This window comes from Cupressus sempervirens, chromosome 4 (genome assembly GCF_028749045.1).
Source record: "Cupressus sempervirens isolate cs-2001-9-10 chromosome 4, ASM2874904v1, whole genome shotgun sequence".
Classification (NCBI taxonomy): Eukaryota; Viridiplantae; Streptophyta; class Pinopsida; order Cupressales; family Cupressaceae; genus Cupressus; species Cupressus sempervirens.
Window position 1 is genome coordinate 695,821,447 of NC_143121.1, and position 144,179 is coordinate 695,965,625.

A 144,179-nucleotide genomic window follows, 5' to 3' on the forward strand; every position below is an offset into this window, starting at 1 on the left:
TTCCTAGTTATGTTAAAAGTCATGTTACAATTTTTGGTTCTTCTTATGTTTGACAGGATCCTTTATGCATGAGCCGTTTATGTATTTGGGTTTGGGGATTTCCATATAGGACTCAATCATGGGTTTTTAGATGCTTAGTACAAATGTGTACCTTTTCTTTTTTGTGGGTATTAGATAGGTTTTGATGTAGATAATAATTTCTTTTCCACTTTGTATTATGATGGGTATAACGAACATAGTTTTTCTTTATTGGTTATTTTCTTTGGGAGACCTTATTGAACCAATTCTTTTTTGTTTTTAGTATGTTTGTTACATTTTAGTGTCTTGGACTGCCTACACAAACTTGTTGAAAGCACATGATTAGCTAAAAGTCCCAAGGATAAAGAAAAGCGATGGGGATTGTGTTTGATTATTATGCACTAGACCAATTAGGGTGCGAATAGGTTGTGAAGTACTTTGAATTTTATAGTTGGCCACCAATAGATGATCTTTTCACCTTGAAACTAACAACATCAATAATGATTGAAGTCATGTTAGTTCTTCATCGTCTAGAAAATATGTTTGCTTTTATGATCTTGATAGATCTCATTATTTTGTGAAGTCCTAGTCTTTTATAGGTTGAGTATCCTGTAAAATATGTAAGAGTACACTTGTGATTGAACAAAATAAAGTTGCTAAAATACATTAGGTGGTTCAAAATTTTCCAAAGCAAGGTTCATAAATCTCTAGCAATAATTATCAATTAATTCCATGAAGAATTTTAGATTATTTAATGTCCTCAATTATTCAATAAATTTCCTTGATTCTTCTTACTTTTAACAGGAAAACTAGAAAATGGAAACTTACTAATAAAGAGGATAGATCTAGTAAAAAGAAGGATAAGAAAAAGATAGCCAAGGACCCAAACAAGCCAAAGAGGCCTGCTAGTGCTTTTTCTATTTTCATGTATGTAAAATTATTAAACCTTTGTCAACAGGGTGAGCTCTTATCACAATCAAGTGAAAGCCTACAACTTATGAGCACAATAGTTCCATGAAGACACATGTCTAGCAAATACATCAGCCCAATGAAGACACTTGACTTGTGGATGCAGTGGTCTAAGGAGAGTTTGAATTTTGGCGATTGTCACAATAATGATTCCATTTATGTTGAAACCTTGTTGTCATGGAACATATTCATGTCCATCCTTGTGGTGGTTTATTCTTTGAAGGGCCTCCCTAAGAATATCAAACTTGATACCTCTAATGGTTCATGGATTTAGACTTTTCTCTTAACAATTAATCTATGGTTGGTGATGGTGTCAATAGCTCTACTCTGTCTAACCAAGCTTGCACAACAAAAGCTCTCCAACTCACTTGCATAAACATCCCAAGTGCTTAATACAAGCTCTGCCCTTAGTATCACTTTATAGATCATTGCAATGACACACTAGAACAACAACCACTATCAAAGTACACTCCTGCATTTGTGCCAATGGAGTGAGAAGGAAAGCATCTATAGGGAATCGTGCATAGCAAATAGACTGTTGCTTCATTTTGGTCTTATAGATCTGATTTCATTAATTTTATTTGGAATCTGGTACTACATTCATCCTTTTCTTATTCTAGCAAATGACTCACTCATCACTTGTGATAAGCAGGACAACTGCTAGATGATGGATTGCCCTTCAGATCACTTTCCAGGCAACCATAATGACAATCATTGCTGAACCATTCTACAAATTGTGCCAATGAAGTTGCATAGAGACAACTTTGGGGAGCCCTTGCATAGCAATTGGGATGCTTCATGACCCTCCAATAGAAAGGATTCTAATGCCAATATTCAAAATTTGGAAAAAGTATATTTCTTGAACACCAACACTAATTTGATTGGAGGGTCACTAGGATCTTTTGTTATCAAATCTTCCATTAGCCATGATAGGTTCATAAAAAATTTCTAGAGTTCCAAGCAACCACCTAATGCTAGATGAGGGCACACCATTAGATCAACTTCAAAATCACTAAACAAACATGTTATAGAATGATTATCACTACCAAGCCTCTTCCAAAATTGTGCTAGTCCAAGAAGATGATCTAAAAGAAAGTCCACAGGTAGTCATTTGTTGGGGGATTCACCTGCTCTACTATTTTTTTTAAATGACTTAGTTTGGTCAAAATTCTTGAAAGTTTTCCACTAAGACTTGGTAGAAATTTTGATCAATACTTGAAATTTTTCAACCAAAAATTGGTGGAAATTTTGACCAATTCTTGAAAGGTTTCCACCAAGAATTGGTCAAAATTTTGACCAATTCTTGAAAGTTTTATAACATGAATTGGTCAAAATCTTGACCAATTCTTGAATGTTTTCAACCAAAAATTAGTGGAAATTTTGAGCAATTCTTGAAAGTTTTCCACCAAGAATTTTTTGAAATTTCAAAGAATTCTTGAAAGTTTTGACCAAAAATTGGTGGAAATTTTGACCAATTCTTCAAAGTTTTCCAGCAAGAATTGGTCAAAATTTTAACCAATTCTTGAAAGTTTTTGACCAAACATTGGTGGAAATTTCAACCAGTTCTTGAAAGATTTCCACCAGTAATTGTTCTAAATTTTGACCAATTATTGAAAGTCTTTTACTAATATTTGGTCAAAATTTTGACCAAAAATAACAAATTAGTGTCAGTAGAGACAAAACCATTTCAAGGAAAGTATCCATCAAAATTTTGACCAACCTCAAATTTTGTCAAAATTTCAACAAAAAAAATAATGATGAACTACTTGGTCAAAATTTTAACTAAGCTCGGTAAAAATTTCAACCAAAATTCATCAAAAATTGAGTCCAAATTTACTAGTGAATATTTCTTTGTAATTCTTTAGACACCACCTGTAATACCCCAAAATTGGCTCATTGCCATGATACCAATTCTGGTCTATTTCTGATCAATCCTAAGACCTATTCTAATAGGCAATTCTCATTCTGTTATTCGCTACTTGACTTAATTGACAGATGTAGAAAAACCCTAATATGCATTCATCATATTTCTTATTTAATTCCTATAGTACGTACTCACATTAGTTGCATTAAACCTACTTTATTTAATTATAATTTAATTATTAAGTATTTATACTTTAATTAAATTAAATTATATCCTAAGGCTAATGTACTATGGAATTAAATTTATTTAATTTAATAAATACGCCTATCTTGATTAATTAAATGGGAAAGGTATTTCTAATTAATTAAACAAAATTATTTAATTAAATGGAGTACTTACTTCTAAATTAATTAAACAAAGTTATTTAATTAAACAGGAAGCCATTCCTAATTAATTAAATGAAGTTATTTAATTAAATAAGAAAAGTGCCTCTAATTAATTAAATAGAATTATTTAATTAAATGAAAAAGGTAATTATGAGAACATATCTCATTTTATTAAATTAAATTATATCCTAAGACTAATGTACTATGGGATTAAATTTATTTAATTTAATAAATATGCCTATTTTAATTAATTAAACAAAATTATTTAATTAAATGGAGAACTTACTTCTAATTAATTAAACAAAGTTATTTAATTAAATGGGAAGTCATTCCTAATTAATTAAATGAAGTTATTTAATTAAATAAGAAAAGTGCCTCTAATTAATTAAATAGAATTATTTAATTAAATGAAAAAGTAATTATGAGAGCATATCTCATTTTATTAAATTAAATATCTCAACAAAATCTCTCTTCAGTTCAAAAAGGGAAATTTCCAGTTCACTATTGTTCAAAAATGAGTTAAATCAGTTAACTCCTTTTTCTACTCAAATTAAATCTGTTAACTCCCTTTAATTTGGGAATCTCCCTTTATGACTGAACTTGAACTTTAATCCTGACCGTTGATTGAATTCGATCTCAACCATTGATGGATTCCAAGAAAGTCTATTTAAGAGACCCTTGTCTCTTCATTTTGAAAAGAGGTAGAATGAGAATTTGCATCGAATTACTATTGGATTGTGCATTCATTTGAGCTCCCTACTTTCATATTCATTTTCTAGCTTAATTTCATTTAGCATAATATGCATATGATTAATCTAGTTTCCTTTACTTGTTCTTAGATTAAAATGCATTTCTCATTCTAGATTAATTTGCATAATCATATAGATTAATTTTATTTCAAATCCTTCGTTCTTACAGGGTCTAGTTGCTTAAACACCTCGGATCTCAAGATATTTGACAAGAAATTCCCTTTAGATAGAAGGCAATAGGTCACTTTGCAGGCTAATTTTCGGATGAACAATCCAATGTTCATTTCGGGATGAATCCACAAATAATGATTGCGTTGAAGTGTGTGTGTTAGCATAGGCCGCATATTCATGCATACATTTCTGGAACCCACCGTGGGACCAAGAAAATAACCTTTTTTTGACCTCTTTCTGCATTTTTCTAATCATTTTCATGTTCTCTGTCTGTACTATTATGTATAGATTTGAGAATCTTCGCGCGAGACTGTTCATTTTCGTGCAAAGATCCAGAATCTTTGCACGAAGATTCTCTACGAGTCACGCCAGAAAGTTCCTGAGCGCATGAAATTTTGCACAACACTTCTTTCTTCGCATGGGCCAAAAATACTTTTGCACAAGCTCCAAATGGTTTCACACGGCTCTGTCAGAAATTTTGCACGACACTTTTTTTTTTGGTGCAGACGAAATATAGTTTTGCACAGGCTCCAAACAGTTTCGCGTGAGACAGAAATAACTTCACGTGGCTCTGCCAAAAATTTTGCGCAAGACTCTGCTAACAGATGCTATTTTTTGCATTGATTTTCATGTTTTCAGGTTTTTCTCCTAACTGCTCATTGTTTCTAGTTTTTTCGTGTTTTCTATTTTTTTTTGGAACAGCAATACAGAAGACAGTTTTTTTTCCAATTTTCCAGATAAATAAATTTTTTAAAAATGAATTTTCCAGATAAATAACGAATTTTGACTTTTGATGTTTTCATAGGTTTTAGCTTTTTCTAAGCTTTTTTATGGGTACAAAAATGAAGAAAAAAAGTTAAATTTTATTTTCCCATAGTTAAGCTTCAGTTTTCACTAACATGTTTTCTCCTAAAGCATCTTTATTTCCATTTTTCTGATTTTTTTATAGCATAACAACGATTTGTAGGACAATTGGAAAAGCGTGATAAAGTTGCTAAAAATAGGTAAAACATCTACTAAGTGCATTGTGAGGATTATCAAGTAATTCTCTTTGACTGATAACACTTCATTTGGGCCTAAAACGAACATCTCTCATGTCAAGCTTGTGTGTGTTTCCTTTCATGTTTTCATTTTACAACACATGCATAATTTGATACTAGGTTGTGATCTCTATTAGTTTCATCTAGCAAGCTTAGTTACTAGTGATAGATCTAATTAGCTATCTTGGGTTATTGCACTCGCTAATTCGCTAGCCCCTCGTTCCACCCTATGGTTGCAAGATTAGCACCAGGTTAAAGGGGAGGGGTCTACAGGAAAGAAGTGTTAAATGCTCCACTAGGCAAACCTTTTAGCGTGTTGGATTAATTTGTCTACTTTGGTTGGGCTAAAGGTGAAAAGGTGTCAAAACCTTGAATCTGGAAGCTAAGTCCCCTTGTGGTATACTATTGTGAGTCAATCACCTTTAGAGAGGGTTAATCATAGTAGACAATCCCTCTATAAGGAAAACTACATTGACAGAACCTCAAGCGGTAATAGCCTTTTTTGCCATGGTAGTGACAACCGCTATATAAATGTCCTTGTGGAAGAAATCTCCATGGGTGTGGTTCATTATGGGTTGTCAGATCTCCCTAGCAGCTCTTGAAGATTAAGTTCTCGAACTATGTCAAAACCTAGATGCGCCAGGATTGGAGGTCACCCCTATGAGTCATAAAAGTTGCAGAGTCAAACCATTACTAAAAACCTTAGAGAGGCCAAATTTTATTTTCTAGGGATGTATGTGTGATTGAAAAACTCTTTGAAAACATACACAATTAGCTCTCTTAGGGATCAGTGCATACTAAGTCACTTGATTGTTCATGCACAAGGTTTCTTTCGCCCTTGCTCATTGTTTTTAGACATGCTTGATATCACTTGCTTGCTGTTCTACATGCCTGTTTATCTACTTGCTTACTAAAATGATCAAATTTGTTGTTTGTTAAATTCAACCTGTCTCAAAAATCTGCCTAATCTATTTGAAAAGTCCAAAAATCTTGCCAAAATCAGTCACTGTTTTTAAAACTAGTCTGTCTTCCCACGTGAAAACTTTTTCAGTCTCGTGCAAAATATTTTGTCCTTGCACGAAATCATTTTTTCCTCACACAAAATTAAAATTTTGTCATGAGTCTTCACGTAACCCTATGAGTTTTCTCACGCAAAATTAAAAATTGTCACTAAACTTTGTGCGAGGCATAAACTTCTTCACGCGGCTTGTAAAACTTCTTCACGCGACCCGTAAAGGTTTCTCGCGTGAGATCTTGTGTCGGCATTTCCACTTTTGGTCTGATCTAGCTATCTGCAATCTACACGCTGCCCTTTTCTGCATCCTTTTATCACTCTCTGCCTGCAAATAGTCCCAAACAGTGGCATCCTGCTTAGCTAATGACTTGTGATCCATACTTTAACTAGTCTTGTCTCTTAGTTATCTTGCTCTTGTCCTTTAGTGCTTGTTGTACTCTATGTCATGATAGTCATAATATTTGGCTATTCAGCCTTCAAATCAGACTATTCATACCTTAGTATACTGCACTCTTATCTTGCTTTTCTGAGACTACATTCTAGTGTGGTCCTTGTCTAAGCTTTTGCTTTTTGTCATTGTCTATGACTATGGCAACTTGACTCATGTTCTAAAACTTGGCTGTCAATACTTGAAACATATTACATCAAAATGGCTAACAACGAATGTGCTAAATCCAATATTCCTAGTGAGGAAGAAAAGCTACTTATTGCAAACATGAAGCAACAAATCCAATCAATGACCACTCAACTTTAAAGACTGAAGGAGGAAGATGACACATCATCGAACAAATTCTCCTTGTGAGATTATTTACCTTCCTATAATGTTGAGTCCAAGCCATCTCAAAATATTCTGCAAATACCCAAGAAATCTAGAAATATTTTTGAAGAAAAACCTTGGAAACTTAAACCAAAGTGTGATTTCACCCCTTTGAGAAGATCTTATGAATCAACTTTGGAAGAACTTCTTCAAAAGAAACTCATTGTGTTACCTAAGGTCACTTTGGTGGGAGTTTCCTTTATGAGTAACTATTGTGCCTATCATAGGCATAATTTGCATAAAACTTGCCACTGTAAGGAACTAAAAAACAAGATCGAAGATCTTTTTGACAATGGCATAATTAAAAAATCTAAGCTCTCATATGCTAAAGATTCTACTCTCAAGAAGGATCAACCTCATGAAACCATGTCTAGTAATGGTTCAAACACAACTTCTACTTCCTCCAACATACATCCACCTTCTAAATTGTCCGATCTTTCCAACCCATATTCACCAAAAGAACTCACTACTCCCCTAGTTGACTATGTGTACCCTCAAGGACTACCTTTAAAGGAAACTCAAGCTAATCTTGACTTAGCTGCAAACCTCTCCCATACTACACAAAGAAAAGATCCAAAACCTCCATGTGTTGCTCCTCCTATTATCCCCACTCCAAGTATTCCTCCATTGTCCCTTCAAGAGCCTCTTATGGAGACTCTAGAAATATATTCAAATACAGATTCAGATACTCCCTCATCCTTGGATTCGGTTTCATATCAAGAGGACCCCTTAAATGATGAAGAAACAAGTGTTGATCAAGACCAAGATTCCTTCATCCCCTTTCAAGTCTTCCAAGATCTCGTGCCCCCATCTCAAGAGCCACATAGTCCTCCATCTCCCATGTCATGCACCTATACTAAGCAAGATCAAAATATTCCTTCCACCTTCCTTAAAGAGATTACAAAAGGCCAAGAGAAGGATACTTTTCCTATGTTACCCAAAATTCCTTTTGAAGAGAAAAGTGTTCCCTCGCTCTCTTATTCTACCTCGCTACATTCACTTCCAAACTATGCTCAAGCTTTAAATACTCCTGTCAAAGGTATTGCTCCTATAACAGTTACTCATAAATCTATTGATGGCTTTGGTCATATTGCTGACTCTAAAGATGTTGATATCCATACTCATGGTTCATTCACATCTTCTAAATCTATCCTTGGTCCATACCCATCTAAGCTAAAACCTTCAAGTCTTCCATCCATATTGGGACCTTATGTTCCTCTATCTCCTATTGCCACTACTATCTTATTACACATTCCTCCTACCCTACCCCAAGATCAACAAAGATACACATACTTAAACTCTTCATATTCACCTTTCCATCTAAACCAGTCATATTGGCCTCACTCATCCACAAGTCCCAAGTCCTTTGGAAGCAATTTGGATCATCAACTCAAACACAAGTGCATGAATCCATCCTCAAAAGTTCACTATGTCTCCCCTAATCGACATGTGAATGTCAAGAAGGAAAATATGCAAAAGAGACCGCAAAGGTCCACTATTCAAAGAGCTCAACCAAAGAAAGTATGGGTTCTTAAATCTGTTATTGAAGAAATGCGTTCCAAAGCATCTAATGAAAAATCAAAAGCTATATGGATTCCCAAGTCTCTTTTGAAGGACTTGAATATTGAAAACAAATCAAAGTTGACATTCAATCTTCCAAAGGCTTTCACTCCATCTCCTTTCCAACATCTTCCTAAAAACATTTCAAAACCTTCTACTCCACCTTCCTCCAAAATGGCTTTGCTACCTCATATATCTAAGCCTCAATCTATTTCATCCATATTTCCTACATCATTCCACTACCCTTCAAGGTGTGTGTCAATGTTGATCTTGCCTAATATCTCATCCACCCTCATGAGATCCTCTAAATCTTATGCCTTCTTGCCATCTTTGCTTTTTTTAATCTTCCAAAACCAACAACCTTATCCTCCATCTACCTCTCATTTTCCTATCATTTCCCTTCCATTACCTTATTAGCATCTTTGAGTGTACCTTACTATGGCTTTGGCTTATCATAACTTATCTTTCTTATAGGAATGCTATATAACTTGAGAAAAGCCTGAATTCTTTCCAAAAACTCTAAAAATCCAAAAAAAAAGAAAATGAAGAAAATTCAAAAAGAAGAAAAAAAAAGAAAACAAAGAAAAAGTGCCTCGGTGAAAACCTAGAGATAGGCACCTTGGTAGCAAAAGTAAAGATAAATAAATCTACCTTATGGTGAAAACCACTTCTTGTGGCACCTTGGACAACTACCATAACGAAAACCTAGTAAAAAGGCATCATGCATAATTCTTCCATCCATGACATCCTATTATGATCTTTCTTATCCTTCAAATGTCCTCATTCCTGAAGTCATTCACTCATAACCTCCATAACAAACTTTTTTGTCCTATTTAGTTAACCCTTTGGTCTTGATCAATGGAAGAAAGAAGAAAACTCAGTTCTTGGCAATCTCTTGACATGGTCACTTTCTTGGATTACTTACGTGACACCCTTCATTACACCATGAGCTCATATTGTTATATCTTTTTCCCTAGCTTGGGTAATCTTGTGAAGGCTTTCCTTGAGGGTAACATTCACCACTTCATACTTTGTGCCTATCCATCTCTACTTATCCACCAACTTGCTACTATATATTATCTTGCACCTTGCTAGACATTGGAACAAAATCAAGGTAATCCTTCTTGAGAGCTAGTAATCTCTAAAAAAAATCTAAAAATTGGAAAAAGTCCTCAAAAAAATTGTTCCCCTAGTGAAAACCTAGCAATAGGTGCCTTGGTAACACCAAAAAAATTGAAAAATCTCAAAAATACCAAAAAAAATTGAAAAAAAAAAATAGTGCCATTGATGAAAACTTGGAAACAAGCATCATGGTAGCAAAAAAAGAAATCCTGCCAAGAAGGTGAAAACCTAGTAAATAGGCACCTCTTGTTCCCAATGCTCCATCTTGCAGCGCATCTTCTGGCTATTCTGTACAGTTGCTTTCATGCTTTTGCTTTCTTGCTTTTCTTGCTTTCTACTCATGTATCCATGGATTGAGTCTTGTTACAGCTTGGGGGCATTCCCCCTTAGTGTCACTCTTTTCGAGATTCTCCTCATAGAATCTCCTTCGCAATAGTCACCAATCATTCTGACTGTGTCTGCCTAATGTCGCTAGTGTCACTCTTTTAAAAGATTCTCCTCGTAGAATCTCTTTCACAACAGTCACCAATTGTTTGAACTGTATCTACCTATTGTTCTAAGGTCATGTCTCCAGATTCCTTTATGAAAGATCTCTTTTGCGTCAATCACCATTCATCGTGGCTATGTCTGTTTATTGTCACTCAGTCCTTCTTAGGTTCTTCATCGTGAAGATTCCTCTTTGACCTCAGTCACCAGTCATTCTGACTACATCTGCCTACTATCATCACCCTACTGAAGAGATTTCTTTCAAACATGTTCTGGACATTGACACTTGACATCAATCCCAAAAAAATTGAACTCAAAAAAATGATATATTTGTTTGGATATGCTGAGCTTTTTCTTTGTTTGATTTTTTTTTGCTTTATCATATCTCCTTGAGCAACTTGATGATGTCATCTTTGACTAGAGAAGTAATGACTGGGGGCATGATCTTTTCTTGGCTTTCTGTTTGTGGTTTAGTTCCAATAAGTTGATCTATTCCTATAAGAGGGGTGTCCACAATAAGAGCCTTTATCTCGTATTGGATGGTCATGTGTACCTCAACTCTTTTTATACGGATACGTTAATGACATTGGTTCTTCTCCTTGTTTGTTGGAGTAAACTCTTCATGCTATAGTACATACTGATACTTGTCCTATTAAGTGAACGTACAAGTCATTGTGAGTATATCTAGCACACTTCTATCTTAGGTTACGAATGCAAGGGTCATTGCAAATAGAATGAATACTGAATACTTAGCATAAGAGGGATCTCCCATGTGTTTGGTGTGCCTGTCATGCAAGCAGCATTTAGGTCATCCTAGCATTTATGCTTTGATGCTTATGTTAACTTGCTACATTAAAAGGGACAAATGTTCTGGCCATTCTAGCTTCTTGTGCCTCGAATTCTTACATTTAATCCCGACACCCCAATAACGTATGTTATATTCATATTTTCATGATTGCAATGTCAGTGGGAATTGTATAACATATGAGCTTTATTTTATATCCGGTGATGATTAAATATCGAGGCTTGGTAACCAAACCTAGGGTTGCATTTAACATAGTCTTGCATTACATACTTCACTTGCATAAGCATGCGATTCAATTGCAAATCTACTTTCACCTTCTCTGATGAGGGATTGCTGATCTCTTCAAAGTATCATGTTCTTTCATGAACTGCACAAATGATTGATTAATCACCCTCTTGGCTACTGTGGTTGCTCTTAACCCATTTTTCGGGATCAAATTTGAAATCTAACACACTTAAGTTGCTCAAAATGCATTTAAATTTTTTTTGTGGGATCCAAATCTTTCTGATACTTTTCAATTCTTAGAATTTTTTCAACTCAAACTTAGTCTTTTGGATCTCAAAATCACTTCGAATCAACCTCCAAATTTCTTTTGATCATTCTGATCTCTTCATATTTCTTCAGATCATTCTAATCTCTTCATATTTCTTCTGATCGTTCTGATCTCTTCTTTATTGTTCAGATTGTTCTGATCTCTTCTACATTCTATTAAATCTTAGGTTTCTTCTGTATCTATTGCTATATTGCTTCACATCTATTTCTAGTGTGTCATCTTTCGACTTCGCTCCTGAGGGGGCAAGATGATTACATCATTGAATACCTATTGCTTGGGGCATCTAGTTCCCATCTTATGTTCTCATCACTTGGGGCATCTCATCACTCGGGGCATCTTGTTCCCTTCTATCTGGCATCTTTTCCATCTATCTTATCTTTTCATCAATTGATCAACCTTATAAAAACTCTTCTCAGAGTTCGATAGATAGGTATTGGGATAGTCTAAACCCCGACTCTTGAGGATCAAGCCTCATTCTGGGGATGATTCTATGACTCATGATTGGACCTTGTTATCTTTTATCAATCTTAGGTATCTAGGTGTTCTATCTAGAGATAGTCTTCTAAATGCTATCAATCTTAGGTATCTAGGTGTTCTATCTAGATCCTTGAAGGTTAAGCTCTATTTTGGAGATAATCTTCTAAATGGTATCAATTTCAGGTATCTAGATGTTTTGTCTAGATCCTTAAAGATTACGCTCTGTTCTGGAGATAGTCTTTTAAATGCTACCAATCTTAGGTATCTGGGTGCTCTACCTGGATTTCTTGGGATTAAGTTCTATTCTAGAGATAATCCTTAAAAGCTTATCAATTGGTCTTCGTGTCATCAACTTCAAAATGAATCTCATCTTTGCATCATGCTTTTTGATTTTCTTTGAATTGAACGTGCTGCTCACACATTAATTCAAAGAGGGGCAAAATGTAATACCCCAAAATTGGCTCATTTCCATGATACCAATTCTAGTCTATTTCTAATCAATCCTAAGACCTATTCTAATAGGCAATTCTCATTCTGCTATTCGCTACTTAACTTAATTGTCAGATGCAAAAAAACCCTAATCTGCATTCATCATATTTCTTATTTAATTCCTACAGTACGTACTCACATTAGTCGCATTAAACCTACTTGATTTAATTATAATTTTATTATTAAGTATTTATACTTTAATTAAATTAAATTATATCCTAAGGCTAATGTACTATGAAATTAAATTTATTTAATTTAATAAATACGCCTATCTTGATTAATTAAATGTAATTATTTAATTAAATGGGAAAGGTATTTCTAATTAATTAAACAAAATTATTTAATTAAATGAAGTACTTACTTCTAAATTAATTAAACAAAGTTATTCAATTAAACGGGAAGCCATTCCTAATTAATTAAATGAAGTTATTTAATTAAATAAGAAAAGTGCCTCTAATTAATTAAATAGAATTATTTAATTAAATGAAAAAGGTAATTATGAGAACATATCTCATTTTATTAAATTAAATTATATCCTAAGACTAATGTACTATGGGATTAAATTTATTTAATTTAATAAATACTCCTATTTTAATTAATTAAACAAAATTATTTAATTAAATGGAGAACTTACTTCTAATTAATTAAACAAAGTTATTTAATTAAATGGGAAGTCATTCCTAATTAATTAAATGAAGTTATTTAATTAAATAAGAAAAGTGCCTCTAATTAATTAAATAGAATTATTTAATTAAATGAAAAAGTAATTATGAGAGCATATCTCATTTTATTAAATTAAATATCTCAACAAAATCTCTGTTCAGTTCAAAAAGGGAAATTTCCAGTTCACTATTGATAAAAAAATGAGTTAAATCAGTTAACTCCTTTTTCTACTCAAATTAAATCTGTTAACTCCCTTTAATTTGGGAGTCTCCCTTTATGACTGAACTTCAACTTTAATCTTGACCATTGATTGAATTCAATCTCAACCATTGATGGATTCTAGGAAAGTCTATTTAAGAGACCCTTATTTCTTCATTTTGAGAAGAGGTTGAATAAGAATTTGCATCGAATTGCTACTAGATTGTGCATTCATTTGAGCTCCCTACTTTCATATTCATTTTCTAGCTTAATTTCATTTAGCATAATATGCATATGATTAATCTAGTTTCCTTTACTTTTTCTTAGATTAGAATGCATTTCTCATTCTAGATTAATCTGCATAATCATATAGATTAATTTTATTTCAAATCCTTCATTCTTACAGGGTCTGGTTGCTTAAACACCTCGGATCTGAGGATATCTGACAAGCAATTCCCTTTAGAGAGAAGGCAAAAAGTCGCTTTCCAGGCTCATTTTTAGATGAACAATCCAATGTTCATTCCAGGATGAATCCACAAATAATGACCGTGTTGAAGTGTGTGTGTTAGCATAGGAAACATATTCATGCATGCACCACCTGGTGTATTTGTTACCTTCATCATTGAATGCTTCGATATTGCTAGCCTGTGATTATTTTATCATGCTTGACCTATTATTACTCAATGATCTGGATAATACATTACGCTATGTATATGACACCGCATTCTATATGTAGGTTGTCAATTGCCACGGATGTTAAGGATGAGAATCTAAATTCAGATGACCTATCAATGAAGATACATTTGAGAGAAAATAGATAGCTCACATGGCTCTATTGTTGGGACAATGTCATCTTCAAACTTAGCATTTTATTATTATTCAAAGTATCACAATGATTCACAACTATATACTTAATTATGTTTCTAAGAATGATATGTACACATATTATTTCCTTTAATGTGAGTGCTAGAACAAAGGTATCAATCTCCTTTGTAGGGAGGCTAGAAGATTTGAATGGATGGTGATCTAGTCTATAATGATCAGGACATCCTATCAAATAGTTCTCACTCCTTGTCTTTCATGTTAGAGTAATGTTCCATACTAAGAAAAGTCAAACTAACTAATACATAATGTTGTGAGCTGGTATGAGGTTTGCAAAAATAGAAATGTGTGGGTTGGGTGGATTATAATGTTGTTGTGCACACAATATATTTTAACAAATACTTTGATGACTTTTGTCCTAAACTTATGTCATGCATTTTCTTAACTTTTAAACTTTATGCATTCTTCTATCCATTACACATTGATAGAAATTCATTCCTTTTTCCACAAGTTGATGGTAATTGATAAGGGATTTTGTGTTTGGTGTTGAACCTATGATCTTATGCATATCCAATAATATTTATAGTCCATTAGAAGACATGCTTTAACCTACAAATTTCATTAGATTTGAGATTCCCATTTTCTTTGAGGCACTTAAGATGATTTATAGGCCATTCCACAAGATTAATCTTTCAATGATAATCTCACAATCTAAAATATCTGAAGAGTATTAAGTAGGCCATTCACTTTTCCACAGTTGACTAAGACACTCATCCTCTCCCTATCTTGGCACTTGTCTTTGTGATGAACAAGTTCTCAATTATCATTCTTATCACTCGGAGAAGGAGGATAATAACCATATTCAAAATATGTGTTTTGAACTCAAATCTTAACCTTTTTGGATCAAAGGTTAAGGCCAAAGATCAAGGTAGAAAATAGGGTATGTGCAAGATCATGGTGTGCCAAAAAGTGGCGATCTGGAAAATCTGTAATTCTAAAATATCTCAAACCATTTCAAAATCTATTCCAACTTTTTTCCCACCCACCCTGATACTAAATGAAAACAATTAATATCTTTATAAGCAATACTATATTTTTTGATACCAAAACTATATGGTCAACTTTAAAAACATCCTAAAAATGTGCTTTTGGCCTATTTTTATGTGATTTTTACTTCAAATATGTAGCTGACTACTTTTTTTTGACCAAAATTTGATGAAATGAAAAGGGTTTCTTAAGAATTTTCTTACTTTTTCATAAATGTATGGTTTGTCAAATTATGAGTTTAGTAAGTAACTATTACTTATTTTCTAATGGAGTTATGTATAAAGTGCTTACTAACACACTACTTGAAAAAAAAAACTATAACTTTCAGATGGGACAACATTTTTTCAATCCAAAAGATGCATCACATTCTATGTTTTTTCTACTATAAGGAAAAAAAATGAAAAATTGAATTTTAAAGAGTTTTGAATTAGTTAAGGTGGTCAGACATGAGAGTTTTTTATTCCAAAATACTAAAATCAAAAATTTATTATTTATTATTTATTTAAAATAAAAATACCCAAAAATATGTGTAACATCCAAGCATGAGCCTACTACTTATATCTAGAATATTATTAAAAAATATTATCATTTGATTTTGATTAAGGTGGTCAAACATATGCCTACTTCTTATTTTTGTTCTGAAATTTTTGTAATATTGCATTAAAATTCAAAATTTTGATCAATCAATTTTTGTTTTTTTGGGATAAGTCTTAGTAGTTTAGAAACTATATTAATTTTTTTAGAGATTCTTTTCTTTCAACTTTTTGATATAAAGTTAATAACAAGTACAAAATTGCACATCAAGTTGACATAACCCTGATTTTCTAATTTTTTATTGCCACTTAAGGGCACAGTTTGGTTGACCATGATCCTGCACATACCCAATACATGTTTTTGGAATTTTATCTTAACCCTTTCTAGATGGAGAGGTTAAGATTTCAAATTAGAACACGTATTTTGGATGCTGAAGCTTAATCATTTTAAATGTTAATGGTTAATGATTTGGTTCAAAAAATGTATTTTGGTATCTTTCATTAGCCATTGATAACTTGAGACTCGAGAATCAGAATTCAAAAATTCAAAATTTGGAATGGAGCTAGGAATGAGCCAAATATATTTTAACGAATAATTTAATTAAAATTATTGAGGAGAAGCAATCATTTAACCTTTTAAAAAAATGCGCATCAAAGAAACAACCATAGTTGTGTTAATCTCATATTGGTTTTAACAAGTGAGTGTCTATACGCTTAAGTCATTCACTTAGTTCACGCCGAACAAGTAACATATGTCGAGCACAACATAAAATTTAGAGCATGCCAAGTAAACAGTGAGTAGTAAGTAACTCATGTACTGAGTCATTCAAATGCCGAGCAGATAGTATGTACTGAGTGATTCAAGTGTCGAGTAGACAGTGCATGCCAAGTCATTCAGATGTTGAGTGACAATATTGGAGTCATAGTTAGTGCCAAGCAGTAGGGACTTCAGATGTAAAGTAACACCGTTTCGACTTAGTTGTCTGTATTTGCACAAACTACTATGTAAACAACTTTTGGTCTAATGTGAGGATTGAATTATGATATTTTTTTGATAAGGATGAAACTTATATGCAAATCCCTATGTGTTGCATGCATCCAATAAGATAAAGGCAAGATTTAAGTTCAAATATGGATGAATCAAAGCCATTGATTCACACCTAACCCTGGGTCACCTAAGTCTTCTTAAGGAGAAAAAAACCCTAAATATTCTATGAGTGTAGAGTATGGGAAAGAAGGAGAGTTTGCATGCACAAATATGATATTCATGGTGACCAAGGTATTATGATCTAAATTGCATTGTAGAATATGTTAAAGGGGAATAGAGGAAGGAAATAGTGAACAAAAAAGAGAAATATGATCAATAAGGATCAAGAATACATCAGTTTAGTGGTGATTTGACATCAAGCAATAGAATGCTAATTATAGGATCATTTCCAAGACATTCTAATAGGTGAATTAGTTAAATCGAGTAGTCCTAATAGGTTGTATTGAAATCCTATATTAAGGTTCTTACTTAATTGTGGGTTAAAGTCCTTTAATCAGGCACACTTCTAATAGGGTGTTGAAATCCTTTAATAGGGTAAGACCTAACAATCTTTGTAAGATTTAATAGGGCATACTTTTTACAGGGTAGATCATGTTTCATGATCAAACATTGTAACCTTCATTGGATACACTTTATTACTACAGTAGTAAAAATTTGTGGGTGTCATTCCCACCCTAGTTTTACCTTCTCGCTAGAGGGTTTTTGGGTAATCATATCTTCTGTCATATATGTGTGAATTTTTACTTGTTTACATACTTCAAATATGTATGCTTTACATGGTATTTTAGTTTATTTATTGAATTGTGAGATGGATGTATGGTGAATGTCTTTATGGGTTAATGTTTAAAACACTAATTCACATGCCCCCACAGAGTTTACCTTTCCTATTGTGATTCCAACAATTGGTAATAGAGCCTTGTTCTCTGAAAGTAAAGCTTTGCAGCGTTGAGGAAAGATCTTGAAAATGAAAGTCTACAAGTTGGGAAAAGTTATTGAGAACTAGGAGGTTGAGATACAACTCATCCTACATCAGTTGAATTAAGCAAGAGAAGATCTAAAGAAATCATTGAAAGGGAAGGAAAGAAATTGATATTAAGGAGAATGACATAAAATACCAAAAGATGGACACTACTAAACTATTTGTAGATGGAAAATCTAATGAATTTGATGCAAAAATTTCAGATCTAATGCAAAATAATAGAACCCTAGCTAAAGAGATCAAAATTCTTAAGTTAGAGCAAGAATCTCAAGGCATATTATTATGTGAGGTGAACAAATACAAAAATAAAGCTATGGATGAAAAAGTTATGATTGAAGATGAGAAAAGAATTTTGAGTAGTAGACTACAAGAGAGATCATTAGAAGTAACTAGGATTTCTGATGTACAATTGGAAATTTTGAGTCAAATGATGATTACAAATCATGAATTGAATGGAAATGATATTGAGATCACAACACTAAAGTTGTAGAATGAATAGTTGAGCAATAATTTGAAAAGGGAAAAGGAGTTTGCTAAAAGCTTTAATAAACCTAGTGAAACCATTATGTACTTTGAATAATTATTGAGATCCTCTAGACATAACAATGATACATCTACACTAGGATACACTTGTATTGAAGAAGGAGAATTATTGAGAAGTGCTGAACAAAGAAGTGATAAAGGTAAGAACTCAAAACCTACTTGTCATAATTATGGTAATTTAGGACATACTACTAATGTGTACAGCAAAAAGATTGTAAATTAGAATGCTAAGAAAAGGGACATGGATTACTACCACAAGTGCAACAAACAAGCTCATCCAACACATGAATGCAAGATCAAGACCATGCACACTCAAATATTTGAAGGATATTGTTATAACTTTTAGAAGTATAGACATAGAAATTTTGAGTGTAGATCCAAATCTAATTGGTCATCGAACAAGTAGACAAAGGTAAAGAATAATGGAAACTCTTATAAATGGGATTATATTACAAGATATAGTTGTCACTACTATCAATAGTATGGACATGTTCCTAAGAATTGTATTAGAACATATTTCAGAAGTGATTACGAAAGGTGGTTGAGTTAAACTACATGTTTTCGTTGTTTGAAGACTGGTCACATCAATAGATACTATCTAACAAGGTCAAAGGCACCAAGTTGTGAGTTCAACAAAGGTAAAGGCAAGGTAGATATTGAAAATATCATAACTGAGATTAACAAGACATGGAAGAGAAAGGAGGGTTGTACCAAATCAAGTGCAGATCAGATCACTTCACCTAATAGGTCAATTGATCACACCTCATCAAACTAACCAATCAATAGGTATGTGGGACTAATATTTAAAATATTTACCATACATAATTTATAGGTATTTTAGTTTTTTAAAATATTTTATATGCATAAATAAAGATTCAAAGTGGTGTTAGAAATTAAGGGAAAATCTATAAGTTTTGTCAGTTTTGCATGTTACTGGCAAGCATAAAAAAGTTTCATATTATTGTCAAATGAAATGCTAATAGATGCCAAGCTAATAATTTATTTTAGTTGAGGCTAAGATTTTAATGGTTGCCAAGAATATCAAAATTTATTTGGATGTCGAGTGAGAAATAAATTCAATTGATGTCAAGCTTATAGTTATATAAGCACTTAGCATTAAATCCATCATTTTAAGGGCTATTTGATTAATTTCTCATTCATTTGACATCATTTGAATTTGAAGAAGTGCATGAAGAGCTAAAGGAAAAATAGATAATTTTATTTGAAGTGTTTGCAAGAGATTTAAATGATAGTTTGGCACTATTCAAGTAGAATTTATAAGGTATTTACTGTTTACCAAGCTATGCAGTTTCAATTTTTTGCAAACACTAGATATAAGCAATGGTTTCTAGTTCTTTGAAAGAAAAAGGTGTAGAGAGAAAAAAAGTTCTTAATATTTAGTTAATTAGCAATGAGATCAAACAGCCTATTTTCAAGGCAATTTGAGATATAGTGTATAAGTAAGATCCCTCTAGTGCATTGTCTATGATTCCACCACAAGTCTTGATAATTCAAGATGTTAGGAACTATTACATAGGTAAGATAGGAAGTAGAGGAGATATGGAAATAAGAGAATCATATGGAAAGTTATGCAAAAATGGAGAGTTAAAGGAAGAATTTAGAATTGTAGAGAAGAAAGGGTTAACTCATGCCCTAGATTTCTCCAATGTCTTCAAAAGTGAGTAGATTAAAATTGTCTTAAGTAGAATTCATGATAGCTCTGTATGGTTAGAAAGTGGGCCAATTAAAATCACAAAGAAAATAGTTCATAGGGTAATAGGGTATCTAACCCTAGATTAGCCAAAGACCATGAGAAGTGACTCAAAGGAGATTACTAAAAAGAACATAGTGGCTATATAGAATAAGAGGGGAATGACTATTAATACTATCATAGATCCACTAATAGCTTTTGCAATAAGGGTAATACCACACAAAATTTATTAGATGAGTAGATTAAATAATTTACCTTGCATTACAGTAGATATGGGCTAAAAAATTGTGAAGAAGGATCATACATATGATCTTGCCAAGTTGCTATTGCAACAACTAATTGAGAATCTAGGAGCTATAAGGAAAACCAAGAGTGCATAGTGTAAACTTGGATCTATTCTGGTATGTATTTTCTTCTATGTGCAAAATACATTTTCTACATTTAATAAGGTTTCATGGAAGGTGAGAAAATCAATTGCAGTATAGATAGGATAGTTTAAAGAACAATTAGGTAATAACTTTGAGTTAGTAGTGACTAGTTATTTTGAAGACTTTAATAAATCTATGAAGAAGAGATAAAGGATACCGGTATCACTGGTGGAGGAACATTTTCATGATGTTTTCTTCCTAGTTGATTCTAATTTCATTTATGTTCAAGCAACAATTCCTAGGATAAGATGGCTAAGGCCATTAGGATATGAGATCAATTTCAATGAGGCATTTGCAACAATCACAACATTACTTGCAAAAGAAGTGGACAAAGAAGCTGATGAAGAGGATGATGACGAAGAAGAAGAAGAAGACACATAGGATTAAGCACCATTGGCACTGAAACAAGGTAAAGGAGAGGATCAACAAGAGGAGGAAGTAGAAATTACAAAAGGTACCAAAGAAGAAAAAGAAGAAGTTGAGGAAGCACCTATTACTACTAAAAAGGAGAAAAGAAAGGAAAAGACTCAAGTAGTGACAAAACCAAATAAGGTTGCAAAACCTAATCAGCCCAAACCTAAAGTGCATACCACTAGGGCTAGTACAAGAGTCATTGAATAGAAGGTTAAAGAGATAGATGAGTCTAAAAGGAAGGAAGCCAGAGCATAGAAAAGACCAAGGAGAAATTATGTTGCCCAAGCTAAAATTCTTGAGGAGATGACTAAATTAGATGACAATAACCAATTCCAAGTGATGAATCACAATCCATTCTTAGACTTAGATAAATTAAGTGTGAACATTAGAAACAATGTTGACTTATCAGGTTTCTCTCACATTGAGTTTAATAATGTTGGAAATATTGAGAAGAATTAAGTAGAGGAAGTAATATATGCCATGATGGCTACATTTAAGAAGGATCCTCTAAAAATTTCCAACTACATACATAAATATATTGCTTCCTCTACTTAGCAAGGTAGAAATGTCTAAAGCCATTAAAAAATATGTTGTTATAATTGTGCCAAATTATAGGTCAATTAGCATATTACAAAACAACATAGAGGATGTTGTACTAAAGTACAAACAAATGTGGAAGATTACATATGGACTAGCCACAGCCAAAGTAGCTAACCGAGAACCTATTGAGGTAGGAGATAATGAAGAAGATGACAATGATCAAGGCACAGTAGAGGGAGGCACTAATATGAATGTTGATAACTAGGCAACAACTAAGGAAGAGTAGCAACAAGAAGAAAATGTACAAGATACACTAATACTAAGTGCTAACCATCCACAAGTCATAAGTGCAAACACTGAAACTCTCAAAGTAAAGGATGTTTCTAACACTAATACTTAGAACATCAATCCACTTATAGAAGAAAATTTGAAAAGGATACTTTTCCAATCCACTCTCTAAGCCAAATTATGTGAGAAAGCTAGTTTAGTAAGTGTTGATAAAATATAGAAGACATAATCTAAAATTGTAGGTGAGGAGATGAAAACACAAGAAACATCTACAATCACTCCTCAAGTCACAAGTGTACAACCTTCATAACCCATTTTTTTTTATCAAAGGAAGGAGACAATAAGTTTCACTATCAATACACCGATGCAAGGCACTCCAGTCTCAAAAAATGCACAATAAGTTGGAGCAGATAGGGTTGAAACACCAGGTAATGATGGGACTCCAAGCCAAATAGGTCAAGTAGATGTACTTGTACCTCTAGCACAAGATCAAGGTGCAACTAAAGCCAAAGAGGTAGAAAAGAACAAGCCTAAAGAGACTGGTTTGACACCTAAGCCTAAGGAGTTACTCACAATTCAAGCTCTGGTGACATTACCAGAATCCAATACTACTTTCAGTCAAACTCTCCAAATGTCAAGCATAGATGCTACACCATTGTAATACTTAGTGTTCAACCCTAGCTCATCTAAGGCGGAAGAGGTAATTACTTATGGAGATGTCAGCCTAAAGAGGTAATTACTTATGGAGATGTTAGCCTAGATGAAGAGATTATATTATCAAAATTTGATTATGCATCAATCATAATTAAATAGATGGGTATACTACAAGAGGCCCCAATAAACAAGGAATATCAAGAACTGCTCAAAAGGGAGCATAGGCAGAAACAAATTTTGATTGATATTTTCTTAGATGTGTTTAGTCTACCTTCTCCAGGTGAAATAAAGCCAATCATTGAACAATTGACCAATGTAGTGGAAAGAGTTAGTGACACAAACCTAGATACTAATGTCAAACTATTAGAATGGTTTAAAAAGAAGTTCTGAAACAAAGTGAATGAGAAGATATCTAGTGATATTGCACTAACATTGGTTTCATTGGCAACTAAGATAGATAGTGTGAAGAAGGTACTAGAGAATATTTTCTCTTTGTACACTAAATTGTGTAATCATACACTCTTCACATAAGAAATAAGGAATCACATCTTGGGTTTGGAGAGCCAAATGCAATCATATGATGCTCTATTGCACAAGTCTCTAACTCAAAGTGAGAAACATTTTAGAACCCTCATGCAGTCCCAAAGTTAGTTAGCAACATTATAAGCATATGAGGCCAACATCAAGGCTAAACTGATAAGCATTCAGTCTATATTGATAGATGATATGGAGATTTTACACAAGGAACTAGGATATGCAAAAACACTTATGAAGAAAGACCCCAATCTTTCTACATTAGATGGCTTACTACACCTTGCTACTAAGCTAGCCATCCAAATTAAGTCTTTGGAGGTAGCTTGTAATAATTGGGATGCAACTCTTAAGATTATACTTGAGGTCCATAAATAATTTTTGGACAAATACATTATAAGTGTATAACCCATTGACATCAGTGTCAAAAAGTGGGAATAAGAGAACAAGGACAGTAAAGAGAAATGGAGAACAAATGAGCAAAGAAATGAGATATCTATACTAGAGGGGGAGCAAGAAATAGAGATAAGTGTAAGAGAATCAGTTTAGTATAGAACAGAGAGAGTATTAGTTGATAACAAAGTAAACTGCACTAAATCAAAAACTCAAGGGGAGTTATAAAATGTTGAGGTATAAGTCATGTTGCAAAATTTTGATATTTTTAATATTTTGTATAGAAGTTGAATAGACATCTATGTTATGCTCATAGGAATAAGTTTATTGCTGTATGAACAAGTTTTTTTTACACTCATGTCAAAGGAGGAGATTGTGAATCTTAGATTGGTTTTGAAAAGTGCATGTCTATACACTTAAGTCATTTACTTAGTTCATGTTGAACAAGTAACATATGCCGAGCACAACATAAAAGTTAGAGCATTCCAAGTAAATAGTGAGTGCTAAGTAACTCATTTACCAAGTCATTCAAGTAACAAGAAGATAGTATGTGCCAAGTGATTCCAGTGCAAAGTAGAGAGTGCATGGTGACTCATTCAGATGTCAAGTGGTAGTTTTGAAGTCATAGTTAGTGTCGAGCACTAGGGACTTCAGATGTCAAGTAACACAGTTTTGACATGGTTGTTTGTATTGGCACAAACTACTACATAAACCATTTTTGGGCCGACATAAGGATTGAATTATGATATTTTTTTCTAAGGATGAATCTTATATGTGAATCCCTATGTGTTCCATGCATCCAATCAGATAAAGGAAAGATTTAAGCTTCGATATGGATGAATCACAGTCATCAATTCATATGTAACCCTAAATATTCTATGAGTTTTAGAACAAAACCCTAAATATTCTATGAGTTTTGAGTATGAGTAACAAGGAGACTTTGCATGCACAAATAGGACATTCATGGTGACCAAGGTATTATGATCTGAATTGCATTATAGAATCAATTAAAGGAGAATAGAGGAAGGAAATGGTGAACAACAAAGAGACATCTGATAAGAAAGATAAAAAATACATCAATTTAGACATGATCTAAGATCAAGCAATAGAGTCTTAATCATAGGATCATTGCTGAGACATTCTAAAAGATGAATCAGTCAAATCTCTTGATAGATTTTCCTAATAGGCTGTATTGAAATCCTCTAAGAAGGTGTTTATTTAAGTGTGAGTTAAAGTCCTTTAGTCAGGCACACTTATGAAAAGATGTTGAAATCTTTTAATAGGGTAAGACCTAACAATCTTTGTAAGCCTTTAACAGGCTAGATCATGTTTCATGATCAAACATTGTAACCTTCATTAGATACACTTTATTACTATAGTAGTGAAGATTTGTGAGTGTCATCCCCACCCTAGTTTTACCTTCTCACTGGAGGGTTTCTAGGTAATCATATCTCGTTTTATATATGTGTGAATGGTTATTTGCTTACATACTTCAAATGTATATGCTTTACATGGTATTTCAGTTTATTTATTGAATTGTGAGCTCGATGTGTGCTGAATATATTTATCAGTTAAAGTTTAAAACACTAATTCACTCCTCGAAAAGAGATTACCTTTCATATTGTAAGTCCGACAAGTTGACATGATGAGGAGTTTTGAAAGTTTAGAGCAATTTTGATATTTGATCAACAACTAGCTCTATTTGGGAACAAGGACTGACAAGGACAAAGCTCAAATCTAGAGAAACTAGAACAGTGCCTTATTCATGGACTATAGAGCCAGATGAGGAACCACTTTTCAAAGGGGGAAAATGACACCAAACATAGGAGAAGTAAAAGGAAGACCATGCATAAGAAAACAACACAACAAAAACCCCTCACTAGACTAAGTACAAGGTAGGTTTCCCTACCTTCAATGAGTCAAGGTATAATCATGCAAATCCATTCACTAGTTGGGGAGAATAAATACCATAGCATACTAACATGTGACAAATCTAAGGTTTCCATGGGCTCAAATATAGGTCCACTCTTTCAATAATAATTTTGAGATTGCTAGCATGCTTCACATCTCTAGAAAAAAGGACACATCCAAATAACTAGGCTTCATAAAAAATCTCAAATTTCAAAATCAACTCTACTTCCTGTTGCATGTCATTGATGACTTCATTTTGAAAGAGTTGAAGTATAAGGCTCTCAAGTTTCTCAATGCATTTTTGGTCTTCTCTTGTACTTGGCAAACCTTCTACTTAAGCTTCTAGTATTTTCTCATTATGAAGTCTTGAATTTATTTCTAACACCAAACACTTGTGCTTTTCCGTTGGCATGATTATGGTTGAATCTTCTATAAAATTATTCCAAAAATACATACACATCCATGTTTGATTAAATCTTCTTATGATCCATTTCTTCTTGCTCTTCTAAAAGATCATCATGAATCTTGAGGCACTTTCGAGTTACATTGATACCATCATCAACATGGTTTAATATAACTTCCAGTTCCCTTCCATCAATATCAAAATTCTCTATCTGAAGGAGCTTCTGGTGGTTAAGACTAGAAGAGGTCAAACCTTGTATGGAATTACCTTCATATAATTTGTTATAGGAAGCGACCTATGGAGTTATAGCCATTGAACCTTGCCTTTGAACACCAACTTGAGAATCTTCAATAGAAATTCCTTCCTCGAAGGTTAAAGGATTAAAGTAAACATTTTCTTCATAGAGGAAATTACCATCCAAGTCTTTTAAGCACAAGCTTCGTGTAAATAGATCATTAGAGCTTCCTTCATCAACTTCTCTATAAGATTCCCTGCTACGAGATATAGTTCACAACATGCCAAGTTATTCATACTAATTTTGTAGAATTCAGTAGTTGAAAAGTTTCAACTGTACGTACTTTAATTAACAAAATCCTCTTGAAGTAAACAACTGATATCAACTGATTTCAGTCAGACTGTATACAAGCCTTAAGTATACATTTTCTTTTCAATAAGTAGTTTTTGAAATAAATGTCTGACATTTTAATTTAACTCTTGGTTTAATTTCTATCTATCTATTTGGAAGACAGGTGTATTGATGACATTAAAAGTTGGAACATGACACACATTCCAACATTTAGTAATATCTCATTTAAATGGGCTAAAGTAAAACCATTGTTGTCAACTGCTAATTAAATGGATGGAGACACAAAGAAAACTTAAGACTACACTTCTGTTAGAATTGTTAGAATCCAAAACAACTACTGGATAGCTACTATTGCTAAAGTGACCTAATTTACTACTATTTATAGTTTAAAATATGGTATTATGATATGTCATGGAAAATTCAGGCAACATTGATGATGAATTTCTAAGAGTATTCACGAAATCCAAGTTTTTGAGTCCACCAAAAAGTTCAAAAAATTCACCACATTTGTTCTCCAACTTCCCATGAATCCCTCTCAATCACTGCAGATTGAGCTTGTTCCTTTTTGCTTACCTCCATTGGGAAAGAATAGTCATCAACTATACTCTTCCCGCTAGATTTACCTGCTTAAATAGACTTCATCTTCTTTGAACTGGTTATACCGGTTAGTTTCTTCACCACCGGTTTCTTGCTGGTATGTTTTTGGAGTAGAGACGAAAAATTGGCAAGATCAGTTTTGAAATACTGCGGAGAAGGAATTTGTTCAGTTCAAATGATAGTGATAACTCTACTGCTTGAAATCGATGTTGCACTAATTTCAAATATAATGTCAGAATGCTTGGCAGCACGAATATGATTAGTCATGGCTTAGAATAAAAAATATTTATAGGAGTGGATGAAAAGAAAAATGCAATGAATAATCATAGTTACTTCATTTCAGCTTCCCTGAGTTTTGCTTGGTTTGTGCATTGAAGCTTCTACCCACCATACAAATTTGTCTTTTATCATTGCTTCGCATTTTTCGTTCGGAACTGTCCTAGTTGTGGTTATTATTTAGGGCCTATAAAAATTGACCAAAAAATATAAGTCCTGCATTTTCTTAAATAGGAGTTTTAATTTCATTTTATTTAAGCTAAGTATGTCACTAAAATTATATTTTAATACCTTTTAAATTGGTTTTATCAATAAATATCTATTCATAGTTTAAATTTTAGTCTTATCAATAAATACATATTCATATTTTTAGATTTAGGATGTTTTAAAGTTTAGAATTGATACATTTGTAATTAGTAATTATTGTGTTTGGGTAATGGACTTGCTCTTTCTTATTTTCACTTGTTGAAGAATAAATATGTTTTGCTAGATCAAAAAAAATGTAGCATATGAAAAGGGACATTTTTATTAACATATTTCAAAGATTCTTTCTTTGATTTGTGGTTGCAGTGTGTTGATGTGTATTTTATGACCCACCAAAGAGTAGAACAAAATACTAAAATATCTTATCCTCTTTTGAATAAAGTCTTGTGTATGCTAAAATTGCTAAAAGATCATATGATGACTTCAAGTTTCCTTTAATGTCATGTCTTGATTGTGGATAAGATCAATAGTTGATGTAATTTTGTGATGATCACAAGGGGCTTTAATACATGTTTATTTAGATTCATTTCAGGCCATACTAGATGTGGGAGCTATCATAATATTTTTGCAATGAAGTACTTTTTGGAGCTTTCACAAAATATGTAGAAATTAAATAGGATAGGGTTTAGGAATTCTATTCTAATTCAAAGGGTGGAGATGACAACAAATAGTACTCTGGTGGAAAAATTTCTCAAATTACTGAGCTCTGCTTCACCAAGTTATACTACAACTATGCATGAATTGGTGCAATCCTCAAGGGTTATGCCAAAGAATTTCATGCCACCACATACACCATCATAAAGAACAATATATACAAATGAAAGAAGTTGAACATATGCATGAAAGGGGTTCAGGATAACTTTGCACAATGAGTTAGAATCAATAAAATGTCAAAACATGTATGAACCAAAAGAATTCATCAATACAACATCATAGTATTCATTCTAATAACCACACATTAACTAGATTAAATTTAATCTTGTTGAGGGAATTTAAGAGATCAAGAAAGCACTAAGACACATTGAGTATTCATCAGGCTTCAATGAAAACTTTGTTATCTTAGAAGCTCATAGAAACAATCACATAAACATCCTCCCTACAAATGAGAAATGAGGCCTTTATATAGGTCCTCAATTACAATGGGCAACCTAGATGATTACAATAACCAATGGCCAAGATTATGCAATATTAGCTATAATTAGGGTTAGGGAAAAGAAAATGAATTTACATTAACGCAACAAGGAATCCACTACTATAGTGCATAATAAATTACCACTATGTATACTAGTTTAGAAAGGGAGTGGGGTGTAATAAATGACCACTAAGAACACCGACTATGAATTAAATGCATATATCCTTGATTCCCCCTCTTGAAGGCATGAAATCAACCAAACACTATTTCTAACTCATTAATACTAATGCTTGGTGAAGATTCTTGCTTGAATTCTAGAATCACAATTTCTCTTTTTGCTTTTCCAATCTGGTAGCAAGTCTTGAGTAGTGTGCGTTATATTCAAGAAGATGGAGAAGTTCTCAAAATTATCTCTTTCATAGACATTTAGTCAAAATAATTCCTATAACTTGACTTTTAGATTATCAGTTGTCATTTCTTCTTCCACCAATCTTTGTGATAACAAGGATGCAACTGCATTGGATATGCCCTACTTGATGTTGTCAACAGTCTTCTTCCATCGAGTAGATTCCTTGGCAAAGCTCTCAAAAATTTCCTTAGCTATGATCACTGCACTATATGATCAAATAATATCTTAGACACCCCCTTCATTGATAACTTGACCATTGATCAATTCTTTCTTTGGGATCTCCATCAGATTCTGAATGTCAGCAATCACTTCATCTTGGTAAATATGTTCATCCACCAATGATTCCTCCATGCACTGGATCATGGAGAGTGTAGCTAATGCCTTACTATGCACTTGCACTAATTCTTTTGAATGTTTGAAGGCTTCCTCCTAAATTCTTTCAAACCAAACCATTTCATCTTGAGCAGTCTGCTTGATCTTGTTAATTTCATCTACCACTTTAGTGGGAACACCTTTTAGAGGGAAAAATTATGGACCTTCCTTTGTTATTGGATGAGACAAGCCATTGATGTACTGACATAAGACCCTAATTTCTCTTTTATATTTCTCATACCCTTCCTCCACCTTCTTCAACCTATCCTTCAAGAGATCTGTAGATGCATCAAATTCTTCTAATATTTTCTCTCCGAAGGTACAACCAAGAATTATTTCCTTATCATGGTATTCTTCTAGAGTAATCTATTTTTTTTTCTTTTCGACTATAGGAGTTTTAATCTACAAGATTCTGGATCTTGATTCTCCTCTAACAACTTTAGTATATCTTGCTTCTTTTCCTTTATCTTCTAATTGGTTTACTCAGTCCAAAATTTTATTTAATTTAATTGTTAGATGAACCTCTTTTTGTTGACTCATCTAAATTCATTGCCTCAACCATTCTTGAATGGGTACATTTTGGTCTCCTAGAATCACCAATTGTTCTATCCTTTGGATTGATCAAATATCGATCTCCTCTTCACCTCTTGGACTATGGACTATTACTTCAGGAATTATGGCTTCAACATTTGGAAGATGTATCGCTACTAGAAGAGCCTCTTCCTCCAGTGAACCATCTCCAATGTTCATTGTTTCTCACTCTAAGATTGTATTAAGACTTTCCTCTATAGTGGTATCTTGATATCTCCCTCTCTCTTGTATAGATTTTCATAAGCATTTATACTTTGTCCATCATGTATTGGCCTATCCAAATTTTCTTCTTGCTCAAGTATCCTTATGCTTGTCTCTAGCTCATGCCTAACACATGGAGTACAATGAGGAGAAGAGGGAGCACTTTCATATTTGTACTTCTTATTTTGAGGCTCTTTGAAGGCTTCCTCAATCCTAGGATGCTTCTCTCAAGATACCTCTTTCCGTTTCTTGATTCCCACATTCTCTGATGCAGTTCAACTTTTTTCAACAGTCCCTTTAGATATTTTTCATGATCTTTCATCCCTAAGTGATCAGTGACCAAGCAACCTATATGTGAATCAATTAGTTGGTGAAAATAAATTTTCAAGCTTACGCTCAATCCACCAGTTCGTAAAATCCAAGACTGACTTTGAAAGGGCTTCCACATTTGTAACCTCTTTCCTTTTCTAATCATATGGCTGAGCTATGATTTCAAGACTAAATCCTTTTCACATCACATTTGGATCCTCCTCCATTTGATTAGGAAGCCCGAATATGTTGCATATTCTAATAATGTTTAATGGTAATCTTGAATGCATCTTCTTTCTAATCTCATTCTCATCTGTAGCATTTTCCCAAAAGTCTTCAAGGTGAACTTTATGTTGGAACTTTCATCCTGCTACTGATTTGGTCTTGTTTTAGGGATCAAAATCATTCTCTTTTGGATAAAGTTGAAGATAGAAGAGGTGGAGATCATTTGATAATTTTTCTACAACCTTTAGACATGGGCATACCTCAATTTTTCCTTCTATGGAAACTATGAAATATAATCCCAACTTCTTCTTCCCTTTTTTAATCTTATCATAGGTTGTAAGTTATTGAGTAATTAAAAGACCATCTTGTTTTTTGTGTAACTAGGAAGTTTGTATGACTCCATGTAAAATCCTTGAACTTAGATGTATAAAAAGGTGGAAAACTGAATGAACCAGGTACCATAATCTTTGACCAACTTCATCACAATCACTAACAATCTCATATGTATCCTCTTTTGTAGTGTTCTCACTATGTGCATGGAAAATGTAGCATTAACTCTTATGTAATCACTCTTTTAATATAAAAGCAACTTCAAGTAGCGTTCATGAACTTTGAGGTGTTAGGTTCCACTTCTAATCACATGATTGCATCGTAATTCATCATAATTCATCCTTTGTGCCAGCATGTAGTTGACATAAGAGATGATGTAAAATTTTGTTGTATGCTCTAGATTCATCAACTGTTCATTCAGATTGACACTTATGAGTCCTACCCAATCTATTTTGTTAGCTTCCTCTGTCACCTGCTCAACTAAATATTACATCCAAGATTCAAAAGTATAGAAATGAGGCATGCCAAACATGTGACTCAACACCATGATCATGTTTCTATACTCCCTCTACAGGTCGAGCCATATTATTTCCTTAGGGATCTTGGAGTGATGTGATCTATTCTTCTCTAAACATCTTTTCTTGATTACTTCTACACGAAAATGGACTCAAGAGGTGTATATTCTATGTACCTAGTCATGTTGTTTTGTGACCATCCTTGGGTCAAAAGGAATCCCAAATGTTTCAAAAATGGATGCCATAGAAAAATCTTCTAGAATATTTTGTTCAAAATCCTTGATGTTTTTGTCCCTAGGACAGTAGTGTTGGGTACAATCCACAATTAGCTCTTGATGTTGAAGAGGGAAAGAAATTGCACAAAAATTTCATTTCTCAAAATTCTTTTAGCTAGATGCATTGGATGATGGTAATTACATCCAAGCATTCTCTGATTAAATCCTTTCAAATCAAGGCTGTTGAGGCTTGTATCTCTGATTTCTACCAACTTTGACATGATTTTGGATTTAGGATCAAATACTCTTCTTTCATTCTTTATCAATTGTTGGTGCATTTCTTCTATTTCTGATGGGTTCTATCATTCTTTCTTCCTACAAAATAGAAAATGTTGACACATAAGAATATGCAGAGAAAGCATAAAAAGCAGATACAATTTGTGCAAAAGACAAAGATTTTGGATTTTTTTTCAAAATTTCTATATTCCCCCTCGAGATTCACTTTTCAATATTTCCACAAGAAATATGCAATTTTCCAAAGTTCACTAAAAATGTTCCTTTCTGATAAAATTCAAGATCCTATATCATACATTACTAGAAAACTCCTCAATGATTTCAAAAATTTCTCTTCTTTCCAAACTCTTTGAATTTTACTCCTATTCTTAATTTGATCTTCAAATTTTTGTGTGAGAAAGAATGAATGAAAGGGTTTCTTATATAAATCATCCTTCAAAAAAACTTTTCTTTAAAGCTATAGGCTAAAATTAGGTAGTTGCTTTACTTAGCTAGAAAGGTTTCCTTTTTTTTGTGCCACTTGTCACATTTTCTAATTGTTTTAAAAAATTGTCATTATTGATGGTTTTAGCTTCATGATGAAGCTAAGTCCTCATTTATCCCATTTTATTTTTTTAATTTTTAATTGATTAAATATCAATTAAAATTAATATTTAATTAATTTCCATTTTTTAATGAAAAAAAAAAATCTTTCAAACTTTTTTCCCAATATTTCTTTTTTAGATAACCAAATTAAATATCTATAAAATTGATATTTAATTTCCAATGAAAATCCAAAAAAACTCCTTCAAAGAAAATCGTATTTTTTTAAAATCCAACTTTTTAATTTATGAAGAATTTTCCATTCTTTTTCTTTTCCGATTTGGACTAATTTCTTTTTGAATTTTTGAATTTTGGATTTTTCTCAAATTTCTCAAATATTTCAACTTTTCATGTTTTTTCACACTTTTGGCACTTTTAGGTGACTTTGGATTTGCATCCTTGACAAATTTTTAATTTTCCCAAATTTTTGAAATTTAAAACTTTTCCTAAAACTTTATCATTTGGATTCCAAATTTCTTTTTTGTCCTTTGGAATTTTTAGGATGTCTTAGATTTTCATGCCTTTGAAGTTTTCATGATTTTTTATAAAATTTTAAAACTTAAATTTAAAATTTGGTGATTTTCACAACTTTTTGAAGTTTACAAAATTTTCAATGTTTTGTTTGAATTTTTTTGACTTTTTTTCAACTTTTCAAGAAAAATTGTCATTTGTACTCCACAATTTTCACAATTTTAAGTACATAAAAGAGAAGGGAGATAACAATATTTTAATATATTGAAGATTTTATCCCTAACAAGTATTATCCTTTGCGTGAGTGAAAATACACTTCATAAATATTGAAAGGGAAATTTTGAGAATGTGTTGGATTTCATCTCACTTAATGGAATCCACAAGGAGGGAAAAAGTGCACTCCTCAACTACCAGCGAGAAAATTTTGAATGGGGTTATGGATTTTAGTTGTTTGGAATAGTTCCTTAGTGGCTGCTAAAGTGCAATCCTTGTCTAGTGGAGAGCGCAACTTTGTAAATACCAAGGGATTTTGAACCTCCTTCATCACAGTGGATGTCTTTTCTCTCAAAAGACAAAAGAAAAATGGAATTGTGCATACATCCAATAGGGGTCCCATTAGTAAGCAGTGTGTGGCAGAATGTCACAACACACCACACATTCCCACTCTGTAGGTAGACCATGTAGAGTATTTATAAGACATGAATTATATTTGATATTTAAAAATATCAATGCATAACATCAACATGCTTTGAATTTAGAAAATAATATTACTTTATTTGGAAAAAAATATAGATTTCTTTTTGTAGCATATGCATTGATCCTTTTCTCTTACATAGATTAGGCCCTATTTGGTTGGGGAAGATCAATTTGTCTCATAACTAGATTATCTCATAACCAGGTTTTCAAAAGTCCAATTATGCAATTTAGGAAGATAGTTGAACGGTTTGGTTGATAGAGAAGTTGAATATACAAATCCATATTCTGTGTTTGGTTGCCAATTTAGAAATCAGAATTGGAATAGATTATGACTGGGAATATCTTTTTCTTGCGTTTGGTTGTTCATTTTTTAATTAGAATTTGAAGTTGAAGTATATATTTTTAATCTTATTTTATTAGTGAAACACAAGTATCATAATGAGTAAAGCATTAATATTTAATTTAACATTTATGATTACTAATTTATTTATAACTGTACTACAATATTATTATTTTTAATTCTTGAATATTCAAAGTTTTATTTTGCTAGTGAAGAATAAATAAAATGATTATTATTTTTTGTTTTAATTCTATTTATTAGCAAAGAAAAGTAAAAAATGATCACACTTGCAATCATTTGTACAAAGTTACAAATTGTCCCATAGTTGGGAATTGTGATCATATATATTTATATATTTTTGAAAATTTTTACAGTACGAATTTATCGCCAATTTTTTTTTTCAATTGTTCTACCTTGTCAAACTTCATCTGAACTTCATAATTGTTGAAATCAAACTTGAACCTTTTGACTTAGCCAATAAATATTAGAACACTAGAAAATCCATGCTCTATACTATTATGCCCCACATTCAGCGAGAAACCCTCTCATGCTACTCATTCTTCCAATTACTATCTATATTTTTAGATGGTCAATCCTACATATATAGACTATGTATAGATCAAATATATACCAACATTCAAATAACAATGTCATCAAAATATGTTCCGATTATGAACATGATCCAAATATGTTTAAATTAGGTATGTGATCAATAATTCAATGTTAGATATGTAGCATAAGATAGAAGATAGAAAAAAAATATCCATGAACTGATGAGCAAGAACAATATCCATGATCTGAATGATGGTGTGAAAACACACCATTAAATATGAAAATACTGGAAAATCCATGCTCTATACCCTTATTCCCCACATTCAGTGAGAAACCCTCTCATGTTGCTCAATCTTCCCATTACTGTATGTATTGTTAGATGGTCAATCCTGGATATACAAACTAAACATGCTTTAAAAATTAAAACCTAATTATTTTTTAATGGAATATAGCAAGGAATAGCATCAAAAATATTGACTATTTAAAAACATGCATAGTAAACAATCATCAGATAGATCATTTTTTATTAGCATGTGTGGTCTCGCAATATCAACAAATTGGGAGCAGTAAAAATATACAAAAGAAAGACACTTTGTCAATACTATTGACAATCTCATCATGAAGCACATACATAGGAAACCAAATTGTGGAAGAAAGACAAGAAATTAAAAAAATATCCAAGAAAATTAGGAATATACATATAACATGGGATAGAATCATGAGCTGTACAATCATCTACCAAAAATCTTCAATACTTTTGGTAATCTTGTTAGCAAGAACATACATAGGAAATAAAATAGGCATAAAAAAACAAGAAATAAAAACATATCCAAGCAGATTAGGACTATAGATATAATATAGGATAGAATCATGAACTATACAATCATCTACCAAATCACATTTCTATCAGCATATGCTCTCAAGTTCTACAATTGAGCATTCATCATTTTCCACTCCTCATGTATTCCACGTATGCATGGTTTAATTATAGCTCCAATTAACAATGTAATGAACAACTATACCAAAAACTTATGAGATCATAAACTACATATAGATCATGTATGTATACATCAAGTATGCTTAGCAAAATAGTAAAAATGTGCTCAGTAACAAGTTCTAGTATAGTGTTGTGAGAGATCAATGCAGTACCATTAAATAAAGCCAACTAACCATCTAGAATTACTTCACATGCCAATCGTGTGAATGCCAATGAAATGAACAACTAAACTATGTATTGACCAATGTGTTTCATGCCAATGAAATGGAAAACTAAACTATGCATAGATCAAGTATGTATACATACATACATACATGTGTGTACATACATAAACACATACATACATACATGTGTGTACATAAATACATACATCAGTGTGTACATAAATACATCAATGCAATACCACTAAATAGAGCCAAGCCAAAAGTGGAATTACTTCAGATGCAAATCATGCCAATGCCATTGAAATGAACAACTAAACTATGTATTGACCAATACCAATCATGCCAATGAAATGGACAACAAAGCTATGTATTGACTAATGCCAATCTTTTCAATGAAATGAACAACTAAACTATGTATAGATCAAGTAATTAGTTCCAGTTTAGTGTTGTAAGAGATCAATTCAATACCATTAAACAAAGCCAAGTCATAAACTATGTATGGATCAGCTATCTATAGATCAATGACAATCATGGCTTTTATCTATACATAGTTAATATGTGCTCAATAATGACTTCTAGTATGTGCTCATGTGATTACCTCTATTTACCTATATATATCATAGTGCCAATCATAAAATAAAATTACTTCATATGCCAATCATACCAAAGGAAACTCATAAAATAGAATTACTTCATATGCCAATCATACCAATCCCAATGAAATAGTCAAAATGTACTTAGTAATAAGCTCCAGTATAGTGTTGTGAGAGATCAATGCAATATCATTAAATAAAGCCAAGTGGTAAACTATGTACTATAGATCAATGGCAATCATGGATTTTATCTATACATAGTTGACCTATACATAGTTTATAATGGTTCTATTTCTATCTCCTATCTACTTAGTAGAATAGTCAACAAATGTTGTAACTATTTGTTTCAAATTTATTTAGCACAACAGTCAATATATGATGTAACAGTTTGTTTAGAATCTCTTTAGCAAAATAATCATTAGGTGCTCACTAATGAGTTCTAGTATAGTGTTGTGAGAGATCAATTCAATACCATTAATTAAAGTGAATCATGCCAATAAAATCAACAACTAAACTATGGATATATCAAGTATGTATAGATCCATGCAAAACCATTCAACATACTTATGAGTTCATAAACTATATAGAGATCAATGCAATACCATTAAACATAGCCAACTCATAAACTATGTATGGATGTATGTCCTATATTTATGTAGTGTACATGGCAGATAAATGACAATCATGGCTTTTATCCTTACATAATTTATCATGGTTCTATTTCTATCTGCTTAGCAAAATAATCAATATATGTTGTAACTGTTCATTTCAAATCAATTTAGCAAAACAATCAATATATGTTGTGATAGTTTGTTTAGAATCTATTTAGCAAAATAGAAAATATGTGTTAACTAATGAGTTCTAGTATAGTGCTATGAGAGATCACTACAATACTATTAATCAAAGAAAATCATGCCAATGAAATGAACAACTGAACTATGGATATATCAAATACGTATAGATCCATGCAAAACCATTCAACATACTTATGAGGTCATAAACTATGTAGAGATCAGTGCAATACCATTAAACATAGCCAACTCATAAACTATTTATGGATGTTTGTCCTATATTTATGTAGTATACATGGTAGATCAATGAAAATCAAGACTTTTATCTATACAAAGTTTACCTATACATAGTTTATCATGGTTCTATTTCTATCTACTATTTGCTTAGCAAAATAGTCAATATACGTTGTAACTATTTTCTTCAAATTTCTTTAGCAAAATAGTCAATATATGTTGTAACAATTTGTTTAGAATCTATTTAGCAAAATAGTCAATATGTGCTCACTAATGAGTTCCAGTATAGTGTTGTGAGAGATCAATGCAATACCATTAATTAAAGAAAATCATGCCAATGAAATGAAAAACTAAACTATGGATATAACAAGTATGTATAGATCCATACAAAACCATTCAACATAAGAAACTCATAAACTAGAATTGCTTTAGATGCCAATCATAGCAAAGCTAGTGAAATGAACAATTCATCTATGTATTCATCAATTCCAATCATGCCATGCCAATGAAATGAGCTAAACTATGTATTGATCAATGCCAATCATTCCAATCAAATGAAAAACTAAAATATAGATATATCAAGTATGTATAGATCCATGCAAAACCATTCAACATAGGAAACTCATAAACTAGAATTACTTCAGATGCCAATCATACCAATGCCAATGAAATGAACAACTCAAAAATGGATATATCAAGTACATATAGATCCATGAAAAACCATTCAACATAGGAAACTCATTAACTAGAATTACTTCAGATGCTAATCATGCGAATGTCAATGCCATGAACAACTAAACTATGTAACAATTTATTGCCAGTAATTTGTTCCATTTTAGTGGTGTGAGAGATCAATGCAATAGCATTAAATAAAGTCAAGTGGTAAACTATGTATGGATCAAATATGTCTAGATCAATGAAAATCATGGCTTTTATCTATACATAGCTGACCTATACATAGTTTATCATGGTTATATTTCTATCTACTATCTGCTTAGCAAAAATGTCAATATATCTTGTAACAGTTTGAACAACTAAACTATGGATATATCAAGTATGTATAGATCCATGCAAATAGCATAGGAAACTCATAAACTAGAATTAATTTAGATCTCAATCATACCAATGTGAATGAAATGAACAACTAAACTATGTAAGAATTTCTTGCCAGTCTGCTTAGAAAATAAGTCAAAATGTGCTCAACAATGAGTTCCAGTATAGTGCTATGAGAGATCCAATGGCAATAAAATGAAAAACTACACTATGTATTTATCATTGCCAATCATGCTAAAGAAATGAACAACAAAACTATGTAGTGATCAATGCCAATAATTCCAATGAAATGAACAACTAAACTATTTATTAATCAATGTCAAACATTAAATAGAGGCAACTCATAAACTAATCCATGCAAAACAATTAAACATAGGAAACTCATAAATATGAATTACTTTAGATGCTAATTATACCAATGCCAACTAAATAGTCAAAATATGCTCAGTAGTGAGTTCCAATATAGTGTTGTGAGATCAATATAGTTCCAGTTTAGTGGTATTAGAGATCAATGCAAAAACATTGAATAGAGCAATCATGCAACATATGTCATTGCAATCCAGTTAGTAGCTAAATAGCTAAATCGTACCAAATATCATTGTAAACTAGTCAACTCTCTCTACCTCATCCATCATCAAGAACCCTTTGGCTCTTTCATGTTGAAGCATGAAGGTATCATGTGCTTTCAAGAAAATTGCTCGACTTAGTTTAGGGACAACTTTGAGAGCAGTACATGTGGCACTCAAAACATTATCCTCTTCAGAGTTATCCACTTTTACAATCTAAGGCTTACTGAGGCCATCTTTTAGTACCTTCATAGTTTTTCATATCATATCCAATGATGTAGCCAGAGTTATCTTCTTCCTCTCTCCCCTCCTTGATGATGATTGTGGAGGAGTCCCTTTACCACTTGCACTCGATTGATTGGAATGATATAACTATTTATCAAAACCTAGTTGGCTATCAAGAGGTGTACCACAATTGGTATTGTCCTCATCAAGCATGTGGAATGCATCATTCATAGTGTGCCCTTATTTAGCATCAAGGGGTGTTATAGTTGTGAACCCTTTAGCAATGTCATTTCCAACAATTACAGCCAACTCATTGAAATATCGAAAAAGGTGACCCCTTATATATTTTTGCATTTTTGAATTCTCTCCTCTACATGTAAGAATTAATAGATGGATTAGGTTCTTTGTTTTTCATTACTAAAATAAGAAGGGAACATTTCTTCAATCAAAATAGTACAAAGAGTAGCCTACCTTCAGAAGCTCACCCCACATAAAATCCTTAGCATCCACAGTTTGAGTTTCTTCATTCCAAGCTAACCCACTTGTTATTTTCAAGTCCTTCATTACTCTATATCCTACTTTCCATGTTTTCAACTTATTCTTAAAATGATCTTGTTATAGATTCAAGTTCATCCCTGCATTGAATGTCCTCTCTATGGTAGTCTAGGCATCTTTTTTAAAACCACCTTCACCTTTTCATCCAAGATGAACTTGTTCGAGGAGCAAGTCCAGAAACTTGTGTTCCATCAGTTTTGTCCATATTTTCTAATTTGAAGAAGAAGATTTATTGCTCATAGTGAAGGATCCATCTATATAACTCAAAACTAATGGGAGAACACGTCTAGTTCACATGATCAGATCTATCCATGCTTATCATGAGCTCATTATATGCCATTGTGTACTCCTTCCTATATTTCATTTAAATTTCAAGGTGATAAACTTTAAATATTAATTTTTAATACATCGTAATGGAACAAGATTGACATATTGAATAGGTAAATGTATTACAGTTTAAAGTAATCATATGACTGAAATTGAAAGTTACTTCTTTTTAAGTTTAAATGGAATGCAGTAAGGAGTAACATTAGAAAAATAGGATTTTCAGTGAATTTTTTGTTCTCTTGTTACTAGTAGGCTTATGATCTTCATCACTTGGTACTCCTTTTTGTATTTCATTTAAAACTAAAGAAGATAAACTTTAAATATCATTTGTTAATACATCCTAATGCAATGAGGCTAATGTTTAATAAACTTGAAAGCATTTAACTGAAGATGATAAGCATCATTCAAATACAACATGTGACAGTTTGAGTGGTTTTGAGGTAGCAAATAGGAGGAATAGTTGGAAGAAATTCAAGCTACTCATATCAAAGGATACACATCATCATCCTACTATACAAGTCAATTCAAATTTTTCCAAATCATCAAATAGTATAAATTTAATTGTAACTGTGCTTGCAAGAAGAAGATTTGTTGCTTGCAGTGAGGGATCCATCTATACCACTCAAACTAATGGGAGAACATATTTGGTTCACATTATCAGATCTATCCATACTCAAGCATGAGTTTAGTATATGCCATTGTGTACTCCTTCCTGTATTTGATTTAAATTTGAAGGTGATAAACTTTAAATATTAATTTGTAATACATTGTAATGGAATGAGGCTAAATATTGAATAGGTAAACATATTACAATTTAATATAATCATACAATTGAAATTGAAAGTTACTACTCTTTAAATTTTAAATGGAATGCAGTAAGGAGTAACATCTGAAAAATAGATTTTTTAGTGAATTCGCTATTCTCTTGTTACTAGTGGGCTTATGATCTTCATCATTTGCTACTCCTTGTTGTATTTCATTTAAAATTGAAGATGATAAACTTTAAATATCAATTTTTAATACATCCTAATGCAATGAGGCTAACATTTAATAAACTTGAAAGCATTTAACTAAAGATGATAATGGTTTTGAGGCAGCGGATAGGAGGAATAGTTGGGAGACATTTAAGCTACTCCTATCAGATGATACACATCATCAGCCTACTATACTAGTCAATTCAAAATTTTCCAAATCATTAGATAGTATAAATTTAATTGTAACTATGGTGGTGGATGGAAGATTTGTGCACAAAATATCATTTACAGAGGATTGGTGTGCAAGTTGCAATAATTGATGATAACACATCAGCATCAACAAAACTACAAACAAGACAAAATGGTGATATCAATGGTAGGTAAATATTCATGAGTGCCATTATGAACCATTTTATTGTACTTTTTGAGTGCAAAGATGTATAATAATTGTGCTTTCTTACATTTAAAACAATGTAATCTATATTTCAAGTTTGATTGTGTATAGCAGATATGATCAAGAGTTTTTGTACATAAAGTAGATGTGAAATTGAAAGTTAATGCTCTTTTTATTTAATTGGAATGTAGCAAGGACTGATATATAAATTAAAAAATCACACATCATCATTGTATATGCATACATCAATTTGATCATATAAAGAACATTGCCTATGAATAAATCATTTATTCTTAGGATCTATAATTTTCCCACATCCTACTTTCTCTATCTTCTCAAATTTGACCCACTCATTTCTATCCTCCTAAGACAACCCATATGTCTCAAGTAGTGGTACCTCTATCCCATCATGATCATCTTCCTCTTCAATAGCTATTTTTGATGGAAAACCATCCTCTATCGTAATGAAATTGTGAAGAATGCAACATGCTAAAACAATATAGGATTGTGTCACGATATCATAAGATGTTGCATGTCTTAAGATTGGAAAGTGCTACTTCAAAATACAAAATGTACATTCCACAAAATTTCTAAGAGAGGAGTGTCAATGGTTGAACAACTCATGTGCAAATTTTACTAGGTTATCTCTTCACCACTCTTTCAAGTGGTAGCCTATACATCAATAAGGAGTGAGAAATCCAGGTGCATTTGGATATTTAGCATCCACTAGAAAATATTTTCCTACATAAAAAAAGTATATTGTCAATACTTGAAAAATTTAGCATACCCTTGAGTATATTAAAATGTGATTTGACTTACCAAGGGGAACTGCAAGTGGATTTGATTCGGACAGAGTTGAGGCTAGAACATGGCTATCTATAGCAGAAGCTTCCCAACTAGAAAGGCAATACTGAAACTTATGATCAAAGGAGTAGACACCCATAACATTTTGTGACAGGTTCCCTTTCCTATTACAATATTTACTATGTATATTAACATCGACTCACACTGGAATATGGGTTCCGTCGATAGCTCCAATGCAATCCTATGGGATATGATACACTAATCAAATGTATGCTCAAGTAATAATAAGATAAGGAAAACAATCTAGACAACAAACTTGTAACAATGCATGATTTACCTTGAAGAATTGTTGGGAGGAGTGCCTAGACTAGGTGGTATAAAGTAATCCCTACAAAGGGCTAGGACAACCATGAACACCTTGTGGAAGTACCAACTGACTGTCTCTCCTAAGTGCCCAAAGTTATGGGCAATCTTGTGGTTCCTTAGATTGTGCCCAAGGGTGTGGAGGAACATCAGTAGTTGTTCCTCTAACTTCAAGTGGATTGTATCTCTCAAGCTTCCTTTTAGCCTGAGAATACAAGTTAAAGAAAAGAAGCTTTCCCTACTCATCCAAATTTGATCATGATAATCCACCTCATTAGAATGAATAATGTCTCTATAAAAGGAATTTCTTTTTGTTATTTGTTTACTCATTTGACTTCTTTCTCAAGCTACTAGTACTTTGGCTATGCCAACAAAAGCAAAAAGAATTGTGAGAATGTAGGTGTATGTGGTCTTCCTAACTATGTGTCCTTGAACCTCTATACTATCCATAGGATCCATTAGTGTCTTGAAACATGGAAAAATTATACACTATCAGTTATTAGATACAACATGATTATTTTCTAGCCCCATTGCATTAAGAAGACAATTATTTATTCAAATACAACAAGGAGTACCAACTACTGAGGATCATAAGCCCATAATAAACAAATTACAATAATATGTCATTCTACTCCATGTAATCTATCTACCAATGAAAGAATAGTAATGATTCCATTTGTCTATATGTACATAGACACACATATGCATGTATGTATGTACACACAAACATATGTATGCATTTATGTACACACACATGTGTGTATGTATGTACGTACACACACACACATGTATGTATGTATGTACACACACATGCATGTACGTACATACACATGCATGTATGTATATATGAATTTGGGTTTTTATGAATGTGTTTCAATAAATCATCAAGTCCACCAAAAATGAGGTTCAAAAAATGAAAAGGAGCATTGTTGGCATGTGGGAATAGGAAGTCTTTCTGCATTTATCAATACATTGTTTATGACCTCATAAACTATGTATATTTGATGTATGCATAATTTAGTTTCTCATTTCATTGGCATGATTTGCATTGATCTTATTACTGAGCATATGTTTACTTTCTTCCTAAGTAGATTCAAAACAAACTATTACAATATATATTGATTGTTTTGCTAAGTAGATAGTAGATAGAGATAGAACCATTATAAACTATGTATAGGTCAACTGTGTATAATAAAAGCTATGATTGTCATTGATCTGCCATGTATACTACATATATATAGGCCAGATTAGTATCCACCCTTTAACAATGCAAAACCAAAACATGTAAATAGAGTCATGGGCATAAATGCTTTAGTTAGCTACATCTATACATAGTTTATGTGCAGATTATGTTTAATGAAATTTTAATGATCGATACATAGTTTATGACTTGACTGTGTTTAATGGAATTGCAGTGATCTATACATAGTTTATGACCTCATAAACTGTACGCATGAACTATGTATAGATCAAAGCCAAGATTGGCATTGATTTATACATACTTTACAACCTCATAAACTGTGTATAGATAAAAGCCTTGATTTCGATTGATCTATACATAGTTGATCCATATAGATTTTACAATTTGGCTCTAATTGCATTGATCTCTCACAACAATATATTGGAACTCATTATCGGCAAGAAACTACTACATAGTTTAGTTGTTCACTTCATTGGCATTGGCGTGATTGACATCTGAAGTAATTTCAGTTTATGAGTTTCCTATGTTGAATGGTTTTCCATGGATCTATATATACTTGATATATCCATAGTTTAGTTATTCATTTCATTGGCATGATTTGCTTTGATTAATGGTATTGCATTGATCTCTCACAACACTATACTGGAACTCATTAGTGAGCACTTATTGTCTATTTTTCTAAATAGATTTGAAACAAAAAAAAAGCTATGATATATCTATGTAAAGAAAGAACCCAAAATGCAAAGATGGGTGGGAGAATAGAATGGTACGTGCAGAGGTTGGTGAAGAAAGAAACCCCATAGCCATTTTTTAAAGCAAAAAAACCCCACAGCCATCAGCTAAGAATAATGGCCCAAAAACTCCAAACTCGTCAACATCCGTAGAAACCCCAAAATCTCCAAACTCGTTGGTTTCCATAGAAACCCCCAAAACTCCAACTTTTTTTCATCCATAGAAACCCTAACCTCACCCATTAACACTAGAAACCCAAGTCACAGGAGGAAAGATGGCTCATTGGTTTGTCTTCTAAAATGCCTTTATCATCTTCCAAAATACTAATATGGATTTTGTAGATCCTAAAGTTTGATTAAAATTCCTTCATAAAAATCTATAATCAATTTTTCATTTCGAATTCCACCTATTTCTTGCAAGAAACTTCATCCATTTTTGCTCTAAAATTGGAAGAAAATTTTGATAATCAAGTTCTGTGTTTGGTGAACCAAATGCCCCCATTTTGCTACATAACCAAGTTTTCACCATCAAAACCCTATTCTTCTCCTCGTATTCCCATAACCAAATGAGGCCTTATAGCATTTTCTTATAATACAATAAATACCAAGTTGCTCTTGTAAAGGATTTGCATGGAAGCAAATTGGGAACCCTTACATAGAGACACACATCATTCCAAGATCATTATGCTTCTCATTAAGAGGTCTTTAAATAGAAGATAGCTTTACAAAAGGATACTTGTACGTTTGACAATCTAGAAAATGGTTAATACTACGTGCAAATGTGTTAAAATTAGACCAACATTAATAAAGCTTACATTGTTAGTTGTAGGGTGAGAGAAATATGTTAGTAGGGATTATGGAAATGGATATTATTTGAGTCATTTATGGATGATTTGGATTTGGGGTTTGTAAATCACCAATTCTTCATTTGTTTTGTTGTATTAGTCTTAGGTGGAGACTATAGTTTTCACTTATTACTTTACAATTAATTTGTGTTTTGAAAATGGTGCTGAAATCATTTAATGGTGAAATTGTTCTATTAAAATGAAGTTTTATGTATTTATTATTGTTTTATGATTGACTATGATTTTTTTTTTGGTATTGTTTTCTATTTTTAGCTTTACAAAAGTTTAAAAATGTTAACAATCCACGTGGTTAGAGATCTTGGAAAGCTGGAAACCTTGAAATAATTCACATGGCTCAATTTGCTTTAAAATTTTGCATGCATGCTAGTCATCTTATTTATCTTTGTTTTCTTAAATTATTTGATATGGAGAAGTGACACATACATAAAAATGATGCAGCTGATAAACAAGGTCAGTTTAAATACATACTTCTTAGAAGCAAAATTGCCAGCATCGAATGAAGTTTCCAGCAAGAGTGGGAAATGTACTAAATAGAATGGAGTTTCAAGAAGGAGTGGGAAATGTACTAAATGTTGTTTGTTTTCTTTTGATGCTATTTTTCCTTAGAATGAGATGGAGTCGGAGTTGACAGATTCCAGAGTTATGTTCTCATAGTTATTATTATTGATGGATTGGTAGTTATTAACAACATAGAGTAGAGGAATTAGGTGATATTTGAAAAATAAATACCCAAATATGGTATTAGGGTTTAGGGTTGTACCATCTTATATAATTTATATTTCAAGCATAGAAAACTATTATAAATTCATTTTTAATTCATGAGTATTGATAAAGGAGAGATATTTTAGTCCCAGAAACTAAATTTTTTAGTTTCTTACTTACTATTAATGTTTCCAAAGAGTACAAAATCATTTTAACCTATGTTGATTAAAAGTTCCTATCTTAAAATTATTTTTTAATTTACAAAAACTAGTAAATCAACCACAATATTTATGACCCATATTTTTTCATTCTACATGTGTTTCTATTTGGTAACCATTCAAGTAGGTAGATGTTAAAAAATTGAACATTTTTATGAGACATATTTTTTTTGTTCTGTAGAGTTTTATTCTTATCAAAGAAGTTAATGTGCAACATGAATGTTGTCCAAGTAAGTAAAGCTCTGGCATAGTGCTTCAGATATGATTTTGATTTGTGGCTATACTTTATCTTTCCTTATTTCTAGATGCAAATCATATTTATTTAGCACATTTAGTATCGAATATTTTATTGCCATGATTTTAATTAAGTGTGTTTTTTTCTTTTGGTTTTTAGTTTCTCTACAACAATAGTTACTAGCATTTCTTACAAACCTCCCTATTATTATAGAAATGGTCTAGTTTACAAGTAGATAAAAATTTATAAGTTCTACATCTAAATGTGGAAAGGTAACCAGATAGATAGGACAGCCTGAGTTGGAACTTGTACTCTTGAAAGAGAGGTCACAAGTTCAAATCCCATTGGGGGGTAGGGTATGTATGTCTCGTTTGTAGCGCCAAGTACGTTGTCTCTAGTCAAACACTACTTTCAAACTACGACAACAAGCACAGATGGGGTAGTCTGAAAAATGTCGAATCTTTTTCCTCATCTACACTGAGGATGGGCTGTACACAAGAAACACTACTTTCAAACTACGACAACAAGCACAGATGGGGTAGTCTGAAAAATGTCGTATCTTTTTCCTCATCTACACTGAGGATGGGCTGTGCACAAGACAATTCTAGCAGAGGAGGACCCATTAGTTGTCATCAGATATGGTCATGATTGGGATGGATGGAGGAGTTACGACAAGCACGAAAATAATGAAGTCTGGATTAGGTGTTTACACATGAAAACAATGGAGTCTGGATTAGATGTTTCTACTTATCAATCCTCATCGATGTTGTCTTGCGTGTAAACCATTCCTTCACTTGGTGATGCTGCACATGCAAACTGAAATATTTTGCATGGCATTTCATGGACCAGCCACGATTTCTGAGATAAGAAATCAGATATCAACAAACTTGGTGTACTGTGGTTGCGTGCGAGTATTGAGTAACTCCATCACAACCAGTTGCTGTTTCAATCCAGCATGCACGTAACTATGAAAACTTAGGGTATATGAGAATAGGATCAGGAATGGTGCCTGGTGCCATCAATCTGGCAGTCTTACGCCGCCAAGGGAGGAGCGATAGCTATACTCCATGGTAACAAACACACAAAAATGATCATTACAAATTAATATACACTATAGATAGAATGATGGTTAAAGATGGTTGTAAATGAAGACTAGATCAATGGATTGAAACTTACCCTCCAAAGGTAATCATTTTTCAAGGCTCGTTGGCTTGGCACTTTTGAGACTGCGGACGTGGCTGCAATTGCACAGGACTCTGCCACTTTCAGAATGAGAGGATCCAAAGCTCTGCTCAAATTCCCAGTCAATGCTTCATCCTACGCACACTCGGACTCAAAAAAGAGAGCTCTACATGGAAAAGAAGTGGATGTAGAATGCCAGCCGGGGACAAATATCAAGAGGATTAAAGATTTTCTCTCTTTCTATGAACATATATATTTAGAATTTTGATTCAGTCATTCACTGCTTTCTATGAACAGATATAATTAGAATTTTGATTCAGTGATTCAGTGTTTTGATGTGAGTATTAAACTCTAAAATGTTGTAGATCTTAACATTTATAATATATTTTCCGTTTTGGTTCTATAGCATGGTTACCTGCATTTTATTGACATTCTTTTCACTGCACAAATTTGATTAGAATTTAGATTCGGTATTTTAACTTACAAGCCTAAAAAATTTATAAGTCTAAAAAAATTATAAGCCTTAAAAATTTGCCAGATATTTTAATACCCTTGTTCAGTTTTCTAAATCTAGGTTTTATAGTATGGTAGTTCTATAAGAGATATTCTTTGCATCCTGTCCATAAATCAAAAGCTTTAAAGATTCTCCCAGATTTTCTGTCTTTTTCTGCATAGATTTGAGTAGAATTTTGATTCAGTGTTTTAAGATGAGTTTATTGAGCTTTGCAGAATTTGTAAACCTTAAAATTAGCCAGATTTTTTATTTTAATGTTCAGAATAGGTTTTATAATATGTTTATCTCTATTTTATTAGATAGTTTTTACATCCTGTCAATAAATTAAAACATATAAACATTTTATCTCTTTCCCTGCACAAATTTGATTAGAATTATGATGCAATGTTTTAAGTTCTAAAATTTGGCTCAGTTCTTAATTTTGCTATTCAGATGTTCTAATGAATGTTTTGCAGTATGGTTATCTGTGAATAAATTAAAATGTTATTTGTTTCCGTTGACCAAATAGAAAGTCGATTCAATGTTTTAACGGATGGCTTGTTTTAAGGTGAACTATTATATTAAACAATAAAAGTATTGTAAACCATAAAATTTGATAGAGATTTGAATTAATAATTTTAAAAGCTTCAATGATTTGTGTGCCGCTCATCTTTGTGGTATTGATGCCCTGGCAAGTATCATGAATCTCGCATTGATATGTAACTAAGATGAATTAATAAAACGATTGTGGTTACAATGTCACTTTGAGTGGTAGAAGATAAGTCTATTGTAAAGTTTACTATGTTCATACATAAGCATGTAGCTCTTCCATTTAGGGTAGAGAATGTTCAATGGATTGGAATACTGATCTATTATTGTGGATGAAAGGTTCTTTATCTATATGGAATTGGAGAGTGAATAGAACTTTATATATATATGGATATAAATATTTTTTAAAACAAAAAGAATGTGGATAGCTGTGTCTTTTATATTTGGCAGGGATCTTATGAGGGGGTCTACAGGTTTATTTTTGAGGTACAGGAGCTCTCATGAGAAATTTTTGAGGGGCTACAATTAGAATCTTTTCTTTCATGATAGAAGCCCCTCCTTTTAGGAAACAGATGAAAATGGGGTTGGGCTGGAAATAGTCCCACTAGCTTAGGGAAAAATCTAACCATTTGTCAAAAATTGTCACTTTAAACTTAAAACGTCTTTATCGTAAATTAAATTTTAGAAAGCTTTTCTTTAAATTTGGGAGCTAAAACTTTAAAGAGAAACAAATTAAAAAAATTATTGGACCACTCAACTTAAAAATTTCCTAAAAAATCTCAGTGCATATAGTTGTATTTTTAAGCAAGCTGACATCCATGGGACCCCGGCCTTTGACATGATAATATCTTTGAGCTTTTTTTTGATGAATAGTCCTTTTCAATTAATAAAATTTACTAAGATTACAATTCACAAAAAAGGGCCAGGGGATACAGGATCACCCCGTGAATGAGTTCAATTGGCCAAAGCCGAAAAAAACAGCATGGCTGTAGCCAGAAACTATAAACTATTCATCAAAAAAAAATATTTTAAACAACCTCATGCTGCCAAGGCAGTACCAACAGAGGGAGGAGGATCATCTTTATCAGGAAATCCCCATGCATCAGTGGGATTGTGAGGCGAACTAGGAACAGTCCAACCGTCAGTAGCATCTGCAGGATCTGGGGTAGTTGCAGTCTTCGCATCCTTCTTGTCTGGCCGCAGAGGAGAAATTGCCAAGGCCAACCGAGGAAACTTGCCAGAGTGTGCCCATCCAGGGGGAGGAGCTAGAGACCGGCCAAAAGCCTGCCTAGGGGGGGGATTCGGGGACCAGCCAGAACCACCACATGGTGGGGAAGTGGAGTGGCGCCTCCAACCACCACGACCACCACTAGGAGAGTGGTGGCGGGGACCTTGGGAGTGCAACGTGTGTGAATGGAAGCCAGAGGACTGGCATCCTAAACGGCGGTCGCGAGACGAGGAGGCATCAGCCAAGGCATCAAAAGGTACTCTGGGAATGGTACAAGGAGCATTACCCTAGTGATTTAACAATTTCTATAAGTGGGCAACCTCCAGGGAAACTTTATTAGCTTGCACCTATATCTTCATAATGACATTGTTACAAATGCATGCCTTAGTGTACATTGCAATATTAACATCCAAAAAACTGTGAGTGAATAAAACTGCATTCCTATCTTTCCATAGAGAAAATAAAATTTCTATCTTGAAAGTATGCCAAATCTGGGAAAACTTTCGAGGAAATCTGGGAGAATCATCCAGCACGATCATGTGCCATGAAAAAGGTCCGGGCCTGAAAGGCTTGAAAAAATGATGAATCTAGTGCCAATAATTCTGAGCATGCTTGCAAAACCAAAAAATATGCAAAAAGGACTCAGGTTGGCCACAGAAGGGGCATTTGGGATCAGGAACCCCAATGTGCTTGAGCCGAGGCCCCAAGGGAAGACCTTGGAAGGCAAGGCACCAAGCAAAGTGAGAAATCTTAGGTTCTGTAATGGCACTCCAAACGGTGTCGAACAGTTTTCTCCATTGAGAAAGTGAAGAATGCAAATGCCATCGTTGATTAAGCGTGTCCACCATCGAAAGGTGGGGCGAAAGCCATCTGTATCCCATATTGGGCTTATAATTGGTAAATGGAGTGGCAGGAAACCACTTCCAATCATACCACCAAGGTCGAACAGACTGAATCCCCACATTATGAAGTAAGTGCACAGGGATGGAAGACAACAGAAGGTCATAAGTCTAGGGATTGGCATGAACAAGGTGGTATTGAACTTGCATATCCTCCCATGACCTAAAATTCATGGTGACTCTTGAAAAAATGTCCTTGGTAGTGTGAATGCCACATTTAAATAAACGCAGAGCACTGGCACCTTGAGTCTTGGCAAGAGGAATACCCTGGAAGGCAAACAGGGGAGACCACCAAATATTCTGTTGATTTAAGGATAGCCCATTGCGAAACTCATCACCAGCCCAATGAAGCCAAGGTTAAGCAGCTTCCCAGGCTTTCCAGATGCTCTTTATAACAAAAGAGCCCTATATGACCACTGGTTCATGCATAGTGAGAAGGATTTGAAAACCAATCGCCTTCCATGCCGGTCTGTTACCAGGTAAGCCTGAAGAGATGCAATGCCTAACAAGAATTTCCCAGGCTTCATCTCTAGATATAGCTCTAATAATCCATTTAGCACAGAGGGCAAGGCCCTACTTTTGAGTGGAAAATAGGCCGAGACCCCCAGATTCCCTTGGGAGACAACAAAAATCCCAAGCAACTCTGTGAAAACCATGATGGTCAGAACCATAGGCCCAAAGAAAATCTCTGAGCAAATGTTCTAGTTTGAGATAGGAAGCTTTGGAGGGAGCCCAATAAGAAGAATAATACACATGAGTGGTAGCCAAAATCGTAGAACAAATCTGAAATTTACCAGCAAGAGAAAGCAGCTTAGTGATCCAATAATCAAGCTTTTTGCTAATCTTTGTAAGCATAGCATTCCAAAGTTCCATAGGGGAAGCCTAGAAAGCAAAGGGAATGCCAAGAAAGCAAAAAATTTCTCCATGAGTAACCCATTTCCATTGGAATTGGCTGAGCCAAGGTGGAGCTGGCAAAAAAGACTATCGGTAGCAGAGCATTTTATGCCATTGAATGGCAGAGCTAGAGGCTTGAAAAAAAGGGTCAAGACAATTTAAAGCATTTTTGATGTTTTCTTCGTCTTCAAGAACAATAAGAAAAGAATCATTAGCAAAATGACCATTGACTAACTGGGAGGAAGAATCAGGCAAGGAAATCCCACGAACCAGCCCTAAAGACATAGAGTGAGCAAGTAAATAACCAAAACCTTTAGTAGCAAGGACATAAATCATTGGAGCTAACAGACAACCTTGTCTAATGGAACAAAAAAGTCCAAAAGCTTTAGATTGCGAATTATTGATGGTGATCCAAGCATTAGCGTCACCAAAGAGCATCTCCACAGATTGAAGAAAATTGGGACCAAAACCCAGAGCCTGAAGCATAGCCAAAATGAAAGGCCATTAAATTAGATCATAGGCTTTAGCAAAATCTATCTTTAAAAAGATAGCCTACTGCTTGGACTTACGAGCCCATTCAATACCTTCCCAGATAGCAATGATGTTCTCAAGAATATACCTGGATTTGATGAAGCCAGTTTGTTCAAGCTGCACAATTAGAGGAAGCATATGGCAAATTTTGAGAGAGAGGGCCTTAGCAATGATCTTATAAAACACATTCAGGAGGTTGATGGGCCTCCAGTTGCAGATGTCCTCAGGATCACCAACTAGGTATGAATTTAATATTGCCTTTATTTATGATCACTCCTAAGCTTTTAGAATGGTATGCTTCAGGATAGACTTTGTGCAGATCAGGACCTATTTGCTCCCAAAGATGTTTGTAAAATTCATAGGGAAATCCATCACACCTAGGGGATTTGTCATCCGCCATGGAGTAAATTTCCTCTTTAAGGTCTCGGAGGGAAAGAAGTTTCTCATAGAAAGCGCATTGCTCAACCGCAAGGTGGTTTGGAGTAACAGTAATACACTTTTTGAGAGCCTCCTCCTGAGCAACCGAATGGCCCTACAAAGCAAAAATGTTCTCATAGTGAAGAACAAAAGCTTGCAGGATGTCTGGTAGACTAGAAAGAACATCAGTTCCTTGTTTTATCTTTTTAATCCCAACATTGGTATAATGGGCTCAAAGAGCCTGGAAGAACTCCTTTGAGGCTTTGTCGCGAACCTCTAACTAGTGGAGACGAACTTTGATTTGAGCTCCTCAGGCAACATAGTTATCAGCAATTTTCTTTTCATGGTGAAGCTTGGCAAGTTGAAGTTGAATATCCACATCAAAGGGGTTGAAGGTGAGCACTTCAAAGGCTTTTTTGAGGGCAATGGTGTTGGCTTCATAAGATTGTTTTTTGAAAATTGCCAGCTGATACCCGTAGATGCCCAAAAAATGAGTCGTTCTGGTAATGGCGTCATTCCACCATTGAATCCAACCTTGATGGGAATGTGGACGTGGTTCCAAATTCTAGACACGTTGTATGTGGGAGATGGTGGAGGCATGCAATAGCACAGACATGTTGAGGAAGAATTAAGACTTATCCACTTTGGGGATAGCTATTTGCCAAGAAATGCCAAAATAAATGGGATAGTGGTCTGAGAATGTCACATCTGTTAGGGGAATGACAGGTAGATCATGATCTTCAGAAAAGTTAAAAAAGGATTGCGCCGAGATCATAGCATGATCAAGACGTTTCAATATGCGGTCAGGATTGGCTCGAAAATTGGACCAAGTGTGCCAAGCCCCATTATCATGAAGGCGGCTAGTATTGGGATCAAAGAGGCCCAGTTTATGACGCATGTAAAACCAAGCTTCTCTTTCTCCAGTTGTCCAATGGAAAGGCAAAATGCCATCTTTGTCAGAGGCCACTTCAACCATATTGAAGTCCCCACACAGGACCCAAGTCTCTGGTGGTAGGTTGTCAGCAAGCCAAACCCACATTTGTGCCCTTTCCACAGCATCATTGGAGGCATAAACATTAATGACTCCAAAAGAATGATTATTAATGGAAAGAAAAAGCCAAATAATACGGTGTGTGGGGTTAGAACCGTGCGAAATAATAGCAAAATGAAGGCGAGGTGACAGGAGAGTAACTACACCAACTCGGCCAGCTTCATGCTGAGAAGAAAACATGATGATGTCCTGCCAAATGATGCGGTATGCAGCAGAAAGCATGAAACCAAAAATCTTAACTTCTTGCAGGCAAAGAAAATCTGAATTCCTAAGTCTATGATGGGTATCTCAGACATAGAATTTTCTGGGGAGGTCTGTAAGACCTTGAACATTCCAAGACAAGAAGTTCATGAAAACTCTTCCATATCATTCTCATCCTCGAGAGAGGAGTAACTATTCTACAAAAAGGTAGAAACTAGGTGAAAGTCAGACGGGAAATCCTCTGGACTTACAGCCTGCCATTTGACCCCTAATATCTTTGCACGTCCAAAAGGACTACGAGAATGCCTTGTTGTTGGTGGTACTATGGAAAGGACTGCAAGAGGAGAATGAGCCCCAGCCAAGGACGAGGTCCTGGCGGCTACCTTAATCCCCTGCGAACCAGCAGGGTTTGAAACCTGCAAAATCGAAACAAGTGCAACAGAAGCTGCTGGCGTCTCCATGCTAGTAGGCGCTGACACTTCGGTGGAAGCAAGAGGAATCATGGTAACTACCGCATAGGATGGCTTGGGGACCAAAGGATTCAAGGCAAGCTTGCCTTTACGCCCAACAGTAACCCATTCCTCTTTTTTTCCTTCGACCTGCTTGACAGGCATCGCTTTAGGCTAGGGTTTGACACTAGGCATGGCCAAAGGGAAATCCCTGATCTTGTGTTCCATAGACTGGCACCTATAATAGCTGTTAGTTAGGTTCAACTAAAGCACCTTCTATGCGAAGGTTTGAGCCCCAATCTAGATTTCCATAGAATCCTTGAGATCTTTAGAAAAATCAACTTCAATGCGAACACGCCGCTGAGGGTGAGCATTAAAAAATTTCTCTAGATCCTTGGTAACAACTTAGCAAAGGGCTTGGGAAATAGACTCAATAAAAGGCCAGTAGGGCAAGGGTAGACCTGGGAATTTGACCCAAACAGGAACCCTAAGCTTTTTATCATCCAAGACAGAGAAGTCTCGGGACCATTTCTAAAAAACAAGCAGAGAGGAACACACAAACCAAGGGTCGTTGGTAAAAATTGCATCTGCTTGCGACCGGTTAGCAAAGGAAAAAAAAAAAAACTTTTGGTAAGGTTTTGCACAGTGTCAAGGCAGACTCCATGAGGAGTCCAGCTTTTGTTGACCCATTCTTTGAGCATGGCTTCATGGGGAGTCCTACCAACAAAATACCCTATCAAGGTATGTTGTTCTAACCGGTCACATGCAACATCAAATTCTTGCAAAGGAAGGACAATATCAGGATTACCTCGTGGAAAACCTTCGGAACAAACTTGCACGGGTGTTTGTTCGGCGGCAGCGCCATGGCAGTCCGAAGCAGCAGCGTGAACACCAGAAACAACTAGTTCACTGCTGGCTAGAGCCATTATATCCTAACCTAAAGCTCCTGCAATAAATGCGGTATGACAAGTGCCGACAAAAGGGGAGTGCAAGAGAAAGGCCGTACGCAAAAAAAATTGAAAGTTTGCATGAAGCAAGAAAACCCTAGCAGAGCGAAAAAAATCTTTGAGCTTTTCATCAAGTATAGTTTGCAATTTTAAATATTTTATAAAATTTATTTCATCACACAATTTAATTAGATGATGGACTTCAACATGTTTAATGTAGACATAAAGCACTTAATTGCAATTGTCAATTGGGTAATAAGATTTAGAAATTGTTTAAATACATTTGATTGACTTTATAAAATTGCTATGTAGATATCTTCATGGGGTACACACATCCTTAAAAAAATATCATAGGAATTGACCAACATTTGGAAAAGATATAAGATACTCATTTGTGTTCCAAAAACTTAGGATAGAGCTCAAGTGGTCCTATAGGATAATGATCCATATACAATGTTCGAATAAAACTGGTGGTGTACTTGTATTTGTCGTCTTTCTATCACATTCAATTTATCTAAATGCAAATCCAATTTATCTAAATGTATATCTCTCTCTCCATTCTTCTCATTGTATATGTATGATGTGTCATCATCCTATCTACATTTTATCTTATTTCTACTTATATCTTTTCTAGTATCAATTTTTTGTCTTTCTTATTTGGTACATCTGTCACTATCATTTTATTTTCACCAATTTCATTATCCATGCCTTTGTGTATCAACCATTTGTTCACATCACTATTTCATACATTTTTAAGCATATACTCTTTGATTTTATCTAGTAGATACTCTTTATTCTTCTCTTCATTATTGTTTATTCTCAAGAATTATTATTTCCTCTTTTTCTAATTTTTTTATTTGTTCATTTAGTGCCTCAAATAATTTGAGTCTATTCTTTTCAACACTCTATTTGTCTTTAAAACATTTTCCTTTCTTGAAGCATCCTACAAATTAATTATATAATTCAATTATTTAGTTTGATTGAACTATGACTAAAATTTTCAATATATCTCATACAGAGACTTTTTTAAAGTTTGATTATGTATTATTTTTTCATTATGTTTTAATTTGGTTGTGTAACAATTTTTAGTATAGAAATTTCATATTATTATTTTTGATCTATTATCAAATGACATAATATTTTTAATGAAAATTAATTTTATCAATATATATAAAATAAATTTTCATTTGCATTTCAAATCATTGTAGATACAATTTATTTTAATAAATAAATAAACTATTACAAATTTTCACCATTTTGAACTCTAACAATGGCTGTCATTCTAATCATTTTTATGAATAGTGTGTCAATTTATATTAAATAAACATTATTAGAAATTCAATTTAGCATTCCAAAGGTACTCACAACTTAAGGGCTTGTTTGGCAAGTGGAATGGGAATCCACGAATAGGAATACCTATTCTAGGTTTGTTATTCTGGGAATATAAAAATGGAATATGTATTCCTCTTTTCTATTTGGTTCACCCAAAATTTGATAGGGAATATGTATAATCTCTGTTTGGTTGTGCAAAAGCGGAATTGGAATAAGATTATTTTTTATTGTTATTTAATAGTTTTTTCATTATACATTTGAATGAGGTAGATTACTTTTATAGGTTTTTTTTTTACTTTTTTCAATTTTTAGAGTTAAGTCACAAAATCACATATACATCATTTTGGGTGATTCAAACATGGCTCTCCAACACAAGAACCTTATGGCCTTATCATTTTTGCACAACCTATAATATAATAAATATCATTAAGCTAATAAATAAATTGTTTAAATAAATTTTATAAAGATCATTAGTCTAATGTTTAAATTAGGATGTCATAGTTTTTGTAAGTAAGATTCAAACCTCATTAACACATTATGGTAAGTTATTATATTAAAACAATGAAATCCTTAGCGAAATTCTTCTTTTAATTAAATATTTTTAAAAACACCATTTTTCCACATAAGACAAATCATCAATTAATATGATGTCCATATTGACTAGTATAATTGACAATTAAGAGGATGTCCATATTGGCAAGTATGAAGGTTAAATTTGGGTGAGATGATTTTTACAATTTAGATCCAAACCTCTAATTCCCCTATCATATAAATATTCTCTTTTAATAAGAAAATTTCAACAAGGAACCTTGTTGTCCCTTATAAATGATAAAATCCTCCATTAAATTCAACACGAAACCTTTTTGTTCCTTATGAAAAATAAAATCCTCCACTAAATTCTTTTTAATAATCATTCTTTCCAATGTAACAAATTCTTAATCAAAACTCAACTCTCCAAAATAATGAAACACAAAGAAATAAATTAAAATATGGAATTGTTTTTTTTAATTAGACAATCAATTGAAATAGTAATGAAACTACTATAATTTATTCATCATTTTAATAGAATTAGTCACCACAATACGATCAGAAAGAAGTTCCAAACCACAAAATAGTCAAATCATTATTAATATGTCCACAATTTCTATTCAAAATAATAAAATAAATTACAATGTACAATAGTTGCTTTGGCTTTTAACTGCATTTATGCATATGGTCCCAAAGGACTAGTAAGATTGAAACATTTATAATTTCCAACATGCCTCGAAGAAACATGTTTTCACTATCTCAGATCCTGCACAACTTGCAATCAATACTTCTATGTGCTACAAATTTAGCTATGGCAAATGTTGGGGGGACATCATCAACCCACTGAAAGAAATTATAACCACTATCCCCCTACAATATGAATTCTAAATTAGTAGTGTCCAGAAAAATTAGTTGACATAAAAAATGTAAGTTCATATAAGAAAAATTAGTAATAACCGTTCTTTCATTTGGACAATAATAGAATTTATGTTTTGGATTATCCTTTTTGTGTGAGGTCTTCAGTACTACATGGCCAATGCCAAACTCACATATTGGCAAATTTAAATCCATGAAATATGAAATAAAATATGAACAAAAACAAATAAAATGAAATATTCAATTAGCAAGATATATTATTTTACATACATTCATTATAGAAGAATCCAATTTATAAAATGATAATGATCTCAACTAAATCTTTTATATGATCATTTGAACTAGATCATTTCTGAATTATCATTCATCTTAAGGGAAATTCTCTTCGCATTTCAATATTTAGAAAATTCATGTGGTCTTCAATCCTACTATATCCCATAATAGCTATGCTATCTAAATGTACCAAGAATTAGATTAAGTTCAGATTGAAAGCAATTCCAAAAGCACCATGCTACTAAGCCTACTCGTGAATGAAAATGTCATAAGTCTAAGCATCTTGGGTTTCATTATAAGTTAGATCCACAATGCCATTTGTTTTTGCTAGACATGTTATTATGCCAAAATCATCCTTCTAACCATGGCATATTTTTAGGTGTTTTACTTATCATTCATCAAGTCAAACTCTTTAGCAATAGAAAATGTAGTCAGCATTTAAGTGTAACAAACTAGGTATCTGAACTAAGAAGAGCCCACAACAATGAAGGTGCAATAAAAGTTATTTGTGGAGAAAACTATGATTTCCAGAGGAAAGAAGGGCATTAAAAATAATAAATGAAATGAAACTATTTCCTTCATTTATTTACTAATCTATTTGAACATTTCTTGCTAAGAGATTATTATGAAACCATCTAAAAATGCATTGTTACTAACTTGTATAGTACAACTGCAACAAGTATGGGAACATCACACCAAGAAAAGTACAAATCACTTCTATGCAAGTTGAAGATATGCATTTTAATGAGTTAGTCAAGATCTCACTTGCTGAGTTAAAGCAACCTTGCCTTGAAATAGAATCCATCACCAATGAAAATAAAATAGAAATTGATTTTAGCATTCCAAATCAAATGAGTGTGAATGAAAAAATTCTCTCCACTCTTGTGAATGCAAGTGAATCGATCACTCAGAAGTTAACAAATATCAGTGGTAACAATGCACAACATAGCTCAATTGTGTATCAATGAAGGACCAAATTGTTCATTTATTTCAGAGGGAGATGAAGCAAGGAAAGCTCAACTCTTTATTATTGTTCATGAAAGAATATCCAACAACATCTGTTGATGAAGCTAATGAGTGGATTATACTCACTATGAATGAAAATATACAAGCAATACTCATAAAATTATTGCAACCAAGTGAGGTCCCTCATGAATGCAAGCAAATATTTTGGAATATGACCAAAATTATGCAACTATTCTACCTCCATAGTGATGAATTCACATCTCCTACTGCCATACTTGAACATATGTTGGTAGTTCTTTTTTATCTTGTTCTATAAATTTTACCCAAGAGTGTTGAGATAAGAAACTTGGTTTTATGAATAAGAATAATCATTCACATAATCTAGGAATTATAATATCTTTAGTCAACAATTTTAACATGATATAAAGTCAAGGAATTGAACATGATTTTTCTTGATTTTGATATTTTGTACTTAGAGGGAGCAGCAATCAAACAAAAATAGACACAAACTAAATCAATATTTATATTAACTGAGATTTTCCTCTTTCATGCTAACACAATTACAAACTTATATTTTAAGGTTGCTCATTACAGCTCTATAGAGCTAGATTCTTGGAAGAGTGCTCAACAATATGTAAAAACTCAATATAGAGCGCTAAATAGATTTAGACTAGACTAAAGATAATATAAAATACTATTTTTCTTATTATCCGCAAGTGAGAATATTAGATATGATAGTAAAATACTATATTTCAAATCCCTCAGAATATTACAATCCTCCAAATTTATATCTAATATAATCTTCCCTCACTGAGTCATCCATCTCTAAGAACCAAATAGTTCTTGTTGGTTCTTGCATAAAATTATTAGATGTGATAGTCATAGTCTCTCGACTACTTCTAGGGATGGCTTTCAAGGCAAAAAACAAATTTGCAGCATCTTTCCTAGTATCCCCTTTATCAAATTTGATGGTGTGTGACTTATTGATTCCCTTCCATATCTCATGGATGCTTTCAGATATTACATCCAAAGAAGTGGCCATGCTTGCCTTCCTCCTCCTCAGCCTCCTTGTCATTGGTGTTGAAGGAATGCTTCTAGCAGATGTAGTGGACTAATTTGATTGAAGAAAATCTTGAACCAAATCAGAAACACCATTCAAAGGTGTATTGAAATCATCATCATCATATAGATCAACAACATCATCATAAAGGTTACCATCTTCAACATCTTGTGAGTTCTAGCTACACTTCCTTTCACCATGTCATTCCCCATAATGACAACTAGATCATTAAAATAGTTGAATGACTACCTCCTATACACTTTTGCCATCTTGAATTCTTTTCTCTATACATGTTACCAAAATTAAATAATTAGATATTTTTATGACATTAGTATTGAAAAATACTTTGAAGAGGACATTACCCTCAAAAGTTCATCCCACACACTATCCTCAGCATCCACACATTGAGTTACCTCTTTCCAAGCAAAGCCACTGATATTTCATAACTCCTTCATTATTTTATACCTCATCTTCAATGTTTTCAACTTATTTATGAAATTTTCCTTTACAAAGTTCAATTTCAACTCTTGATTGAATCTCCTCTTGATAGCACTCCATGCTTTGTACGAAAACCTCCTTCACCTCCTTCCTAGATTGACTTGCTCAAGGAGAAAATCTAAGAGTTTTCTCTCCATTTCTCTAGTCCATACAACGTTTGCATTTCTACAAGAAGTTGAAGTAGGAGTAGAAATAGGTGTAGCAACAAGGGTGGCAATGGAGGGCATATTAACCTCCTCATGTATGCTCGTCAAAGATTTGTGAAAGACATATTATTGCAATAAGAAGCTGTTATATTGCTGGAAAACATCCAAAAAATAAAAGTGCATAGTATATATTGTCAACAACAACTAAAAATATTGTACCATACTAAATATGTGAAGCACTAACACTATGAGAATCATTTGCCATCATGGGTAGAAGAAATGTGTCCCCTATGGGAATCCATCACAGCATTATAAACAGAACCAAATATGGTAAATTTAGAGTATTATATAGATATGTTAAGGAAGGAGTAAAGTATAAAAAAGAAAAATTGAATGGATATCAAAGAGAAAATCATCTTTAACAATTAACACTACCATTTTCATGATGCAAAGTCCTATTCTATAACAAAATAAGGAACACCCTATCACCAAGCATCAAAGTCATACATATTAGAGATATGACTCACAAATTACTTATTCTGCCACTAAAAATGTCTCATACTAAGTAGACAAAATGACACAATAACTTTAAAGATGGTCAAATTATTAATGACTATGCAACATGCATAGTGGTGACACCATTTATAATGAGAAACTTGGTTTGAAAACATTAGAAAATATATTACTCAAACACCTATGTTATGTTCGTGCGCAGGGAAAAATAAATGGAGCTACTAAAAAATAATGAAACACACCTATAAAAGGGAGGTCAGATATGATCCAAGTCACCCAGCCATACACTTTACTAGTACGAATATAGACTCACAGAATATCATGCCAACATATATACATTCACAATAGAGGGAACATTCGATGAAAGGCATTTTTAGGGTTTAAAGCAATAGAAAATTAATTCAAATAATTTATCTATGTGTCGAAGCAATGATGGCAGTGGCTACATGATATCCAAACATAACACATTACATGCTGTAAAGTATCTGATATTTCTCAGTCTAGAAATTTAGATGAAGTGGAGCCTTTCAATCATAGCAATCACTTCTCCATACAGATGAACTCATGTATCTAAAAAGAACTCATGTAACGATTTGTGCTAAAGAATTATGCCTTCCTAAAGATTAAAAGCCAAATGTTGTTGGTCAAGATGTGTCAAGAAAATAGAGAGAATCCTTCTAAAGTCCTTGATTGGTAGCAATATTTCTTTATGATTGGTAGTAGGTAGTTCATTTATAGAGATGCCAATGGAAAATCCATACAAAAATGTTTCAAAAGATGGATTATGCTCGTTTATCCTTTTCAGGAAATTTGGATGTAGCTGTAGAACTCTGAATCAAGGCATGGGATTGCTCAAAGATCACCTATTGAACCTTTTTTCTCCACCTAAGTTATTATATTTTATGATTAAAAAATAAAGAAATATGTAAACCCTTTATGTTCTAGAACAATGGGAAAACCTTGAAACTATCTAATCAAACCTAAAATCATCATAAATAACATTGTTAGGCCTTAAAAATGGTCCAAAATATTTGAGAACTTAGTACTAGATGTTGATACAGAAAGGTAAAGGGACAAAATAGATAGATTATTAACTTAATAGCCTTGGTTTTTGGACTAGATTTCTACTACTTTGTGAATATTCATTCTCAATCTCCATGAGATGGAAATGAGATTTGAGATGGATGGAAAAAATCATGTGTTGAAGGCACTCAGAGACACCAGTTGCAAAACTATTTCTCTTAGGAAAATGGAACATCTCTTGCATCATGACATGGTTGAGTGGGCAACATGTTGTGTTTTGAAGCCAACATAGAAAGAGCAAATAAAACCTATTTATCGTCCTGATATACAAGAGCTGAGGATCAAGCATGATAAGGTCTTTAGCAAGATTCCACTCAATAGACCTCCATATAGAGGGATAGAACACATCATCAAATTGGAGGAGGGTGGTAAGCCTATGATAGTCACTCCCTACAGGCACCCTAAGCAGCTCAAAGATGAGATAGAAAAAACTATCAAGGATTCGCTAGCTATGGGACATATTAGACCAAGTAAGTCACCTTTTGCTTCATTAGTAGTATTGGTTAGAAAGAATTATGGTACTTAGAGGATGTGTATTGATTATAGAATGCTTAACAAGAGAACAATCAAGAACCGATACCCCATTCCAAGGATTGATGAATTGATTGATGAATTGCATGGTGCCAAGTACTTCTCAAAAATTGATCTAAGATCGAGTTACCACCAAATTTGTGTGAGGGAAGAAGATATTGAGAAGAAAACTTTCCATTGCCACTATGGACATTTTGAGTTTGTGGTTATGTTGTTTGGGCTAACTAATGCCCTGCTACATTCCAGTCTACTATGAATAGGGTATTTCATTCATAGTTGAGGCAATTTGTATTAGTCTTCTTTGATGACATCTTGGTTTATAGGCGGACATGGGAAGAGCATCTTGTAAATCTTAACATAGTTTTGGGTATTCTTGGTAACGAATCTGTATATGTCAAAGAATCTAAATGTGACTTTGGCATGATAGAATTATTATATGTAGGTCATATCATTGGTCTAGAAGGAGTTCAGATGGATTCAGATAAGGTCAAGGCAATTGTTGAGTGGCCTACTCCAATGAATCTGATACAACTTAGAGGATTTTTGGGTTTATGTAGATTCTATCACATATTTGTCAATGGGTATTCTCCCCATGCAGCACCACTTATAGATTTGACTAAGAAAGGGGCTTTTGTTTGGACTCATGAGGCATAGGAATGCTTTGAGATGTTCAAATGACTTATGACTACTTGCCCAGTGCTTGTATTGCTTGATTTCACTAAACCCTTTGAGTTGCAGTGTGACACTTTAGGTGACAGGATTGGAGCTGTCCTTATGCAAGACAAACATCTAATTGCATATGAGAGCAGGAAGCTGAGAGGCCCTGAGAGGAGCTACAGTATAGATGACATGGAAATGTTGGCCATTATGCATTCATTGGCCAAATTTAGGCAGTACTTAGTGGGTAGTAAGTTGTTAATGTTATAATTCTGTCGGATAAATTATGTTATATATATGAGATATATAAATAATATATTGAGAATATATTACTTATATTATAACTATAACCAATGTAAGTTAATATGTTAAAGAGACATCTTCAAGAAACATGCCTCTTTATTTCATATATATATATTCATTCATATAATAACTTGGAAAATACATATAATATCTACAAGTGCTATTACAAGTTACACGATATAGTAATCCATCCTATTTCACTTACATGGTATCAGAGCCAGGTTACTTACCAGCCTGTAACATTTAAAAAGAAAATCTAGAGCGCTTCTTAAAACTGTACGCAATGTCTTTGGAGTAGAGAGTCTGATCAAAATACTTTAAAATGTGATCGATGAGAGGAGAGTAGATGCACTAGAGAAAATTGTGTAAAAATTAATTAAAAATGCAAGAGTAAGAAACCAATGTACGGCTATGTAGGCAATGTGTTTGAGTTGGAGAATAAATTGACATATCTTCTATCCCAGTTTGTACATACTCCTTTGCATCGATGTGTACTCATCCTAAGCTTCCCTTTCCATGGGACTCCTGCAGAGGTTGAAACCCCCGCTTTTCGACTCATCCTAAGATTCTCAAGCACTTATTGCAGTCCCTGACAGAAGTCCAATCCCACCAGCACTATAGTAGCCCATTTATGGTAGTTGTTGATCCAACAACATACTTTATAGAGGATTAGAGGGCGTTTTCTGATAGATTGCAAAAAGAAAAAAAAAAAGCAGCTCCTTTTGCTTGTCAGTCTCATCTATGATCTTCAAAGCCTTTGTCGCGGGCACTGGTAATATCAAACTCCTATTCCGCCCATGTGAACTTTCCATTATAGCAGCGACAACCGATTACAGACGTAGTATTGAGTGGAAAATCAAACCAAAAACAATTTCAACTCAAGCATAAAGAAAAGATGAGTAAAACAAATCTGACACCACACGTCAGAAAGTGAAAATACAAAATAAATATTCTTTGTAGCCATTCACATGCCACATTAAGGAAGGGTGGACCCACCACCAACAGAGAGAATGGACATTTTATCTACAGAAGAAAAATGCTTTGAGATAATCACTGTCGCATTGACCTCGCTGGAAGAAGCAGATCGAATTATCAACACCATTTGAAAAAGATCATGCATCTCTAGTAAAAGGAATTCGAGCACATATAAGAATATGGATTGAAACATAGAGAAAAGGAGGAAATTATAAAAAATAGACCAAATTCAATATTCCATCACGTGGAGCACTTAGCGGGAGTTATAATCCGAACCAATTTATATTGTTTCCGCAGTCAACCCATCTGGAAGGATGCTAAGTGCCCAATGGGATAAATTTTTCGCATGATTAGGAAAGTGGAGTCACATTGATGGGTTTTCATACATCATTGTAGTCAAATTTTATATGTACTTGAACAACCCACATGAATTCGGGAGGTACGGGCATCACGAACGTGGAGCAGATATCTTAAGAATAAAGATGAAATAAATTCAGTATTATCTACATGGTTATCACATTGGTGATGATTAGGACAAGCAACGATGTTGGTATTTTCTGATTATTATATCTTGAGCACTATTTTTACTCACTTTTGTAGTTAATTTCTTATTTGTATTTCTCTGTGTGTTATAAGAGTTATGTGCCTTTATTCTTTCTTTCGAGAATGCTCATGCGGGAAAAAGAGGGAGTAAATATGATTCAGTTAAACTTTGGTGAATCCAACCATATAATATGCAATGTTGTTGGGGTACTTATATGTTCAATAATATAAGAGTGGGTATCCAACATTGTAAGGGGGTATGATAACCAATGTTCTATTCCCATTTGAACCATTCTTATATGGGAGTAGAAAAGACGTAGTCAAATTGTTTAATTCTTACATGGAGGCATTTTCTGATTTGATGCATATGGACCTTCATTGGAACAACTTATATTATTATTGCAAATAAGTATTTATTATCCTTGGGTATTGCATGTATCTACTCATTCTAATCTCTCTTTTATTTTGTATTTCTATAATTACTATAAAGAGCTATTTGCCTTGATCTTTTCCTTTGTCTCTAAGGACGTTCTTGCAGGAAAAGAAGATTGGTACATTAGGCATGCTACCAAATATTGTGCAGACTCAATCTTATGATAGTAGCTTCAAAGAAGTTGTGATTTAGGATTCATAAATAATCTGACGACCAGGTTGGATAATTTGAGTCTCTTGAAGCAAATATCCTTGATGATTGACATTATGAGAGGGAGTTATACAGTTCACTAGAGGCAACCTTGGAGAAAGAGAGGGAGTAGAAAATAAAATGGTTAAATCAAAATTTTGACAATCTTGGTTTAGAAGGAGTAGACCTTATTGATGGATTCTCCACTAGTCAGAAACTATAATAGCTATAGAACTATGATTCATGGGATTAAGTCTCATGTTTGTAGGCTGGAAGACCTTATGCTATTAGGATACCTATTGAACTAGGGAAGTATTACATGACTTGCTACCAAGAGGTTAGAAGGATGATAACAAATTCAAAAGAAGTTTGACACTTCATCAGACAGAACCTTTTGCTAAGAGGTCAGAAAAGGTGATATCAAACAAAGAGGGAGAAACCTTATTCTCTGACATGGTTTATGGTGAATGTTGTGACAACACCACATGACAGTATTCATGGAGACTTCATGCAAACTTTTGATGTCATACATGTATGAGCCTATCCCCTGTGTACATCATGAAGAAGTGAGGAATTCTAAATGATTATAACTTGTATTAGGAGAAGTTGTTGTAAAGTGACATCCTTACAATAACTTGTAGCATGATTCATTTTTTGTGAAAGTGTTTCATGTAAGGGTTGTATCTTGTAAATCAACAACTAGGCGGTTGATATCATTAATTTGATTATCTACAAGTTGTTTATATAGATATATTTTTGGTACTTGGTGTATTTCATGCCCTGGTATTTTGATAGGCCATTACCACATTGAGTACTTGCTGGATATCATTTAGTTGATGTTCTGATAGGCCATTATTCAGAGTATTTGGTGAATATCTTTTGATTGATATTCTGATCAGCCAATGCTCATGTTACCAAAAATGATATCAAATAGTAATTGGTGAATATCGTGTGTTGACATTCTGATAAGCCAATACTTATATGATATTATATTATAGAAATCTTCTGATCAAAGATTTCCTATATGTATTATTTTTGAAATATTACCTATGGTATAATATCTATGTGTTTTATCCTTCTACATTAAGAGGGAGTGTTAATTTTATAATTATGTCGGATAAATTATATTATATATATGAGATATATAAATAATATATTGAGAATATATTACTTGTATTATAACTATAACTAATGTAAGTTAATATGTTAAAGAGACATCTTCAAGAGACATGCCTCTTTATTTCATATATATATTCATTCATATAATAACTTTGAAAACACATAAAATATCTACAAGTGCTATTACAAGTTATAGGATATAGTAATCCATCCTATTTCACTTACATAAGTTCGTTATTAAAATAGACCATAATAGCTTGAGGCATTTCCTTGGGGAGCGAGATCTTAATGACCATCAACAAAAGTGGGTAAGCAAGTTGCAATTTTATGATTTTGACATTTCTTTTGTCAAAGGTTCAAAGAACATAGTCACTGATGCCTTGTCTTGTCAACCACATTTGAGCTCTATGGATAATGTTTTAGAGGATTGGAGTCATTTGATTGTGGCAGAATATGCTAAGGATTCGTGGGCTTCAGGTATTATTGATGTGTCACTGTAGGATGACAGGTACACAAGTGTGAATGATCTTATCATTTACAAGGGGAGGATTTTCTTGACTCTAGAATTAGAAGTAAAGAACATAGTATTAAGGTCCTTTCATGATTCACCATTGGCATGCCATCTGAGGTATTTCAAAACTTATCGACAAGTTCGGGAGAGGTTCAATTGGAAGGGACTAAAATTTGATGTTCTATGATATGTGAGGGAGTGTGTTGTTTGTTAGCAAAACAAACAAGACCATACATATCCTATGGGTTTATTATAACCACTTCCAATTCCTAACAAGATGTGGGAATGTATATCTATGGACATCATCACAAGAATGCCAAAAGTAAAAGGCAAGGATTGCGTTTATGTGGTGGTTGGTTGCTTGACCAAGTTTGCACATTTTTTCCTAGTCACTATTTCATATTTAGCCACATAGGTTGCTGAACCATTTTTTTCTAAGGTGTTTAGATTGCATGGATTACCATGAAACATTGTTAGTGATCGAGACAGTCTATTTATGAGCAATTTCTAGAAGAAGCTTTTTAGATTGTGTGGGACTAAGCTTTCTCTGAGTACTAGTTACCACCCTCATACAGAGGGATAGATGGAGATAGTCAACAAATGGGTGGAACGGTACCTCAAAAATTATATTGTTGGGCAGCAAAAAGGATGGGCTAAGTGGATATACCTTTGTGAGTACTGCTACAACACCATTTACCATTTTTCTATTCAAATGACACCATTCATGGCCTTGTATGGTTATGAGGCTCCTAGCTTTCTTGATTTTTTGATAAGTGATAGTAGAGTACCTAGTGCTAGAGACATGTTATAGGAAAATTAGGATATCATGAGGGCTCTTTATGTAAACATTCGAAAGGCACGAAACAAAAAAAAATAGTATGCAGATTAGAAGAGAGTGGAGCACTCTTTTGAGGTTGCAGACATGGTGTATTTGATATTATAGCCCTACAGACAATGTACTCTCAAATAGAATGGTACAGAGAAGCTAAGGCCACAATACTATGGACCCTTTTGAGTCATTAGGTGTGTGGGTGAAGTGGCTTACGAGCTAGAGTTCCTGACAAATAGAAAAGTGCACAATATTTTCCATGTATCATGTCTCAAGAAAGCATTGGGTCATCATGTGGCTCCTTCTATGGTTCTACCACACTTAGATGATGAGGGTAAGTTGATTTTAGTACTAGAGGCTATATTAGATTTTAGAGAAAAGCAGTTGAGAAGCTGTGTCATTAGAGAATATTTGATTAAATGGAAGGACCTACCTCTTGAGGATGCTACATGGGAGAGTGAAGAGATTCTACAACATCCAGATTTGAGATTGCTTGGGGACAAGAAATTTCTAGAGGGGTAGACTGTAATGTCCCCATCTTTTTATCCTCTCAATAGAGTTCTTAGTCTTTCATCCTTCGAAGGTTAAGTGGAAATAATTAAATTAATTTCTTATAAATTCATTAAATAATTTAAAAATTAAAAGATGAATTTATATTTAATTAATTTAATATTATGAAAAGGGAATCGTCGAGAAGTACAACTAATTATTGTTGGAAAGGAAGAAGCTTCTAGGATAGTGCAATGAGATAATACTTATGATTCTTCTAGAAGGGGGGTAGGAATTAAATAAATAGAGGAGAGAGCCTCATGGGAAGGCATCTAGATTTGATATTAACATTTGCATGTGTATTTGTGGAGCCAAGTGCCTATAGATAATAAACTTGTCTTTGGGAACGAAAACTCCCAATGATAGCAATTTTGAGGGTGTGAGACATCACCTGAATTATTGCAGATTGAAGGTGATATTTCAATCACTTCATTGTGCTGAATTTGTGGCCTAGGGCCAGGTGTAAAGAGGAAGAATAAGTTGGGTGTTTTCTATAGGCACCTATTACAGAAACATATCACTACTTGTCATTAGGGCATCACTTTGGGTACATCATTTTGGAGTTATTTGGCAACCCCATTCTAAAGAATTGAATACTTTAAGGAGGCCACAACATAACCAAGTTTCCCTTGTTCATTCATGCATCTTATATGCTACTATGATAGGTGGAGGTCTTATTAGATTATGCATTCATTCATATATATTACTAGAGTCTTGGGTTTGATATTAGCATTGTATTGGATGAGGAGAATTAGTAGATTGTTACAAATAATAGTTTTGTATTCAGATCTTGTAAAGATTTCTTGGTTGTAGATGCATCATATTTGCTTAGTTGTTTATCTAAATGCATTAAAAGGTTGAAGAAATCCTAATATTTCATTGAGGAGCTTGCATAGTAATTGTAGAAGTATTTTTTACAAATAACAAATAAGGCAATTTGTGATCAATTTTTAGCTAGGCTCATTATCGCTGGCCACCAAAGAAAAAATACAATATTCTAATATTTTCTCTTAATGGTCATCATCTAACTACTTTGCGAAAGATGATACATGTCTTGTGGTCATAAATTCATTTGAGCATTCAATTTCTATTGAGACCCTCCTTAGATCTATAGAATGTAATTGATCAAGAGTAGCAATGAAAATTACAAGCAATGAATATCAATGATATTTCAATAATGAATTTCTTTAGCATATAATAAGTATTATGGATTATCTGGAGTCAGTGATGCAAGACTAAATATACATCATACAAATAAGTGAACCATATGTAGGATTGCAATAAGAAAACATTATTGAAATAGCTTTATAGAATGTTGAATCACTGTCATAGTTTTATAGAATGTTGAATCATATATCAGAATGAATGAACATTGTATATAAAGTGTCGATGCAGTATTCTAGTTATTCAAAATTGAAGTGGAATGTATCAATGCAAGTAAAATGATCAACTAATATTGAGATCTATAGTCCTCCCACATCTTTTCTGCTATTTCATCTCAAAAATTTCCCCAATCATCTCTATCTCATTGACTCTTCCCAAAAGTCTGAAGAATTGGGACATTTATCCCTCCACAATCAATGTCCTCTTCAATTTTCACATCGGGTGGAACACCATCCTCTATCGTAATGAAATTGTGTAGTATGCAACATGCTAATATGATCTTTGTTTAAGTCATGATACTATAAGATGTTGCATGCCTCAAGATAAAAAAATGTTGCTTCAAAATACCAAATGTGCACTCAATCACATTCCTAAGAGAGGAGTGTTGGTGGTTAAATAGCTCGTGGGCATTGTTGATCGGTTTTTCCATAGAAAAATCTTTTAGGTGGTATCACGTACACCAATAAGGGGCAATAAATCTAGGACCATTTGGACAGCTGACATCAACTAAATAGAATTTTTCTATACGAAAGAACAATAAGTATTATGATTGAAATAACATAAACACTATGGTTTACAATAATGACTATATAATCATTAGAAATATGATTTAATATACTTGGAGGACTATTAGTGGATCTTTTCTTGATAGAGTTGAAGCAAGAACATGACTATCTACAACTAAACCTTCCCAACCAAAAAGAACATATTGAAACTTGTAGTCAAAGGAACAAATGCCCATTACATTTTGTGACAGGTAGCCTTTTATATCATGGTATTTTTCTTGGATGTCCAACAATATACTCAAGAAATAGAGTACATTTCGGTAGGAGATTTACCTTGAAGTATGGATCACAATGGTCCTTCCGAAGTATTTTTGGAGGGTTACTTGGAGAAGAGGGAAAAATGTAATTGCCATGGAGCAATATGATTGCATTCAAGACCTTGTGGAAGTGGTGACTCAAAGTCTCTCCTGAGTGACCAAAGTTAAGGCCAATCTTATGAATCCTTAGATTGTGGCCAAGGGTATGTAGAAACATGACTAGTTGTTCTTTCAAATTCATTTTTATCATATCTTTAATGATCCCTCTCTCCCTTAGAATATTGGCAAGTTTGAAGAAAGCTTCTCTAGTCATGTGTATTTGGTCATGGCAATCCGTGTCATTAGAATATATAATACATTTAAAGAAAGGAAAAGAAACTCTTCTTCACTTGCATCATTATCTTCTAGCATCTTCGTAAGATGCTACTATGAGTACTACTTGGACTGCAAGCAAAACTACAAGTATAAACAAGAGTGTGATCTTCCTAACAATGGTTCAGTAAACTCTTTTTTATCATTAGCGGGATCCATCAAATGCCCTATAAACACGTATATAGATTTAATTTAGATTTCCATATTAATAAAGATGAGGAGAATGAATGAGAGGGCAAGGAAAGATTTGAAGAAAAATGCATTTGACAAGAATAAAGATGGACTCCATAACCTTGGCTATGAGCACCCATTGAAGCCTAAAACATATCAAGAGATACTTGGGATTGTTATGATATTATGATATGGTAAGTGAATGACAGATAGGACAAATATTTTCAAGCAATATAAATATAATATGTATATGCATTTATTAGCATACACAATGTGTACTGACATTTTCCATAGCAAGAGGCTACCATTGTTTGAACATAGTTTTAGGGGAGTGTATGGTAGTGTTGGCAATACCGTCTCTCTTTGGGTAGAAATCAAATATCATACAAACTAATTCTGAACTAAATTTTCTTGGTAGTAAACACTCTATTAGACTTCTTGATTTAATTCATTACCTTTTTGTATAGATTAGATTGCAGGCTCTTTAAGAACTTGTTTCCTATTTCAAATATAAATATTGCATTTATCATTCATTTCAATTATGGCTGAATATAGGGAGCAAAGCCTAGTGAGGGTGATGAACTTCCAGGTCATAAAATCATTGGAAACATCATTGTCACAAGAAATTTTACTCCTCATCATGATCTCGCACAACTTATTTTCCATCTCTTTTAATGATACTACTGATCCATTTCTTTTTAAATCTCAAGCTTTTATTGTATTTATTTTGAGCATCAGGTGAACTGTAGATGAGTTCTTATAACTAGTAAATTGAAGAAAGAAAAATTATAAATAAAATGGTAACAATAGTTAACAAAAAATGTCTCTCTAACCTTTTCAACTTCAAATATCTCTAAGTTTGCAACATTAGAAATGTTCACACTTGATATTTCAGGACAGCAATGGATTCTCTTAAGAACATTTCATATTAATCTCTCTTATCAGCAATATTTCCTCTAAGGATGCTACAGAACACCTTACTGGTCAAGACTGAAGAATGTGTAGGTCACAATATGGACATGATGTGACTAATTGTTAATCATAAGAAGATTTCCAATCACAAAGAAAATTATGTCAAAAAATGATAATTACGAGCACAATCTCAATAGGTTTGGCATTACTGATAGCTAACCTGAAATAGTGAAGATATTCAAACAATTATCTCAATCGATAAACTACTTTACAAACAAAATAACTATAATATCCATCGATAGTTAAAATATAGATGCCCAAGGAATAATGTTTTCCCAAGGAATATAGTTTGAAGTGTTTTTTTTCATATGGTAGTGTTATTGGGAATAATGTGGATTGTCAATCCAATGCTTGCAATAGTTCCCCTACTACTAAACAATGTAAGACAAAGTTAGGTGTGTGGTTGAGCATTTCTGGAGTTATTGCAATTGCAATCCTTGCTGCATTATTGTTATTCATAAGATGGATAAATGTAAAGAATCGCAATAAACTACTAGTGACAGAATAGGTAAGAAATCTTTTCCATTTATTGCATATTTTTCCACTATTGAAATAGTGATCATTAGGTTATCCTTCTACCTATATTTTTCAATTTATAGAAACCAAAAAATCTAGGTGAATGCTAAATTAGAGAGTTAATTTATCAGAAGCAACATCAACAAAGGAAAACCTTGTCAATATAGAAGCATTCTGATCATACTCTTATTAAGAGGTGAAAGAGATGACTAATGATCTTGAAAAGAGGTTATGATTTATTGGATTATTCATTGGATCCAACATAGGTCATTCATATTTTGTTTTAGGGTTTAATATTTCAAAGGAAGTAATCGTAATGACGATATTTTATTTGCAGAGTGCAACAATAAGTGCCAGGTGAGGTGCCAAAAGGTTAAAGCTCATCAAGATCGATGTTTGAATTACTACAACAATTGTTGTATGTTGTGCAAATGCATTCCAAGTGGGAAGTATGGAAACAAGGATGAGTGCCCCTCTTATAGAGACATAAAGAGCTCTAAATAGAAACTACCTACCATCAAAAAAATCCCATAAACCTTTGTAATTGATAGGTCTAATGCTGGTACTAAATCAATTTGAAAACATGATTTTTTTCCCATAACCAGTGAAAGGATGCCAATAAAATGGTACACAAAGATGAAAGTTTGGTGGGTTTACCTTAATTTGAATGAGGATGTCTTCTATTGTCTACAAATCAATCAGCCCTAGAGTCCTCTACCACAACTATAAAACAACAAAATAACTCACCAAATGAATGATATTCCTTTTACTCCCAAACTACAATTTAATCCTACTTCAAAATCAAAGAGTTGGCATTTTAACAAACAAAAAACTGCACATTTACATCTACTCTGACCTGCACAAGTGATTATTAAGAAAGAAGCCCTAGCAAAAGCTAATAAGGAACAATATAAAGCTAGAGAGAACAATATAAAACTAGAGGGAACAAATCCCTACATCTCGATTGACGAAGTTGTGCAAGAAAGCTACAATAGTTTGAGCACTCAAAAAAAAGAGCGGGCTTCAAGGATCCAAAAAAATTTAGTTTTTAACAAAGTAAAAATGTGGAATAAGAATGAGTATTCCAATTCTACCTATTTGGGTGGAATTGTAATACTCTCTTTCTTGGCATAAAATGGAATACATATTTCCATTGTATCCCTATTCCTAATTCCTACCTACTACACCCAAACGAAGAATTTGGTGATTTCAGGAATAGATAGATGCCTATTCCAGTCGTATTCGCTTGCCAAACACACCCTAAATGAAAACAATATCTAATCACAAAATTGTATAGACTAGCCTATTTGGAAGAGTAGTACCACCAAGTATGAATCAATTTTAAATACTTTTAAAAATTATTTATATATTATTAATTATTAAGTTACTATGATAGGGGACTCTAGATTTCAATAATGTTACTATTACTATTATTATTATTATTATGAAATGCAGATAAAGTCTGTAAACTCATAGTCATGTGATTGAGATATTGGTATTCTACCATAATTTACATATTATTCTGAAAGAGAATGTAGCTTTAGAAGGTTTGCAAAAATTATTCATATGCCAAAAATTAAATAACACTAATAATTATTTTTTTATGAAAAATAACTATTTTAATGGTTGAAATGTTAGAGAAATATTCTTGTTACCTCATATACAAACTAGAATTATAAAAGCAATTGTATTTCAAATGTGTCTTAATGTTCATTCTTTTATGGAGTTTGATAACTTTTCAAATGGTATGTAATAAGAGTGATAAAGAAATGCATATTGTTAATATATTTTTAAAGATTTATAAATTTATATTTTGTAATTATTAATTATATAATTATCTAATTTCAAATCTATTATTATTTATAAAAGTGAGAAATTTTGTTTTGTTCAATAAATATAATATAATTATAAAGTAATGGATAATAATGTAGGTGAGGAAAAAAATGTCGATGATAAAATAAAAGTGTTAGTTTCATATAAAATAATATAGCTAGATGGATAAGGAGAAGTAGGGGGGATCATTAATAAAATAAATAATAGCAAGATAGAAGGAAGATGTAGGTATGAAAAGATTGATAGAGATATGAATAGGGAATGTAAAAGAGAGAGTATAGATAAATGGATCAAAATCAAATACCAAAGTTGGGAGGATGAGAGTGAAGAGATAAAATAATAACGATTATGAGGTGATAGATAGATAGATAGATAGAAGGGAACAAACTCCCTTTGTTGTCAACAGCTTATCACTAAAACTATTAACTATTAAATATTAAATAAATGCATTAACCTAAGTAAGCTTAAGTAATAGAATAAATAATTATTAATTAATTATTTATTTACTCTAACACCCCTCCTTAAGTTCAACTTAGGGGAATGCCTTCAGCTCATAAAAATAAGATGAAATGCAAAATGGGTTTTGGCAACGAGGCCATGTTAGGTACCCATGTACAATGCAAAGAGATGCTACCTCTAAAAATGGGAAAAGAGGGAAAACCTCATAGGAAAAACCCTCCCCCAAAAAGAGCTAAGTAAAAACATGCCAAAAAAAGAAGGTAGGAAAGCCTCAAGAAGATCCCCCAAGGACAACTTCCACCAGAAATAGCTCAAGAGACTCTCTCAAAACCATAAATAAAACTAACCCCCCCATGAGAATAGACACCAAAGCTCCCTCAGAATGATGTAACTCTGTCATGTCCCCTTTTCAAATAATTAAAAATAATAATCTTTGCTAAGGTAGGAAGGCCCAAAAAGGTGATGTTTCGGAAAAAGGAGATAATCTTTGGAAGCTAATGGAATAATAAGTGAAAATTATTATTAAAATATTTTTTTTTAACCCCTCTTGGATGTGAGTTAGGGTTATGCCCTCTTTTAAGGGGTTTGGAGGCATTTTGGGCTCATTCCAGAACTTGATTTTTGTGCATTGCTTTGTTGTTCTTCAGAGGTTGCCAAACTTGTGGAGAAGGAGACCCAAGAATGAGAGTTTTTAGTTTTCTAGGAAGGCTAAGGATGGGAGTTTAGAGTCATTCCATGTGCAAGCTCATGTAGAGTTTGCCTTTGTGCTGAATAGTGCAGATTTGTGAGTTTTCGGCTGTATTTTTTGTAAGAGTTTGGTGTTTCCAGTTGAGTATTTCATATCAGTTTGGGTTGCTGCTGTATTTTAGACTTTTAGATGTTAAAATAGAGCTGAATATATATATTTGGTCATGATTATACTTCTGTGATAGATTATTAGAGTTTTTGTTGTGTTTCTGGGCTATTCTGTGTTGTTTTTGGGAGCCCGATGAGCATTGTTTTTATCCTCTGTTTGGGAGTTTTTGTGTAAATGTTATACAGATCTAAAAATGTCATTTTTTAGGCTTTTATTATGCTGAAATATATATAAAAATTTCTACTTTCAGATTTATTAATAATATGTGAAGCTATGAAGTTTTTGGCACTATTTCGGGCATACCCAATTTGGGGTTTATTGAGAAATTGGTGGATCTTTGAAATATTGGTTGTTTGATTTTAAAGATTTGATTAGAGGCTTGAAATATCATATAAAATCAGAAAAGGGACATTTCAGTGGTATCAGAGTTATGATCTTACCAGCCTGAGGGTTGGTAGAAGTTTGCATGTCAGTTTTGACAACTACCCAAATCTTGCATGTCATAATTTATGGTTGCATGTTGCTTCTAATCAGCTGCATGTCAAAATTTATGGTTGCATGCTACTTCTAATCATTTGAATGTTAGTTCTTGGTGAATTTGGTGGTTGCATGTTGCTTCTAATTAGCTGCATGTCAAAATTTATGATTGCATGAAACTAAGTGAAAGAGAAAAGAGATATTTGCAGTGAGAAAAGAATAAAGAAATTTTGATCAAACCTCCAGTTGAAAGTAAAAGTAAAAAATCCAAGGAAGGAAAAAGTATGGCTAATCTAGATGAGATGGCAAAGAAATTCTTCCAAGACATCCAAGCAATCTGAAAAATTATATCAGTCATATGACCCCTTGCTTGCAAAGTGTTTGACGAAATGTCAAACATCTGAAGTATAAAGATTCTTGGTGTTTGAAGAAGTTATAACCCATTATGGTTACACTCTACTTTATCCAAAATGGATAGGTATAGTACAGAGTCTTAGAGGACACAATCTTGGACAATTGATATCCAGAGTCAGAACAGTAGAAAGGATGGTTATTTAGACATTCGAGATAAACTTAGGAAAATAAGCCATGATATGTTTGAATAGTTGGTTGAGCACCACCGTATGATGAATGACATGTTGTCTGACCCAACTAAGGTGGATAAGTTGACTAGATTTCTATTTGGCAGATTTTCTCACAGGGCAGATGACACAATTACCAAGAACTTGCATGAGGAGTTTGAGAAACTAGCTTATAGCCAGGCAAAGGTCTCAGATTCTACTCTGCCACAGGAGGTAGTGGGTTTAGATGATGATTATGAGGATTTTGTTGTGCATGATGGTGAGATACTTGGTAGAGATGAGCAAACATTGAGCATTCATGACTTTGCTGAGAAAGAGTACCAGGCAGAGTTAGATGCTTCGTCACATGAGGTTGAGGCAGGTAGTACTTCACATGATTTTTCCAGCTAGCTAAAGGTGAACAAAGATAGTATTGTGACTTCATTATCTCATCATGATAGGATGAAGGATATGATAGAGGATCACATTCGAATGATTCAGTTACAGGGTAGACATAAGGGAGTTCAAGCAAAGTCTTCTTGTGTTGACTTACAAGCGATTAGGGAAGGAATGGGAATGATGAAGTTGAGTTATTTACATCTTCTATCAGATCGTAACCATCTTGTTAGCCTTGTCAGAGACTATTCAGATGCCTTGAGGAGGAAGGAGGAGGAAGTTGACAGGCTTTCTCATGAGCTTGAGGACATTTGAGTTTCTTTGGTGAATACTCCATTGGCATTACAAGACTGGGAGAGACATGGGGATAAGCATGGCATGGAGTTGAGTTTAGTTTCATCTTGTACTCATGATACTCAGCTTTCTGCAAATGGTAGATCATATGTGGTAATTGATAATTTTGCAAGTTCATCTTGCATTCACATCCAGGATATAGGGACAATGTCAGACATGTATGTCGAGTTAGTTGGTATTGGTCATATTACTCAGGTAAGGAGTTTGCTTGAGTTACTGGCTGATTATAGTTTACGAATATGGACTTCAGATTGTTATATTGGCATTTGGGATTTAGTTGACTGGAAATCTTTAACACTTTTTGGTAGCAATGATTGTTTGGGTGCTATCATGGATTTGATTAGCAGATTGCACTATGTTGTCTTTTCTTGTGCCAGGAGCTTATTCGATGCTGGTATTAGTTTTTATACATCTTTGTTGGGCTTTGTTCATATATCTAGTCAACCATTTTTTTTGGAATGTGTTGATGATCTTTCATATTTGGCAATGTGTACAGATGAGTCTCAAGATCATATTGGTATTGATGACATCCAGGAGGATGCAGTGGGCAGTTTTGAAGACTTAGTTTCCTTGGTGGTTTCTTTTGGTACAGAGGAGTTGATTAGCAGTGCTACAATTTTTGATACTCTGTATGTTGATATGAGCTTCGGAGTTGATTCACATGATATTGATGGTAATACTCTAGAGACTAGTAACCTTGAGGATACTCCTTTAGACAATGTGTCAGAGGAGGTTTGTAGCATATAGTCTAGCCAGTGACATCATGTGTCTAGTCAATTGAGAGTTAGTGAGCGAGACATTTCTATCGCTTGCCAACATTTCGATGCTGCTCATTAATTGTTAGTAGTTTATGGATGGGGTTCTCCTACTAGTGATGAGTAGGGAGGCAATTATCTTTCTTTGATATATTTCCACTCTTTATGGGAGGCTATTCAGATTCTAAGATAGGATTATATGCAGTTGGTAGCTGACAGAGATTATCTTATGGAGTGGGGTAGTATAGCATATGATGCATTGTTGGCCAAGGAAGATGAGGTGAGTGAGCTTACTGAGTAGCTTGAGGTGACTTTTGAGATTCTTGAGAGTAGACAATTAGCTTTCAAGGAGTCATAGTTTCACTTGGCTAAGGTGACCATGGAGTTAGATCAACTACAATCTTTACTAGATTCTATATAGTCACAAGCTGTAGTGTCTGGTGATCCGAGGATGTCCATGGTCAAGATTGTCAAACATAGTGGAGATGGGGATGCATCCATCCTTGATACTAACATTGGCATAATGGGTTCATCCCCACTAGAGTCAGGTTTAGTTGAGTTGGGTGCTACAGCAGATTGTTGTGGTATGCTTGACATGGTGGTGACCTCTAGCACTAATGGCACGAAGACTAGAGATGTTGTATCAAAGACCATGTGTGATGTTGGTGAGCCGACAGTTGGCATGGTTCCTACTAGTAATACTACTCCCTTGGTGATGTCTTCAGAGGTAGTAGTCAGTTCCAACTTGGTTAGTGATCGATTGCAATTAGTTACATTTGGATTGCAGTTTGAGCCACTAACTGAGATTGGTGCATTCTATCAGCATTACATTGTGAGGTATGCTCATCAATTTACCTTTGATGACCATGTTGATAAGATGATGATACAGAGATGTACTTTGGTTCCTAGTGCTTATCATCAGTTATGGGAGAGTTTGAAACCTCAGGATGAGAGTTGTGATGGGCATGACATGGCGATAGGTTTTGCAGTTGACAACTTGATAATACATGACTTAGAGCAGGAGTTTTGGTGTGATGCTTTAGAAGGTGTTGTTATTGATTCTACTCCTTTGGCTATGAAATCTCCTGACTTAGCTGGTGATCAGTCATAGTGGGTTGTATCACTTGTTCATGGTGAGCTGTTGATTGAGGTTGGTTTTTTTTATCAACATTATATTGCAGGGTATGTACATCAGTTAGCATTTGATCCTTGTGTTGAGGAGTTGATGGTAGAAAAATTTGGTTTGGGTTCCATTTCTTGCTGTTTATCTTGTGATGGCTTTTCACCATTATGGGTGCATGGGAGTTATGGTTATGAGATAGTGGCCAATGATCTACAAAGTTGTGTTGACTACAGGAGTTGTATAGTGTGTGGATTCTCCATACTTGGTATAGTTTCATTCTGGAGTGTTCACCATTGTTGCAGAGTTCGATTGTACATTCTGTATAGGCCAGTGGGATGCGTTGATGGTATTTACTGTGTTGGCAGTTTGATTTGTCCACTTTACTTGGGTTTTGATGTTCTAATATTTTGCGTCTCATGGGTTTCTAATGGTGGAAGTTGTGATTTTGGAGTTTGGTTGAGCTGTAATTTTCAGTTTGATTATGGATTCCTCTTGGTTATATTGCAGAGGATATTGCAAGAGCCTATGTTAATTGAGAATAGTATAGTTCATGACTAAATTTGGGATCTAGGTGGATTGATTAGTTTATTTTTCAGCCATTGCTTGAGGACAAGCAATATTTGGAAGGGGAGGACTTGTCATGTCCCCTTTTCAAATAATTAAAAATAATAATCTTTCCTAAGGTAGGCAGGCCCAAAAAGGTGAAGTTTCAGAAAAGGGGATAATCTTTGGAAGCAAATGGACTAATAAATGAAAATTATTATTAAAATATGTTTTATTAACCCCTCTTGGACATGAGTTAGGGTTATGCCCCTTTTAAGGGGTTTGGAGGCATTTTGGGCTCATTCCAAAACTTGATTTTTGTGCATTGCTTTATTGTTCTTCAGAGGCTGCCAAACCTATGGAGAAGGAGACCCAAGAATGGTATTTTGCAGGTTTTTGAGAAGGATAAGGATGGGAGTTTAAAGCCATTCCATGTGCAATCTCATGTAGAGTTCGCCTTTGTGCTGAACAGTGCATATTTGTGAGTTTTCAGCTGTGTTTTTTGTAAGAGTTTGGTGTTTCCGGTTGAGTATTTCATATCATTTTAGGTTGCTGCTATATTTTAGACTTTTATATGTTAAAATAGAGCTGAATATATGTATTTGGTCGTGATTATACTTATGTGATAGATTATTAGTGTTTTTGTTGTGTTTTCGGGCTATTCTGTGTTGTTTTTGGAAGCCCGATGAGCATTGTTTTTGTCCTCCGTTTGGGAGTTGTTGTGTAAATGTTATATAGATCTAGAAATGTCATTTTGTAGGCTGTTATGCTGCTGAAATTTCTATAAAAAATTCTACTTTCATATTTATTAATAATATGTGAAGCTATGAAGTTTTTGGCACTATTTCGGGCATACCCAATTTGGGGTTTATTGAAAAATTGGTGGATCTTTGAAATATTGGTTGTTTGATTTTAAAGATTTGATTAGAGGCTTGAAATATCATATAAAATCAGAAAAGGGACATTTCAAACTCCTATAGAAATGATCAAACTAATGAAACTCTAATGCAGAAGAAACAAGGGCACATAGCAAGGGAAACCTTGAATGACGGGGGAAACTGGAAGGCCTAGTTGATGCCCAAAAGAAAAAGGATGAGGATCCTGAAATGGAATCCCCAAGCCAGGTGTAATGACACTATCATGAATTTCCACTGTATTATTTGCAACAAGTGTACTTAGAGTCTCCATGAATGAAGCTGGAGGATCAGGTAGAGTGGAAGAAGAATCCTAAAAAGAAAAAAGGCCCTCAATTGGATGTGGTGTGGCAGTCAAAATAGGGATCTTAGGAATAATACAAAGGTTCAAGTATCTGGACTGCACCACATGATGCTCCTACAAAAGAGAAGAGCCATGCTCCAACAATAGAGATGGTGGACCAAAGTGCGAGTAGGTGTACAGATGAGTGGAAGGATCAATAGTCCCTATAGCAATAAGAATTCCTATTATATGATCTCGAATAAAGACAAAATCAAGAGTGAACTCAACTGTCTTCCTTGATCCACTATGCGTGATTTGAGAAATCAAGAGACAGTTGGTAGACAAGGATGGAACATACAATACATCATTGAATATACCATATTAGATGTGAACTGAACCTTTTCCACAGGCTGGTAGGGTAGTGCTATTCCCCATGAGAATATGAGGAATAGGGGCAGCCTCAAGAGTAGAGAAGACACCTTGAGAAGATGTCATATGGTGAGAAGCACCTTAATCCATTATCCAAAGAACTTATGAAGGAGATGCAATGGAAGCCTATAATGCATGACCCTTTCCAAGATTTGATGTAGATGGTAAAAATTTCAAAGAAAACCAAAAGGCAAACCCTTGTGAGGTAGAAGAGGATGGAGAAGAAATATTGTTCTTTTGAAGAAGAGCTTGCAAATCTACAATTTTTTTCTCATAGCCATCAAATCTCTTCTAAAAATAATGTGCCTCATCATGAGATCCTTTCTAACAATAGGAATAGGTAGTAGTCTTTGTCTTCTTTTTCTCCTTCTTCTTAGAAGATGATGAACTAGTAGAAGAGGGATCTGATATCTGCTTCGACTTCTGCTACTGTGTATCCTTGACAAGCAATGCCTACGACTATGAACTTGAAAGTGAATCCATTTGATTGATCTTGGACTATAAATATTTTCTCTTGCATTGTTTACTTCAAGCTCTTGCTCCTCTAGTTTCTCTTCAACAAGCTATTTGCATTTAGGTGATCTTGGTGAGCTGTGGAGTTGGATTTCATCAACTACTACAATAGAGAGTTATATAGATACATTAATTTATCCAAATATAATCCTTTGATATATATATTTCACTATCTATGTAACCCTTGCACCCCTCAAGGGTGCAAGTGCTAGTTTCTATTTTTATCAAGAGTTGTCTTACAGTAGTTGCAAGAGCTTGTGGTCTAGAACCTACAAAGGTAATTGATACCTTTCCTATGGAAGTAGATTTTGAATTTTTTTAACTGATGAATTAGATGGTATTATAGTCATCTTTAACATGGTTGGATTTGTAGAAATTATAAAAGATTTCACATTTTGGTTTTAGGATTACTGGTAAATGAGTATAGTGACTACAATCTCTATTTTTAATTGATACAAGGTTAGGTAATGGTTTTTTGTGTTGTAAGACAATGCCTAATTTGCATCAAAATTATTGCAGATGTATGCTCTAGCATACAATTTCCCCATCTTTATTTTTTCTCTATCATATAATTTTGTGATAAAAGATGACAATCTTGTGGTAGGTAAAATGAGATCAAATTGAGATTTGAATTCTTAGCACATTGAGATCTTACATTTTGTGCTTATTTATTGATTTTCAGACCCCATGTTACAAGGAAAATCTAGGCATGTTGCCGATGTAAAATTCTATAGTAGGAGAAATGTTTCAAAGTGGATATTTGATTTGATACTTTGAAGGAATTTTTTTTATAATTTATATTGTTGACGTTATAAATCTGCAGGCAAGGATGAATTTTTTGACAAATCTTGGGCAAATGGATTGTTATAACCTATCTCAATTTTTTTGCAAGTCTAGCTAATTTCATCTGAATGAAAATGACTCAGCGATGGAGTGTCACTGAAGTATCATCTTCCACATTTGAAAAACAAGCCACAATGACAATAAAGTCATAATTTATTATCATTTTATAGAAATAATCTGTTGAAATATATTCTCACAATCAAAGCTAATCTCATTCATACTCAACACCACAACTCATCACAATTATGTGAAGTTATCTAATTTGGCATTGTTCTTTAGTCTAAGGTTGAAATCAATTATTATTTTCCAATAAGGTTTGAAAAGGTTGTGAACACATGAAATCTCAAGTGATAGGGTCCTTAGCTAGGGAAGTTATCCTTCTACATTAAGTATGTTTAGGTAGATCTATAAGTGAGTCTCCTCATTGTGAGACATGTCTCATCGGTTTGTATGTTCGTATGTCTGTATATTATGTTTGATTGATTTTTTCTTGCATAATAGGGATTTTTGTGAGGATGTTAATGGCTTTATAGATGAAACTTGGTCTTGCACATATGGCAATACCTTATGGTTTTTTGTGAGTGGTTATAGACAATTAGAGTTGTGTATTCTACATTTTAGCTCTTAATATAGAGTAAGCCACCTTGCATAGAAAATCAATTGGACTAGGAAATCCATCACACACCACTCATTAATAGGTATGTTAGTCCATACATAAAAACCAAATGGTATACCAGAAAAACAAATCTAGCTAAACACTGTTTGGGCTTGGTATTGAATAATGGATGCCCAATGTTATGGTGATTCTTAGTCTCTTCGAGTGTGGTAAATATAGAAGCTTCCTCTCTCTTTGTCCCATCACCTATATGAAATTCCCTTGTTACTTTACTTCCTAGTATCTCCCATAGTGAAGCAACCTGTCTATCAAAGTATCAACTTCTAATTTGACATCATCAGTTCCATTATACCTAAACCTGTATTACCATATGAAATGAAAGGCTTTATAATATTATTGCCCAAATGTTGGGGAAAAGGCTGATAAAAAAATTCCATTGCATGGAACCCTTCATTCTCTAAGGAAATCATCTAATAATACCAAAAATACTAAATTTTAGGAAAGCTATGAAGTAGCAGTACATTTGGCCCTGTAATAAAATATTTTTAAGGCATGAACATGCATTAAAAGAATAACAAGCTAAGAGAAAGTTCAGAGATCCTCAACTAAGTACAAGAACACCTGCTCCAATCTTGCTACATGTAATAGATTCACTTGAAATGTATTTTAAATAGTATTAAAAAGTGTTACATTAGTAAGAATAAAAATGATGTCTTTGATAAGATTTAAAATAGGATTCCATCTAGTTTGTTGAGGGATATGGTGCGAGGTCATGGGAGGTGACATGAGGAGCGATAGAGAAAAATTAATTGAACAAGATATGGTTTTCCTAAAAGGTCTATTATGGCTAGAAAAGGTTATTACATGGAGAAAAGATCATTGAATACCAATTCAACTGGATCATGAATATTGAACTACATTTTTTTGAAATAAAAAATTGTTAAACATTCCATGATGAAATTGCATGAAATTTTTATTTATTTATAAAGTTCTGGATGGCCAACACAAAAAACATAATATGTCAAAAATTTAGTTCTCTATTGTGCGTATTAAATTAGAAAAATATGCACCTAAATAAAAGTGGTATTGTGTGCAAGGCTTTTATGCCCAATGCTAAGTAATTTTTGTAATGTTTGGTAAATTATAGTTGAAGTACATGTATTATATTATCATTTTTAAAAATATTTTGTTACTTTCAATTATCACATGTTTTAGAAGTTGGAGTTTTGGTAAAAGAAGAAAAGTCATCAAATGAAGTCAAGTTTTATATCCGTCCACCTATCCTTGTACATTCTCTCTCTCTTCCATCCCACCTCTTTCAGCCCACTTTTTACCATTATTCCATCTAACCTTTTTCACCCCACTTTTTACTTAAAATCTTATTCTTCTAGGTAGGACTTCCACTGCAACAATGCAACTCTTGTTGATAGAAAATTAGTTTGTTTTATTGTATTGAATTATAATTTTTTAGTTTGATTGTTTATTAATATATTAAAGTTTTGATTTTATTATATTAAAATTAAAAATTTAATTATTTAATTATATGTTGTAAGTATTTAAGATCACTAACTAAAATCTTTACATATATATATATATATATTTAAATAATAAAGTAAAGTAGAATATAATGCCATAGAATCTGTGGGAGACTAGCTCAACCACAACAAAATAGTTCATACAAAAATAGATCAACTCAACTCAACTCTACTAATAGAAAAAAGGATTATTAAATTGAGGTTTATAAACTACTAAAATAAAACAATTTAATGAAATCAAAAGTAAGTGGTAGCCATGCTCAACTCAATTTCCTAGAAGTTGGAAGGACTATATGACTATTGCATATGAGAAAACAACAAGAGGGCCCTCTAACCAAGATTTGTAGTACTTATTTTGATTAAAAAAGGCATGAAGAGGGTCATGAATAAATAAACAACACAAAGTAAAGACCATCTCTACTCTAGATCATTACAACCAAGCAGCAGAGAAGCAAACTCTGACCCCAAGTGCCAGAGTCTGACCTACAACTTACAAAATCACAATATAATTAACATGACATGTTCTTCAAATAGTTTAAGCCAACCAAATCTAAAGCTAACATAAGTATAAACTATAAACTACTAAACTTAATAATCAAAATTAAGATCTTGATACACATAAAAAATGAAATTTAAAAACCATAAAAAGTCCTAGAGAAGTAAAAAGTGCCGAATGAAAAAAAGGGCAACTAGGATTGGTTGATATGCTCATAGTCTTCATTGAAGTATTTGATCTCCTCTATCCAATTCTTGATCTGTGTGGAACTCTTAATCTCGTCATAATTTTCCTCTTTGGTTTGGCTTGCCTTTCTCAATTTTCTCTTCATATTTATCACTCCAAACATGACCTTTCTCATAATTTCCCCTACTTCAATTTTATTAAAGAAATTGAATTCTTCTTCACCATAAATTCCAAGTTCCACCACCACTTTTGTTTCTTTGGGAGATTGGGGTTCCTCATCAAAATCCTCTGCTTTGACTTTAAAATTCACATATTTAGAGTAACATCCCCCAACTTTCTCAAGTGTTTCCTCCACTTTTTCATCTTTCATCTTACCCTCCATTCTAGCTGAGAACCATGGAAGTCTTCCATGCTTTCTTTCTTATAGCTCTTCCCATTTTTATTTTTTGAGCCTTGTAGATCTTTTTTTTTAAGAACTAGTATTACCCTTCTAATTCTTAGAGTCCATGGCCCTATCCTCCATCTCAAAATAAAAATACTCCCCTTGATTATTGTGGATACCAATAATTTCATCCTCCATTCTCATTCTTTTAGGGGTACTAGTAGGGTTGGACTTAGCAGAGGCATTCTTACATTTTTTTGGTGCTTTAAAAAAAAGCTATTATTCATATATAAATGGTAGTCTTCTTAGGATTGAGGGGTTTAGAGATTTCCTTGATTTATGACAGTTCCACAGGCTTTTTTCTAAGCTTATTTATTTAAAACACACCAATGACTTAGGCCCTTCAAGAGAAGAAAGATTAACAATTGGTGCAAGACATCTACCAAACCCTAAATTGTGAGCACAAACATGGTGGTAGAGGATAAAAATGAGTCCTTAATGGATGTGAGAGTTCTCACCAAGGATAATGTTGTGAACCGAAGAGGAATACATGAACAAAGAGATGTTCACTTTTTCCCCATGATGCAACATGTTAATAAAGGGGAAATGGTAGCCATGGTAGGTCATCTACTGAGCCTCAAGAGCAAAATACTTAATTAACAAATAAAAAATGACTCCAAAGGGACTAGGAATGGAAATCCTATCCTACCCATTTCCAAAATTGACTCTAACAAGTTCTTCCATTTCTTTAAAAAATTTATGCCTAAATTTACTATAATTTAGCATATCTTTGCACACCAACACAATCTAGGGCCATCATTTAACCAATCAGCTCTAACATCACAATGAAACCAGTACTTTTGATCTCCACCTAACCTTTGTTCCAAGAGTTAGCAAATTTAGTCAAGAGGGTGATATTGTGGCCTTGCATAGTCATGATATAAAGATGCAATCCCTCCTTGACAAAGTAATCCCATACATTCTTATTCTTCTCCAATTATTTTCTATTTCTAGATTCTACATGTTTCAGTGGGCCACCCACAATGTTTTCCTTCTCATACAACTAGTTATCTTTCTTGAGGCCCAAGATAAGCTTGAGTGCACCTTTTTTTGTAACACTGCTCGTCATGGATGCTTTCTTCATAACCCAAGGTCTAAGGATGTTATTAAGAGACTTAGAATGTAGAGTGAAACTTTTCATTTCAAAGTAAGGGTGACAAAAATAATGATACTTAGGAATTGAAAAGATTTTGCCACAAATATTTCCCTTGTTGTCACCTGGTTCTTTCCCTCTTGTTCATTGGGAAATTGTTTATCATAACCTAACTTAGCATAAGTTTAGGGAAAAAAAACTTTGGTATTAGATTTATATTTAAAATTTTGATATTATAATCATTTGAAATATTATAAAATGAAAAATATAAAATTTCAGTTAAATTTTATAAGTAGAATTTGATACGAAAGCTTGGAAGAAAAATTACATAGTCCCCAATATATAGATACTTGATTCCAAAAAGTACACTAATAAAGAAAAAATTTAAAAACTAAAAAAAATGTAAAAAAAACTATTGTAAAAATATAATAAAAGAAGAAGAAAACTAAAATAGATTTCTTCACTACCTAACTAGCACTGGTTACAAAAAATATAGAAGAAAAACAAGAAACTTCTTTACAAATAGTCCATTTAAGCTCAATCATATCATGCATATCTTCAATCACCCCCTAGATGATGAATGGAGATGAGACCTAAGTAATGTCAAAAATTTTGGAATCTCACTATTGGAAGAGCCTTGGTAAATATGTATGCAACTTTTTCAGATGAGGGACAAAATTGTAGTTCCACTTTTCCATCTTGAACCAAGTCATGAATGTAGTGATGATTGGTCTCTATGTGCTTTGCACTTGCATGAAATACTAGATTATTTTTCATGGAAATAATGTTGTTATTATCAAAATAGATAGTGGTTGAATTATCTAGAATCAAATGTAGATCCGTCAATATCCTTCTAAGCCACATTATTTGAGAACTCACTAAGGAATATTCCATGTACTTTGCTTGTTCAAAAGAGAGTGTCATTATTACTTGTTTCTTACTACTCCAAGACACAACACCAGAGACAAATGAAAAAAACATAACCAAATGTTGATTTCCTATAATCCGCTAAACAAATCCAATCAAAATCTATATATCCAACTAGCTCTAACTTTTCATTGGGAGAATATTGAATACCATAATTTTGTGTACTACTCACATACATCAAAATTCTCTTTGTAGCCTACCAATGTGACTTATATAGATCCTACATGAATCTATAAATGAGGTTCAAAATATACACAATATCAAGGCTAGTGGTTATTAGGTACGCTAATTTACCAAGAAAACTCCTATATCAAGTTGCATCAACATTGGAACTGATATCTTCCTTGATTAAATTTTCACCAAGTTATATGGTGGTTGCAAATGCTTTGGATGCCACCATTCCAAACTTCTTCAATAAATCAGAAACATACTAAGATTGAGAAATAAATATAACTTTTGATGATTTTTTCACTTCCATGCCAATAAAATAGTACATGATTCCTAAATATGACATTTCAAATTCTTGCTTCAACCCTTGAAACTTCTCCATGAGAACTTTGTTAAAACTTGCATAATTAATATCATAAACATAAGGAAAACTATGACAATATCATTAAGAATACTTTGGACATTCAAGGTTAGCACTGAGTGGATTTGATTGAATCCTTTATTAATGAAATTACTATCACTTCTAGCATACCAAGCACAAGGAGCTTGCATCAACCCATAAAGATAATTCTCTTGTTTATAGTAAAAGTTCTCTTCTTTTAGAACTTCATAACCAATAGGTTGTTCCACATTAACTTCCTTATCTATCTAACCATTAAATAATTTTGATTTTACATCTAACTAAAATATCAACCTCTTATATTGTGATGTAATAGCTAATAGAATCTTGAGTGTATCAAGTCTAGACACAATAGAAAAAGTTTCTGCATAATCAACTCTAGGAATTTGAGAAAACCCCTTGGCAACCACTCTTTCCTTATGTCATTCCTCTGAACCATCTACATGATATTTGACTTTATAAGTCCATTTCACACCAATCACCTACTTTTATTTTTGAAGTGGAACTAAGTCCCAAGTATGATTATTATGAATGAAATTCATCTTATCATTCATAGCATTAACCCATACATATTCTTTAACTACTTTTTCATTCACATAGGGTTAAACTTTAACTGAATTGAAGAAAGATAAATTAACAATTGGATTTATATTGGTACTCCTCTAATTAATATCAACCAAAATATTTACTTTTCTTGGAGGTAATGATGGATATCAAACTTCACTTGATGAAGAACTAAGTGAACTTGGAGGACTAGAACTAGAGCTTGAACTTTGACTTGAGCTTGTGGGGAGAGAAGGAGGAACATTATTATCTTCCATGAGTATGAATTTTGATGAATTTTTTTGTACATTTCCATTCCATTTCCATAAAACCCCTTCATAAAAATCTACATCGTAACTAACTATTCATTGCTTTGTCTCGGGATTATAGAACCACCAACCTTTAGTTGCAGTAGAGTAGCCCAAAAAGAGACAAAGTTGGAATTTGGAATCCAACTTCTTCCAATTTTGAATACAAATATGCACATATACCAAGCATCCAAAGACACAAAGATAAGCCACATACATATAGTAGCAACTACTTCTGCCCAAAAACTATTTTGAATATTTTTGTTCTACTACATACTTCAAGAAATTTTCACAATGCTATGGTTATTTTTTTCAACAATAGCATTCTACTAAGGTGTATAAGTAGCTCAATAAGTTTTTTTTGTATACCATTCTTAAGAAAAAAAATTAGAAAACTCAATAGAAGTTATCTCTCCCCTTGCTCAGTATCCTAATAGAATACTTGTTTTATTTATTAGTCATTGCCTTAAAATTCTCGAAGCATGCAAATGCTTTAGATTTTTGGTTCAAAAAATAAATCCATCTATGGTGTGAGTAATCATCAATAAAGGTTCTTGTCTAATGATTCCTCTTGCATGCCACCAAATATAATAGAATACACAAGCTCTAGAGGAGATCTAGCTCTCCAAGATTTTCCTACTCTATAATTGTCTTGATGATGTTATCGAAGTCTACACCATGCACAAACTCCTTCGTTTGTTCTAATTGGATGAAGACCTCTCACGCTATTTTTCTTATTCAATAAAATTAGTCCTTGAAAATGAAAATTACCATAACATTGATTTCATAATCATGAATAATCTATGATTCATTTTAATGCATGGAACTTACTAGAAATTAATTGGAGAGGAAAGAATATATTTGGTGTCATATGAATCTTTTCTATAAGATGATGATTATTAGATTTATCAATTTTTTTACAACAGCTATCTTCAAATGCAACTTTATAATTATTTTCTAGATGGCATCATATACTCAAAAGACTATGTTGTAACTTTGGCACAAAGAAATTATTATGAATATATATAGTTTCCTAGTGCTTAGTCTTGAATGCAAGGGCACCTTTTCCCACTATATTAACCTCCTTATCATTTCCAAATTGAACCTTAGTTCTGATTGAATCATCTAATTTGATAATGAAATTTGATTTACCTTTCTTGTGATTTGAGAAGCCACTAGCTAAGAGCCAAACATCTTGCTGGTATTCTTCTAAAAAATTACATGCAAATAATGTAGTGTTCGTTGTGTCAAAAGATTCTTCTACATAACTATCTCTTGACTTATTCAAGCTAGATTTTTTTATTTTTTTTGCACTTGGAATCATAGTACCCTAGTCAATCACAATATCTTCACTACATACTCCTTCTATAAATTTAACTTCATCCTCTCACTCTTCCTCTACCTCTTCCTCTATTATTACCATAATATTAGCCTTGGAATTTAGAAGTATTACAGGGAGGGTATTTATATCTTTCCTCGAAATTCAAAGAGGATTGGAAAGCTTGCACAATACTTTATGTAGAACATTGCATGTACTCCTCATAAGATTACAAATAACCAATTAACACTATAACTTTGAAAGTATTTGGATGCTTACTTTCTTCAATAAGAATTACTATTGGATCAAATTTAGGATCACCTTGAGTCCCAAGCCAATTAATAAAACCTTGAACCCAAGAAACAAATTCATGAATAGACTTAGATTCCTTTGTCCTCAAATCTTCAAATTCTCTTCAAAAAGTTTGAAATATTACCAAATCTTTTTTATGTGTATGTTGGTATGAAGTTTGTTAAAATTGAAACATCCAAGGTAGATTGAATGGTAATAAGAACATTTTTATCCTTCTTTTTATCTTCATTCAAATGGTTTTCTATTGTGGTGTCCATCTATTGAATACATTTTGATATGCAAGTTTTGTGCATCCTCCTTCCACAAATTCATTGAGATCTTGGGATAAAAGTAAGGTATTCATTTTGATACTCTAGTAATCTTAGTTTTCTCCAATAAATAATGGAATTTGAAATGCTAAATCGTTGCAATTATTTATCTAGAGACAATTTTTATTTCCATGATAAAAAATAACTGCAAGTGGTTGTAATAATGAATGAAATATTATAGAATAAAAAATAAAAAATTACAAAAAGACTACAATCAAATTTCAGAACTACAATATTGATAATTGAACTTGAAAGAAAAATTACCAAAACTAAACTAATAAAGCAAAACTTTATAAACAATAATTTTTATTTTTTTAAAATACTATTTTCAAACTGTACTAAAATAAGAAGAAAACTAACACAAATTGAATTGGTCTTCATTTGTGGTACAACTTATATGCATCCTATTGCACCAAGGATATTATAGAATTACACTATTAATATTGGCTATAGTGCATATAAGTTGTCCCATAGCCGCTAGTAGTAAATAGTGGTTGCTAAAAAGCACAGAGAAGAGCTACAAAAGGCTTCTTTAACAATGACCCAAGTGCATTTTGCATATCTTCACCATCGTAGGGAAACTAGAGGACCTTCAAATAATGAACTAAAAATATTTTCCTTGCAATCTAGATTTTTTAAATAATTGAACATTGTGATACCTACATGGTTGTTGAAGGATTGTGATAGAATACTAAGATAAACCCTTCCTATACTGGTGTTAGGAAGATGAGATAAAATAGAAATACATAAATAAATACCAATAACTTTCTATACCCTACTACAACAGAGATAACAAAATAAAATCCTTGATATTTTTATTGATTACTGCAAATAATTCTTATTACATAAATATATAAAGTTCTACATATTAATAAAACTTATCAATAAGCTTCTACACTCACATTACAATCAATTGGTAAAATATAGTGTAGAGTATTTCCATATAAATCTAATTGTCATTAACTGCATGGAATACTTTCAAGTAAAGTTGATCAATCTATGTGGAGTGAAATTCTAAATAGCATGGAATACATGGAAAGTCATTATTTCATTAACTTAAATTCTAACTTGCACAAAACAATAATTATTCACCACTACCGCTGGAAAGGCTTTATGAAAATTTCATTATTTAAAGATTCATAGTGGGAGATAGCTAGGTGAATATTCTAAAAGTGAGATCATTTTATTCAGCGTTGAAGTGAACTATGAGATAATCATGAAAATTAACACTATTGCAGTCACTGATTATTAATCTTCTATCGTAAATGATTATTAAGCTATTGACTACAACTTCAAAGAAAATAATATTTTTAGACAGATCATCCCTAGAGAAACCCTTAAGGGGAAAAATATTTTGTAGATGGGAAATATATTAAGTAAATTAAGAGATACAGAATTCCTTGCCTCTCACTGAAGAATTTAGACAACTCCCTAATTTCTCCTGTTGATATTTCTCACTGCTATCCAAACACTGTCATTGTGCCCTTGCTAACACTGCAAACCATTTGCTATCACTACAAATGCTTCTACAATTCATGTTTCAATGTTCTATTCACCAAATGCCTCCCTTGACCCCTCTTTTATACTACCTAACCAAGAGGTTTCTAGTTGCTTCTTGATCAAGATAACCTAATCAAGAAGTTTCTAGTTGCTTCTTGATAATTGTAAGAATTTTCCTTAGAGAAAAATTCACCCATGATTAAGGAGTACAAGCGCAAGCACAATAGTAGACCAAGAGTATGATCAATATGAGAATGCTCACTATTATGTTGGAAGCATGTCCATACACACTAGGAGAGCCTATATATAGAGGCCTCTAAGATGCATCTAAGATGTGTCTAGAATGTACTAGGAGATCAACATGACAACTAAACACATATCCTCTATAATAAGAGGATAAGCATGATGAGGTGTCACACATGTGTAGAAGATGTAGATACCATGTGCTCAAAATAATGTGCTAACTCCTATGTTGTAGACACCATGTGCATAATTAGAGTGGTAACTCCTATCTTGTCAACATGACAACTCACAAGAGTACACATACTCCTAAGAGACTAATAAATAAATAATAAAATATACATTAACCTAAGTAAACTTAAGTAAAGTGTAAATAGTAAATACTTATTTATGCCAACACCCCACTGAAGTGCAACTTAGGGGAGTGCACTTAAGCTCACATAATCTAGGATGAAATGTAGGATGGGTCCCCACTACTAGGCCATTTTAGGTACCCATGTACATAATGATATGCAATCTCTCATAAAGTGGAGAAAGAGGGAAAACCTCATGGGAAAAACCCTCCTCCAAAAAGAGAGATGAAAAAGACACGATGTATGAATGGATGGAGTAATGAAGACACCCCCATTACAACATACACCTACTATATACAAAGGAGAATAATGAGAAGAAGAAGAGAGATATGATAGTCTCCCCCCCCTAAAGAAGAATGCTGACCAGTGAATACTTTGATGTACAAGCTGATCTAGGACCATAGAATGGTGGTCCTCCCCTTTGGAAGAAATAATGTCATTTCTACAGATGAGATGCTTGGAAGGAATCACATAGATAGATTTAGTCTCTGAAACTTGGTCAACTGTCCCTATGAAGGATGAATGTAGAACATGTCTCAAAGAACTATCTATCTCCTCAACTGATGAAGAAACCCTCTGACCCTCCTATCCATTCTCTACATGATCAATTGTCATAGGTTGAAGTGATTGTGGATAGTGAATTTTTCTCTAAGGAATTTTTTTACATGGTATCAGAGCACACACACAAGCAAAATAGTAGACCAAGAGTATGATCAATGTGAGAATACTCACTATTATGTTAGAAGCATGTACATACACACTAGGAGAGCCTATATATAAAGGCCCCTAAGATTCATCTAGAATGTGTCTAGAATGTACTAGGAGATAAGCATGAAAACTAAGTACATATCTTCCACAATAAGAGGATAAGCATGATGAGGTGTCACATGTGTGTAGATGATGTACACACCATGTGTTCATAATAATGTGCTAACTCCTACATTATAGACACCAAGTGCATAATTAGAGTAGTAACTCCTATGTTGTCAACATGAAAACTCACAAGATTATGCATACTCCTAGGTGACTAATAAATAAATAATAAACTATGCATTAACCTAAGTAAACTTAAGTAAAGTGCAAATAGTAAATACTTATTTACACCAAAAATAACAACCTAACCAAGAATTTTTTGTTTCCTTCTTGATAACAACCTAACCAATAGGTTACTAGTTGCTTCTAGAAGGAGTCAATTAATTAACAAATATTTTCTAATTAATCACATATGGATGAACTATTGTCCAAGCTACCTAAAAATAACACTCCCTCTTAGCAAGAAAGCTATTTTGCATGACACACAACTTATCTCTGAAGAAAATGAATTTAGCCTTTCCCAATGCGTTAGTTAGAATGTCTACTACTTGCTCCTCTATAGATATGTAATGTAGTTCAACAACCCCCTTTTGTACACAATCTTTGATGAAGTGATATTTGATATCTATATGTTTAGACCTATCATGAATCACTAGACTCTCAGACAACTTGATGCAAATTTGATTGTCTTAATGTATCACAATAGTCTCAACCTTGTGACCAAACAAGGCTACTAAAAACTTCTAAAACCATATAGCTTCACATGTCACTATGTTAGCTGCTATGTATCTACTTCTACTAAAATCAGAGCCACAGGTTTCTACTTGTTGTTGAACCAAGATACAATTGTTGATCCCCAACTAAAACAACACACTGAAGTGCTCCTTTTGTCCGTTGTACTTCTTGCCCAATCTGCATCAGTATAGTCCATTAACTTGATACCTTCACCTTGAAAATATTTGATCCCATACTCAATTATACCATGCAAGTAACACAACACATGCTTGGCCACTATACAATGCATTCTCTTTGGTTCAACCATGAACTAACTAAGATAAATTACTACAAATTCTATATCTGGGCTAGTCTTGACCAAATACATAAGAGAACCAATTAACTATTAGTATAAGGTGGGATCTACATCCTTCTTCTTAGATGTATCTAGCTTCCTCCAATTTTTGATCATGGGTGTAAACATGGCTTTGCAATCCTCCATCCTGAATCTCTTGAAGATTTCAATGCAATATTTTCCTTGACCAAAGAAAATCTCTCAATATGTCTATCACACTTACATGCATATAAAGTAGTGCATAAGTCCTAAGTCCTTCATCTCAAACTCTTCTGCAAGGTTCCTCTTGTAGTCTTCTATGAGCCCTAGTGAATCTATAAGAAGCAAGTCATCTACATAAGGAATAAGAATGAGAATCTCACCACCAACCACCACGTAGTAGAGGTTAGCATTTTCTTCACTCTTCATAAAGCCCATTTCTACAAGTATGTGTCAATGTGCTCATACCATGCTCTGGGAGCTTGCTTAAGGCTATACAATGCTTTCTTCAATCTACACACATGGGTCTATTTTTTGTGTGCTACAAAGCCTTTTGGTTGCTCTATGTATACCTCCTCCTTTAACTTACCATTAAGGAATGATGTCTTGACATCCATTTGATGAAACTGCCATCCCATCTATGTTGAAAATGAGAGCATAGCTCATATAGAAGTATACCTAGCCATTGGAGCAAATGTCTCATCATAATCTATTCACTCCTTCTGAGAGAACCCCTTGGCCATGAATCTTGCCTTGTATTTCTTGATGCTACCATCTACACCATTCTTTATCTTATAGATCTAGCATGATCCAACAACTACCCTATCTATTGGTCTATGCACTACCTCCCATACATCATTTTACATTATTGAGGTATAGTCTTCAACCATAGCATCTTGTGATACTTGATGCTCTACAAATTCCTAATAGCTAGAAGGTTCACTATCTACCAATTGACTAACTAATGCCACATAGTCATTGAACTTGGCTAGTTGTCTCTACTATCTAGTACTCTTCCTAGGAGCTCCCACAAACTCCTAAGTATCCCTTTGTTTCTCTTGAACCTCACAATTACTACTTCCAACTATAGAGGATAAGATATCAACCTCAAAGTCTTCTAGACACATTTCATGTTGCACTTGTTGCTCCATACTCTATGAATATTCACCACCTGAGCCTACACTTGTACTGGTAACTATACTTGTACTTTGCTGCCCTTGACTAGGCCTTGGAGCTTCTGCTAGCCACTACCTTTGATCATCTAATGGAAAATCTCTAGACCTTCTAAATGCCTTTTCCTCCATGAACTTAACATCATGCTTGACAATAATTCTTCTATTCCTAGGGATAAAAATCCTATGTTCCTTTGAGGTTTTACTCTATCCAAAAAAGTACCCCATCTCTGTAGTTTGATATAACTTGGTACTTGTATCACCCAAAATATGACAATATGCCAAACTCCTAAATATTTTGAAATAGCTAACATCTGGCTTCTTTCATGTGAAAGCTTCCTCTAGTCTCATCCTCCCTAATACTTTGTGTAAAACCCTATTCTAAATATAGACTACTGTACTACATGCTTTTGCCCATAAGTAGTAGGGTATATCTTGGTCATGTAGCATAGCTCTTAACACCTCTGATATAGAATGATTCTTCCTCTTAGTAACTACATTTTTTTGTGGATTGTAAGGAATGGTCCACTCTCTTTTGATCCCTTCCTTGGTATAGAAATCCTAGAAGTTATTTCCTTTGTACTCACCTCCATTGTCTTATTGAAGAACCTTTATATTCTTTCTTGTTAAGTTCTCCACTAGAGCCTTGAACTCTTGGAATCGACTAAAAATATCATCCTTGGTCTTCAAAAAGTATATCCAGGTCTTCCTAGAAAAATCCTTCATAAAATTAACATAGTACTCATATCCTCTAATTGACTTTGTTAACATCGGTCCACATGTATCTGAATGTACTAGATCAAGAACACCATCAGATCTTGTGTCACTCCTTGGAAAAGATACTTTAACAAACTTCCCCAAAACACATCCCTTACATACATCATCATGTTTTGTGCTCACCTAGAAGACCTATCACCATCTCACAATGTAGTTTGAATGCTCCATGATGAATATGACACATCCTCCTATGACATAGCTCTCCAGATCTCTAAAATTATTACTTCTCATAAGTGCTTTAGGAGTATCAAACTGCAACCTATATAGGTGACTACTCCTAACTCCAATAGTTATGGGTCAGTTCTAATCCTTATGCTTAATCAATACATGTACCTCTAAAGAGTACATTATACCCCCTATCCTAAAGAAAAGATATAGAAATAAAATGCATACCTAAGCCTGACACATGCAATACATCATAAACTGGAATTATCTTTCCATTCTCCATCTAAAATTGAACAGTCCCTTTCCCAACTGGGTCAAGTTTGGACAAGTTTTCCATAGAAATTTGGATATTGGTGTTATCCTCCTTATAACTAGAGGAGTACTCTCTAACTCCTATCATATGAAATGATGTCCCACTATCTATATACAAGATAGTCTGTGAGGTTTAGCTTACCATACAAGCTATAAGTGCAAACTCATCTTCCATTCTACTAGAGAGTTCTTCTATACTTGTTGAAGCTGCCACCTATTTCTTTGCCTTTTTCCTTTCTAAGAAATCAATGACATAGTGACCATACTCGTGACATCCAAAGAACTTGACCTCAGAAAGGTCCTTCTTCTTCTTCTCACTTTGTGAATTCGATCCTTTGCTAGATTCCTTCTTTACTTTCCCTTTCCCTACTAGGGCAACATTCTCCTATAACACCTCACTTTTTTTACTCTTATTGGCCCCATTAACAAGACATAGTCCAAAATCCTCTTGAGTGAAATCAGTCCATAGTTGATCTCAACTTGGTAAGGTATCTTGTCCACTGACAACATGAACAAACACAATCCACTATTTAGAAATATGATTTAGGGTTGTTCTCATTAGCTCATCATCACTGAGACTATCTCCAACAACTACTAACTCATCCTTGATAAATCTAAGCCTAGTGAGGTAACTTGTAACATCTTTTCCTTTGTTCATCTAGGTACTCTTCAACTTCTCTCTAAGAATTATCTTCTTGTTAGTGGTAGCATTCTAGTCTAGATTCAAAATGACAGCCCACGTCTTCTTTACTATGTCTAGCTCTGAGATATGTGGAACAATATAATCCTCACACCATCAAGGATAATTCTCCTAAACTCGGCATCATACTTCTTATGTGCTACAAGCTAGGTTGCATCCATTGGTGTAGGTACAACATTGGTAACATAATCCTTGATACCATTCTCTTCCAACAATAAAGAAATTCTAGCCTTCTAGACACCAAAATTTGAGTCACCATCTAATCTATCTTGATCTCTCAAACCAGCTAAAGCCATCTAAAGGGATTAAATCAATAATAATTCTAAAGAGATCATGCTAGGTTATATAAACCCTTAATTTGTTTCTTAGGGAAAAACTTTTCTACCTTCAACACTGCTCTGATACCATATAAAAATTAATACTATTGTAGTCACTAATTATTAATCTCCTATAGTAAATGATTATTAAACTACCAAAAATAAATTCATAGCTAATATCAAAAAATAACACAACTACAACTTCACTAATAAAATATGGATAGAAATTTACAATGCAAAGAACACAATATTCTCAGAGAAATCATCCTTGGGAAAACCCCTGAGAGAAAACTACTTTTGTAGATGAAAAATATAGCAACTTCAGAAAATAAGGAGATATAAAATTCCTTACCTCTTATTGGTAGAATTCAGACAACCTCCTAATTTCTCCTACTTATATTCCCCACTACTATCTCCAACACTATCACTCCACAATTGCTAACACTACAAGACCATTTTCTATCATTGCAAATGGTTCTACAACTTGTATTCCACTATTCTATTCACCAAATGCCTCCCTTGACTCCGCTTTTATACTAGCTAACCAAGAGGCTTCTAGTTGCTTCTTGATCAAGAAAACTTAACCAAGAAGTTTCTAGTTGCTTCTTGATAACAACCTAACCAAGAAGTTTGCAGTTGCTTTTTGATAATAACCTAACCAATAGGTTACTAGTTTCTTCTATAAAGATTCAATTAATTAATAAATATTTTTTAATTAATTACATATGGATGAGAAATTGTCCAAGCCACCTAAAACTAACAATAATATTGTCCATGATGAAATTATACCATCTATCATTTATCACTCAAGACAGTTGTGTTGAAATCATCTACATTCTTCTCACCATGACTTGTATTATTGATTGCAAACCTTAGCTTCTTCACAGTTGTGGTTTCAAGGTTAGGGTTTTCTACTTATTCCCTCAACATTTCAACTCTCTAATTGAAATGTACACTTTAATAAAGATTTCCTCCATTAGTTATCTCACTATATTTCCTAGGATTGAAAAGATTATTATTCATGAAATTATTCATCCTAATGATACACTACCAATGTATTTCTAAAACATTTTACAAATTTTACGCTTTCTACCTTTTGCCTTGTTTGTAGATGAGCTATTATCCTTGCTTGAAACTCAATTAGAGTTTCTGAGAGATATTTTTTTATCACTGGTACCTACGTCTTGCCCATATTTGTTTGTGGGATTTATCCATTCATTATTCATTCTCTTCTATGCCCAAAATATTTTCCCCTTATTTTGATAACTTTTGCACCACCATCCCTGTGAACATTAACACTATTATAGTCACTACTTATTAATCTCCTAATATCAAAAAATAACACAATGGCAACTTCATAAAATATAGAACACGATATTTTTGGAACCTAAAAAATCCCTAAGGGAAAACCAGTTTTACAAATGGGGGAATAATATTAATTTCAGCAAATCAAAAGATACAAAATTCCTTGTCTTTCACTAGTAGAATTCAGAAAACCTCCTAATTTCTCCCACTGATATAGCCCACTACACCCTTTCTAACATTGCAAGACTATTTTCTATCACTGCAAACTCAAATACTACAAATGTTTCTACAACTCTTGTTGTTCTCTATTTTGTTCTGTTCTCAAATGACTCCCTTGACCCCCTTTTATACAACTTAACCAAGAGGTTTCTACTTGCTTCTTGATCAAGAAAACTCAACCAAGCTTCTAGACAGAATAAGTTAATTAACAAATATTTGTCATAACTCTAATAATATTTTTTCCCTCATTCTTTTGAGAAGATACCCCGTTTGCAAGTTTAGAGTTCCTTAGAGCATTTTTGTTATTTTAATTCTCTTTGGCTAGGGCAATATCTTTTCCTCTTGCTTCATGGAGCATTGATAAAGTTTGAAAACTATTAAAGTAGTCAAATTCAAAGTTCTTAGTTGCAAACCCTTTCCTATTATTAACAAACTTGATTGAGTATTAGTTGTGCACTATAGAATTATATCTTCTATGTGCATTATTATATTTCTTTTGTCATTTTTTAATCATTTTTTAACACAAAGCTTACCATACAACTTTTGTTTTTCATTAATTTTAAATTTAAATTTTATGGTATAAACTATTTTTAATTTTATTTTTATTATTTTCTAACATTTTTATAGACTAATATTATCTTGTTCTAAAAAATATCTCCCAATTTTTAATTGATGAGTTTAAGGGCATTTTCTATCAATATTAAGAATTTTACATATATCATGAAATGATATGAAATTTTATATGTATTCTGTAGAAATTTATTAAAATCACCATAGCCTTTGTCTCAACTACTATTTTGTACATAAGTGTACTCAATCTTACAATATTTTCTATTTTTATTGTTGCATTGATAGCTGTAATAATCAATTTCACATATTCTATTTATGACCTAATAGATATTCATATATGAAAAAAATGAAAAAATCAGAAAATAGAATAGTATAGAACACAAACACAATATTTATTTGATTCATATTTTATGTCGATCAATTACAAACACACAAAAAGATAGGGCAGAATAGAACACAAACACAATATTTCTTTTATTCATATTTTATGTTGATCAAATACAAATTGTTGCAGGCTGGTACACTTTTACACCTTGATATTTTGTACCATTCTATATCAACAATTACATCTTACAATCATCTATATAAACAACTTAATAAAAAATCAAAATGAAGACCTAGGGTGCGTGAAGCTTGAATTTACTGCTTTGCAGCTTTTATTGCATGCTATTAATAGATAAGTTCGCGGTGAATGTTGTATTTTCATTCCATGATTAATTTTTGTTGAGCAGTTGAGAATAGGAAGATTATCATGCACCGTAGGAGTAAAGTCGAGCATCACCTATCTCAATAATATCATCGAGAAATGAGAAAACTCAAAGTTTTCAACCAGCAGTATGCTGCCAAGTCTTTAAAGCTCCTTAGTGTTTTCTCTTATGAATCGTGAACTTGATTTATACAATGGTCGCCATGTTTTCTGTCTTAAACTTTTCTCAATACATATTTTTAAAACCTGCTAAAATTATATTTTCTTGAAAGTTTCAAATGTTGTTTCCACAAATCATTATTGAACATATTCTACAATGGTGCCTTATATTTTGTTAAAAGATTCTCCTTTTGTATTTGTTTTTTAAAATAAATTTGTTGTACAAGGGAATTTACCTTTATGTATAGAAAAACACTTCATCACAAACTTAATTAAATTCAATTACTTTGTTCAAAATTAACATATTTCACTTTGGATATATTTGCATGAAATATCCTAATGTTGCAAACTTCTTCTAGAAATGTTAGTTATATACAACAAATTTGTCAAAAAATTGCTTAAAAGTTAGGAAATTACAATATTAAAAAACTCATTCAGGGACATTATATGTTCACTACTAAACATATGTTAATTAACAAACAAATAGAAAATAGTTCTCTTTATGAAAGCATTCACCTTTACTTGTTTTGAAGTATTATAATACAAATTTATTTGTTTCTTAAAAATAGTAACTCTAATTGAAGAAAATCCTCTTGAAGCAAACAATAAATTTCACTCAAATTGTATAATAGGTATGAGTTAGGTTCACCTTAGAAAATATTATTAAAAATATTCTAATGTGACAACATATGCAATGGTGTGCCTCAAAATTTTAGTCTTTTGGACTAAGATAATGATAGATTTTATAGGACCCAAAACCCAAAACATATCAGATGACAAAAGATTAATGAAAAAGTTCAAAAGAAGAACTATGTTGGAATAAAAAAATAAGCCAATGACCACAACTCACTCAAAATCAAAAGACTAGATAAGAAGAGAGAGAAGAACACTAACCTAAACCAACTCCTTAAGTAACCTTTGAATCTCCTTCAAATTAGGATCTTTAGAAGTCTTCAAAGCAATTGACACCCTCTTCTTGTTGAGTCTATCCCTCCTTAATCTTTATCTTTTCTAGTGAGGTCAACATTAATCTCAATTCTCTTGTAGTCTATCCTACATTTATTATTTAAGATCTTCAGATTGGAAGAATGAGCCCTTTTGTCCTTCTCTTTTCATTTTTTATCAAATCTGCCTTCTAGCTCCTAGATTTGGACCTCAATATTGTCATAGAGACCCTTCTTTATTTTCCTTGCCTCCACTTCATTCTATAACTTATCATCCAAGTTTCCATCTTATTTTTGATGGAAAGAATTTCATTCTAAATCATCTTTTCCCCTTGGCTTTAGTAAGTAAATGGGACAGATTCAAAGAAAACTTAAGGTCTTGATCTGTAGAAATTTTCTTGTGGTTCACAAGATGCAGGTCCTCAAAGTCAAAGGCAATGCACCCAATAATGTTGAAGAAGAGAGCCTCCTTGTTGTCATCACTCCACTAACTTTTGATCTTCTGAGATGAAGCATCTCTACTCTTCTTAGATTTGATAGTGATGGGAGAATCTCCTTTTTTTAACAAAGAAAATCTCGTTAAAACCTTTTGCATTGCCTTCCCAAGGTTCCAATGATTCCCTATCTCATTGTGATTCAACCCAAAAGACTTCCTCTTCATCCCCCATGCTCATCCCAAAGTCATAGTAATCAGCAATTTTTCAACCTTTACCACACCCTAGGGTTTTTCTCTTACTCTAAGAACTTTGTCATTATTAATTTTCATTTTCAGACCTAACTTGGGAACTCTAGCCTTACAATACTCCACAAAGAAAAAGATTATTCATTCATGGAGAATGGGATGGAAAGACCTTTTCGTATGATTAACCAAATTACCATTCAAAGACATTAAAATACAATAAAGGAAATATATTTTGTCTTTATATTAGAAATGATCAAGGAACACAAAATTTGAATAGCGTACTCTCTTTTCTTCCATCTAAAGTAAAATAGGGTCTAACACAACTCAGGACACGACTCTAGATAGGCTTAAATTGGTTGTTAGAAAAGAAATTACCCACCTTGATTAGCACTTCCCCTCCATCTTCATCCTTGGAAAGTTTATCCAGATCCTCCTTTGTGACCTTCCTCTTCTATAAGAAATTTAGACCCTCACAAGGCAGACCAATAATTTTAGAAACAAAAGTGTTGAACAAGAAAGACACTTTGTATATAGATAAATTGTACTCCTTCCACAATCTTAAAAACACCTCCATTCACAAGTTGATCTCAAACTGGTGACATGTCTCTCCATTCCTTACAAGAACTCAGCTCTTGCCTCTTTGATTCACCTCCCATGTCTGTTATGAAATTGTTTCAAAAAGCGGAACACTCTAAGTCCTACCAAGGTTTATGAGAACGAGGGCCAAAATTATCTAGAATATGTGCTGCCCATTAATGCTCTTTAAAGCCTCATCCCTCTGTGCTAACTTATAATGATTACTTCTTTAATATACTCTCATACTTGCTCATGTCTCCAACAAAGCAACCTGTTTATGCCTACAAATTCAAGTTATAAATAGGAAACTTGCTAAATAAACGTCTTGAATAAAAGAGCTAAAAATTTGAAAACCTCAATCAAACACATTAGAAGTTCTCTATTGAACACATGTTTATTGAGAAAATTTTAGAAATCAATTATGAGAACATTCATCCTTACCTATTTGTAGGTGTTGCATTACAAATCCACTTAATTTTTTTTAAAAAGGTTAATTTTAATGCAACAAAATCCTCTAATTTCGGTGAAATTATATACCAGCTATGAGTTTAGTTTTTCATTTCAGTAGGTCATTTTTGAAATGTTTGGCTGGCTTTTAAATTTGTTGGAATATTTAATGTGGTTGTTGTTTGCCCCAGGAGCCAAACGTCCACCTACCACCTTGAACATTCAAAAAATTTATTATGAGCAGGCGAGATTTTGAAATCGAAAATGAGAGGGAAAATAATTTTACTGAAGACAAAAGGAATGTTTTATCATTCATTCGATTAGTCAGAAGAAGGAGAAGAAGTTGAAAGAGCTCAGAAGTTGCAGAGAAGAATGAAGGAAAAGTGATCAACAGATCCATTGGTGCAGAGACAGGAGGAAGAGTTATTCATGCCTGTGGTTGCATGTGCTCCTTTGTGTTATTTTGTAAGTTTATTGTTTATTATTTTTCATTCATCCTGTTGAAGCAGTGATTGCTCCAGGGATTATTGTATGCAACCATTAGAGCTGCAAGTTTGAAGTTTTTTGAAGTTTTAAAGTTTTAGGGTTATTTTAAGGTTTTTTGATTGAAGCCGAATGCTCCCAGTTTTGTAATAGTTTGAATCCAAGTTGAATAGAAAGCAAGCAGGCATACTTGAATCCATTGTTGTCCTTGTTCTATTCAATGCATTTTGAAAGTTTATTTGGAAGTTTGAAGCTTTGAGTCTTTGGTTTTAATGGTGGAAATATTCACGTTATAAGCTTGCACTCGATATTGTCCTTGGTAGAAGTCTTTCCTTGTAGTGGTTACCAAGTTCAGTCCGTGCCTTCTTCTACTGAGTTTCTTTCTCCTGTGGCTACCGAGTACACTCGGTGCCTTCTTCTACCGATTTCACTCAATAATCATTTTTCCTTCTTCTACCAAGTTCACTCGGTAATCACTTTGTCTACATAGTTCACTCGTCAATCACATTGTCTACCGAGCTCACTCTGTATCCTTTGGTTACCAAGTTGTGTGTTCTTCAATTATCGAGCTCACTCGGTAAACACTCCTACCAATTGGTTTCTTTGGTTACCGAGCAATTTTTTTTGGCACTCTATAATAGTTTTTGCCGAGCATATTTTTAGGGTTAGGTTGTGAGTTTGATTTTGTTTTAATATTTCTCACATGGTATCAGAGATTTGAGGCCCCACATCCAAAGTGAGTTAGGGCATTTGTTTTCTTGGGATATTAATCATGGCAGGAGATGCAGGAAAGATATGGCAGCAGCCACCATCATTTAATGGACATAATTAGGATACATTTGCAAAGAAGATGAAAACCATTATGGTTGCAAGTGATTTGTGGGAGTTTATGGTTAATGGATTCAATGATATGACTAATCCAGCTCAGTATGCTACCGTCACAAATGCACAAAAGACTCATTTGAAAGAGTCAAGGAGGAAGGATGCTAAGGCATTAAGTTTGATTGAAGCGGCAATGACAGAGATGTATTCCCAAAGATTGCAGCAACAAATTATGCAAAGGACACATGGGATATCCTTGAGACAAACTTCAAGGGGACTAATAAAGTCTGTATAATAACGCTGCAGAATATAAGGAGGGAGTTTGAGAACCTTCAGATGAAGGAGAATGAATCAATTGCAGACTTCAGTTCAAGGACCTCCAATGTGATTAACTAGTTGATATCAAATGGAGAAGACTATCAAGAGCAGAGGATAGTGGAAAAGATATTGAGGAGTTTACCTCATAAATATTACAATTTGGTCATGACCATAGAAGAGGAAAAAGACCTCACTGTTTTGACAATGGATGAGTTGATGGGTACACTTCAAACCCATGCGCATAGGATCAATAGATCCACATCTTATTCTTCCCAAGAGAAAGCTTTCAAGGCTCAGTCAAATCCAAGAGGAAGGGGAGAGGAAGAAATGGCTCAGGTAGAAATTCCAGAGGCAGAGGCCGAGGTAATGGAGGACAAAGGAATGCTGCAGCAGAAAGCTCAGGAAGAGCAGATGGAGCAAGTAGCTCAGAAAATACTTCAAGAGGAGGTAAGAAAAACTACAACTCAAATAAGAGTAATGTAGAATGCTACTACTATCATAAATATGGGCATTATGCAAATGAATATTGGAAGAAGCAGAATGATCATTCAAGGAAAGCAAATGTGGCTGATGTGAATATGGGAAGTGGACCCAATGTTGTTGCCTTCATCATGTGTAATGTTGGTGAACAAGGAAGCCCTGAGGTTTGGTACCTCGACAGTGGATGTAGCAACCACATGAGTGCTAATAAAACCTTGTTTTCATTCATTGACAAGAGTTTCAAATTAGAAATTAAGGTGGGTAACAATGGAACCCTAGCAGTTGTGGGCAAAGGATCTATTATGGTACACAATTTGATGAGCATTGGTCAGATCATTCAAAATGGATATAAAGTGCTGATGGAGAATGACATGTGTGTCATTCAAGAAAATGATGGGAGCAAAAATTTACTTGCAGCAGTTCAAATGACAAAGAACAGAATGTTTTCCTTGAGGATTGAGACATGTTTCCCATCTCAAGTTAGTGTTGCATGTCCCACACAATCAGCTCTAAGGAGTGTGATTGAAGACCCCTCACGGCTATGGCACTTCACGTGTGGTCATCTTGGCTATGCTGGTTTAATTTTATCGTCAAATAAAAGAATGGTAGAAGGTTTTTCATGAATAGAAAATTCATGTGACAAGTGTGAGGCTTGTATTTTGGGTTAGCAACATAGGCTTCCCTTTAATTCTAGAAATTCTAGGAGGGCTAGATATCCATTACAGTTAGTGCATACTGACCTAGTCGGTCCTATGCAAGTTACTTCCATTGGGGGGAGTACTTATTTTATGACATTCATTGATGATTTCAGTAGTAGGACATGGGTGTATTTCTTAAAGAATAAATTTGATGCATTTGATAAATTTGTAAAATTTAAAGCCCAGGCTGAAAGAGAATGTGGACATTATATCAAGGTCCTTAGATTAGATAGAGGAGGGGAGTATACCTCCAATTCTTTTGTAAATTTTTGTAGGAAACATGGCATAAAGAAAGAGCTCACAACTAGCTATACACCACAGTAGAATGGAGTGGCTGAAAGGAAGAACAGGACCATTTTTGAAATGGCAAGGAGCATGATGAAAGAGAAATGTCTCCCAACCAAATTTTGGGGAGAGGCTATGGCAACAATAGTTTACCTAATTAATAGGTGTCCTACAGAGGCAGTCCATGACAGAATTCCAATGGAAGCTTGGTCACGAATAAGATGGACAGTTGAACACTTAAGGGTATTTGGATGTGTTGCATATGCACATGTGACTAAAGAGCAAAGACAAAAATTTGATGACAAAGGTGTGAAATGCATTTTCACAGGGTACAACCCATAATCAAAGGCATACAGATTGTATGACCCATTGAACAACAAGATGATGCTTTCAAGAGATGTGGAATTTCTTGAAAATTAGTCTTGGTATGGAAAAATTGATGAATCACCAAGCACTTCAAGTAAAGTGCCAATTATGAGTGAAGAGGATGTTGATGAACATCAAGAAGAAGGAGCAAATAGAAGGAAAGGCAAGTAGCCTCAGTCATTACCGAGCTCCTCTAGGCATGACCGAGTGTCAGGGCCAAGCAGCAACAGCGAAGATTCTAATCCCACACTCTCCTCCCTATTACCAAGAAAGACCAAGAGTCTTAGGGAGATATACCAAGATGAAAGATATGAAGATTATGATGAGAGTGTTAATTTTGCATTATTTTCTCATAGTGATCCAATTTATTTTGAAGAATCTATTAAGGAGAAGAAATGGCGTAAGGCCATGGATGAGGAAATAGATGCTATAAAAAGAAATGAGACATGGGAGCTAACTGTTTTGCCTCCCAAGAAGCAATTGATTGGAGTGAAATGGGTCTACAAGACTAAATGTAATGCTGAAGGCAAAATTGATAGACATAAGGCAAGGCTAGTAGTCAAGGGCTACAAACAACAGTATGGTAGAGACTGTGATGAGACCTATGCCCCAGTTGCAAGAATGGAAACTGTGCGTGCTGTCATAGAAATTGCAGCTTAGCACAAATGGAAGGTATACCAAATGGATGTGAAGTCTGCCTTCCTAAATGGTGTATTGAAAAAAGAAGTGTATGTGGAGCAGCCACCTGGTTATGAAGTTGCAGGTGAAGAGAATAAAGTATATAGATTGAAGAGAGCTCTTTATGGGCTCAAGCAAGCACCACGGGCATGGTACAGTAGGATTGACTCATATTTGATGAGCAATGGCTTTAACAAAAGCAATGGTGAGCCTACTCTCTACATCAAGGCATCAAATGTAAATGTGTTGATTGTTGTCTTGTATGTAGATGACTTAATTTTTACTGGTAATGACAAGGCTCTCATTGGTGAGTTCAAAGAGGTCATGAAAAGTGAATTTGAAATGACAGACCTAGGTCTCTTGAAATACTTTCTAAGCATAGAAGTAAAACAAATGCATGATGGCATCTTCATCTCTCAAGAAAAGTATGCAGGGCAGATCTGGGAGAGATTTAAAATGCAGAACAGTAAGGTAGCCCCCACACCAACAACAGTAGGTCTGAAGTTGAGCAAGGAAGACTCTAGCAAGAGAGTGAATCCAACACTATACAAGAGTATGCTTGGAAGTTTAATGTACTTGACTACAACTCAGCCAGACCTAATGCATGCAGTAAGTTTGATTTATAGATTTATGGAAACACCAAAGGATTCTCATTGGCAAGCGAGAAAAAAGATCCTAAGGTATGTGAAAGGTAACAAATGATTTGGGATTTTGTATACTACAAATGATGAATTCAAGTTGGTTGGTTACATAGATAGTGATTGGCCTAGAAGTATAGATGATAGGAAGAGCACTTCTGGATACATGTTCCATATGGGATTAGGTGCAATTTCATTGGCATCCAAGAAGCAACCTATTGTTGCTCAATCTACACCAGAGGCTGAATACATAGTAGCAAATGCAGCATCATGTCAAGAAATTTGGCTAAGGAGGATTTTGATAGATTTGAATGAAAGGCAAGGAAATGGAACCATGATTTATTGTGACAACATCTCATCTATTGCATTGTCCAAGAATCCAGTCTTCCATGGGAGAAGCAAACATATAGAGATCAGATATCACTTCATCACAGAGTTGGTGGAGAATGGGGATATCAAAATAAATTTTTGTAAGTCTGAGCAGTAGCTAGTAGACATTTTTACCAAGCCATTAGGCATTGGAAGTTTTGTACACCTAAGAGAGAGTCTTGGTGTAGTTGATTTGGATTAGCAGTGATCCTTGTTTGTTTGGCTCGGGACAAAGGGGGAGTGTTGGAATATTTAATGCGGTTTTTGTTTGCCCCTGGAGCTAAACGCCCACCTACCACCCTGAACATTCAAAAAATTTATTATGGGCAGGTGAGATTTTGAATTGAAAATGAGAGGGAAAATAATTTTTCTGAAGACAAAAGGAATTTTTTACCATTCATTCGATTAGTGAGAAGAAGGAGAAGAAGTTGAAAGAGCTTAGAAGTTGTAAAGAAGAAAGAAGGAAAAGTGATCAGCAGATCGATTGGTGCAGAGATAGGAGGAAGTGTTATTCATGCCTGTAGTTGCACATGCTCCTTTGTGTCATTTTGTAATTTTATAGTTTATTATTTTTCATTCATCTTGTTGAAGCAATGATTGCTCTAGGCGTTATTGTATGTAGCCATTAGAGCTACAAGTTTGAAGTTTTTTGAAGTTTTAAAGTTTTAGGGTTATTTTAGGGTTTTTTGGTTGAAGCAAAATGCTCCCAGTTTTGTAATAATTTGAATCCAAGTTGAATAGAAAGCAAGTAGACATACTTGAATCCATTGTTGTCCTTCTTCTATTCAGTGCATTTTGAAAGTTTATTTGAAAGTTTGAAGCTTTGAGTCTCTAGTTTTAATGGTGAAAATATTCACGTTATAAGCTTGCACTCGTTATTGTCCTTGGTAGAAGCCTTTCTCTACAGTGGTTACCAAGTTCAGTCAGTGCCTTCTTCTATTGAGCTTCTTTCTCCTGTGGCTACTGAGTACACTAGGTGCCTTCTTCTATCGAGTTCACTCGGTAATCATTTTTCCTTCTTCTACTGAGTTCACTCGGTAATCACTTTGTCTTTTGAGTTCACTCGGTAATCACATAGTCTACCAAGCTCACTCAGTATCCTTTGGTTATCGAGTTGTGTGTTCTTCAACTAACTAGCTCACTCAGTAAACACTCCTACCAATTAGTTTCTTTGGTTATCGAGCAATTTTTTTTTGGGCACTCGATAATAGTTTTTGCCGAGCAGATTTTTAGGGTTAGGTTGTGAGTTTGATTTTGTTTTAATATTTCTCACAAAATTGTCATTCTTAGCTCGATGAAAACTATTTTCTATTTATTTGGTTTTAAGAAAGACTTACAGATATGTTAACATTAATAGTTGGAAAATTGACACACATTCAAACAGATAACAATATCCCAATCAAATGGGATAAAGTAAAACCATTAATCTTGTGTGGAAACATAGGGAAAACAAAAAATGAGGAATACCTTATTTTTAAGTACCTACATTCTGCAAGGCTCCTGCTAAGAGCTCAAACAACTTCTCAATGGCCATTATTGCCAAAACTGACCTAACCTAGCACTTTTTTATCATCTAGAAGATTCTATTACGATAACTCATATGAAATTTCAAGATTTTTGAGAGTATTCAAGAAATCCTTGTTGTCTAGTCCACCAAAGAGTTCAAAAAAATCATCACACACTTGCACTTCGCCTTCCTTCAGATCCCATGAATCCCTCTTCATTGTTGCAGATTGAAGGTATTCATCTTTGAATGCCTGACTTGGGAAGGAGTGTGTCTCAACAACTATATTCTTCTTTGAACTGTCTGTACCGGTTGATTTCATCACCGCCAATTCCTTTTTGGTAAGTTTTTGGACTAGGGTTGCAAAATTGGCAGCATCAGTTTTGAAATACTGTGGAGAAGGAATTTGCACAGTTCGAATGATGGGGATTATAACTCTACTCCTTGAAATCGATTTAGTGTTGATTTTAGATATTTTTAGAATCCTGGGCAACCCCAAGCATTATATTGTGCCTAGCCGATTCCTTAAGTGTAGATTTCATATTGTGTTGTGCCTAGCCGATAACTCAGGTGAGTTGAAGAAAAGAATATAATGGGTGATGGCTCAGAACAAAGCAATGAATAGGCACAGTCATGAGTTTTGCCTTGTTACTCCGTCTAATGGAACTATACTAATTGTGGCTATGTAGGGCCTATATAAAGACATTGTTCATTTTTCTTACATAGTAAGTATTGCACCAAAATTATATTTTAGTAAGAGGTAAAGAGATGAGAGAGAGAGAGAGAGAGAGAGAGAGAGAGAGAGAGAGAGAGAGAGAGAGAGAGAGAGATGAGGCAAGGGACACATGTGTGAGAGAGAGTGAGACAAGAAGATATAGGAAATGAGGTATGAAGTCAGAGAGAGAGAGAGAGAGAGAGAGAGAGAGATGAACAAATAAGAGGGGACATGTGAGAGAGTGAGTGAGAAAGGGGATTTAGGTGAGGTATGATGTAGACACCAAGAGAGAGGGCTAGAGAAATAGATACATGTTACAAGGAGCATAGGTAGAAATAATATGAGGGGACATGATAGAGAAAGTGACACAAGGGGAGAGGTTTTAAGACACATCATGTAAACATAGAGAGATGACTATTTAGACAAAGAGATAATGATGATGGAGATCCATTTTAGGTAGAGAGAGAAAGTGAATAGTTATGGCATGAAATATATGGATGTAATGATGGGGTCAGAGAGAGAGAGAGAGAGAGAGAGAGAGAGAGAGAGAGAGAGAGAGAGAGAGAGAGAGAGAGAGAGAGAGAGAGAGAGAGAGAGAGAGAGAGAGAGGGGTGATATACAATGATAAGATAAATGATCCTTAAGGGGATGACATGGTAAGAGAGGGTGGAATGTAGGAGAGAGGGAGAAGAGGAGAAATAAATGGTGTAGAAAGAGACAATGTAAAGAGGGAGAGATAGAGGAGGAGAAACAATAATTAGGGCATCAAATAGGTGGATCTTTTGATGGAGAGAGAGAGAGAGAGAGAGAGAGAGAGAGAGAGAGAGAGAGAGAGAGAGAGAGAGATTATATTATGGGGAAGAGATGGTTAGAGAAGCAAGTTCTTGGAAGAAAGGGGGAAGGAAAGACATGAGGTAGAGAGAAAATAGTGATGGGTAGACCGATGAGGTAGAGAAAAAATATAAGTCTTAGGGCATGGCATAGATGGACATGGCGAGGGAGAGAGATCAAGAGAGTTTAAATAAGGAAAGGGATGGTGAGAAGGGGAGGGGAGAGGGGAGAGACTAAAACGGAGAAATTAGATAAAGAGAGAAAAGAGGGAGAGGACAATAGAAAAATGGTAATTAGGGGGAAGAGATGGTGGAGGAGATGTGTGTGTGTGTGTGTGTGTGTGTGAGAGAGAGAGAGAGAGAGAGAGAGAGAGAGATACATTTTATGCTCATAGAAAGAGATATTGTGAGATCATGATACATGATGCAAGGGACATATGTGTGAGAGAGAGTGACATAAGAGGATATAGGAAATGAGGTAAGAGGTCAACATAAAAATAGTACGACATAAAGAGACATGTGTTTGTGTGTGTGTGAGTGTCTAAGAGAGAGAGGGGGGGGGGGGGGGGAGGGGATCAGATGTAGGTGAGGCATGAAGTTGACACCAAGATAGAAGGCTATAGAACTAGATACATGATACAAAGATAATAGGTAGAAATAATATGACGAGACATGATAGGGAAAGTGAGACAACTGGAGAGGTTAGGACACATCATGTTGACATAGAGAGATGATTATTTATAATGAGGATGAGGAGACATTTTAGGTAGAGAGAGAGTGAACAATTGTGCCACATGAAATATATGGATGTAATGATGTGTGTGTGTGTGTGTGTGTGTGTGTGTGTGTGTGTGTGTGTGAGAGAGAGAGAGAGAGAGAGAGGTGATATACAATAATAAGATAAATGATCATATATTTTTGAACTGAATACATAAAAAGTATAAGATATCCTAATAATATTAAAAATTTAATAATTAATTTTTTTCATAATAGATAAACTATAAAGAATTATAATTTGAAAAATAATTTCTTTCATTTTACATTGCCAGTGCTAGTAGCTTTCATATATATATAATAAGCTAAGGGATATCCTTCTTGCCTATTTTCGTAATCTAATCAGTGCAATAGGCACCTCAAACGATATCTCTCAGCTTATTTTATATATATATATATATATATAAAAGCTAATAATAGTACACACAAAAGATATTATTCCTTAGTACAGAAGTAACCCTCAATCATGTTTGTCAATGATAGGAAGGGGTTTGCAACTAAGAACACTGAATTTCACCGCTTTAATAGTTTTCAAATTTTATCGATGCTCCACGAAGCAAGAGGCAAGATATCGCCCTAGCCAAAGAGAATTCGAATGACAGAAATGCTCTAAGAAACCCTAAACTTGCAAAGGGAGGATCTTCTCGAAAGAATGATGGGAAAAAAAATTCCCTTAAGTTTTGTGCGGATGGGAGATCTCAGAAAAGTCCGTAGCGTAAAAAAGAACAAAATTCCCTATCAAATGAATGGATGGTGGTGCAAAAGTTATCAAAATAAGGCAAACCTATTTTCAACATAGGAGAGAATGAATAATAAAAGGATAAATCCAACAAACAAATACGGGCAAGAGTTAGGTGCCGGTGCGAACAAAATATATCTGTGAGAAACCCCAAAAGGGTTTCCAACAAGGATAATGGCTCATCTCCAAACAAGGAAAAAGTAGAAGGGTAAAATTTGTAAAATGTTTCGTAAATACACTTGTAGTATCATTGTGACAAATAATTTTATGAATAATGGTTTTTTCAATCGTAGGAAATATAGCGAGATAGCTCATGGAGAAAATCGTTATTAAAGTGTAGATTTCAATCAGAAAGTTAGAGTCAATAAGTAGAAAACCCTAGCCCTGAAACCACAATTGTGAAGAAGCTATGGTTCGCAGTCAATTATACAAGTCATGGTGAGAAGAATACAAATGATTTCAATTCAGCCCTCTTGAGTGATAAATGCTAGATGATGTAATTTCTTCATGCACCACATTATTGTTGGAATATTTAAATGTAGTTTATGTTTCCTTTTGGAGCCAAACGCTCACCTACTCCCCTGACGTCCAGAACAGATAGAAACATTAATACGGGTAGGTGAGATTTTCAAATAAAAAAAAGAGAGGAAAAATGGAATGTGACAAAAAGAAATGTTTCTACATTCATTTTTGTAGAGTTCATGTAGATCAAGCAGATCAGTAGTTGCAGAGCAGAGCAGAAGAAGGAAGAAGAAAATAACTTTGTGTCTGTAGTTGCATGTGTTTCCCCTATTCTCTCTGTAAGTTTGTTATTGCTGAACTTGTCCTGTTGAAGTAGTAATTGCTCCAGGCACCATTGTATGTAGCCATTAGAGCTGCAGTTTTACCAGTTTAGGGTTATTTTTAGGGTTTTCTGGTTGAAGTCAAATGCTCCCAGATTTTTTAATTGTTTAATGAAAGATTGAATAGAAAGCTAGCAAGCATACTTGAATCTATCTTCCTCTTCTATTCATTGCATTCGACAAGTTTGGTTGAAAGGTTAAAGCTTTGGCTAGCATTCACGTTGAATTTTTTCTTAGCTATAATATTTTCATTTTGAAATAGAAAACTCGGCATCCTTTTTGTTGTTAATATTTCCTAAGTTATAAATCTTATTTGGAGCCGAGCTCAGTTGGCATCCATTGGTGTCAAGCATTTCATTGTGGCCGAGCATTGCCTTTTGTGTGCCGAGCTTACTCGGCTTCCTTGTGCGGAGCTACCTCGGCACCTATTTTCTGTTTATTGCTCGACACCTGTTTTCTTTTTGGCACTCAGCACCTTCAAGTGCTGACCAAAACTAGCACTCGACACCTTCATGTGCCAAACAAATATTTAAGTGCCGAGAAAAGATTTTTTGAATTAGAATTGTGAAATTTAAATTATTAACTTATATTTCTCACAATTATCTCATAGATCACATCGAAACAGAATAAAATGATTTCATTTGCATAATATTCACATATTTGTCTTGATTGCAAATCTTGAAATAATGAAATTTTCACAAAGTGTTTCTAGTGGCAGTGGTGAATGATTATTGCTTTGTGTTAGTTAGAATTTAAGTTAATAAAATAATGACTTCCCATGTATTCCATGTAAATTTAGAATTTCATTCCATACATGGACCAACTTTGGATCAACTTTAGTTAAAAATGGTTCATGCATCTAATGATAGTCAGATTTATATGCAAATACTCTAGACTGTATTTTATCAATTGATTGTAATGTGAGTGTAGAAGCTTGTTCACAAGTTTTAATAATACGTAGAATTTTGTATATTTATGTAATAAGATTTATTTTAAGTGATCAATAAAAATATGAAAGATTTTGTTTATCTATGTTGTTGCAGCATATACAAAGTTACTGGATTTTATTTATGTTTTTCTATTTTATCTCATCTTGCTAATACTAAATATACAAAGGGCTACTTGCAATGTTCTCCATCTTTTAGGCTTTAGTGGAGTTCTTAGCATGAAGAAACAAGGAGAAAAAAATTAAATTAAAGTCAATAAATAATGAAATCTAAAGGTGACTTTATATTTAATTAATTTAATTTTCTACAACACAACTAATTAGTTGTATTGAAAGGGGAAGCTTCTAAGAGTGCATTTTCTATCAGCACAACTATAATTGTAGAGAGCGCAATTAAATAGTATTTTACTTTTAGAATAAACAGAGGTGAGTGCTAGGCATTTATTTATTTTCCTATTTGATTATTGATTTCTTTGAGCTCTTAGTAAGCGTTTCACTGGAGAACAAAGTTCTTTGGTGTGCCTTCATTTGAGCTAGTGAAATACCCAATACCCAGTGAATTTGGTATTGGGAGGACATCATATAAGTGTTCTATCTGAGCATATTTGTGAAATTTCTTTTGAATGGTTGTAACTATTGGAGAAGACAAATTAGTTTTTTTATTCTGACAAATTTGTGGCCTAGGGCCACATTGTGGAGAACCCTTGACAGAATAAATCAAATATTGCTACAAAGATTTTTTATACTATCACCAATACTGTAGTGAATCCTATTCTTTAATGGTTTATAGGTTCCTATCCATTTCATTTTTGCATTGCATGGAGGATAGGTTTGAATATCTTAGGGCATGTGTAATAATTTAGAAATCAATATTGAGATATTGCAATCTAATTTATATTAGAATTTGACATCATAATTTGTTATAAGGGATAAGCATAACATTGAACATCATAATAGGTATTGCCTTAATGTCTTATTATTCTAGATGCATATTTTCTCATTTGTATTTGATGATTATATATTTAAAAAAAAAAATTTGCATCTTTATGTTTAGATATTTTGGAGTTCTTTGCAAGTATATTTACATCATTAACATGCATAAAGTTGAAAATTTTACTCTCAATTTTTTTTTTTCTCTATTCATATTTTCAAAAGTGGAAAATTTATGACAATTTTTTCAAAAGGAGAAGATTTTTTGTTATATTTTCACAAAGAAGATTATTTAATCACATTTATATAAAATAAAGTTGGAAAATAAAGGAAAGGAAAATACAAATCTATGCAATTGTATTTGGTGTAAAAATATGTAATAAATGGAAAAATGATTCAAAATAATCCAAAAATAAAGAAGCATATACATTTTCCATTCAAAAAATTTAAATAATTTTTTTATGAAATTTATATTTCATCTCTTCTATAATTTGTATTTAATTGAATTCTTTTCTCTGTATATGTAAGTCTTATCCTCCCTCTTCAACATCTATGCCACTTCACTAAGTGAATCCATCTAATATCATACACTTACTTCACAAATTAAACTATTTACATAACTATCTTTCCTTTCAAATTAATGTTGATCTTTCAATGGATCCTTAGACAGCTAGAGAAGCCAAATATTTCTTAATGAGCCCACGAAGAATCAAGACTTACTAAATGCAATGCACCAACATTATAAGAGATGATGTCAAGCTCATGTCCAAACAAATTTAACATATTAGATACCCCTCAATCCTTATGTCTTATCTATTAGTCATTTGTGAAGACAAGTTCGATTCTACTAGTACCATTGTAAAATGAAAATGACTGTATATCTAGAAAAAGATAATGAGGGGAAAAAATGCTTCTCCTCAAATTACTTGGACCATCCAAGTTGTACACCTCCTTATGTGGGGAATATAAAAACAAAATCTTCAATGAATGTAAGGTGTTAAAAAGGAATAACTGTTCTAGGTTTTTAGTGGGTCGGTTCTCTATCTCATTTGCATAAATTGCCTTCCAATTATTGTCCTACAATTTCTTACAACACTGCCATGGCAGCTGAAGACGACGTGCAGGATTTATGACTAAAATAATTCAAGTAAATATTATTTCATTATTATTATAATTTTACTTTGTCCAATGAGAATTATAGAACTAAGATTCCACCTTTTATTTTTCCAATGTGCTAGAAAAAAATTATTTAATCGCACTTCGTGTGGACACTTTTTTTGCAGTTGCGTGGGATATTGTTCCCTAAGGGAAATATAGAAATACTTCACGTGGTCAAATTGAGCTTTCCAGCTTTTGAATTTCTTCCACAAAATCGGCTTTGGAGACGAATATTCGAATTCCAATTAATTATTTAAAATAGTACTTTTGTTCTTAATCTTCTTTGTTAATGGTTGTTCTCATATCAATTTAAGTTTATATTGTAGAATTATTTTAGTCTTGCAATCTTCTTAAAATCTTGTTGGTACTTGTTAAATAAATCAATTTTTTACCTTTATTAAAATTAAAGATATCACATAGAGAAGGAGAATGAAGATGACACTCTCATATGTAGAAACCTCGGGCTTTTGGATGGAGAGACGAGGAGATTTCAATGAAAAATTTGATCTTTTGTGGTCCTATGATGGGTACTCTTGTTACTCTTGTTTCTCCTTGGCTAACCATGAGCATTTTACTTTTCCATTTCTAATTTATACTAGGGCTCAACCTTTTTGATGTTATTGGCATTGAGTTAATGTTCAATTCGGTTGATAGTTGAGGATTCCTCCCAACCACCACTTGGACATTCCACTATTTTTTTATACTTTTTGTTCATAAGTTAATTTAAATGGGTGGAACTTTATTATCCCAAAAAAGGCAAAAATTTTGTTTGAGAAATGAATTATCTACAATTTGATTAACCTCTTATGTTTCATTTTTTAACACATTTACATCATTCAAGAGATGTATAAATATCTTTGATATAATGAAGCATATAGCTAAGTACATAATGAGTAGATATATTTTTTGATTGAATTAGTTATAATATAACTAATACCAATTTAAGAAAATTCAAGACTGTCTTGTTGTCATTGGCACTATTGTTTTGGTTATAAAGTTTTCTAAATTTGCCATGTCCATTTTAGGAAGAATGACTTATGTGGCCTTGAGAAACCAAGGCCTTGAGAAACCAAGGCCTTTCAAAAAACTATAATTTATCAAGGATTGCAAGAGCATTTGAAGGCTTTAAAGATCCTTTCCAAATAGTTGGGATAAAAGTGAAAACCCAAAAAAATTGATGTCATGTTGTTTTCCCTGATGATGGAAAAACAACAAAGTAAATTTATCTTTGATGGTTCTTATTTGGAAATAGTGAAAGAAATTAAGTACCTAGAAATTATTTTCACAATAGGCTCATTTAAGACACACATAGGACAAAAGTGATTGAAGGGAGATGGGAAGTTTCTTATCTTCTTTAGATTAGGAGACAAGAAGAAGAGTGATGGGATTGAAAAGCCAAGAGGACTCTTTTGGGTTTGTTGGTCATGACAATTGTTCTCTATAGATGTGAAGTTTTTAGAAGCAACATATCAAGCCATAAGTGGACACAATTACAAAGAATTCAAAAACACTTTATTGCCAAAATCTCAGAGCCAAATCAATGGTGTCAAATGAGATCCTTTTAGCTAAGGATAGTATGTTCTCGACGACAGCGTTAAAAAAATCCATTTTCTAACTTACCTAAAAAAGGTTGAAAGCATGGATAAGCATCACTAGCCCAAAAATGGTTGTTGAAGAGGAAATAGGCCATATGATGACAATTCAAAAGAAAGAAAACAAAAAATGGATGATGACATGATTTCCCCAATGCTAACATTGAAATAAAAAATATGGTATAAAAAAGTTAATACGTATAATTTGGACAAAACATTTTAGTAGGAGAAAATTACAACATGTCAAAGAATTCAACCTCACATAAAATCATGATTAAAAAAAAGTATAATTGAAGCCTACAACAAAGGGGAAGGATAAAATTTTAATATCCAATTGAGGAATGTGGTAACTCTAACTAATAATGTTGTTATTATATGTGAAAGAGTCATATTGAAATTGTTATGGTGTCATTGATGTAAAGCCTTCATTAGTTAGACATTATGCTAATTTAGTAGAGTGTCATATCATTTGATTGATGAAGAGGATTTGAAGAAAGTTTTAATGTCCCCATATTTTTAGCATATTAGTGGAGTTCTTAGCCTTTATATTCTCTAAAGGCTAAGTGGAGAAATAAGGAGAAATTGATTAAATTATTTTCTTATAAAGTCATTATATAAATTAAAATTAAAAGGTGACTTTATATTTAATTAATTTAATTTTCTAGAAGAACAACTAATTATTCTATTGGAAAAGGGGAAGCTTCTAGAGAGTGCATTTTCTAGAACTACAATTAATTATTTCCTTGGAAAGGGGGAAGCTTATAGAAAGTGAAATTAAATAATATTTTATTTCCTTTTTTTATTTGATAAGTAATTGGTTGAAGGCTTGACTATTTATCATTTAATTATTAGTATTTGTGAAGATTAATTATTATTATGGGTTAAGCTTGATTAGTTTTGAACCCAAGACCTCCCGAATGAGAGTCTCACAAGTTACCATTGTGTCATAGGCTCTTGCCTAAATAATATTTTATTTCCTTATAGAAGGGTGAAGGAAAATAATAGATAGGGAGGGCAGCCTCATTGTCGAGCATTGAAGGCCATCTAATCTTCTAGATAGTTTGTAGAGCCAAAGGTTTTTGCAATTATTATATTGATCATTGGGAATGAACACTCCCATTGATTTGCATAACTAACATGGTGAAATATTTTCTAAAGGGTTGCAACTATTGGAGAAGATAAATTAGTCTTTTCATTGTGCCACAATTATGGCCTAGGGCCATCTTTCTGGAGGAAGGAATAAGTTAGAATTTTCTATAGTGATTCGCTATAGGAAAATTCATGTTTTAGGAGTAATTTCAGGTTTTTATCTACTTCATTTCACATTGTTTGAGAGTAGATATTTATGGCATTGGTAGGTTTTGTAAAATCTATTGTAATCTAATTTATATCAAAGTTTTATATTAAATTTTTTTTCCCTAATCTCTTATTGATGTAGATGCATATTTTCCTATTTGTAATAAGTGTTATTCAAAAACAATTGCATCTTCATTATTAGTTGTATGTTGTGTTCTTTGGAATCATATTTATTAAAGTTTGGCATTTAAAAAGAAATTAGAATTTATATATACAATATATCTCTTGCTTATAAAGTGTTTGAAAAAATGTCAAACAATTGTGTTTGAGAAGGATTTGGTGTTTCGTGAAGTTATAATCTATTGGGGTTATTACATTGGTATCAAAGATAAATCATACCATCCTGAGGTTTTTGCAATCACATGTAGCCATTTGGCTCTCAAAAAATTTTTACTTCTAGCCAAGCTTTGTTTGATAGTCAACAAGATTTTGATAGGTAGACAGACACCATGGGTGATAGGCAAGATCATATCCCACCAAGAGATAATAGGAATGAGGATAAGAAAACAAGAGAATTTTTCAGAGCAATGGTTATAGGACAAGAGCAGATTGTTAGATTGTGGTGACTGATCAGGAAAGTACTGTACATACTTCATAAATAGTGGGGTTCAGGGCATCGGCACAAAAATTTTTTTTGGGCAGTAGCCGACATGGTAGCCGACATATTATGGCTGACATATGGCCGACATGTTATAACCCTAAAGTGGTTTAATACTTGTATAAAAGGGCTTAGGGTTGGGTATTTTTCATAATGTTGTGATACGAAATTGGTTCTTGCGGCGGTATTGAGTTGTAAGGGATTACGGATTTTAATTAGGTTGTAATCATTGGATTGTGATAAGATCCGACCTGCTTCTTGGTGGACGTAGCCCAGGGATTGGGTGAACCACGTTTAATCTTGGTGCCTTGTGTTCATTTCTATGTGTTCTATTATTTTCTGTTATTGGTTATATTTGCATGTAGTTTTTATTTCTGTCTGTGGTTTATCCTAACAAGTGGTATCAGAGCAAGGTTGTCTTTCAGTTATCCTCTGCAGGAAAGTCTCATGGTTAAGTGGGAGTCTCACAGTTGAGTGAAAGCGATGGCAGATGAGGGTAAGTTGAGGGTTGATAGGTTTAATGGGCAGAACTTCCAGTTATGGAAGATGAAAATGGAAGACTATTTATATCAGAAGGATTTATGAAAGCCATTGGAAGGAAAAGCCAATAATCAGGGAACTATGTCAGAGGCTGAATGGGATCTTTTGGACAGAAAGGCACTTAGAAGCATTTGGTTATGCTTGGCACCATCGGTGGTATTTAATATTACAAAAGCAAAGATGACAGAAGATTTGATGAAAACCCTAGCGACACTGTATGAAAAGCCCTCCGCTTCAAATAAGGTATTTCTCATGAAGCGTTTATTTAATATGAAAATGGCAGAAGGTGGATCTGTTGCAGATCATTTAAATGAGTTTAATACTATTACTAGTCAATTATCTTCTGTGGGTATCAATTTTGATGAAGAAATTAGGGCTCTATTGATTTTGTGTTCTTTGCCTGAAAGCTGGAATGGCTTGGTAATGGCGGTGAGTAATTCTGTTCCTGGATCTAGTACCCTAAAATATGATGATGTGATTGGTGTTATTTTAAGTGAGGAAACTCATAGAAAATCCTCAAGTGGATCTACATCAAGAAGTGCTTTAAATGCACAAATCAGGGGCAGAATGACTGAAAGAGGAAGTAACTCTGGAAATCATGGGAAATCAAGAGGAAAGTCAAAGGGGAGGAGGTCTCAATCGAGAGAACCAAATGATTGCTGGTACTGTGGGAAACCAGGGCACAAAAAGAAAGATTGTTGGAATCGAAAGAAAAATGGAGATAAATCAGATGGAGACAAGGAGGCAAATGTGGTAAGTAACAAATCCGAAGAGGATGCTTTGCTTCTATCTTTAGAGAGTGTTGATGATTCATGGGTTTTAGATTCTGGTGCTTCATTTCATGCTACACCTCATAGAGGTTATTTCATTGATTATGTCCAAGGGGATTTTGGGCTTGTTTATTTGGGGGATAATGAACCCTGTCAGATTGTTGGAAAGGGAAAAATTAAGATTAAGTTGCAGAATGGGAATCATTGGCTACTACATCAGGTAAGACATGTTCCAAAACTAAGTAGAAATTTAATTTCAGCAGGGCAACTCGGTGATGAGGGTTGTCTAGTTACTTTTAATGATAAAAATTGGAAGGTTTCAATAGGTTCCCTTGTAGTAGAAAAAGGTGTGAAAGTAGGCACCTTATATCTTTGTACAGGTCATATTGTTCCTTCTACTTTGATTGTTTCAGAGAAAAATGAATATTCAGGAACAATTATTGCAGTTGAGCAGGGAGAACAAATAGCTGTTGTAGATTCTGATACAGCGCTGTGGCACAATAGACTTGGGTACATGAGTGAGAAAGGTATGAAAGTACTTCATTTAAGGAAAGTTTTACCAGGTCTAAAATGTGTGAATATGGATTTATGTGAAAGTTGTGTGTATGGAAAACAAAAGAGAGTGAGTTTTTTAAAGATAAGGAAGGAAAACAAAAAGGAGAAATTAGAGCTTATGCATACAGATGTATGGGGACTAGCTCAGGTATCTTCCCTTGGTGGCTCTCATTATTATGTTACATTTATTGATGATGCAACTAGAAAAGTATGGGTTTATTTCCTTAAACAGAAGTCTGATGTATTTCAAACTTTTAAGAAATGGAAATGCTTGGTTGAAAATGAGACTGGTAAGAAATTAAAATGTCTCAGATCTGATAATGGTGGTGAGTATTGCAGTCATGAATTTGAAGATTATTTCTCCACTATGGTATTCATAGACAAAAAACTGTTCCAAGGACTCCACAGGAAAATGGAGTGGCTGAACGCATGAACAAGACTATAATAGAGCGCGCAAGGAGCATGAGGTTGCATGTTGGGTTGGCCTTACACATGTGGGCAGAGGCTGTCAATATTGCAGTATATTTGATTAATATAGGTCCCTCTACTCCTTTGGGCTGTGGTATTCCAGAGGAAGCATGGACTGGTAAGAAGGTGAATTATTCTTTTCTCAAGACCTTCGGTTGTGAAGCTTTTGCTCATATAGACTCTGAAAATAGAACCAAGCTAGAAGCTAAATCAAAGAAATGTGTCTTTGTTGGATATGGAATTAGTGAATTTGGTTATAGGCTTTGGGATTTTGAAAATCTTAAAATTATTAGAAGTTGGGATGTCATATTCAATGAGAAAGTGTTGTATAGAGATCTGTTGCAGCAACGTGAGAAGAAAGAAGATGATTATGTAGTGCTGGATGATACTCCAAAAGTTGATGTTCCAACCATTCCTCATGATGTGCAACCACTGCAACAACAAATACCACACACACCAGTGAATGTTAGACGATCAACAAGGAAAATTAGACCTCCACAAAGGTTTTCTCCCTCTTTGTATTCTATTTTACTTACTGATGCTGGTGAACCTGAAAGTTATGATGAAGCTGTGCAGGTGGATACTAAGATTCAATGGGAGTCTGCAATAAAAGATGAATCGGACTCTTTGCTGAAAAATAAGACATGGGATTTGTGCAAGTTGCCTGTAGGTAAAAAGGCTTTACAGAATAATAGGGTTCACAGGTTGAAAGAAGAGGAAGGAGGTAAGAAAAGATTTAAAGCCAGGTTAGTTGTAAAAGGATTTGCACAGAAAAAGGGAATTGATTTTGATGAGATATTTTCTCCTGTTGTTAAAATGACTTCTATTCGTATTGTTTTAAGTCTTGTGGCGACTGAAGATTTGCATTTAGAGCAGATGGATGTTAAAACAGCCTTTCTTCATGGTGATTTGGATGAAGAAATATATATGGCTCAGCCACAGGGTTTTGAGGTCAAAGGTAAGGAGAACTTAGTGTGCAAATTGAAGAAAAGTTTATATGGCTTGAAGCAAGCACCTCGGCAATGGTATCTGAAATTTGACAGTTTTATGCATGAGCATGGATATAATAGGTGTCATTCAGATTACTGTGTTTATTTTAAGAGGTTGGATGATGATAGCTACATTATTTTATGTTTATAAGTTGATGATATGCTTGTACCTGGGTCTAACATGGATCATATTAAGGGGTTGAAATGCCAATTAGCACATGCATTTGCTATGAAGGATTTGTGGGCAGAAAAAAAAATCCTTGGTATGAAGATTTGTAGAGATAGGAAGAATAGAACATTGATGCTATCTCAAGCTGATTATGTTGAGAAGGTGTTGCAACGTTTCTCTATGGAGAATGCTAAAGCTGTCAGCACACCTTTACCTAGTCATTTGAAATTGACTAAGGAGATGTGTCCCAAGACATAGGAAGAGGAGGATAAGATGTCCAAGGTACCCTATGCTTCAGCTGTAGGAAGTTTGATGTATGCTATGGTATGCACTATGCCAGATATTGCACATGCAATGGGAGTCGTTAGCAGGTATATGAGTCATCCAGGATTTGAGCATTGGAATGCCGTCAAGTGGATTCTCAAATATTGGAGAGGAACATCCAACAAGTGTTTACACTTTGGGGGCTCTACTACTGATTTATAGGGCTATGTTGACTCAGATTTGGCTGGGGATATTGATACCAGGCGGAGTACTACAGGTTATGTCTTTACTGTTAGTGGGGTAGCCGTGAGCTGGGTTTTTAGGTTACAAAAGATTAATGCTCTCTCCACGACAGAGGCAGAGTATGTTGCTGCTACAGAGGTAGCCAAAGAGATGATATGGCTTCAGTTCTTCTTGGAAGAATTGGGACATCCTCAGAAGGATAATTATTTGTTCACAGATAGTTAGAGTGCCATTCATCTTGCTAAGAATTCAGCTCTGCATTCTAAGACCAAACACATACAGTTGCGGTACCATTTCATTCGGTCAGTTTTGGAGGATGGACAGTTAAAGCTGGAGAAGATACATACCAATGACAATCTAGTAGATATGTTGACAAAGGTTGTAACAAGGGAGAAGCTGAACTCCTCTTCAGCTTTGGTTGGTCTTTTAGACTGAACATGAATAAAAGAACAGTAAAGTCCAGGATGGTTTGATCCAGTGGGAGCCCCATGTGGTAGTGGTATTGCTATAGGATCAGTCTCCAATTGGGAGATTGTTGTTTAGTGTGGAGCCTAATCAGTCCCCAAGTGGGAGATTGTTAGATTGTGGTGATTGATCACGAAAGTACTGTACATACTTCATAAATAGTGGGGTTCGGGGCATCGGCCCAAAAAAATTTTTTGGGCAGTAGCCGACATGGTAGCCGACATACGGCCGACATGTTATAACCCTAAAGCAGTTTAATACTTGTATAAAAGGGCTTAGGGTTGGGTATTTTTCATAATGTTGTGATACGAAATTGGTTCTTGCGACAGTATTGAGCTGTAAGGGATTACGGATTGTACATAGGTTGTAATCACTGGATTTTAATAAGATCAGACTTGCTATTTGGTGGACGTAGCCCAGGGATTGGGTGAACCACGTTAAATCTTGGTGCCTTGTGTTCATTTTTGTGTGTTCTATTATTTTCTGTTATTGGTTATATTTTCATGTAGTTTTTTTTTCTGTCTGTGGTTTATCCTAACACAGATGGCTCAGGCTTTACAAGCACTCACCACCATGGTTGAGTGCATGAACCCATAAGATAGACTTAATCAGGAATAAGGGGATAATAGGAGTGTAGTGGGATCATCTAGAGCTCTTTGAACTCTTTCCAAAATGGTGGACAAGCCCACACATCCTATGTTTGTTAGAGAGAAACCAATACATGAGCCAGTAGAGGAAGTTGAGGATGGGACATTTGTATATATCCTTATAGCTACTAATGATGAATGGGAATTACTGAAACTACAGGTATGGGAAAGAATGACTTTTGAGAGGTTTGTGAACCAAAGAAGAGAACACTATTGTTCAGTTAGACAAAATTGGAGACCTCAAAGATAATGAATTAAAGCAAGCTACAAAGAAGCTTTTCATGACTACATTTTATAAGAAAGATCTAGAAGTCTACATCAATGAGTTGGTATAGTTGAGACAAACAAGTAGATTGGAGTATTTCATTAGTGATTTTCAGAGGCTATCTATTATGGTGCTAGATATATCAAATAGGAGATTGGTTGTTTTGTTCATAGAGGGATTATCCAAACCATTGAAGGGTTGGGTAAAAGCCTTTGATCCAATCAATTTGCAAGAATGGATTAAGAAGGCTAGAAATATGGAACAAGTAGCCCTAGTAAATAAATTTCAGTCAAAGGGAGCATCATCTATCAAGCACAAACCATTCTTCAAGAAACCTAATAGGAATGGAAAAAGGTAGAAAATAAAGATAAATCATTTGCTCCTTTGGATAGGGAGACATTGAATGATTGAAGGAAGAAAAAAAATTTGTTTTTATTACAAAGGACCCATTGACATGAAACATGACTATTCCTTGAGGCCAAAGGGGAAAGAAAATAGGGTTATGTGGGTGTGTTATGAGGATTTTGATTCTAAAAATTCAATCTAGCAATCTAAAAATGAGGAATTAATTGAAGAAAAGGAAGGGATAGATGATATAGGTCTACCCTTAAACATCAATAATTTTGATTTCAAAGCAAATTTTTATGTTGTTAACCTGGGTGATATAGATTTGGTCTTAGGTATGACTTTTTTACATGACAAAGGGGAGTTCACTCTCAATTTGACAGATATGAAGATGAAGTTTAGTCAAAAGGGAAGACCCATATATTTAAGCCCATTCAGAATAATGGGTTTAGGATGATGTATTGGAGATGCATGGAGAGCTTTTTGAGAGATGACCAAGTTCAGTGGGCAACCTATTGCACTTTAATGCCATCATAGGGGCAACAAAAACTAGAATATCACCCAAACATATAGGAACTGAGAATCAAGCACTACAAGGATTTTAGTGAAATACCACTAGGAAGATCTCCATATAGAGGTATTGAGCATATTATTGGATTAGAGAAGGGTGCTAAACCCATCATTATCATACCCTATAGGAATCCAAAGAGATTGAAGAATGAGATCAAGAAAACCATCATAGAACTACTTTCTATGTGGCACATTAGACCAAGTAAGTCTCCTTTCACTTCTTCTATGGTTTTGGTCAAGAAGAAGGATAGAACTCTTAGGATGTGCATATAATATAGGGTCCTAAGTAAGAAGACTATAAAAAGTAGATACCCCATCCCATGGATAAATGAGTTATTAGATGAGCTACATGGAGTAGGTTTCTTCTCCAAAATTGATTTGAGATTAGGCCATCATCAGATCTGAGTCAGAGAATAGGATATAGAGAAGATGATATTTAGATGTCATTATGGCCATTTTAAGTTTATAGTTATGCCATTTGGGCTAACTAATGCTCTAGCTACTCTTTAGTCCACAATGAACATGATTTTTTAGCATTAGTTGAGTAAATTTATGTTAGTCTTCTTTGATGACATCCTGGTATATAGTACAAAATGGGATGAGCATGTGTAGCACTTAGACACTATTTTGAACATTCTAAGAAGGGATTCCTTGTATGAAAAGGACTCCAAATGTGATTTTGGATTATTAGATTTATTATATCTTTGTCACATTATTAGTGCTCAAGGAGTGCTCATGGATCCTAAAATGATTCATGCTATTATTGAGTGGCCTAGCCCAGTGAACCTAACATAGTTGAGAGAATTTTTGGGGCCATGTGGGTCCTATAGGAGGTTTTTAGTGGGTATTCTAGACATGCAACACCCTTGATGGACTTGATGAGAAAATGAACTCTCATATGGACTCTTGAGGCACAAGAGTGTTTTGATAAATTCAAGGAGTTGATGACTTCTTGTCTAGTGCTAGCATTACTAGATTTTAGTAAACCTTTAGAGTTGTACGGTGATGCATCTAGCGAAGGTGTTGGAGTGGCGCAAATGCAAGACAAGCACCCAATTTCTTATGAGAGTAGGAAACTCGAGGGGGCTAAGACGAGCTTCAAAATTTATGCAGTATCTAGTGAGTAGGAAATTCAACATAAAAACTAACCATAATAGATTGAAACATTTCATGGGCCAAGGAGATCTTAATGACAAGCAATAGAAATGGGTAAGTAAATTATAGGCATATGATTTTGATATTACCCATTTTAAGCAGACACAAAATATAGTATTAGATGCCTTGCCATGAAGACCCCACTTGAGCTTGCTGTCAAATATATTAGAGGACTAGAAATAGTTGATCCTAATAGAGTATGAAAAGGATACATGGGCATCAAAAGTCATAGATGGAATGATTCAGAATAGTGATTTCACCCTTGTGAATGAGATCATCATTTACAAAGGGTGCATTTATTTGGTGTGACGGTCAAAGGTGAAGAGGATAGTGTTGAGATTTTATCATGACTCACCTATGGTAGGACATCTAGGCTTTTACAAAATCTACTGGTGAATTCATGAGCATTTTTCATGGAAAGGGCTCAAAGATGAGGTGTTGTAGTATGTTAGAGAGTGTCCTACTTGTTAGCAGAAAAAACAAGAGCACTCATACCTAGCAAACTTACTTAAGCCACTTTTGATTACTGATAGAAAGTGGGAGTGTTTATCCATGGTCTTCATAATAGGACTGCTAAGAGCCCACGGTAGAGACTGTATATATGTTTTTTTTGATTGGCCTACAAAGTTTGCCTGCTTCTTTCCAATGAACACTACACACACTACTACGTAGGTGGTAGATTTATTCTTTAGAGAGGTATTTAGGTTGCATGCTTTACCTTAGAGAATTGTAATTGTCATGGATAATACTTTTATGAGTCACTTTTGGTAGGAATTTTTGAGATTATGTGGGACAGAACTCACTCTGAGTACTAGCTACCACCCCCAAATAGATGGTTGGATAGAGATAGTGAACAAATGGGTTGAGGGGTACCTCAAGAATTACATAGTTGGGCAATAGAAGGCTTGGGTTAAGTGGATATATCTATGTCAATATTGTTATAATTCCACTTATCACATGTCTATCTAGATGTCACCATTCATGGGATTATATGTATATGAGGCACCCAATTTAATGGATTTGTTGCTATTAGATAATAGAGTGCACAGTGCTAGAGACTTAATATAGGAGAGTAAGGACATTGTAAAGGCTCTTAAGTATAATATCACCAAGGCATAGAATTAGTAGAAGCAGTATGTTGATCACAAGAGGACTGAGCAAACTTTTGAGTTAGGTGATATGGTATATTTGATGTTGTAGTCTTAGCGTCAGTCCACTCCGAAGAAGAGTGGCACCAAGAAACTTAACCCAAACTATAATGGGCCTTTAAGGGTGATTAGGAGAGTTGGAGAGGTGGCTTATGAGTTGGATTTATCAATAGAGACTAGAGTCCATAATATTTTTCATGTGTCACATCTCAAAAAGGCATTAGGACACTAGATTGTTCCTTCTATAGTGCTTCCACCATTGGATGATGAGGGGAGATTGTTTTAGTACCAAAGGCTATCATTGAGTTTAGGGAGAGGAATTTGAGGAGACATACTATCAAAGAGAACTTAGTAAAGTGGAAGAATTTGCTAGTAGAGGATGCCACTTGGGAGAATAAAGAAATTTTGTAGCATCCAGAGTTGAGATTGCTTGGGGACAAGCAATTTCAAGAGGTGTGGACTATAATATCCCCATCTTTTTAGCACATTAGTGGAGTTCTTAGCCTTTACATTCTCCGAAGGCTAAGTGCAAAAATCAAGAGAAATTGATTAAATTATTTTTTTATAAAGTCATTAAATAAATTAAAATTATAAGGTGACTTTATATTTAATTAATTTAACTTTCTAAAAGCACAAATTATTGTATTGGAAAAGGGGAATTTTCTAGAGAGTGTATTTTCTAGAAGTATAAATAATTATTTCGTTGGAAAGGGGGATGCTTCTAGAAAGTGCAATTAAATAATATTTTATTTCCTTTGAGAAGGGTGAAGAAAAAGAATAAATAGGGAGGGAAACTTCATTGTTGAGCATCAAATCTATTTCCATCTACTCTTCTGGATAGCTTGTCGAGCCAATAGTTTCTGCAGTTATTATATTGATCATTGGGAACAAACACTACCATTGATTTGCATAACTAAGGTGGTGAAATATCTTCTAAAGGGTTGTAATTGTTGGAGAAGATAAATCAGTCTTTTCATTGTGGCAAAATTATGGCCTAGGGCTAGCTTTGTGGAGTAAGGAATAATTTGGAATTTTCTATAGGAAATTCATGTTTTTGGAGAAATTCCAACCTTTTATCTACTACATTTTGCATTGTCTAAGAGTAGATATTTAGGGCATTGGTGTGTTTCGTAAAATCTATTGTAATGTAATTTATATCAAAGTTTTATGTTAGAAATTTTTTCTCTGATGTCTTATTGATGTAGATGCATATTTTCCTATTTGTAATTAGTTTTATATAAAAAAAATTGTATCTTCATTGTTAGTGTGAATTGGAAGACTACTTTGAGCTTGAGTATATTGAGGACCCATTCAAAGTAAGGTTAGCACAAACAAAGTTGAAAGGACATGCTTCTCTTTAGTGGAAAGAACTACAAAGAGATAGAGAACGGGAAGGTGAGATGAAGATCTCTAGATGGAGATAGATGGGGACTAAGTTCAATGCTAAGTTCATTCTTGTTAATTATGAACTTGAGCTATTTAAGAAGTTGCAAAATCTAAAACAGAAGGTTATGACTATGAAGGATTATACCAAGGAGTTCTACAAGTTGACTATTTGGTCTGGGCATAGAGAATTGTCAAAGGAGAAGGTAGTGTGGTACATTAATGGTTTGAGATTCAATATTTAGGATGAGGTTGGTATGTTGAATATTTCACTAGTTGAGGATGCTTATCAATATGCTTTGAGAGAAGAGGAAACGCTAAAGAGGAAGAATCAAGGTAGTTCTTGAGGGAAGGAGAAGTAACATAGCTTGACACAAGCTAAACCAAAAGTAGAAGGTGAACCAAAACCTATTGAACAAAAAAGAAGGATAGGTGGAGGTGGGTTTAGAGGTAATTTTTTCAAGTGTGGTCATGAAGAGCATATATCTTTTGAATGTCTAATTGGTAGGACAACTATTGTTGTAAATGCTTGGTTGAAGTCTAGGTAAGTCAGCCTAAGCAAGGAGAAAATTTTTTTTCTTGAAAGGTACTAGTTGGTGAGGGGACATTGGATTCTTATCAGAGGGCTAGTTTTTTCAAGACTTGTAAGTCTGGTGGCAAAGTTTACAAGGTGATTTTGGATGGTGGGAGTACTGATAACCTTGTTACTGAAGAGATGGTTCAAAAACTTGGTTTGAAAAGAGTGAGACATCCTTATCCTTATAAGATTGGTTGGTTACAAGCTAAGCATGCTTTGGAAGTGAGGGAGCAGTGACTTGTTGATTTCCAGATTGGACAATATAAGGATCAAGTGTTGTGTAATATTGTTTACTTGAATAGTTGTCATGTGTTGCTTGGTAGACCTTGGCAGTATGATTGTAGGATTGTGCATGATTGTGTTAGGAATGTGTTTACTATTGAGAAAGGTCATAGAATGTTTTCTTTAATTCCCTTGTAGAATGAGGAGCTTGGTAGGAGGAACCTAAGTATTGGTAGTCAAGTTGAGTCTACAGATTCTGAGAAGGTTGGAGATCAGCATGGAAAGTAGACCTATGCAACACCTATGGTGGAAGTGAAGAAGAAGAAGAAAAATAAGGGAAAGAGTGTGCAAGTTGAAGATGTGGAGGAAATGTATTTGAGGAACTAGTTTGGGATTTATGTGTTGAACCCCAAAATATTTTCTTCCAATTACTAGAACATCTTTTTGAACCTAGGGTGTACGATGCAAGAGCATCCTAAGCTTGTCTATAATCCTGCAAGTTTGGAGGTATTTTGGTTAAGTGTTGAGGATCTTTGAGCTTGGATTTTGGTGGAGTTATATTTTCATGGTTAGGGATGTGTTGGAGACATAGTGAAGAACCTCCCCTCATGATTTCATAGAGATTGGGTGGATTGAGTTGAAGTTTGATCTATTTTTACCTTGTTGTTGGAACTCCATTTTTCTAGTTTTTGGGCGCCTATTGTAGACTATGTAACTAATTTTCTAAAATTAGTTAGAGGATACACACTTTGAGGATTGAAGAGAGCCTAGATTACTATCTATGATCCAAGGCACAAGTTTTGATTAATTATAGGTTGGGAGATATGGAAATTATCATACAATATCAATTTTTGGTAGAATGGGCAATGGGTTGTTCAGTGTGGCTTTCAAGATGGATGTACACTTTTCCTTCGAAAATTAGCCTTTGTGCATTTAAGGATTTTTAGAGGACCTAAATTACTATCTATGGTTCAAAGCTTGAGTTCAATTTCAATTTGATCTAGAAGATATCATGATTTTTATCAAATATCATTTTTTGGACATTTAATTATTGTTGCAAGCTGACTTGTGGCATTTAATTTATGTATTTGTATTTAATTTGTGTCCTGGGCTGATTTTTTTCTTATATTGGTATAATTAGGGGTCTTGTGGAGCCTTTTAGTCATTGAGTGAGGATGTAATGAAGGATAAATGCGAATTTGAGGAGCTAGAGTTGTGACTTAGGAACTAGAGTATCTCTTGGTGGACTTGAGGGTACAAGTGTGGATTCTTCTTGATGTTCTTATCTAGATATGTATTTGGACTAGTTGATATTGGTTGTAAGTTGGATTTATTTTGATCTTATAGAGATAATTAATTAATTGCTATTTTTCTTTGGCCCTAACCTGAAAGGCCTTAGAACTAGGCATATTGCATGTAATGAGTTATATTTTATAAATGAATTATTGTAATTTGGTATCGAATCTTGCATAATTGTTTCTTGTTGTTGTGTTTCCATTGCATGGTTTTATAGCTAGGGGCTAGGAAATATCATTTGGGGATACTCCTACCTTGCACTACATCATTTTTTAAAGTTTGACATATAGAAAGAAATCATAATTTACATATGCAATATATCTCTTGCTTGCAAAGTGTTTGACAAAATGTCGAATTGAATTTCAGAAAGATTTGGTGTTTCAAAAAGTTATAACCTATTTGGATTATTAGAAATGTATGATGATGAAGGAGTTGATTATAAGTGTATGGTATTCAATGGGTACTTAAATGAGTTTTACTCTAGCAGTATAATGTTGATTTGATTGTTTTACAAGCATACAATGTTAGGAATTAATTATTGAAGATCATGTATATGCAAGAAAATTCGGTCGATGAATAAAGTAATGTAGTATTGACTGAGTTACTATAACTTTCACCAAGCACCTAATAAATAAGAGTCGACGTTTATTGTTAACTGAGTAATTTCAATGTTAACAAAGTGATGTATTTCCCAATTGTAGCATTTACTGAGTATGAACAAGAAAAACAAGTTAAGAAAATATTTAATCTGAGGCCGATATTTGATGAAAATTAAGAATTTTTGAGAAGTTCAAAGGATAGATCCAAAGTTAGTTATGAGATCTATAGTTGGAGAAATGAAATGAAGATCTAATGAAGGAGATTTAACAGAATCAAGATGAGTACAAAGTTCAAGCATAAGATGTATATGTTGAGTGTCTAGATTCATTGAATTTGAGATCTATGATAATAATTGAGTGGTAAAACCTAGAAGATTCTACAGTGACATTTTTTTATTTAATAGGATGTACAAAATTGTTTTTGGTTGTTGATTATTTTTGATATTGGTGTTTTTGATCAAGTTGTTAAAGTTAAATGAAGATAGAAGGTGAAGGAAGAAGAACATAATTGAGAAGATTAAGTGGAAGTGCTAAGTTAAAGTGAGAGTGTGTAAATCAACTAGAAAGATATCAGAAGGAAAAGATAGAGAAGAGCAGAGATTTGATCGAGCAGGGTAGTGCTAAACTTAACAGATCACTCAATTGTTACTTTCTTACCATTGTAGTGTTAAAAATTGATTGATACAAATATGAGAATGTGTTTCAATCATTGTTTTGTAATTGATGTCGAATCTACTACTTACTGGTAAGATAATTATTTAGTTGATTTGAGTAGTATCATTTTTTTTCTTGATGAAGAGGATTTGATCAAATGAGATAACAAAAGAACCTAGAGGAAAGGTTCAGTTATGGTATGTAAAAGGAGCAAAAAGATTAGTTATGATAGTGATAATATAGTGCATTGATTATCTTCTTAAGGTTGCAAAGGTTTGATACAGTGACAAAGTCTAGAAGAAAAGGTAAGAAGAATTGAGTCTGCCAAGCTTGACTGAGTTGACAGTAGGTGCCAAGTGAAGTTAGTGCAAGCCAAGCAAAAAATTAGTTAGAGTCGAGTAAAGTGAAATTTTAGTGTATGCCAAGTGATACAATGTAAGCCAAGTAAAGTTTAGTTGATGTTGAGCACCAATAAAATTTAGTGTTTGTTGAGTTATCTAGTGGATGATGAGTGGAAGAACAATACGGAAGCTGACTGACAACATATTGATGCCAAGTGCCAATATTCTTGTTAAATCATGGATTTGATGAATCTGAGCTGACTATTTTATGCTCTTAAATTTTTTGAAGTGTGTGGAAGATAACTATGATGACTAGGTGGCATAGAATTCATGGTAAATTATTTTGAGGTGAATTCAAAGACGATTGAAGAAGCTTCTAGAATGGAATAAAATAAAAATATGGGTAGATTTATTAAATCCTACCTAATTCTAACTAACCCTAAAATGGATGATAGAGGATGAATGATAAAAGATCTTATTATTCAATTTATAGAGATGGTTGGTCAAAAGTAAAAATTGTCATGTGTGAGAACCTAAGGAAGACAACGAGTCTAGGGTATTCATTCATTTAGAGACCTAACATAAGATATTGCTATTGGAAAGCAAAGAAGAAGGCTTAAGAGTATGGATTCTTGAAGGGTTAACAAGCTATTAGAGATGACGTGTGTGAAAGCCAAGTAGAATGGAGGACTAAAACAAAGATTTGTAATCTACAAGTTTGTTGTAAGTTGTTATCAAATCAATATTTACTATTACTTTCTAATCATTGTACCAATCTAGGATAAATCCTTCGGATTAAGGTTGACCTAAAAATCATTTGTAAATCTTTTAAATAGGTGACATTCAAAATAAATGATCTAAGGTCCTCCAAAAATGCTCACTCATAATAGGGTGATTAAAAGCCTCTAACTAGGTCACATTTAATAGTGTACATTATAACATTTAACATGGTTGGCCTTTCATAGGGCATCACCTTAGAAGAGTGAGAATGAGTAGCAAGTTAATGGTATTTTTTCCCAAATTAAGTTTCCATGTAAAATAATTGTGTCAAATGTGTTATTGGATTGTTATGTTTCATGCTTACATTTCTATAAAGTTTATTTAATAGTAACCTACAAGTTTAAGTGATTTTATGATCTAATGGATGGATACATGAATATGTTTTATGGATATGAGTTCACTAAGCCATGAAAAAATTATTTGTACATCTAGACCTTGGATAATTGATTCACCTCCCTTCTCATTTATTATAAAGAATTCCAACATGTAGAAGATAAAATCTCTTAACTAAGCACCTAAAATTTCTTTTAAATCCTCTATTGTAGCATCCATTAGTGATATTTCTTTAAGTACTTTAGAGAATGGGGCTCTTTAGAAATGTCAAGGAGTGATAGGGTCTAGATGATCTTTGGTTAAAATACTCTAACTAGGTAATATTAAACATGTGCATGTAATTGTTCACCATTTCCCCCCCCCCCCCCCTCCCTCCTAAAATTCTAATATCTAGGGTGTCAGCTATGCTAATGTTCGTTATTTCATTCATTTATTTCCATGTAGGCCAATGGGATGCGACATAAAAGCTTTGACTTTTCTTTCTATCCCTAATCCTCAAAAATTCATGTCAAAGGAAACCTTAAGCTACGAAGATGCAATCTTTTTTCTTGTTCACAAGGTCACAAGCAGTTAAGGCTTAACCATTATGGGGGTCATGAAGATACAAAATAATCTAGTCCAATGTCAGCATGGTTTCATAGGTCAAATGGCTAACATTCAAGTTTTTTGTTGCGATAGAGAGATTAACCTTGTGCACATCGTTGCATGTAATTTCAACTTCAAGAGTAATCAAGTTAGGACCACACAAAAGCTAACCACAGTGATCCACCTATGTGCTTTCACGTGATTATAGAGGGTCAAGGAAAACCTAAGGTCAAAGTGGGGATGCAAAAAAATACTCTTTTTGCACAGTCACGAGAGGATCAGAGTTAACCAAGGTTTAGGCTGCAAAGTAGCAGAATACCTCAAGTGCATCATCGCAGGGTTAACATTAGGATTATCGAGTTAAGTTGCAATGGTGTGATTGTAGCTAATCTAATGGTTTCTCATGGTCACAATGGTTAGTAGAAAGGAGTAGCTGAAAAATGCGATGGAGTGATCATAGTTAAAGGTCTTTCTTCATAGTCCCAGGTGTCCAAGATGCAATCAGGATTTAAGTCACAACTGTGTGAAAGGAAAAACTTCTAGTTAAGTTTACAATGATCTTAGGGTCACAAAAATTTTATGCCAACCTCATTTTTAAGTTTTGAAAAGGAAATAAGAGAAAAATAAATGCTCGCATTACCAGACAGTTAGAGGGTTGTTAAGCTCAAACTACAACAATGGTGTGAATGGTCTTTTTCATGTTAGGCACAATATCACAACTATTAAGAGGATAAAGTGAAAGCATGATATGACTTAGTGATAAAGAATTTAACAAGTAGGTCATAGCTTCACAACTAATAATTGGTCAATAATATAGTTAGACTATTGGACAAGGTGGTGAAATGCTTTAGGGAGATAGGACTAAGTGGCAAGCAACTTGCTAACATGGTTGATCCAGCATGATGTAAATACATTTCATGAAGAAGTTGGAAAGATCAGGGAATGAAAGATTTGTTCACCTACAACCATTTTTTATGTTTTCAATGTCACTGCACTCTATGCCTCTTCAATGCATATCATGATTGATCTATTTTTTATTGGATCTCTTGTGGCTAAGTACACTCTTTTTCCTATTCATTTTGTCATGGATAGGAGCAACTGCACATCATGATTAGATTTTCTTCTTATTCTTAGTTATTTCTCTGATTTGTAAATCCAATCTATGGACATGTGAGTTAAAACTCAAGGTTGTATCTGGGTTATGCCTGCACCCTATAAAGGAAATTTTTTTATTGTTCAAAAGATCTCTCTTTTTCTCATCTTTCACAACATTCTCTGTAAATTCTTTTTCCTCTTATTCAATATAAATCACTACTATTACATTCATTCTCAACTAGTTATATTTGTGTCATCTCTTAGAGTTCATCTTTCTGAATGTATTATAGCAATTTCAATATGATATGATCATGTTAATTTTGGTTAACTAATCTATTAAGTGAATTTATTGTATTCCTTATCTGGTTATGTTATCTTCTTATCTTTTCTATGGAAATAAAATTAAAGGAATATAAATAGTGGTATGTCTTGTGAAGTCTATTGGATCTTAGTGTAGCTATCAGAAGGAAGTAGAAAAAAAATTATTTGATGTATCACCCTCTCTAGATTAGAATAGGTAGTTTTATTGTTATGCATCTCCTTCTCCTGTTAGGAATAAGGTGTCTCAACCTTGTATAATTCCTATTCTTATTATTATTTGTTCTGTAAAATGTATTTTTGCAAATGATATGTAAATGTGAGTGTACATGTCTAGTTGGCATGTTGATCACTTACATGTGTCGGTATCTTGAAGTGTGTGAAAAAGATCATGGCTGAAATGGTTATGATGGATTCCTCTGACGCGTAAAAGCTATTTAAGGAATGAGCTATGACAAGTGTAAGAGCATCTTATGACATGAGGCCTATTTGGGTCCCCAAGAATGAGTGGTTGGTGTGTGTAAGAGAATATACAAAAAATAGGTTGGTATGACGGATTCCCTTACACTTCTCTTGTGCCCGCTATTTTTGGCAGATTCTATGACAAGCTGTCATTGTATATTCAAGGGATGGATGCCCTTTTCTTGGTATTGGATGTACATGTGGCATTGTGCATGTTTCTTGGTGGTTGAGCCATGAAAAATGCCCAACTCCATTATGGGCATTTTGTTGGGTCTTAAGATGTTCATAAAATGGGTATTGCATGTTGTAATGCAATAGTGTGATAGATGAAAGTTTGTAGGTACTGAGGTGCTGCTGGAGTCTTCTATTGATGTTGAACTTGCATTGCAAGTGTATTGTAGTCTTGTGTTGAAGATAATACATTGTGCAAGTTCTGGAGGGGTGGGGTTGTTTTACCCAAAGGTTTTTCCCCACCGACAAAATTTTATTGTTATGTATTCTTTCTCTATCTAATTTCTGTATGGATGGTTGGCTGCAATAATGTTGTTTACATGGTATTGAATCTATAAGTGTAGAAGATTTTAAAAGGATTTGCACCATACTTTACTTATGAGATTAGTGTAGGAAGTTGTTTCCGCACCTGAGTTTCCTTACAAGTGGTATCAGAGCTTGATCAACTTTTGATCCTAGTTGTTGGGTAGGGTTTTTTGAGCTAATCTCAAGCTGAGTGGGAGTCTTGTGTAGAGCATCTTGAATCTTATTTGTAGATTAAGATGGCGAACTCATCCTATGGAAGAATGGAGGTGGAGAAATTTAATGGCACTAATTTTAAGTTGTGGAAACTCAAGATGGAAGACATGTTGGAAGATCGTGACCTATGGGAAGTGACTACAAGTGCCACAAGACCAAAAACTATAACTCAAGTAGATTGGGATATCAAAGATCGTAAAGCTAAGGGTCTCATAAGACTCTGTTTAACCGATGCAGTCATTATGAATGTTCTAGATGAGAAAACCGCATATAGTTTGTGGGAGGGACTTGGGGCTGTGTATCAGGCCAAATCTCTGGTGAAAAAGTTGTTCCTAAGGAAGAATTTGTATTCTTTGTGAATAGAGCAAGGTGGATCCTTAACAAATTATTTAAATGCATTTAATCTGTTGGCTGCACAGTTGACATCTACTAGTGTCAAGTTAGAGAAGGAGGATCATTGCTACACACTTTTGTGTTCTTTACCGGATTCATGGGACCATCTTGTGATGGCTCTCGAAAGCACATTAGTCACCTTCCAAATGGATGATGTGGTGTCTTCGCTACTATCAGAGGAGATGTGAAGAAAGGCTTCCATTTCAAAAAAAGAAGCCCTTGCTGTTCATGGGAGATCCACAGAAAGAGGAAAGAAAAATGACAATAAGTCTGACAATAAGGGTAGATCCAAATCTTGTGGGTAGTCAAAGACTTCCAATAAGTCCAAGGAAAAATGTTGGAACTGTGAAAAGACTGGGCACTTTCGTAAAGACTATAAAGAGCCTAAGAAGAAGAAGAAAGCCTTAGATTCTGGTTTTGAAAAATCTCAAGAAGATGGCAATGCATTCATCATAGCTTTGGCAGCCCATGCATTTGATGACGTGTGGTTGGTTGACTCGGGTGCATCTTTTCACATGACCTCTCATCAAAATTGGTTCCCAAGATATGAAGAGTTCAATGGTGGAAAGGTGTACTTGGGTGATGATTCTCACCTAAAGATAGTTGGATGTGGAAGGGTCATAATCAAATTTCTTGATGGACAAGTAAAGGGAATCAATGGAGTTATGCATATTCCAGGTTTGGCATGAAACCTATTATCTGTAAGTATGCTTAATGATGTAGGTGTGCAAGTTGCTTTTTCAAAAGAAGGATGTAAGATGATTAGAGGATCGATGGTGCTTGCTAAGGGTACTAGGAGAGGTACTTTGTTTCAGCTAGATGCATGTATTCCTCTATGTAACAGTTCTTCATCCTCACCATCTGAACAAGCAGTGAAGAATTCTGTGGTTATTGGTTCCAATGGCAATGCAAACACTTTGGAAGGAAAGCTTTCTGTAGAAAAGACAATGTTGTGGCATATGAGACTTGGCCACATTGGTGAGAAGGGTCTCAGAACCCTGAAAAAGAAAAATCTCATTGAGGGGTTAAATGATTGCAATCTCGAGTTTGACTTTTATGAACACTGTGTATATGGCAAACAAAATCATGTTCAATTTTACTCTAGTTCTCACAAATCTTTTAATGTTTTGGATCTTATTCATTCTGATGTATTTGGTCCTATAAAAGTTCCTTCGATCTCCAAGTCTGTATTTTTTGTATCTTTCATAGATGATTATAGTAGAAGGACATGGATTTATTTCCTTAAAAGTAAGACACAAGTCTTTAGTCGATTCAAGGAATTTAAAGCCCTTGTAGAGAATCAGACTAGTAAGAAGATTAAGTGTGTGAGAATTGAATATGGTGGTGAGTTTTGCTCAGCAAAGTTTGAATAGTTCTGTAAAGAACAAGGTATCAAGAGGCATAAGACAACTCCTTATACCCTAGAGCAAAATGGAGTTGCAGAGAGAATGAACAAGACACTGATGGAGAAGGCTAGGAGTATGCTTAGTGGAGCTAGTTTAGAACAAAGGTTCTGGGCCGAAGCTGTGGCCACTACTTGCTATCTGGTTAACAGATCTCCTACGTCAGCTCTTGTTCATAAGACACCCATGGAGGTGTGGTCTGGTAAGAAGCCTTCAATTAGACATCTTCATATTTTTGGTTGTGAAGCTTATGCATATGTTCCAAAGGAGAAAAGATCTAAGTTGGAAAACTAAGCTGTTAAATGTATTTTCATTAGGTATAGTGCTGGTGTGAAAGGATACAAGCTTTGGGATCATGTGACTAGTAAGGTGTTGTATAGCAGAAATGTTATCTTTAGAGAGCTAACATCTTCTCCTATTGTGCTACAACCAGATGAAAAAGAAAAGAAAAAAGATGTTGTTTTGTTGCCTCCTACCCTTGAAAAGACTGAACAGAGAGACCATGTTGGGTCTAATGATGAGGAGAGCTCTAGCAGCTCTGATAGTTCAGAAGAAGAGGAAGAACAACCTCAACCTCAGCCCTTGAGGAGATCCATGAGAGAAAGAAAGCAACCAAAAAAGTTTGGTTATTCTATGTTAGATTCTAGTTATGCTTTTGCTTTGATTACTAACACTAATGAGCCTAGATTTGTGAAAGAGGCTTTGGGCATGGAAGATGCAGGTTCCTGGATTGAGGCTATGGATGATGAGATGGCTTCATTAGAGAAAAAAAGAACATGTGACCTTGTACCTTTTCCTAAAGGGAGAAAACCTATTGGCTGTAAATGGGTGTTCAAGAAGAAATTCTGTGTAGATGGCAGTGTTGAAAGGTACAAAGCTAGATTGGTTGCAAAGGGGTATTCACAGGTAGAGGGAATAGATTATGGTGAAATATTCTCTCCGATTTCAAAGTTGACATCCATTGGTTTTCTATTATCTCTTGCTACATCATACGATTTCGAGATAGAATAGATGGATGTGAAGACAGCTTTCCTTCATGGTGATTTGGAGGAAAAGATTTATATGTCACAGCCTGAGCACTACATTGTTAAAGGTAAAGAATCCTTTGTTTGTAGATTGAAGAAATCTCTATATGGTTTGAAGCAATCTCCTAAGATGTGGTACCTTAAGTTTGATGCCTTTGTGTTGTCAATTGGATTTGTAAGATCGAAATCAGATCATTGTGTTTATTTCAGAGTTGAAAATGATTGCCTTCTTATTGTTGCATTATATGTTGATGATATGTTGCTATTTGGGAAGGGTAAGGGTATGATTTTTTATTTTAAATCTCAGTTGTCAGCACAGTTTGAGATGAAAGATCTTGGGGCAGCTAGGTACATCTTGGGTATTGAAATCAGTAGAGACAGGTCTATAAAAAAACTTTGGTTGAGTTAGAGTAAGTATGTGATGTCTCTATTGGACAGGTTCAGCATGGCAGATTGTAGACCACTATGTGTTCCTATTTCTGTGGGAACAAACTTATCTGTAGATGATTGTCCAAAATCAACTAGTGAGGTGGAGGACATGAGTAGAGTACCTTATGCTAGTGCAGTTGGTAGTCTTATGTATGCTATGGTTTGTACTAGACCAGACATTGCCCAAGCAGTGGGAGTCCTAAGTTAGTTTATGGCTAATCCTAGACGGATACATTGGGATGCAGTTAAGTGAGTA